The sequence below is a fragment of the Gadus chalcogrammus genome, chromosome 8 (genome assembly GCF_026213295.1).
Source record: "Gadus chalcogrammus isolate NIFS_2021 chromosome 8, NIFS_Gcha_1.0, whole genome shotgun sequence".
NCBI lineage: Eukaryota > Metazoa > Chordata > Actinopteri > Gadiformes > Gadidae > Gadus > Gadus chalcogrammus.
This window is the reverse complement of record NC_079419.1, coordinates 23,717,664-23,861,842: the sequence shown is the minus strand read 5'-3', so window position 1 is coordinate 23,861,842 and position 144,179 is coordinate 23,717,664. Positions and strand designations below refer to the sequence as shown.

General features: G+C 43.5%; 2 protein-coding genes across 3 annotated transcripts; one reads left to right on the top strand and one right to left on the bottom strand.

The window, feature by feature from the left end:
- Positions 1-692: 692 nt before the first annotated feature.
- LOC130386992 (uncharacterized) lies at positions 693-5,018 on the bottom strand. 2 transcript variants are annotated; one of them, XM_056595912.1, is made up of 3 exons: positions 4,993-5,018; positions 4,714-4,900; positions 693-4,566 (listed from the first exon to the last, which is right to left on the bottom strand). In XM_056595912.1, exon 3 carries the CDS (start codon positions 2,328-2,330, stop codon positions 1,143-1,145), a length of 1,188 nt encoding a protein of 395 aa, XP_056451887.1. In that variant the 5' UTR covers positions 2,331-4,566; positions 4,714-4,900; positions 4,993-5,018; the 3' UTR covers positions 693-1,142. The 2 variants fall into 2 exon arrangements, with proteins under 2 accessions (XP_056451887.1, XP_056451886.1); XM_056595911.1 differs by lacking the exon at positions 4,993-5,018 and having other exon boundaries at positions 4,714-4,976.
- Positions 5,019-29,300: 24,282 nt separating this feature from the next.
- LOC130387953 (vertebrate ancient opsin-like) lies at positions 29,301-113,978 on the top strand. The gene is made up of 4 exons (XM_056597246.1): positions 29,301-29,670; positions 41,449-41,777; positions 97,486-97,719; positions 113,751-113,978. The coding sequence occupies exons 1-4, from the start codon at positions 29,301-29,303 to the stop codon at positions 113,976-113,978; spliced, it is 1,161 nt and encodes a 386-aa protein (XP_056453221.1).
- The last annotated feature ends 30,201 nt before the right edge of the window (positions 113,979-144,179 follow it).

The window sequence follows — 144,179 nt, the reverse complement described above, 5'->3', positions numbered from 1 at the left end:
CCCCCCCCATACACAGCAAATTTGAAATCGCAAATTTAACACTTTCAGAGTTAAAATTAACACTAACCCAGTGTTTCTATGGGAACCACTGTAGAAGTGTTAAATTAACACTTTTGAAAGAGTTGAAATTATAAACACTATGACAGTGTTATTTTAAAAACTCTTATAGTGTTAATTACTACAATTATAAACACTTTGATAGTGTTACTTTAAAAACTCTTATAGTGTTAATTACTAAGATTATAAACACTTTGATAGTGTTACTTTAAAAACTCTTATAGTGTTAATCAAAGATTATAAACACTTCGATAGTGTTACTTTAAAAACTCTTATAGTGTTAATTAGAAAAATTATAAACAATATGTTAGTGTTACTTAAAAATCTTAGTGTTATTTATCAACACTATAATGAACAATATTAACACACGTCAGTGTTATTTAATGACTATCATAGTGTAAATTATTTACTCTGCACCAGTGTTAAACTAACTCTTATGGTGTAAATTATTAACATTGTAATAGATGACAATAACACCGGCTAGTGTTGTTTAATAACTACTGTAGTGTACATTAACACTGTTGAGTTTTATTTAATAGCTATTAAATAACACTTAACAGTGTTACATACAACAGTTACATACACACATACATATACATATATATATATATTATAAATAAAATATACTACACGAATTTACACAATTATACTTGGATTGTACAATAAAAGTCTAGCCCTCCCACCATGCATTTACAGTAAACACTCCAAATACAGTTACTGTCATGAAAAGATTTTATTTGCCCATGCTTTCAGACAAACAAGGCACAAAAAGACAGCAGTGACCTTGTACAAAAATATATTAAAGACATGAGGCAGCTCTGCTGCTTACCTTAGACAATGCAGCCATCTGGTACAACATAGAAAAATTAGTCTGTACCATAAGACATTTGGACATCAAAGGGCTTAAAGTATCGTAGCTCCTGAGGTCTAACAATTGAAACATTATGCACTTGATCAACAACACGAAAAGCATGAAAATGTTCTGACACCAAAAAATAAACTTCATTTCTCAGAAATATGCCAACAATTTTGCTGAACACTGGCATTTCATGAACAAAATCTGTACAAACGACAAGACCTGTGTGCTATTCAGCACCATTATGGTTTACATAAGTTGTGACATTTATCTCACTTAATAAATCAATCTGAAAGTGTTCTGAAATCAAATCACCATTTTCAACATCAGTCAGTATTTTTGTTTTGACAGGCCCAGACTCAATACCTTTGGCAGACAGCGACTCCCAGTGATAGGCTACAGCTATTTGGTGTTTTTTGGCAAGAGACTTTTTTTTTTTTTTCTTTTTTTTTTTAATGCTAGACTTGAAGAATTTATGTTTGGCTTTGTATCTCATACTCCAAACATGCAATAAAGGACCAATTTTGCGTATACACCCAGCGTAATGTATCATGAAGTGATGTTTTGGGATTAAATTATTTTGAGGATACAAATCTTTAAATAACCGATGATGGTCTTCAATGAGATGTTGTAAAAATACTGTCATTCCCTCAGTAATGCATGGGGAAAATACAATGTTAATGATATGCAACAATATTATCAACAGATGCCAGTGTCTGTCACCTTCTGGGACAACATCACCAAAAATTAATGGGAGGTTCCGAATGAGGCATAATGTTTGACTAGCATTAAGCCCGATACTGTTGCCAATGCAAAACATGTTAATGCGTGTTGGACGATTCTTTTTATCCATAAAGCCATAGTTGAATGCATATACACGTTGAAGTATATTTTCAATGGAAATAAAATTACGATTCAAATATTCAAACAGCAACTTAACTTCATACTGTGCGACGCCTTCTAAGATATCATGCATAATGTCAAACACAAAGTTATCTGATACACTGAAGTATGCCAAGGTATTGAGTATGCTATTACGTTTAATCCCAAAGCATGAATTTTCTCTTGGATTTTCCATTAGATAACTGTAATGCTCCTCATTTGTTAATTTGGTGCGTAAAGTCACACGTGGATAGTTTTCACTAAACACTGTTTGAGCTGATGCTTTGTCAATAAGACACATCCTGCAGTAGTAGTTTGCAGAAAAAGATTCAACAAAACCAAGAATTGAGTTCAGACCTAAATTGTCACCCGTTATTTGTGAAATGGTACCATAGAGAGGCTGTTCCATAAATGACACTTTCATTCCCTTTTGTTCCAAGACTTTTACATCTTCTACAAATGGACTTAGCATTTTGTCAAGGCCATATTTTTTTGCATCTTGGGAATGAAACAAAGAAATTAGATGAATATTCATCAAACATGAATTCTGACGTGGTGGTAAATTGCGGACTGTAAAATATAAACATCCAAGTTTATGGATGCCTTGTTTTGACCCGAGGGGATTAGATGTTTCGAAGTCATCATAATAAACTTGAATTTGCAAAGCATTTTTTGATCTTGAAAATAATGGGTGTTGCTTAAAGTATTTGCCATCACAGAAATCTTGGTATAAATCACTTTGAGCAGCCGATTTATTAATTTCTTGACAGACTTGTTCATTTCTAAAAAATAAAATCTAATATTTTTAAAAGGGGAACATAAATGAAAGTGTCATTTACTGGTACCTGCTCATATTTTCCAGATACTTTGTTTCTCTTTGAATCATATCTTACTCCTAAATGAATTTCCACCGGTTCAACAACACCCCATTTCTCAGCAAAATACTTTATCCATTTAGAGTTAGTGTTTAAATCTGTAAATGGATTGTAACTTTTACTGAAGACATCCTCCACTGCACTTCTACTGGGATTTGTATCAGGCACAGCACTCAACACTTGTTCTTTAAGATTTTCATGAACCTCATTGACATACTCCTCCATGCTTTCAACAACAGATGATACAACATTGTTAGCAACACCACTTCCCACTAACTTTGCTATGATTGAAGCACACATTTCTTTTGCCTGGTCTTTTGGCATACGAGATGTAGAGGGTTGATTTATCAGATCCACGTCCATATCAGAGGCATCTTGTGAGATAGGGTCGCTTAAGTCTGACTGATGTGGTGTTTGCACATTGATATCATTGCTTGGGCCCATGTTAAAAGTGCTATGACAACTATTTAAATGCTTTCGAAAACCTGCAAAACTTTTAAACTGCAGTGAACATCCTTCTTGAGCACACAAAAGAACAACGTTTTTGCCAGGATATAATCCATGAAAAAACTTAAGGTGCTGAATTAATGCACTAGGTGCATCATGCACCAATCTACAAATGTGACACTTATACATTTTAAGAAATTTGCTCTGAACTCCTATTCATGAATGTGGGCCAACGTCTTTGTCTTTAAGCTTTTTGTTAACTGCGCACACATACATGAAACCTTCTCCAGGATATAATACATTGGTAAACAAATATGACACCTGGAATTTGTTGAACATGGCTCTTAGCTCCTGTTCATGAACTTGGCTCTTAATTCTTTCACCTTTGGGCTTTCTTTGGTGGTTTCCACATCAATACCATAGACTGTTGTCTGGATAAATGTGTACAGGTTATTGAGAGCATCAGCATAGCTTACACTGAAGACAAAATGCACCTTAAAAAGCTTGTCGAGGGCTGCCAATGATGTGGTTCCCTGGCAGGGGATGAGCTTCTTATCCATCACAATGTAGAACGAGCTGATGGCCTGCTTGCTGGTCCCAGAAGCCAGAAGGTATGGCTGCTGATGGCTCTCCTGGCAGCTCTGTAGGTGTTCTTCAAAGCTCCTGCAGGACTGCGGTGGGGGTGAGAATGTCATGTCATCACATGTTTGTGCTTTTAGTCTGACATACACACCTACTGTGGCCCAATACATACCTTGTGAAACACAACTTATGCCGCTTTTCCACTGCATGGTACCAGCTCGACTCGACTCAGCTCGCATTTTTTGCGTTTCCACCGCGAAAACATGGTATCTGGTACCTGAAGTGGCTGCTTTTTCTAGTACCGCCTCGCTCTAGGTTCCAAGCGGCTGAGCCGATGCTAAAAGGTGACGTCGGCAGACGGCCGGCCACTGATTGGCCAGAGAGTGTGACGAAGTCACGAGAGCGGCATGGCAACCATGCTGGTAACAGCCATAGCAGCGCTGCAGCCAACATATTCCACTTCTTCAACTTCTTCAACATGCCAGCTAATAATAGTAATGTTATCGATGTCCTCCATTGTTGTTATGTGGGTTCTGTCCATGTGTGGGTTGCGTAGGTGTTGTTTGCGTTGCGTACAAAAATACGTCACGGCCCTTTCGCGCAGCCGACCCCGCCCACGTCCAGGAGGTACTATTTGCGGTGGAAAACGACCCGTGCTGCTACCGTGTCGAGTCGTGTCGAGTCGTGTCGTGTCGTGTCGAGTCGAGTCGAGTCGAGTCGAGTCGAGTCGAGCTACATGTGCGGTGGAAAAGCGGCATAAGTGTCCCATGGCCTGGGATGCGCTGATCTTCAGTGATTTATTTTTCACAGGCTGAGGTGGTAGGATATGCAAGAGCAGTAGGAAAGATGCCACATCACTGTCCCATCCTGTAAGAAACAAAAAATAAAAGTCCATGCTCACCTATATTTGAATCACAAAATTGTTTTCACTTTTCCAACTGAGTTACGATAAGTTACATCATAAGTATGTATATGACCCAATACATACAAAATAATTCAATTAAAACTGAATACCTGGATGGTCCTCAGATGATTCCTCACTGTACTGATTCTTAGCAGACTTCAGCAAACTCTGGAGCACTGGGGTGGAAGTAAGGCACTCTGCTTCTCTGATCACCTTTCCTTTATAGGAGGTATGCCACTTCTCCAGCAGTCTGGCAGATATTTCTGGTCCAAAGAGGAGGCTGAAGTCTTGAAGTATCTGCAGCAACAAAGAAAAGAAAAAAGTATTAACAAATGACACACACATAACATTCAGCTATGATGGTAACAGAAAATGATGCCAATACTGACCAGCCCTTTAGTATCCATCAGCCTTGGAAACACAGAGTACAGTGTGTGAGTCATTGGGGTTGCGGATGAGGCGCTGCCTATACTCAAAGGTCTCCTTCATCTTCTGCATGATGACTTCTTTGTCACTGGTATGGTTCATCAAGGATATGATTTCTTTACAACGTTCATCATCTAGCTGACCACCAATCGCAGGTAGCTCCCTTTCCTGTGTCGGACCACCTCCTCCCACGGTTTGCATTTTCGGTTCCTTAGACCCAAGTACGGTCTTTCGCTGAATTGTCTTAAGGCGCCATGCCAGAAATCCAGAGCCACTTTGCCAGTCATAAAAGTGTTCCTTAGCAAAGACAGAGACATGATCAAAGTTAATCTTCATGGTCAGCAAATAGCAGTATCCCTTTAACAATGAAAACATAGAATGAATAAAAGTTAAGAATACCGAACAAGTCCGATTTAAGAAATAGAAGAATCAAGTTAGGGCAATTCTGAATTAGACATCCCTCCTCCTCCCTGGTTCACACATGAATTATCTAATAAACTTAATGTTTCATATTTGGTTTGAATATGAAGTAAAATATGTGTGTTTAAAATCCAATCCATTCAACATATTTTAAACGGGTATTAATAATAGGTGATTGTTACTTTAGGGAAAATACACAACTTACATATCCTTTCTTGGAGAGTGGATCTCTCAATGAAGGGAACAAGGTGACAACTCCAAGTGCATATTTCTCTTTAGTAATTCGCTGAGGGATTCTCCTGCAAAGAACAATTAAAATGGTTTGCTCACTTACACAAGTGCCTGACTTCATAGGTATGACAATGATCAAATTTACTGCAGCTATACAGGTCTACTGCGGCCTTGAGTCACTGTCGGACTCTTAATTTTTTAATAATCATGCAATATAGGCTTTTTATGAAAAAGTCAATCAAATGGTTGTAACCACCTAACTGCTGGGACAGGCTGTCCTATTCCACATAATATTGCCAATCCTTAGAATCATATCTATATCCTTCTATCAACAACTTACCCTTCAGTCTCAACCATGTGCGCTGCTAGAATGTTAACCATCTGTCTTCTTATTCTATCACACAAAGTACCAGTCTCTTCATATTCCTCGAGCACTGCTGTCCCTCCAGGTTTTGTCAGCAAGATCTGGTTTATCAGCTACATAGATAACAATTAATTAGAACACAAAGTAAGCAAAAAGATAAATGGATATGATGATAAACTCACCTCTCTGGCTGAAGAACTCTGTAATGACTCTTCATCACTTCTAATTCGCTTAGATGGTCTTGAGACCTCACCGTCACTGCTACTAGATTAGACACTCCTACATGGTGAAGGTGTAGATGGAGGTGACGAGAGGGAATCTCAAACAAAAACAACAATTAAGGTTATTTGCAGTTGCATTCAGCACTGGGCATCCAAGAAACTCCCTCTATCTTCTTCAAGTCTGAATAATTAGGAATCAAAAGGAATAAAAAGTCTTCTATGCTATGCCACAATTTGTGCTATACATTATTTACTGACATTAATTTGTTTTATTTCACTTAATCGCTTATCAATTAAACTCATTACTTAAAGCTTCAGTTGGTAACAATTATATATTTGCTGGAACTGTCATTATATTCTGATGGTTGGACATTAAATGGGTAATTCAAACAGTGTCTGTTTGAGTCTGTGTGTGTGTGTGTACGGAGGCGCTTGGCAGAGGTTCATAAAGGTGTATTGTTTTGACATTTCTGACCAAGTCGCTGAGTTTACTTTCCCTTTCATCAACTTACCAACTGTAGCTTTAAACCTTTTCTAACAAGGGTCTTAATATTTCATATGCTAGTATTAAAATGGTTGCATCTTCAGTGACCACATTTCAGCAAAATAAAACCAAGCTATCTTTTATAAAACTTACCGTCGTCATGACAATTCTTGATGACAAAGCAAATCCCCCCCATAGCGGATAATTCTGCGAAGACGCTTTCATCCACCTCAGTGCCTGTATCATCTTCCACAGTGATTTTGTCCATGGGTATGGAGAACTTGTCTTTCACTGCATTATGAGGTTAAAGGAGAATTCAAGTCATTTTTGACCCCTAAACCGTTGTCCTGATGGTCACCAAGTGTTGAGGGAAGCAAAAAACGCGACTAAAATTGCTGCAGGCAAACCAGAGTTACACCATGGCTAAGATTAATTAATTACTTAATTATTTAATCTGTATGTATCAAATATTGATTAATGAATTTAATTTGCATCCGTAGTCCGTTAGTCTTGGTTAAGTACCACCTTGAGAAAAAAACAAGCTTATGTATTCAGTCATTATTCAATGTTATACTAAAATCCATGTGAAAAAAAAATGCTTCTCACTGTTCTCAGGTCAAATATTAATGTGCGATTAATTAATTACAAGCCTCCAACTCGATTTTTTTTTTTTTTAAATCAAGTCCCAGCCCTAATTATAATGATTTTAACTCAGTTTAGATTAGTCATCTCAGTTGGAAATTTACCTTCAGATATGAAATCTGCGAAGTCAGCTTCTTGCTGCAACTTAATGTATTTCCTGCGGTTTTCATACTGCACTTTAAGGAGCATGTTTCCATCTGTAACAGACAGCAGGTGAAAAGGGAGACAACATGAAATTAGTTAACACATCCTTGCAATGTTGTTTTGATTATTAATGTTCTCTTTTGATAGCCTGAAAGACGAACCCTTGACGTTGCAGGGCATTTAGCCCGGTGGCCCAAGTTCCGATGGAGCCCTTGGGCTCGCTACCACGAGGCTAACCGGTTAGCGCGAGGGGGCTCCGCTGGCGGCACGAGCTCTGTAACCGCGAGGCCCGAGGCGGCTCTACCGGGGCCCTTGGGCGCGAACCCGGCGGAGCTCCCTCGCGCTAATTGTTTAGCCTCGCGGTACCAGAGCTCGCGCCACCCGCGGAGCTGCCTCTGGGTAGCGGAGCTCGCGCAGCCATCAGAGCCGCCTCGCGCCAAGTGTTCAGCTACGCGGTAGCGGAGTTCGCGCCGAATTGCTCGGCTAAGCTAGGCAAACCACAAGGCTAAGCCAACCGCTTAGCCTTGCGGCAAGCTTACCGCGGCTCCACTGGGGCCGAGTCCCGGTGGAGCAACTACGTTTCTCATTGCAAAGCACATTTAAAAAGTACCATTCGCCAAAATATGTAAAATATATACTTCAGTTCACATGACAAAGACAGTACATCTCAAAATGTACACGCATGTGCTGTCTAAAACTGAAAACTAACCTACGGTATTAACTTACATGCTATAAGTTACAGACTTTATGCTAGCAATCAGACACTTTGACGAAAAACAACAAAAAAAAAAAAAAAAACGAAAAACTGTTTAAAATTTGATAAAACACTTTAAGAATATTCGTAGTCCGGTAAATAAACTTTATATCTTACATTGTTCTAAATAAATGTTATAATATTGAGCTAAAACATGGAATTTGAGAGTTTAACTTACCGCAATGAGGGAAAAATGGTGACTGCAAAAATCCAGAGCTGCATGTCTTTAACCGTCAATGGGGGCGTGGTCAAAGGCTAAGGCTGCATCCGAATACCTAGTACATACTATTTCTGTCTAGTGTCTACTACTTGACCATACTACACTTGACTGTGTAGTACGGTCTACAGACATGCGTAGAACGCCTCCGAACGCTGCCGAAACTCCACCGGATGTTTGGAGATGACGTATCTCCCCCCAGATGGCGGCAAAATTTACCTGTTTTCCGTCTTGTTATCGTTGCTATTAAATAAAAAAATGTCTCTTTCTACGCGAATGTCTCTTGAAATGGATATCTCTGCTAGAAGGCGTCGTCGTCGGTCATCTCGTAGAGCGACTTACCGGCAGGTTTTGTTGTATATATGTGGAAATTTGGTAAGTCATTTTTTTGGAATAAAAATAATACATTTACAGTTATTTGTTACTCCGTGAAAAAGACGATTGAAGTTAATTTTTCCTTTTTTATTGAACACACACACACACGAATAAAAAGCCGCTGTTGGTGGTGTCGGGTCAGCCATCTCTTCTTCGTTTGTTACCAGACTCCGGTTGCATTGTGGGATAGCGTAGTGTGGTCCGTGGTTCACTTTGGCGGTAGTATGCATTCGGAAATGACTTCCGTACTACAGAATGCATACTACAGTATTCGGACGCGCTAGATTTTTCGCATACTACAAAATGCATACTATATAGTATGCAAGTACGAGTATTCGGATGCAGCCACACTCTTGAGTGTGAAATTGTGTAACTCCCAAAATCTACACCAACACTGACTCTGCAAGTGTTAGTTATTATTTGGTAAGTGTTAAAATAACTCTGTGTTGATTTCATGTTACACTGGAATTTTAACACCGGCGAATTTGCTGTGTATTTTTGAAACATTTGAAACATATTTTTTAAACATATATCTGAAACATTACAACATCTTTTTGCGTTTTTAAACAACACAATTTAACAACTTTATCTAAGCATGTTTTAGCTTAACCTTTTTTAAATACATTTGAACATCTTAATCTGTGTAAACTGCCAGTTTACACAGATTCATTCAGGGTCCCCGACTCTGAATTTTCTGAATCGAATCAGATCTGCCTTTTCAGTCCAGAGATTCGACTATTCGGCGGGGTTTGTTTACCAGCGTTGCTGGGGTGACCTAAATTATTATAAGCAACTGAAAACGACGCCGGTTTGAAACTAAAACTGATGGAGGTGGTCCCCGACCACACCCCCAGGACAGACAATTGGAGACGGGCGTCCCAACCCGAGGGGAAGGCTGCACCGCAACGGGGCCGCTACTGGCCGGGGCCAAGGCGGCGGCGCCGGCCCCCTGAACACTCGGGAATGTGCATTGGGTGTTGGGGTCGTCGGGACGTCTGACCCCTAAGGTGGGGGCTGTGTGGCGACTCCTACCCCCCGGGGAGTCTGGGTAATGGGGTATTCATAATGTTGTTTGGGGTTCTTTATTGTTTGTGTGTTAATTGTGATGTGTAGTGTGATCGGGACCATTAGTGAGAGTGTTGTGTGTGTTGGTCATGTGTGCCGTGTTTTCTGTTGGGTGTTTGAATAAAGGCAGCTCTCGGGGTCGTGCGGTGTATTGAGGCACGAGAGTTGCGCCGCCATTCCAACCTGGGCTCCCGTCTCGTCCTTCCCGCGCTGCTCGCCACAATATGTTAGGTTGGAGAGACACACAGCCACACGTTATAAAGTTTACCGTTGTTTACTAACAGTTGAGGAATAATGTCATGCACTCGCAGGTGCGTCATTGAGTCATTGTATTCTCAACACAACAAAATACACCAAGTCCTTGAAAATGGATCTCCGTCGCATCAAAAGATGAAAACAAATAGATAGGCTACCTCATAGATTATAGGCCTAGTTAGAACAACAATCTGGCATGAAAACTTGGCCACGTTAACAAATAGATACATATTATTAACCAGAACAATACCAGAATACCACAAAAACCATAATAATAATAAAGTTCATTTTGGCCTTCTTGCCTCTTCTCCGCAGCCACTTTCGCTAACTCCTCGCAGATTTATCACACATCACTCAACCGACTCGCGTCACTCCAAGTCCAACCTCTCTTGCTGCACATCTGAACAAAACACACATGCACACAGTATTAGCCCCTCACACACACACACACACACACACACACACACACACACACACACACACACACACACACACTTCAGATCCAGCTGGCGGAGCGCACGTCAGAGCTTCCGGAGCGCGCTCCCCCTTGCTCCCCCTCAAATTAAGCACTGGTTATCTTACTTCTACAGTTGAAGTACGACTGATGATTTGAATCATCAGGGTTTTTTTCGGGTTTATTTTTTTCTCACGTCGCGCCCCCCCTGAAGAACTCTGGCGCCCCCCAGGGGGGGCGCGCCCCACAGTTTGAAAACCACTGGTTTAGTATAGTGTAATAGCCAAATAACCTTTTGTTTGGCTTTGTGTTTTATTTGATGCATACACCACCTGAGTGCATTGCAGTCAGGTGGTTTGCATTCCAACCTACGGTTTCTGACCGTAATTAAAAATAAATAAATCTAAAAATCTAAAATTTGATCTCTGAAAGGTGTACTTTCAACACTCAATTCTTCCAGAGCAGGACCCTCACCTTGACATACAACATACTACACAGCTCATGAAAAGCAAGATTTTTGATCTCAGGTTTTTGTGTGTTAATTTTATCCCTCCTTGTCTGTGTCTGTTCTGTCTGCTGGTGGGTTTCCAGCTCTAGCTTGAGTCCCTGTGTACTCTACATTGCTTCACCTATGTAGGGTAGGCCTACACTATAAATATTTAGTGTAAATATTTGTAACAAAATGATACTTTATTGAAACAACATTGATCTCACACATTTTTGTGTGACATTATAATATGAGCTATTTTTTTTCGTTCCTTGAATTTCACTCTGCCGAAATTTGCATTTCTTCTTGTCTCTCACCTTCAATACGGAATACAAGTGCATTCTTGCGGATTTTATTTTTTTTTCCTGCTTGGACAAGCCCTCAGGATAAATGCATTTGCATTTATAATCTACAATTTCAGAATATATTTTGGGATCCATCTTCAACACGTGCTTTGATTTATCATCTAAACTCTCGTAGATGTTTACCTAAACTCTCATGATAATTGGTGAAAGGTCACCTGAAGTTCAAAGCCGAAGACTTCATAATGAAGAAAATTCTCTCTCGATGGCGAGGCTGTGCTCACTGAGTCTGTACATAGTAAAGGATTTCCTTAGTTTTGGATCAGTCACAGTTAAATGTGCTTTCTAGGGTAGGCTACCAAGAGGTTGTCAAAATTGAGCAAATAATATAATGCATACATTTATTACTTCTAACTATTACGTATTGAAGTGCTCTCGTAGTTCATTGTCGTGAATGTTGTAGCGTACATGGGTAGTCGGAGGTTCCATTGCGATGCGTTTGTCTTAAAACTTACAACCTAAAATATGCTATCGCTTTCTGTGATAAATTCCTCAACTTGTGATGTTGTGATATAATATAAACACTAATTTGGTCTAATATTCCGTCTGAGGCCGTTCGAGGCGCTCTTCCGTCTGAAGAGCGCCTCGAACTAAATGAAAGTATGGGGCGTTGACAATAAGCGAATGCGCGTTCACACGTAGGGGGGTTGTAATATGCAGGGGGGTCGAAATTCGGTAAACAACCCCCGAGAAGCCCAATCCCTATGAGAGCTCCCCGCGCTACTGCCATCCGGAGGCGCACAGAGCTTTTGGCCGTGATATTATATATACAAATATTATATTACATACGATTTTATTATATATCGAGCTCCGGGAGTCGCAAACGGCAACATTCACTTTCTCCTCCATGCTGCAGTTCACCCCGGACTGAACTGCACTGAGTTTGACGGTTTAACGCTGATGGCTGTTACTGTGTGTTCACACCAAACGTGACGGGGCGACAGGATCCCATACAAAGTGAACGTATAGACGCGTTTCAAGCGAATTTTTCGCGAGAGAAAATGGGCGACAAGTTTTGATTTGTCGCGCCACACTTTTGCCGTGCACAGGCGAGCGCGTTCACGAGAAAAATTCGCTCGAGTTCAAATATTTGAACTTTGACGCAAATTTTGCATGATGACAGCCAATCAGCGTTCAACAGCGTGGTCACTGAGTCACATGTGTAACGTAACAGCCAATCAGCGTTCAACCGTCAAACTCAGTGCAGTGCAGTCCGGGGTGAATCATAAAAATGAATGTTGCTTTAATTCTGTCTCTTATCTTTCTTCCTTATTTGATTCAGATGCTGGTGAAGAGGTTTGAGTCCTAAAGGTGTTCCCAAAGTCCTAAAGATGTCCCCAGAACACTGAACAGTTTTTTTTCCTGCGCCTGCCTTTACTAACATGCACGTTCACCATCCTTCCTCCCCCTTCTCGTTCCGTGAACCTCTGGAGTCGTGAGTTAAGACTTTTTCGTGTCGTGAAGCCTCTTCACTGCAGGCCACAAGCTCAGCCATCTTGTGGGTACATTTCTAAGGAGGGACATACCGCTGAGGTTTGAGTCCTAAAGGTGTTCCCAAAGTCCTAAAGATGTCCCCAGAACACTGAACAGTTTTTTTTCCTGCGCCTGCCTTTACTAACATGCAAGTTCACCATCCGTCCTCCCCCTTCTCGTTCCGTGAACCTCTGGAGTCGTGAGTTAAGAGTTGTTGTTTTTTTTTAACTGTTCCTGTGGTGTTGAGCAACTACAATTCCTGTTAATCCTATAATTTTACATTATCATTTATTTAAAGTGAATAAATTGTAATGAAAACTAAATTAATATTAAACAGCTAAAGTAAATCGTGAGTGGAAGTGCCTCTGTGTGTCAATTCATTGAATGTTCAAAGTATTATGAATCTTTATTTAGAAAAAAATACACATTGGTTGGCCTATTCATGAGTATACATCAGTAATTACACATGTTTAGGGGAATAGCATGGGGCATTATTAATATACCATGTAAGGTGGTATGTGCTAGAAATTGGTAAACCACTAGTCTGCCCGTGAGGTGGGGGCACCGCCGCGCCAGGTAGGTGCATAGGTACTCTATCTCCACAAAGGTGTGAATTGACTTAAGTTCCTCAGTGCGTTTGGCAGATGAGGAGAAGTGGTCTTGTTAACGACATTTTCAATATCAATATTTAGCCGATCTCCTGCATGTTTTGCACTGTTGTGAACGATTTGGGCCACACAGTTTGCCTTCAAAATGCAATTGTTGTTCTCTTTCAGTTTCTGGAAGACAGAGTTGTATCTCCCGTAATTTACACTAGCATTGTCAGCGGAATACGCAGATATCATGTCTAGTCCCAGTCCGTTTTCCTCCAGCTTGGTGACTATCTGGTTGTGGATCGCGGCAGATGTTTCATCACTGTCATCATAGAAATCAAGGACCTTCGTCTGTACTCCCAAGTCTGGCGTCCAGTAACGCACTGATAGTGGGAAGAGCTTGGTGGTCCCATGATTGGAGGCGTCTGAAGCCACTGAGAAGAATGGCGTGTGGGCTGCGGAGACACACACAGATGGGGTGAACTTAAAAGAGATTCTCTAAAAATAGATTATTATAAAAAAAAATACAAGATACTGCTTTACTGTTTTGATCATTATTGATTTTATACAAATATTATCTATAGAAATATTTATACCTTTTCAAAAATTATAGTTGTTTTGTTTGTTATTTTGGGAGATAACGAATAGTGAAATGTTGCTCACAATCATGTAAGGATACACAGAGCCTGGTTTCACGAAGGCACGGATGAGCAGCATTATGTTAGCTAACGAATGCAATTTCAGTGAACCGAAGGAAAAGTTGATTTTTAACATACCAGCAGAAGAAGATGATTAGCTAACATTAGCTAGCTAACGTTACACAAATAGCTAACACACAACAATGTTGCATCCATGAACATAACTTTAACTTTACCTTTTGTTGTTGCCTCTCGTTGCTCATTCAGTGGTCTTCTGAGGACTTTTAAGCAATCTTCGACAGAGGCAGGGGCAAGTACATCCGTGACAATGGCTTCTGCCTTCGTCCGACCACGGGCCATCCTCTTGGCAATGTCCGAGTCTGGATAAATCGTTGTGGCTAGCTTTGCGCCACAATCTCCTGCTCGATATGATGCAGCGTGTTGGACAGTGTGATACACACTCGTCACCTCTGCAGCAGTCACTTTGTCAGCTAGAAAGTCGTTTTTAGGTCGGAGGGAAGCATCCATAGATTTGGATGTCTCTTTCTGTTGGACACGTTTCTTGTGAGTCTCCGTGAGTCTGTGTCGTTTGACATCGTATTCCCCTCCATGTCCGATTGAGAAGGACGTTTTGCAAAGGTCACAAAAAGCCCTCTCGGTATCCCCCTCAACACCTTTCAGCCACAAATATTCATTCCCCCAGTCTTTCTTGTACCCACACCTTCTCACCTTTTTAATTGGAATTGGCAGTGCCTCAGACTCAGTCTCTTCCGCCATTTTTCAAATTGGAAAGCGCGCATCTAAAAGTTCGTTAATGTGTGTGTCTGGTATGCGCGTGCGCTGTCATGACAACAACGATAAAGTTGACAACAACCTAGTCATCAGTTCAAGTGAGAGGTGGGTGTGGCAACCATATACATCTTATATGATAGACAGAGCATCGAATGCTACCGCCTACTGGTGCTGACGAGACGCGGGGCCGCCATCTTGGAGTGGTCATACGCTCCACTCAGTGTAATCCGTTTGGCTGGAGCAATGAACTGTCAGTGCATTTAATTAATCATACCTCATTGAATACCACTGATTTTCATGCGTTTTTTTGTCATACGTGTAGCTATGATAAAGGCCACATGGTTTGGCATGTTTTATTATCCAATACCAATTATACCAATAGTACGGTAATGTTAAATCTTACTTGTGAAAGGTAATCCCCCGATTCCTATTGTGGATGGTCCGCCGATTTGAGCAGGAATACGCTGAACAACAGCCCGGCATCCTGTTTCTGCTGCTGTTACTGCTCCCGGTTGACCACTCCAAGATGGCGGCCGTATTTCTCGCGTCCCAGCAGCCAATGCTCCGTCTATGCTATAAGATGTCTATGGTGGCAACAGTAGCGTGCTGAACTGTCAAGTAATGTTCGTTTGGCTGCCTGGGGCTTCAGGATATAGAGAGCGACCAACTTCTTTTGAGCAAGCATTGATTTTGCGTGACACGGTCTCAATTTGCGGGACGCATGCATGGGCTTCAAAACGCTGTGCGCTCACGCGCTACGCGTGACGGGTGGTCCAGAGTAGACGTACATTTTGGCCGTTTCTCAATTCCTAGCACGCGTACTACGGACTCGATGACTTGCAAGTACGGACTTGGCAAGTCCGTACTTCAAGCACAGACTTGCGAGCACGCGAGTACGTACCTGCAATTGGAACAGCAGCAGACTCGATGACGTCACCACCTCTGCTCGTCCTTTAACTGTGCTACGGCCTCATTTAGGCATATACTACTGAACAATATAAACAAATGATATAAAACAAAATCCCAGCCTCTTTCATTTTCAAATAGTATGTAAATATTCTGAATGAATAAAAATTGAAAAGATATGCGTGTCCTGTCATGTGTATAAGCTATACACACACGACTTTATATATATATATTTATATATTATTTTTTATTATTATTATTATTATTATTATATTATATAAATATATATATAAGTTAAGAGTAACTTAAAGCTATACAGTACGACGTGAGAGAGCTAGCATGATTTGAAATTAGCTTCTCTTCGGAGTTCCGTTTAACTCCTCCCCCACCCTTCAGGACTCCCTGCCCCCAACCCTCAACACAGAGCCGTGCACGAGCGCTGCTGCTGCTTAGCAACCAGGTAGCTACGCTGCCGCTGCCTCATTGAGCGAGAGCTGTGCTAACGGTCGGCTGCGTTTCTCAACAAACTACGATGTCTCATTCACCGGTAAGAACACACCTAATATTATAATATTATGATGCTAAATGTTTAAAACAAACATGATGAGGCCTACTGTTACTGTTAGTAGTAGTACTCACAGCCGTCAGGCTAGCTCATAAGCACAGATTGACTGGTAACAGTAAAGAAAAAGTTCACAGTTTACTTGCACACATATTTTGTGTAGTATATTACACTTTATTTATCATTCATTGTTTTGCTTGTCAGAGTTCACAAGATGAGAGTTTTTTGGGCTCTGACCCAGACTACAGTCCCGAGCCAAGCACGTCGTCGGGTCAGAGGGGACGGGCCCGAGGTCTTTTTGGTTGCTGCCTTTTCAGTTTCTGTCTTTCTTTTTCTTGCCTTTTTAAAAGGATGAACCGGGGCAAGTAACGGTGGCAGTGGTAACTTCTGTTGTTTCTCTTCCACTGTGTAAACATTGTAGGCTCACTAGGTCTAGTCCACTGTCATGAACTACTATGGCAACAACGCTTTCTTTGCCCTCCGTGAACGCGCTCACGCCGGCTCAGGCTCGTACACAGAGGGGAGAGAACGCGCAGGCTTGTGATTGGTTCTTTAGATCCGGGCACAGTGTCTCCGATTGGTAAGCATTTTAACAGGTTTATAGCAGATACAGAATTAGGTTTTTTTTCGCTTCTTTTTCATTGCCCATAAGTTATTTATTGCTGTCAGGATGTAAAAAACAATTTAAACAACATATTAAAAAGTGCATATTACTGGATCCCGTACGATATGCCTTTAAGCTACAGTTGTGCGGCTTCTCCATATTGTCCGCCATCGTACTGCTGCGAGTGCGAAATGCATCCTGGGATTTATAGCGGTTGCGAATACTACACGGGAGCCACCTCCGATGCATGCTCGGTGAAACGGCGAGATCGAGCACGCATCAAGAACACTTCCGGGTTTTACGACAGTACTCGCTTGATGCGTGCTTCAAATTGGAACAGTGCTCGGGCAACGACTGATGACGTTTCACGAGTCCACGAGCACACGAGCACGCACAAGTATGCAAATTGAGAAACGGGCTGTTTCCCAATGTCAAGAGCTGTGTTCGAAATCGTTTCCTATACACTCGTTCCCTATTCCCTATATAGTGTACATATAGTGCACTATATAGGGAATAGGGAACGAGAATTCGGACACTACGCTGAATATTTCTAAACGTCATTTGCGTCAGTAAATGCGCCGGGTATTTGTGTGACGCAGACAGATGCGCCCACATCATGTAAACAAACCGGGCACTCACGAGGAAAGCTGGAGGTTGTATTGATGTTGAATGTTACATTTCCTTGTTCAAGTTTTTTTGAACTAATTCTGAATGTTACATTTTCAATGTTAAATCCCAAATAAATTGACATTTCTATACGAAAGCCGGAGCATCCATTATTAAATGTATTCGTTTTCGCGGTTATTCAGCTTCTTTTTCTCCTCCGGAAAAACACGACCGCATTGCTTTGTGGTATACGGGAGTAAAATGTAGGGTACATCGTATGTACCCTATTTTAAGTCCACTATATAGTGCCCTATATAGTGGACCACTGAGAATTCGAACACCCTACAAAATGGCGTGCACCCTATTTAGTGCACTACATCCATGAGAGGGAACGATTTCGAACACAGCTAAGGAAGCATGCTCAACGGCTGCCCTTTTAAGGACGCTACGTCATAGAACGCCGACAAGCACTGTTCCAATGTTGAGGACACTCGAAAGCCGCGCCATTTTTGCGTCCTTTGTTTTTGAGAATTCCGAGATTTTTCAAGGATGCATCGCTGCATCCTAGACGAGCCAAAACTACCCACAATCCTCTGCGTTCACTGGGCGGGTTCTTGAAAATGGCAGAGCAGTACACGTTCAAATGAAGTGAAGTTATGTTAGCTTTCATAAATATTTTGTTCCTTATTGCTTTTTATAGATTCATCATGTTAATGCAAATAATCAAGCCTAAAGACCTGTGCCACTTTTCAAACGTTTTTGCAACTTAATGATACGGTGCTATATTTTGCATGGACGTAGCTGGTGTTAAACACCACTGTCACCAATGTCAATTTACTCGCTCACAAGATTACATTATTTATGTATACCTGTTTGCGTTGAATCGTTTTTTTTAGGGTCAGCCCAGCAAACTGAGGCTTTTGTGCGCCTGAGGGTGGCGCACAAACATTTGTTTACCGGTGGAAGGGATAGTGACACTATCCAATGTTGTAAAATTAATGCACAACCGATCATTTGCAATGTTTGTAATTTTGAATGAACGTATATAATTGTATTTTATATGATATACTTATGTGTTCAAAGCACTGGTAGATTGTAGGCATATATGAATTAGGGCCCGACCGATATGGTTTTTTCAGGGCCGATACCGATACCGATATTTATGAAAATGGGAGGCCGATAACCGATATGTGCAACCGATAAATAGAAGAAAAAAATTCTCAAATAAATAAAAAATGGCACACACTGACTCGAACTTCCATTAAGTGTTTTTAATAGTAAACATTTTAAGTACAGGGAGCTGCCAACAGCATTTGTAAAATAAAGCCGAACTTAACTTAGAATAACTTAACATAGAATAAAACTGGGAAAAACTTTTGGCTCGTGTCTTTCCTGTTGGCACATCCATCTGCATTGGAGGAAAATAATGTGACACAAGTTAAATTGGGTAGCATAAGCAGTTGCAATCTAATACAGACATATTTAGAAAATAAATATTTGATACAAACTAAATCTATTTTCAGAAATTGTAAAAAACAAACAAATAATAATTGTACATATAAATTGTAAATAATTTATAGTATGTCTCTATATAAAAATAGTCAAAATCATATAGATAAGCCTGTATATTTCTGTAAATATACGACACTAGTAGTTTACTTAAAGTAAAAAAAAAAAATGCAAACTACAGCACGTATAACCACCTCCTGATTCAAGAGTTTATTTTACGTCTAGTGGCTGTGCTGGGCTGCTTGTCTGCCTCTGGGTGGCGAGGTGAAACGAAAGCATTTAGGTATAATGTTTTCACGTCACAAATAAAGGCGAATTACAAAGAAGTATTTGGATCATTGTACCTAGCGCACATCAAATGCCAGCACTTTGAGATCACACCAGGCGTGATTAAATGGTCAAAGGGCCTGGGAACGCACAATAAAGAAACTAATAGACTGAACGTACAATGTGCCTTTAGGGCCTGAGTCGCGTAGCGTAGTGTTCATGAAGTTGTTTACCTAACACCAAGTTAGTTAGCGCAAGCCAAAATTAGCTACCAGAGATGCTGTCGTATCTCTGAAGCTACTTGCTGCTTGCTACTGCTAGCCTGTCTGTCTACCCGTAACAAGATGTTACACCAGTTTGAAACGCAGCGACTGGCCAAAACTTAATTCTATTTAACTTAATTTGAGGGACATTGCGACCAATCACCATTGGTTCTACCGTGCTGGGTAACTTGTTAGGGAACAAGGCTCTCACCAGAGCCGTAGATGGGAATGTATATAAGGCTCTGGCTGCAGATACTCGACCCTCTATGCTGGCTCTTACTCAGGCAGGCTATAAAGTAGCTAACAGGCTATCAAGTAGCTAGCAGGCTCTAAATGGTTCGTCTCGGGAACAAACAAACACGTTTTATTTGGTCTTCATTGACCATGGCTTTCAGTCCACCTTTCGTGTAGATCTACAGACACGTTCACGTTTCCATGTGGGGTTTTAACAATAACTGTAGTAGGACTATACACCATGTTGAGACTGCTCTATGGACAACCTTTTCAGTGAGGAGTATTCGCTGTCATTCTGGTTGTCCTTGCGTGAGCTAAGGTTTGTGTCGTTATTACACAGATCAAATGGATCGGTTTCACAAATTAATAAACACCTTGTGGTGCCGTGCTTCTGCAACGTTGGTGTGTTTGTGACATATTGCAGGGGATATTGCTTCGTATATGCTTACCTCGAAGGAAATGTGTTTTTTCTGCTTTAAGTGGTATTCGCAGCACCGTCCTTAGCCCCACTTGGCTGTCTAGAAACCGCTCACGAGTCACAGGGAGCGTGAAGGCACCCCGCCCCGCTTGCAGCCTTGCATGTTGATTGGTTGTATTCCGTGTGCCAAACAAATCAGATGCTGTGACGGGACGGGGCAACTTGGCAAGGCTCATGAATTCCAAGTGGCAAGAGCGGAAGGCGCGTTCAGAACGAAACGGCTGCAAAATTGGTTGTGAAAATTATATGAACTTATCGTTGGGAATTTATGGAAAGTATGGCCGATACCGATATCCACAAAATGTTAAATATCGGCCCGATATATCGGTGTGGCCGATAATCGGTCGGGCCCTAATATGAATGAATGAATCAGATCAGTTAAATAATATATCCAAATAAATACATGTTTATCATCTTTCTTTGTCTTTTCCCCCCTGCATAATAGTAATCAACCGTACTGTAAATGTGATGCATGAATTAAGTTCTCAGACAATTTCACTTAGTTTTATAAAAATTGTATGGATTTTCCTTTTAATAAAGACGATTCGATCAACCGCAACAAAGCTTTTGTGACTTCCCCAAAGAGGCTCCATGCGAAGGAGACATGACCGCATTCATATCAGACAAAAGTCAAATAAATATCGATCAGCTTGATTGCTGCCATGTTTTATTCATAAGCGCACATGTGTCTACAAACGGACACGCAGTATTAAAAAGCGGTAGCGGAAGCGCTTCCACACTACCAAGTCGTTCCAAAGTCGGAACGTTACAAACGCTAGGAAGCACTCGAGCTAGCACTCTATTCTCATCTCCATAGGACGCGACTAGCAAGGACGCGTCCTAGCAAGGCTGCAGCCTTCACTTTGGGAAACAGCCACGGCCTTTGTCTGAATTTCCGTATGTAGGCCTACGTCGCCGTGACACCCCCGCCGGTGGGCGGAACTTTCATGCAGTCGCCGTGGCGTCGCTGCTGGTCTCTCGTTTGCAGTCCCAATCGATCCCATTCCAAATTTCACACGTTCTCACGGCGACAAAGACTGCTCCTTCGCCTCTTCCAGTTTATCCTTAGGTTTGGCACTATCCACTCGCCATATGTAATGTAGGTTGATAGAGCTCCAATGTAGGTTGAAGAACGGAGATAAAGAGTTGGCTGTAAAGTAACGCGTTCGTGTTGGTTATTATTGCACACCCAACATAACAGTCCTGCCAGTGTCAGCTCTCTGCCATCCTTAGATATGTGAATGAGAAAGGGAGTGTGTGCGAACGATTCTTAGGATTTGAGGATGTCAGTGCAGAAAGAGATGCCGCGGCTTTCACTGAAGTTGTAATGGGAACATTAAGAAAGTAGGCCTACATTCCGGAGGAGAAATTAATATAATCCTCACTGTTGTATGCATATCGTTTACTCTGTCTTGGTTGTTCAGGGATTGTTGTCCCGTTAAATGTTAATTTAATGTTTTGGTTTTCTAACGAAATAAACGAGTCACGCATTCGTTCAAGGAGAAATAGTTTCTTTCCATTCAGTGCAATTTCCACAATATTATATTTATATGATTGGAAGATACGTGTCGTTGACCCTGTACGCTACCATGCATTACATTTAAGCAGCACGCACCATGAATGAACTCAACTTTATGAAGTTGAACTTTGTCTGCACGTTTGATTAAAAGTTTAGAAGCATTGCACATTTGCACTCTGCTGATACACTGTTAAGTGTTATTTTAGTTATTATCCTCTCGCCTCCAAACGACGCGTCACGCAGCGTTTTTTAAATAGTGTAGGCATACGCTTAAAGACATGCTTGTGCGGGTGCACTGCGCGCGTTCATGAATGCGCGTTCAAGTTTGCCTCCCTGGTGAGCTCGGCCAGGAACCGCTACTGGCGGAGACACCAGTCGGGTGTCCGTACCTCAGACAGCGCAGGATCCCGTGAACCTGAGCCGCCACACGGTGGAGCCCAGCCCACCCAAACTCTGATTTCTTCCATTGATGGCTTTCCAAACACATCAACACAGAACAGGAAAAAGTCCTCCTGTTCCTCACTTTAAAACACAGCTTTACATCGTTGTTTTATTTTGATCCCACCACCGCTATAGAGTGAACTATTTATCTCCTCAGTATCGCAGGTACTTATTGTCTACTTATAAGGCTTATCTTCTTAAAGTTATCGGCCACATTACATCTTAAAGACTCTCTGCGCGAGCGGCAGCCTGCTACCTCCACGCTCCCGCGCGCTGACTGAGCGGGAAAAGCATAGGCTGGCGATGATCGCGTCCAACGCGAGCCCTTTGTTGTCTGTTTTCTTGGGCCAGCTTTTGGGTGTGGACGGATGGACACAGGTGAAAATGTTGCGTCAGCAGAGGATGATGGCTCCTCACATGGTGTTACAGGGGAGGATGCCACCGTTGCCACATCAGTTGATGGAGTAGGCCTAGTGGAGGTAGATGGAACCTCTGGTGTCACTGCTGGCATTGGGCGGTCTGTGACTAGGGATGGTGCAAAGTCACTGTCACTGAAAATGTCCCTATTAAAAGGCCAAATTCCAGTGCATCCAAACCCTGCCTGAATATTTGCCGGTGAAGCAGCACGGGGAAGGGCACTCTTCACAATGCCTGGGAGGTCATAAATGGTCATTGTGACTCCTGGATGTGCTTTCATCCAGCTGTCACAGCAGCTGTAAACAAGCCTCTTCAGTGGCCCATATACGCTGCGATCCAAGGGCTGCAGCTTATGGGAACAGTGTGGGGGGAATGAGAGGAGGACGATGCCATGGCTCCTGCAAAAATCAATCCCCTCTACAGAAAGGTGGGAGGCATGGTTGTCCAGAATTAGAAGCACTTTTGACAACAGTGAGGACTTTGAATGGGTCTGGAAGTGCTTGAGGAAGACCAAAAAGTCCTCCTGTTGCATCCACCCAGACCCATTTGCTGTCCCGATACAACCAGGAGGGCCATTGCTGATAAAGTGAGGGTGGAATTTTTTCCGGGGGAAGATCAACATCGGTGGGATGGAATTCCCCAAGGCATTCACTGCACATGCCAGTGTAACTAATGTCCCCCGTTCTGCAGAGGTGACTGCACCAACCTGCTTGATACCCTTTCTGGCCACAATTTTTTCAGGGTTTTGCACAGTGGTGATTCCTGTATGGAAAAATATTATTTTATTTAGTGCTTTTATTCAGTAATGCTTTTATTTTGTTTGGCTGTGAGCCTATAGATAATTTCCACCACACCTGTTTCATCCATGTTCCATATATCCTGTGCAGCAAATCTGTGCTTCTCCAGGACAGAAGAAACGTTGTCAAAAAACTTTTCAACATTGTTTTTATTAAAACTTGTAGCCCGTGAGAGGCTTGTGGCCTGAGGGCTTCTAATGGAGAGAGTGGGGTTCACCGATGCATGCTCGGTGAAACGGCGATATCGAGCACGCATCCAGAACACTTCCGGGTTTTACGACAGTACTCGCTTGATGCGTGCTTCGAATTGGAACAGTGCTCGGGCAACAACTGATGACGTTTCACGAGTCCACGAGCACACGAGCACGCAAAAGTACGCGAATTGAGAAACGGCTTTTGGGAACGACTGGGTAGTGTGGAAGCGCTTCCGCTTCCGCTTTTTAATACTGCGTGTCCGCTTGTAAACACATGTGCGCTTATGAATAAAACATGGCAGCAATCAAGCTGATCGATATTTATTTGACTTTTGTCTGTTATGAATGCGGTCATGTCTCCTTCGCATGGAGCCTCTTTGGGGAAGTCACAAAAGCTTTGTTGTGGTTGATCGAATTGTCTTTATTAAAAGGAAAATCCATTCAATTTTTATAAAACTAAGTGAAATTGTCTGAGAACTTAATTCATGCATCACATTTACAGTACGGCTGATTACTATTATGTAGGGGGAAAAAGACAAAGAAAGAGATGATAAACGTGTATTTATTTTGATATATGATCTGATTCATTCATTCATATATGCCTACAATCTACCAGTGCTTTGAACACATAAGTATATCATATAAAATACAATTATATACGTTCATTAAAAATTACAAACATTGCAAATGATCGGTTGTGCAATAATTTTACAACATTGGATTCACTATCCCTTCCACCGGCAAACAAATGTTTGTGCGCCACCCTAAGGCGCACAAAAGCCTCCGTTTGCTGGGCTGACCCTAAAAAAAACGTAAAACATAAATAGGTATACATAAATAATGTAATCTTGTGAGCGAGTAAATTGACATTGGTGACAGTGGTGTTTAACACCAGCTACGTCCATGCAAAATATAGCAACGTATCATTAAGTTGCAAAAACGTTGGAAAAGTGGCACAGGCCTTTAGGCTTGATTATTTGCATTAACATGATGAATCTATAAAAAGAAATACGGCACAAAATATTTCTGAAAACTAATATAACTTCACTTCGTTTGAACGTGTAGGCCTACTTCTCTGCCATTTTCAAGAACCCGCCCAGTGAACGCAGAGGATTGTGGGTAGTTTTGGCTCGTCTAGGATGCAGCGATGCATCCTTGAAAAATCTCGGAATTCTCAAAAACGAAGGACCCGAAAAGGGGGCGTATTTCGAGTGTCCTCAACATTGGAACAGTGCTTGTCGGCGTTCGATGACGTAGCGTCCTTAAAAGGGCGGCCGTTGAGCATGCTTCCTTGACATTGGGGCCGTTTCTCAATTCCTAGCACGCGTGCTACGGACTCGATGACTTGCAAGTACGGACTTGGCAAGTCCGTACTTCAAGCACAGACTTGCGAGCACGCGAGAACGTACCTGCAATTGGAACAGCAGCGGACTCGATGACGTCACCACCTCTGCTCGTCCGTTAACTGTGCTACGGCCTCATTTAGGCATATACTCAGAGCCGGATTAACCCAAAGGCAAACTAGGCACGTGCCTAGGGCCTGATCGGCGGGGGGGGGCCCAGACAGAAGTAAAAAAAAAAAATAAAAAAAAAAAAAAATGAAATAGCCAATACAAATGTCCTGCCTACTATTTATTTCAGTGATAATATATCAATATATATTAATTAAGTAAAAATAGTGACGTTGTTTATCTTAACGTTACGTCACATTAAAGGCACCCAGTGCAACTTTCGAGGCTTAAAAATAAACATTCAATTTCTAGTCTTTTTTACACGTAGTAAGTTTCAATAACTCCATACCATTACATACCGACATTCAAGCAGCAAAGATGAGACGTCGTTGTGTGGTGAGAACTGATAGAAAATCGATAACAACAACAATGCCGCCATTTTCTTTATTTTTTGTAACCTACAATAAATAAAGCAGGCTTCCAGTCAATGGAAAAATGGCTTCTCCCCACCGGCGATTGTTGTTGTTTACGATTTTCTATCAGTTCTCACCACACAGCGACGTCTCATCTTTGCTCCTTGAATGTCGATATGTAATGGTATGGAGTTATTGAAACTTACTACGTGTAAAAAAGACTAGAAATTGAATGTTTATTTTTCATTGAATGTTTACATAAAGTTGCACTGGGTGCCTTTAACGCCAATCAGTTAAGTCCGAGAGGAGGTCAGCGGGTCAAGACTAAGCGGAACAATAAAGCTAGCAGGCAGGTCGTTTCTTGTGTAGGCTAACATTCAAGATGCTTTTGGGTGCGGCAAAACATAAAAAGAAAAAAATGAAGAGGAACAAAAGAAGAAACAGCGGGGGGCTTTACAGAAGTTTCTGTCGGGCAGCCGTCCGACAGCTGTGAAGACAGCGGAAGACGCTGTGGCGCCGTCAACATCAGCGCCGTCATTTTCTACGATGAAAAGAGTGAAAACATACCGGAGAGCAACAGTAACAGAAAAAAAACAGAATGCCTTTGCCCTGTTGGCAATTGAGAATAGATTTACAACCTCCCTGGATTTTGAAGACATTATAGAGGACTTTGCCTCATCAAAACTCAGGAGAAAGCATCTGTAAATGTAAGTTTTCCATTTAAAAATCTAAATCTTAATAAGTAAAGTGAATGCATATAAATGAAATGCATAATATAGGGCTATACTTTCTACTATAATGAAATGAAATATGAGGAACAAACCAAGTACCGGTATATTCAAATCTCAAACAGCTGTCTTTCAGCTTATATATACATTTTATTATTTCTCCACAAGATCGTGATGATGCTGTCAAGATGTGTTTCTACTGCAATGGAGGCCTGTGGTGCTGGAAGGCTGAAGATTATCCCTGAGTGGAGCATGCTAAATGAGAGTGTTGGAAAATTGAAGATAGGTGATGCTTGTCCATGAAAATAAACATCTTTACCACTACAGCACACTTTCTCTGACTGCATATTTTATTAGTCTTTGTATATTTGACTACTTATTTAACTTTTCAATTTAATCAACACATTTAATTAAGATTTTCTGCAAAATGCAATAGCTTACTACATTTATCTTTTTTGCTCTGTTTACATAGCAATGCTGACACCGTGACACCTATTGGTGATTTACTGGGACTACTGCCTTAACAATGACACTGGCAATGGATAAGATAAGGATAATTTAATAGCATTTAATAGAGCCGTGTAATAACGTATAAATAATAAAAATCAAAAAATAGTCTGATAGACTGTTTAATATACAACACATGACTTATTTTGGCGTACAAATAACCAACTTGTAACCAAAGACTACGCTATGTAAAATGTGAATTAACTTTTATTAGTAACTTTGGTAAGTGTTAGGGTTAGGTTAGGTTATCGATGGAGGGGGGCCCAAAAAATACAGTCTGCCTAGTGTAGTCCATTTATTTAATCCGGCTCTGCATATACTACTGAACAATACAAATTGATACAAATGATATAAAACAAAAACCCAGCCTCTTTCATTTTCAAATAGTATGTAAATATTCTGAATGAATAAAAATTGGAAAGATATGCGTGTCCTGTCATGTGTATAAGCTATACACACACGACTTTATATATCTATATATATTTATATATTATCTTATATTATTATTATTATATTATATATTATATAAATATATATATAAGTTAAGAGTAACTTAAGCTACAGTTGTGCGTCTTCTCCATATTGTCCGCCATCGTACTGCTGCGAGTGCGAAATGCATCCTGGGATTTATAGCGGTAGCAAGCACACACGAGCCACCTCCGATGCATGCTCGGTGAAACGGCGAGATCGAGCACGCATCAAGAACAGTTCCGGGTTTTACGACAGTACTCGCTTGATGCGTGCTTCGAATTGGAACAGTGCTCGGGCAACGACTGATGACGTTTCACGAGTCCACGAGCACAAGAGCACGCACAAGTACGCGAATTGAGAAACGGCCTGGGAAACAGCCCGTGTGTGCTTGCAATCGCTATAAATCCCAGGATGCATTTCGCACTCGAAGCAGTACGAGGGCGGACAATATGGAGAAGACGCACAACTAGCTTAAGTTACTCTTAACTTATATATATATTTATATAATATATAATATAATAATAATAATAATAATAATAATAATAATAATAATATATAAATATATATATGTAAAGTCGTGTGTGTATAGCTTATACACATGACAGGACACTCATATCTTTTCAATTGTTATTCATTCAGAATATTTACATACTATTTGAAAATGAAAGAGGCTGGGATTTTGTTTTATATCATTTGTTTATATTGTTCAGTAGTATATGCCTAAATGAGGCCGTAGCACAGTTAACGGACGAGCAGAGGTGGTGACGTCATCGAGTCCGCTGCTGTTCCAATTGCAGGTTAGTACTCGCGTTCTCGCAAGTATGTGCTTGAAGTACGGACTTGCCAAGTACGTGCTTGCAAGTCATCGAGTCCGTAGTACGCGTGCTAGGAATTGAGAAACGGCCTAAATGTGCACAAGCACAGTGAGTTTCGTCATCATAGCTGGTTTCTGATTGGAGGAATTCACAGTGTTACAACCGTCCCCTGTTACAACTGTCCCTGGTCTCCCCTACATTCCGGAGGAGAAATTAATATAATCCTCACTGTTGTATGCATATCGTTTACTCTGTCTTGGTTGTTCAGGGATCGCTGTCCCGTTAAATGTTAGTTTAATGTTTTGGTTTTCTAACGAAATAAACGAGTCAAGCATTCGTGTGCTCAAGGAGAAATTGTTTCTTTCCATTCAATGCAATTTCCACAATATTATATTTATATGATTGGAAGATACGTGTCGTTGACCCTGTACGCTACCATGCATTACATTTAAGCAGCACGCACGCACCATGAATGAACTCAACTTTATGAAGTTGAACTTTGTCTGCACGTTTGATTAAAAGTTTAGAAGCATTGCACATTTGCACTCTGCTGATACGTTAAGTGTCGAGTTTATTTTAGTTATTATCCTCTCGCCTCCAAACGACGCGTCACGCAGCGTTTTTTAAATTGTGTAGGCATACGCTTAAAGACATGCTTGTGCGGGTGCACTGCGCGCGTTCATGAATGCGCGTTCAAGTTTGCCTCCCTGGTGAGCTCGGCCAGGAACCGCTACTGGAGGAGACACCAGTCGGGTGTCCGTACCTCAGACAGCGCAGTATCCCGTGAACCTGAGCCGCCACACGGTGGAGCCCAGCCCACCCAAACTCTGATTTCTTCCATTGATGGCTTTCCAAACACATCAACACAGAACAGGAAAAAGTCCTCCTGTTCCTCACTTTAAAACACAGCTTTACATCGTTGTTTTATTTTGATCCCACCACCGCTATAGAGTGAGCTATTTATCTCCTCAGTCTCGCAGGTACTTATTGTCTACTTATAAGGCTTATCTTCTTAAAGTTATCGCCCGCATTAAATCTTAAAGACTCTCTGCGCGAGCGGCAGCCTGCTACCTCCACGCTCCCGCGCGCTGACTGAGCGGGAAAAGCACAGGCTGGCGATGATCGCGTCCAACGCGAGCCTGAGCGGCTGCGCGGGGAGCGACGGTGCGGGCGGCGCGCTGTGCGCTCAGTTGGAGAACACGAGGGCGTACCGGACCAGCCTCACTCCGACCGGGCACCGGGTGGTGGCGGTGTGCCTGGGCGTCACTGGCACGCTTGGGCTGCTCACCAACCTCCTGGTGCTCGTGCTGTTCTGCCGCTACAAGCTGCTGCGCTCTCCCATCAACATGCTGCTGGTTAACATCGCACTCAGCGACCTGCTGGTGTGCCTGCTCGGGACGCCCTTCAGCTTCGCCGCAAGCACGCAGGGCCGCTGGCTGATCGGCGGGGCAGGCTGCGTGTGGTACGGCTTCGCCAACTCCCTGTTCGGTAGGTCGCAAAAGTTTGGTTTGGAGTGGGAGGGTGTGTTTATACTGGGATGCACTGGGTTCTTGTGAGGTGGTTTGTATACTGGGATGCACTGGGTTGTTGTGAGGTGTTTGGTCTACTGTGATGCACTGGGTTGTTGTGGGGTGGTTTGTATAATGGGATGCGCTGGGTTGTTGTGGGGTGGTTTGCGATGGATGAGAGATGGTCGTTGCGGTGGGTGCAGACTGGGTCTTGGTTTCCCAGGTTGTGCCTGTGGATGGATATTATTGTTCGTTTTCAGGGTAGAACAGCACATTGGAAGTTGTGTTGATTGTTTGTCATTAATAAATTCCTCATTGTTCCTCATGTTGCATATGCCTAAACATTTTCAACAGATTTTAACTTATGGATGCTTATTTTGAGGGGTCCCACAGAATCACTGCTTTATAGCTCCTCACTGGTAGCATTATCACCGCATGATCACATCGACCGATACGAGCACGATGAATTTCGTTTGTATCCACAAACACCAGAAGCAGTATTTATAAGCATACGGGGTTGCTGAGAAGAGCAAGCTCTTTTGTAGCATACTTTTTTAACTGCAAGACGGTAAGACATGTTTTTATTATGGAGCGGCCGGCTCTGTTGATCTATTCATCTTTTATGCATTGGGGATGTGCATTGATATGTCCATGTTTTGGTGCAGTTGTTTAACGCATTTAAGTTTAAGTTCACCTCACTGTAGCTATCAAAAGTGCGTTTTTTTCCCCCCTGCGTGAAAAGTTGTATCTGCAAGTTGCGCGCGCGGGCCGCTGGTGGGTGCAAATGCCAGGGCCGTTTATTGATCCCAGTCCGTCACTGCCTAAAGGCTCCTCCTCCTTCATCAAGGGCGTAGCGCCCCTCGCTCGGACCCTCTCTGTTGATGCAAAGCTTCGATGATACCCCTCAATGTTCGAGGCTTTACGCTGATATGCAGCAGGCTCATCTACTTAGGATTAAATACTCAGAGTTATAATAAGAGTATTTAGTCCTGATAACGTCCGGAGTCGTCTCTCCACTGCTGTGGGGTTCATGTCATAACCGCCGCAATGATATTTTTTTACCTCAACCAAAAAAAATATTTTCATGTTTCTTAAGTCATTAATCACTCACCTTGCTTTGGCTTTGTATGCTCTATCGATCAATCTACCGATGTATCGATGTATCTATCTACTTACCTACCGCTCTAGCTCTGTCTTTCTCTTTCTCTCTGTCTCTGCAATTTCAGTTTTTTTTTCACTTTCTGTATCACACGTCCTCCGGCGTGCAGGGGACTTGGTCTCAAGCCCTTTCAGAAGATCTATGCTCAACTCTTTTGGCATCCAGATAGAGTTAGTGGAGTCTGTGTTTACACAATGGGATGATTAACCCTTTCATTGGTTTTGAATGAGTGATTAAAGAGAGAGAGAGAGAGAGAGTGATTAAAGAGAGAGAGAGAGAGAGAGAGAGAGAGAGAGAGAGAGAGAGAGAGAGAATTACGATGAAGAATTTTTAGTGGTAGCATTAACAAAGAGCTCTGTATTTGTCTGTCTCTTAACTACTCTTGATGACCGAGGCGCAGCTGGATCATCGCTCGGAAATTGAGTTGTACTTTGAGTGGAGCTCTGTTTTTAAATGACTGCAAGGTCGAGAAAGTACTGGTTCGACTTCTCATCGAATACAATTTGCTGCCATGAGACACAACCACAGATACATAGGCGCCGGAACCTATGTGGCCGCGGGGCCAATAATGGCCACTCCACTTATCGTGAAGAAAATAAATATATATATCTTTTTTTTTGCCTGTATTGATGAAGTATTTCGTTTCTTAGTAATGTTTTGGCCAAATATTGTTACTATACAAAAGAACAGTGCTCCGTCTCCCCGCGGCCTTATATTGATTGAGTCTAAAACGTTCTCAATGATTCAGCCAATCAGAGTACTGCAGCAGGTATCAATCGGGTTGCCATGGCCCATGAGTAAAGAAATGAGCACTGCCATACAAGTTAACTAACGATCGCTGTAGGCTTCAATATCATGCAAGCACTTTATGTTTTCTTTTTCACAATTGCATGCTTTAATTAAGTATTGTTTTACCTACCATTACGAGTCTCGTTTGGTTTAGTAGGGAATTCGCACAATGGCGCTGCTGCTGCTGCTTGCTTATGGCTGGTTCAGACTACACGATTTCACCCGATTTTGCCCCGATTCGTTCGTCGCAGACAAATTTGCGAGTGGTACACGATTTAGAAACGTCGGCGATGAGACAAGGTCTTGTAATGTGACATGCTTGCGATCTACCCTTTTTTCGTCTCCATTGTTGACATGGAGGGAATCCCACAAACTGCTGGAGCACACGTGTTTACTAACTAGTAAAGAACAAACTAGTAAAGTAAAGACTAGTAGAGATGCGCGGTTGGCGGTCATATCCGGACACCGTGGATAATCCACGGGTTGGGTGGATGGCTTGAAAAAAATAATACTTGGATGAATTGCGGGCGGTTCGCAGTTGAAATAAATAAGTAAATAAATAAATATGTAGGTTAACATATTGACGAGACGAACGGCAAACTGACAAATTATATTTTTCTGAAATCTCCGCCCAGCGCTCTTCCGCTGGTTTTCCATAAGCATTCCACTGTGCGATCATCCCTGCTGCATATGCCCTCACACATTGTTGAAATGATATGCTGGATGCTTTATTCTTTCGATGTGGCTTTTAGTTAATGATCGGGCTATAATAAGACCATGTTGGCTATGTTCGCTGACAACAGGGGACATTTCATAGTGGTTGGACATTTTAGCGAGCCAACAGGCTTTTTGTCTGGACGCGGAACTCGGGATGACATTGCAGCTCATCCGTTGATCTCTACTAACTAGACATCACTGCACTACGCAGAGGACCGCCATCATAATGCCTAGTATAGGAACTCGGGATCCATTGTTATTAACACTTTGTTGTTGCCTTCACGCTGCGTGAAGCACTGCAATCAAATCTGCGCAATATTAATGAATGCTCAAAGAAGGATTTATAAATGCTTTTTGGAATGTATACACATATGAGTTAGGTCCCGTCTACATGGGTGAAAACTATGTTTTCGCCCATGTAGACTGCAACTATCTATTGGGGTAATAGTACAGGGACAAGTAGAAACGCTGTAGAACATATTGAAGGCGCTGATACGCTGTATACAAACATTCAGTCGAGGAGCAGATAGCAGACGTTAAACCTTTTAGATTGAGCAGAAATACTTTTCAATGTTCAGTTAGTAATAACATTTACCAAGGGGCTAAATAAAAAACAAATAATAAATATAGCGAGCAGCAATGTGGGGGTCAAGCAGAATGGGACTCAATAAACTATTTTTGCTGGCAGACGTAATCCGTTAGGTGGCTACATGATGTTATTAGGAAATGTTTATCACAATGAAAATACATTGAAGTTGCTTTGAAAGGGCCAGAATAGACTTGCTGCTAACAACCCCCCCCCAGGCATTGATGAGGCCCAATTATTTGGCCATCATCAGGATACGGTCATAAGACTGTGAGCCAAGTTTGGTTTGGATGCATAAGGCCTTGCAGAGAAATGAGCTCACTTCGTGTTTGACGTCCCCCTGAGGTCAAAGGTCAACAAATTGTTTGGATGTCCCCAGAATCATGTCATGAGTCTATGTACTAAGTTTGGCTATGATATGTTAAAGAGATGCTGAGAACAGGCATACTTCCTGTTTGGCGTCTTTGCCGTCAAGTTTGATTGGCTGTCACGGCCAAAAGGTTTTGAATCTGAAAAAGCTGTGTAGCACATTTGTTTAGCTTGGTCTGAATATCATATATGGCAAGTTTCATGATGATTGGACATAATTTGTGTCCTGTGGATATGTACTATTGATTTTGACAACTTTCAACATGGCGGCCAAATTCTGATGTTGGAAATATTTTAATAGCTACATGGGGTGGTCTGATAGTATCACCAGACATTGGAAATTTGATTGAAATATACTCATGTGAAGAGAGAAGAGTTAACACACATCTTTGTTAATTACAGCGCCCCCTAGAGGTTGACGGTCGCTAAATTTGGTTATGATATGTCAAAGGGCTGCTGAGATATTGGCACTTCCTGTTTGGCGGCTTCGCGGATTAATTTGATTGGCTATAGTTGCACTCGGCTTGGATCAAGGAATTCAATGATACCTTGTTTGTGAATATCGGATGAATGGGTCGAAAGTTATAAACATGAATGCATGTCCAACTTTGACCTGTTGGTGGCGCTAGAGCTGATGAGCTAGCGACCTCAAATTTGCTTCATGGGCTGATGGGACTGTCCTGAACCAGTGTACTAAATTTCACAACTTATCACCAAGGCGTTCTATGGGCTGCCATAGACTCCCATGGAGGTAAAATAATAATAATAGGAATTCATACGAAACAATAGGTTGTCTCGCAGCTTCGCTGCTTGATCCCCAGTGATTCAATGCTCTAATGTCGCCCAGCTGGTGGGGAGGCGATGACGTCATCATTTGTGTTTCAGGCGTCCACAGTACTAATCCTAACATGAAGACATGAACCACGAAAACACATTGGTCAGTTTCAGAGGTTGCGCTAGACTTTTTCATTGTCCGTCATTTTGACGGACAGGGTCGTAAAAAATCTGTCAATGTCCATTATTATCTGTCATTTTATTTTAACTTTTAAATGGTAATATAGGCCTAGGCCTAAGCTATAATGCTTATATTCAATAGCCTCACTTGTTTTTATTGACTTATTTTCATTAAAAAAAATAATTCACAGAACAAGCGTGTTTCAATAATAATTAATAATTTATTTATGCATTTCTTTCTGACGGTGAGAACTCGATTTTTCCGCTTTTAAAACATTGCGGCTGTTGTGCCTTAACATAGAACGATGTATGGGCTGTAATGGGCTATTTTTAGCTGAACGAAGACAATTATAGTGAAAATGAACAGTCCACTTATAATTCTTGGTAATCTTCTGTAGGCAGCTCAAACTTTCCTTCTTGCCCGCATGGATTTGAAAAGTATGCTTGCTTGCTTGAAATCAAACGTATCGATGGATACTGCTGCCGAGGCGATTGTCATTAGATGCTGCGTCTTTGCCTCCGACAGACGACTTCTCGTGGCGGTTTTTATGTTATTTTGAAGGCTGAATCCGTGCTCAGCTGCAACACTTGACACTGGGATAACCAGCGCCACTTCAGCAAGCGCTCTAAAATCGGGAAACATTTCCCCTGGCGAAGTGATGAGCAGCCGACAGGAGCCCCTGAACGAGGGATTTCCCGACCCTGCCAGCACTCTCTTCATCGGGAGAAAATCCCTCTGCATGCGGTCATTCTCAACCAGTGGTGCAGCTGCACCCCGCGGTGACCCGTAGTGGGCACAGACGCGCTCCAATGCCTCTAGTCCGTGGGTCTTCAACGCGCTGTCAGCTGTAGGATAGCGCGAGGCGTTGAGCACGGTGTCGAGATCTGCGATGATTCCCAGATGCTCTTCGGGGAATCTTTTTTTTACTGACTTGGTGATCTCTGCCAGGTATTGGGAGCGCAGATTGGAGAAGGCCTGAGCATTTGGCTGCGTGAGGGTGATGCCACAGAATCTGCCGTCCTGTGACGCCTCTTTGAACTTTCTCTCCGCCACACCTGGCTCACTTATCAGGTCATCCAGGCTGGCAAGTGTCATGTTGACCACTGGCTGGATGGAGGATATGTTGACGTCCTCTTTTTGGAAAGTGAGGTTCATCCTGTTGACCACAGATAGCACGTCAGTGAGGAGGTGTGTCAGGGCAGGGAATGTGAACTTCTGGAGCTGCCTCCTCAGACCCTTCGCTACCGGACAGTCTCTCACGGCTTCCTCCTCCTCGAGCTCCAGCACCAGAGCAACCCAATTTGCCCGTACGCCCTTAACTGCCCTCTCCAGGGACAGCCAGCGCGTAGCAGATGGCTGCTTCAGACTCAGCAAGTCGTGATCCTCCATTTCTTTTTGGAGTTCATTCAGTCTATGTGTTCGGATGGGGGAATTCTTGTAGAACGTGGAGATGTTGTTGACGGTGGTGACATAAGCATCTATTTCACGCACCGCCTTTGATGCGTCTCGGGCTGCCAGTGCCGTCCTGTGCGCACCACAATGAATGTTTATGATGTAGGGACAGTCATTCTGGCGCAGCTGTTGTGCGACTCCGTTTTTTCGTCCCACCATCACATTTGCCCCATCACTTCCCAACCCAACAACCCGAGACATCGCTACACCACGACCTGAAAGCACATCTTTTATTTTCGCTGTGATGCATTCGGCAGTGCCAGAGGGTATGGCATAGTTGCCAATGAACACTGTTTCTGGCTCCCCATTCTGTTGAAGTGTTAGGTATGTTATCAGCCTTTTCTCAACAGTTATGTTAGTGGTTTCATCAACTATCACACCCACGTATCTGCTGTTTGCGATGCGGTCATCAATGGCAGAGGTTACGGTCGCTGCATGACTGTGTCATGGTGAGTGTACGTGTGTGCACTCAAGTTTGGACACCCAGCAGACTGTAAGAGGTGAATCAGTTTGGGATACTGATGGCTAGGTGTACTTGTATTGGCCATGTGTAACACAACCTTAAGTTGTGTTTTTAGTGCCTTGTTACAGGCAACCTGGGATTTGTCGACGTGCTTCTCCATCTGCACACTCTGATTGACCACCGCGCAGGATTCGATGTGGCTGTGGCTGCTTTTGTGGTCATTGAGGGCCGATTTCTGCATCGTCGTGCAGCCCTTAACAAATCCATTGTTGGCTTTTGCTCTCCTGCAGATGTCACAAAACATTTTGCTTCCTTCTGCCCTCAGCCAAGTAAACTCCCTCTCCCACTGAACCCTGTACTCCCGCCTGACCTCCTTCCCGCTTGTTGCTTTTGCTGCCGGTGCCGCTGACAGAACAGCCGTTACTGCAGGCCCCCCTTCTTCATCATCCTCCAGCACATCGCTCCCTCTCTTCTCTCCTCTCTCAAGACCAGCGGAGCTGGGCTTTTTAAAAAATCCTTTTACACTTAGCTGCCGTGACATCTTGCTACACCAAATCGTAACACAGATTTTTTTTCAGGAAGGGCTGTGATCGTAATGCTGATCGTAACTTGTGATGCTGACCGTATGCTCTATCCGGATAGACAACGAATTCACGAGCGATGAAAGAGATGACAGCTAATAAATAGATAATTAATATGCACGAGCACGCCAACAACAGGTCGGGCGTGAAGGCTACCGGTAGCGATTCATTAGTCTATCTTTCAAAGTAACGGACGGCCATCGGATTCTGCCGTAGGATAATTAGATGTGTGTGATAATTTTAAGTTTAACCACCCCCTGCACTATGTAAGCCTAAATGTTGGTTTGCCTGTACTTTCATTAAAATGATCGCAGATATTCGAGCAGCCGTGATCCTAAGCGTCCTTAACAATAACAGCACTGATCACGCACAGGTGACAGCGAAGTGACACATACGGCTCAATGCATCTCTGCAAAATTACATGTTTTCTGCAGAAGATTGAGAAGGGGAAACAGCCTACTGAAACATAGCTACATAGGTAGATAGCCTAGCCTACTGCAGCCTAGGCTACATCTCAGACTGTGCTAATGGTTTTAAATCGGAGCATGGATTTGAGCGCGATGGAGCTGAACACTTGCTCAGCTGGCTACAATGTATCGACCCACTGAACACCAGAACTGCCGTAACTTCGGCTCAGTTTGAAAGTTGGTGTCGGCAATGAAGCTTATGTAGAGTAAGAAAACTGTCACAACTTGCCTGTTACTTCAATTGTGATTTTTATTCTTATGTTTATTATTGGTAATGGTCATTGTAAAATCCGTCAAAATGACGGACTGCCTTCAGATTTTTCCGTCATAGTTAAAAAGTATCCGTCAATGACGGACATTTGTCGGTTAACGCGACCTCTGGTCAGTTTTAACTTCTCCACCCTGGGACCTGGCACCCTCGTGCGCAGAAAAACGTCCGAGAATTTATCGATTCATGCGTTTTTCAATTGAATGTAAAAAATACACCAATAAACGAAAATTTCTAGTTTTGATTAAATAATTTGCAATTTTCTGCCAAAAAAACGTTAGCACTTTAGAAGAACCTTGCATCAGGGACCTCCGGCCGGGCCTTGTCCCTCAAGCCAATATTAGCTGGTCACTCTTCTAGAGCCAGAAGGTAGTCTGGTTAAAGGACCTGATCACTCTTCTAACAGAAGGTAGACTGGTTAAAGGACCTGTTCACTCTTCTAACAGAAGGTAGACTGGTTAAAGGACCTGTTCACTCTTCTAACAGAAGGTAGTCTGGTTAAAGGACCTGTTCACTCTTCTAGCAGAAGGTAGTCTGGTTACATGTCCCAGTTGCCTAAATGTCATTTGCTTGTTTTCCTTTCTGACCGATCGAAGCCAAGACCGCATATCAACAGACATCTTCTGGACTTTTTTGTCCCAAATTTGATTTGTGAGAATTAATGTGATCCCCTAGTGTTACAGCTGTGCAGTCTTCCATTATGAACATGGGATCCCTGCATCCTCTCAATAGCATTTTCACTTGTATTGAAGGCTTTAGATGTAAACACACACACACACACATATATACACACATATATATATATATATATATATATATATATATATATATATATATTGTAGCTCCCTGCATACTTTATGCAGGGAGTATGCAATAATACAAATTACTCTAAAGAGGTCTAGGCTCCGTGCGCAGCCCCGCCTTTTCCAGTGGACCAAGAAAGCCTGCGCCGTGACGACCGGGAGTTCGTCACGGCGCGGGCAAACTTGAGATAAGAAGGTGAAATCGCCGGGCGTGCCAAGCTGCAACCGAACCGGCTTGGAAGCGTAAAAAGGCCTAGGCCTAATCAATTGCGTTTTAATGTCTTTAGCATTCAAATTATTGCAGTCAATTCTTTTCGTAGGCTACTCTGCTGTTGGCCTTGATGGGGAGATATTTTAATGCTTTTTAACCCCATTTTCCTGCTACATTCCTGCGTCTCCCTCAGTACGGAGCCCATTTCAGCACCATGTCAGTAGACAGTTACAATCCTACGAACGTCGTGAGTGCAGTGAACGCGCGTTCATGCTAAGAGGAGTTCCGGGAAACGCTCCAAAGAAATTCATGATGGTTCGCAAGATCCATCATGAGAATGATCGTACGAGCGAAGATCCATCGTTATCGGGAAACGAGGCCCTGGTCATACCAAACGGGATATTTTTTAAATGAATTCAGAATAACTGAGTGTGTAGCGCCACGTTTTCTCACCCTTTCAGGTGGCTTGGTAACCCAACGGAGGAGCGTCGAAAAATAGGTAGGATTAGCACGTTTATTTCGGTACACTACACTACAATAAAAGTGAACAGGGCCGCACTGTACCTCAACGAACAGTAGCGCACCGCCCGTTGGAAGCAAAGCATTCGACTGAGCGGTGTCGTTGGTTCTCGTAGCCATTGGTTTAGTGTAGCCAGAGCTCCAGCCTATTCGTGAATAGTAGTTGGCGCGATTCAGATCCCTTAGCTAGTCACACCCTATCAGAGGCCTGTCTCCCATTGAACCCCCTGTTATTCACCTGCAGCCAGCACTGCCGTGAATGGGAGTCAATGGAGGCTGAGGGAGGAATTTTCAATAGGCGATAGGGGGTGCTAATGTCCCTTTACCCAGGGAAACAAACATTACATGTACAAAGGTATAAAAGTAGTCATATTTAAGGGCATTCATTCATTACAGTAGTCTGGGCATCCTACATTCTTTTCTTTTAACAATGTTAAGGAGGATCTTCTTCCCTCTCCTCACTGGAGTAGCCTCCACTGGTAGCAACAGACACAAAGTGTGAGGCCCTGGTCTAGAGGTACACAGAGGCCTGCTCCCTGGAGACAACTGGTGGTACCGCACACAGAGAGACATGCTGACTTCCACACAGTGGAGCAGCGCTCATGGTGGTTTACCATCACCAGGGCACACGCTAGGGTGAGCGTACACAAACAGACGGACAGACACTGCCTCTCTCTAATCTCTAATCTCCTTCTATCTCTTGTCGTTTTTACACTGCCAAATATGCCCGTCTCATACCTGCTTTTTTCCCATCATGGTATCGCGTTTCCACTGACCAAGGTAATTACCAATTTGATTTCGCACCCCAATTTACCCTCTCGTTCCTTACACATATTGGGGGTTTCATTTTCATGTAAATGAGATTAGACGGTTCCAGGGGCGGGACTTGGGAAGAGGTGTTGCTGGGTTGTCTCTACAACAGCGACATTAACATGAGTATTTATATTCTAACTAAAGAGACTGTGAAAATCCGTGAGCTAGTGACCATCATAGGAGAGAAGACGATAAAGTCGCATTTAACCAGGACTTTGAAAGATGGTGCGATCTATGAGAAAGCAGCAAAGGGTCTTTCCTTACGAGGCTTTCGTCGGGATAAAAAAGTGAGCTAATTAACGAATATGTTGCCATTTTTGTACTTATAGTTATAATGTAGCCTACACTGATATTTAGTCTACTCATTCTTGCATTCGAGTGGCTTGATTAAAATAATAATAAAACATTCTGAGTATGCAAATTATTCTAAAGAGGTCTATTCTCTGTGCGTGGTCCCTCCTGCTCCAATGAGCCAAGAAAGCCAGCTCCTTGACGAAGGGGGAATATACCCCTGCGGTTTTACACAGGGAAGAAAGTGAAACTGCAGGGTGTGCCAAGCCGTGACCGTACCAGCTTGGCAGTGTAAAAATGGCATCTGATTCTCCCACGCTGTTGGCGGACATCGAGGGTGTGTCGGTAGGTGCCTCTTGTCTTGAGACAAAAACAAGTTGGCTGTTTACAACCAGATGACAACCCCTTGTTTTTAATATGAAGCCAGGTTTGATTTGGATATGCAGCAGTTGGACGTAGTAGGCTGTGGGATAGGGTTAGGGCAGGCGAGTGTTGTGGTTAACATACCCCTCCTACTTATTTGATGTTGTTCGTCGTGGCACTTAATGTACACACTTATTCTCTGTCGCACTTAGTTATAGTACCTGGGTAGCATCTAAACCTAGCTATCCTTGTTGTGTACGGGGAATGGGTTAACAGGGGTGGTTAGTCCTTTGCACTTGGTTCTATGAACATCCTTACTGTACCGACAGCGATATATTGTTTCACCTTCTTATGACAAATTGTTGTCAAGTGTTAATGTAAATACCTGCTCCTTAATGGCTAGGATGACAGAATGAGAGACATGGAAACATAGGCAAATAGATGAAGGGGGAAATGGAAAGAGTGATCATGAAATGACAAAGAGAGCGGGAGAGACCCTTGAAGAGAGAGAGAGAATAAGGGTGGATTTTAGGGAGTGGTGAGCAAGAAGTGAACAAAAGGGAAAAATAAATAATAAATGTGGTTGAGGAGAGGAAAAACAGACAAACCTCTTTGAAACTCCTTAGAAGCTTTCGCCTTTTCATTTCATATTGCATTTCAGAGGTGCCTGTCATCCACGTTGAGTGGATTTGTAACTCATAACACCGTTCTGTGAGGCTCTTTACAAACCACCTACCAGATCACTTATTTTGATTTCCTTTTTCCCCTCTGCAGTTATTGAGAAAATAAGAGAGAGAGAGAGAGATTAACACAATGTAATTTCAATGACAACCACATAAGAAATGTGCTCCTCAGGCGTCGCGTCTTTGACCTTACCTCCCTCTGCTCCCTCTTCTCCGGCATCGTGTCTGTGACCTCACCTCTCCACCCTCTGCTTCTTCTCTCTCCTCAGGCATTGTGTCTCTGATCTCTCTGGCCGTGCTCTCCTACGAGCGCTACAGCACCATGATGGGCCCCACTGAGGCCGACGCATCCAACTACCGCAAGGTGTCCCTGGGCATCGTCCTGTCCTGGGCCTACTCCCTGCTCTGGACCCTCCCCCCGCTCTTCGGTTGGAGCCGGTACGGCCCCGAGGGGCCCGGGACCACCTGCTCGGTGGACTGGACGGCCAAGACCACCAACAACATCTCCTACATCGTGTGCCTGTTTGTGGCCTGCCTGGTGCTTCCCTTCATGGTCATCGTGTACTGCTACGGCCAGCTGTTCCGCGCCATCAAGCAGGTACGTGAGGAGAGTGATCACGTGACATGGATTGAGGAGATTTTAAGGGACGCTGAAAAAAGCAGAACAACAAACGGCCTCAAGGGGTATTTTTGCGGGGGTTCCTCTGTATGCTTCAGTGCCATTGTGTTCCTCTATTCATAGCTTTTATCTTTGGGGTGGAGGTACCTGGCAAGCAGTTATTGGAGTTCTATATACATTTCACTGTGCATCAAGTTGAAAACTGGCAACCGTAAAAGTGTCAAAGGTTAAAAACAGCGCTGAATGTTGCCATACTGTGATGTGGGGCTCGGCGTGAATTGGAGGAGGTAGGAGTTTACTTTTACAACGAGCACCAAAATAATGATATTGACGGGAACATCAGATTGTTGTGTCAGGCCCCTTTTTCAGATGACTGGGTGAAAGCCTAGAAATGTAATGTATTGCAGCAGGGATGGATGTATCGTACAACATTATTTTCATACATTTTACAAATTCCTTTCATCTCTGAAGAATAACAGGAATGTGCCTTTCTGCTATGTTTTGCACATTTAATAAATGCCTAAAATATAAATCAAGCTAATTTTAAAATCACTTAATACTCAGGACAACATTCACAATTTTTACAGTTTATTTGTTATTATTTGCCAGTTAAGCTTATTTTCTTTGAGTATAAACACGTTGTGTGTGTATGTAGGCGTATGTCGCTGAAGGTGGAAGCAGCTGAACCAGAGGGTGAAATGTAAGCTATTTTACGTGAACGATTTACAGCATTTCATTTTAAGTAGTGAGTGCACTTTGCAATAGACTTTAAGAAACGACATGCAAAATCAGAAAGTTTCTGCATGCCTCCTAGTTTTTCCCTGGCGTCGACCATGGCAAACACTGTCTGAACTTTACCTTCCCCTGAATTGTAAGGGGCCGTCCTGGGACTGAATCAAAATCAAACCCTATAACCAAACATAAGCCTACCTAAAACCAAACCATATAACTTAAACTAAACTCTAAAACCAAACCCTATAAATTAAACTAAACTATAAAACCAAACCATTTAACCATCCTCTACCTCACCCTTAAACCAAACCCTAAAACCAATCAAACTCTTGAACCAAATCCTAAACCTCAAACCACGTTGATTGTTGTACTGAAATGCTACCGTGGTGAAGTCTGAAATCAGAGGATTACACCGGTTTAACCCCCGGCAGTCCAAACAGCGGCCGGTGTCCAACATACAGTGTTGGGAAGGATATTTTAAAATGTATCCAGTTGCAGAAAACAGAATACATGCCCAAAAATGTAATTTGTAACGTGTTACGTTACATTACTCAATCTGAGTATTGTATTCTGAATACTTGGATTACTTCCAAGTAAGTGTAGGAATGCGGCATCAAATCCTTCTTACTAAACAGACCTATTCTGGTGTGTTCTTCTGTTCCAACTGGCTGAATGTGTTAGGCCAAAGTCTCCCTGAAAGTGCACTATATTATGTTATTTTCTGTAGAGGAACAAAGACTATAAGGGTATGTTTATGCAATAGATATGACCAACAGAAAAATTATAATTTTCTTTATTTACTCAACAAATAAAAGTTAAACAGAAAAACATGTAATAATCAGTTTCTGTACAGAATTTGCTACTACGTCTATCTATATATATATTAGTGCTGTCAAGCGATTAAAATATTTAATCACGATTAATCACATTAATGTCATAGTTAACTCACTCAGTTAACTCAAAAAAAATAATTAATAAATAAATTGCGTTAATCGCGCGATAAAAATATTAGCGCCGTTAAAATTGGTTTGCGTTAACGCCGTTAATAACGCGTTTAACTGACAGCACAGAGAGAGAGAGAGAGAGAGAGAGAGAGAGAGAGAGAGAGAGAGAGAGAGAGAGAGAGAGAGAGAGAGAGAGAGAGAGAGAGAGAGAGAGAGAGAGAGAGAGAGAGAGAGAGAGGACCCTATAAGGGCGTATTAACACCAAGATAGTCCTTTAATTCGCTCTCTTTGGTCAAGACTAAAGCACAATGTTTATTCTATGGTTTGGTGCGGTTCCTTTTTACATTGCAATTTTCTTTGTCAACAACGCAAATGTGTGCAAAGACCGTTAAATCATTGGATAAAAATTTCGGGGGCGGGGTACAGCAGTGAAGAAAAAGGGGGGGAAAAGCGCCAGTGAAAGCAAATAATCATGGATATCCAGCGGGCTGCACTCGTGCTGATATTGATTTGTTTCATACAGGTGCGGACCGGTAGAACTACTTCTCCCTCATCCTGGTGCTGATTGTGTTATATGCATCAGCGTTTTTATGTTTGTTTACCAGCATAAGTTTTATGGGTGTCTCTCCAAATATCCAATATACATTCCGTGACCTGTCGCTCCTGCTGCTCCATGTCGAGCCACGACTCATTTTCACCAGACGTACCGACAATGTGATGCTAATCTCGGATAATCAAACAATAATTAGATCGGTACTTATGTAACTACGGTTCTATGAATCCTGGATGACGGTGCTTCAAGCACTGAACGTTCCATCTCGCGCATGCTCAGGTCGAGTGTTAATACCAACAAAGTCACCTGGGACCCCTGATGAGCTCCCGACAGCCTATATCTTCCGGTGACATCAGAGGATCGGTTCCTGCAGAATCTTCTCGCGAGTACACAAGGATTCTGAGTGACGGAGCACTCTGGCAGTCATCCAGGATTCATAGAACCGTAGTTACATACGTAACTATCATTCTATTTCATTCTTACTGACCGGTGCTTCAAGCACTGGATGACTCATACCAACAAGGTCACGAGGAACTCCAACACATACCTCATTGAGAGGAAACAGCAGAGTCGGGCAACAGGACCACGGCCAACGGATGGGGAGTGGCAATGGCCTACCGGTAAAACCTGGAAAAGGTACATGGTGATGTCCATGATTCTGCATCACAGATGTCTTCCATGGGCATGCCCCGCAGGGCAGCCCATGATGTTGAGACAGCCCTGGTAGAGTGGCACCTGACCCCTTATGGCAGGGTGTGACCACCTCCTTTATATGCATAGGTGATATCCAATCGCTGCTTGGAGAGAGCACAGCCCCTCCTAGGACCACCAGAGCAGAGGAAGAGCTGGTCCGACCTTCTAATGCCTGCGGTCGCAGCTACATACGCTCTCAGAGCACGCACAGGACACAGCAGTTTTTACCTCCGAGGAGATACATTGTGCCAGGCGGACAGGTTGGTTGAGGTTTGACGATGACAGTACCTTCGGGAGAAAAGCTGGATTCGGCCACAGGGTAAACCCTGTCTGAGTTCCACCTCAGACATGAGTCACTCACGGACAGAGCCTGAAGCTCCCCGAAGCGCTTCGCTGACGTGATGGCGAGGAGAAAGGAAGTTTTAGTAGAGACCCACTTCAGCTCCGCCTGAGCCAGGGGTTCAAAAGGAGGCAAGGACAAAGGGTCCTCAGCCCTGTCTGAGAACCATGCCGTAAACAGCTGCCACCTATTGTCATACTGCGCCCGGGTAGAAGGCGCCCTGGCGTTCAGTATGTTGTTGCAGACATTGTCTGAACACTCTGTCAGCATGGGATTGGGCCCTGCAGCGGCCAGAACCATAGCTGCTGGCAACAAGGGTTGGGATGCCAGATCTGGCCCTGCAACTGAGACAGGAGATCCTGCTTGTCAGGAAGGCGCTGTGGTAAACTGCTGAAGAGCCTGTGCAGCAGTGGAAACCATGTTCTCCCTGGCCAGAAAGGGGCTACCAACAGCAGTCTGTGACCCTGCTATGGAACCCTCTGTAGTGTCGGAAAAATCTGAGACTGTGACTGGGATTGCGAACAGATATGGCAGGATCTTCATGCCCCGCGACTGCCGGGGTGAGAAGGCTGCCGCCACAAACCTGGTGAACACCCGTGTGGAAAGGGAGAGGCCGAATGGGAGCACCCTCAACTGAAAACAACGCCCTTGGAAAGCAAACCGCAGAAACTGTCTGTGGTGTGCACCCTCAGCACCTGGTCCCCCAGCCTCTCTAAAGGCTCTGGGGGAACGACGGGCAGAATATGAGACCTGAGGTTGCCCCGAGGGCTGTCGCTCAGGGGCCCGAAAGGCCTGTGCCTGCTGCTGAGCAGGCTTTGGATGTGGGCGCTGAGACCTGAGGTAGCCATAAGGGTGAGCCTGTGGGTGAGAGCTGTGCTGTGGGGCAGCTGAAGAACCTCTAGGCCTGCTAGGTGGAGGCACACTCCTTTGAAGCACGGATAGCTGCTGGCGAGTCTTTCTGGCTTGGACTGTGCGCTCAAGCGCCTCTATAGCTGCAGATCCAAACAGCTTTTCGAGGTTCCACTGGAACACTGCGGAGGGTTCTCCTGCACGCCTCAGTGAGAGGAAACTGTGCCAACCAAACCTGGTGGCGAGCCTGGACGAGAGTGGACATCTACCGCCCCAACTCTCTGGACATCAGCGCGAATGCCTGCAGAGAAGCGTCGCTGAAATCAGGGGCCGGAGCATCCACTGCAACCTCCTTCAGGGATGCTGACAGAGCGAGCTTCAGGTGGGACATAGAATTGCTTATGCGTCCCATGCGTGCCGCTGCGTCATAGGCTTTGGAGAGCAGGTCTTCCGTAACCCGACACTGGGGACGAGGACACTTCACATCCGGTCTTAGAGCCTCATCAGTCTGCTCAACTGCTGGCATGCAGTCCAAGCCAAACTTGTGTGCATCCTGCATGGCTGCCATGGTCCGACCGTAGGATATTGCATGATTATTAGAATAACTCCAGCATGCATGCAACTCCCTCAGATACTCCTCCGATGGAGGCACGGCTGGTGGGGGCTGGGCCACGCCTGAAGAAAGCGCTGGCCGGAGCCGGCTGCGCTTGTGGCACATCTAGCTGCAGACGGGCCATGGCCATACGAATGATGGCTCCCATTGAGTTGTCCTCAGAAGCACCAGTAGAGTTGCGTGTCGAAGGAAGGGAGCACGCATGTGAGTCTACATCCGGTGGGACCTCATCCGGGTCATACTCAGCAAACTCGGCTGCTGACGTTGCCATAGAACATCTTCCTCCGGCTCCAAGGCGGCTGCAGGAGGAGCAAGAGCACCTGGCTCCTCTGCACCAGTCCCAGCCTGACAGGCCAGGAAGAGGAACTTCCTGTTTTGGTCCACCTTGGAGGCAAGCCCGGACTCCCCAACTCTCCGCAGCCCGACATTTAGGGCGACCATCCTGAGCTGGATTACGTCGCTGGGCTGGGGGCAACCGTTTGGGTAACGAAACAAGGCCCAACCGTTGTCCCACCTCAGCCAGTCTAGCAACTCCCACTGCCTGAGGCATAAAGATGCAGTTCATGCATCCAAAAGACCCTCCTTAAGTTGCCTGAGGCCAAGGCATGAGGGACACAAATCATGGCCATCCTCACGCTGCAGGGAAGTCATACAGGCTGAGCATGAGTGGTCGCCAACCAAGTTGACAACAAAATCACACAAAAAAACACAACCTTTTCCAACGAATGTCTGAAAATAACACCAGATAAGTTAGCCTCAGCGGGAACACTGCTACCAACTACAAGTCACACCTCTGCTGGGAGCAGGAGCGAGAGCACTGCCTTCACCAGTTGAGGGTAAGCGGTCAGAACGAAATGAGATAATAAGTGCAGTATAAATACCGGGAGAGGGAGCGAAAGCACAGCCTTCGCTGACAAATGTTGCAGGAATAACAGCCTAGACAGTTAGCCTCAGCGGGAACAATTCTACCAACTACAAAGTAACTATAACTATAAATGCTGAGAGTGGGAGCGAAAACACTGCCTTCACCAGTTAAGGGTAGTTGCTAGTACGCAAAGTGGGCACAACCGAGTTGGCACCAAAGTAAAACGTACCTAAGGCGGGAGAGGGAGCACAGACACTGCCGTCACCAATAACAACGAAAAAAGGGTACACCGAAATTAAATGATAAGCTTAGTACAAACGCCGGGAAAGGGAGCGGGTACACTGCCTTCACCGAAACACGAAAATATAACCCACAAAGTAAACTTATCCAGCCGAGGATGATGCGTTCCACGGCAATTCAAAGCTCTCAGCGGGTCCGTTAAGGCCTTTGGAGAGCGAGCAGCTCACAGCTCCGACAAGATGTCGCAAGGCCACCAGCAACGAACAATCAAAATAATAATAGCCACTTAGCTTTAGCTAGCGCGGTGATACATAGATACCTGCGAAGCAAGAAGATGAAAAGGAACAGATCCTCTGATGTCACCGGAAGATATAGGCTGTCCGGAGCTCATCAGGGGATACAGGTGACTTTGTTGGTATTAACACTCAACCTGCGCATGCGCGAGATGGATCATTCAGTGCTTGAAGCACCACCTCTGGCGGTCAGTAAGGATGAAATAGAACCCATAATGCACGCAGCTGAGCGGGTGCCTGTTACGTCCATGGAGGCGTATGCTTTTCAGAACTGGATCTGACAGAGGTGCGTTCGCTTTGACATCTCAAGCGAACCGCACCAGGGTTCATTTGGAAGCGAACCGAGACTACCTCAGGGAGGTCTCGGCCGGCTGATTTGATGCGCATCAAAGTGGGGTGGTTGCATTGACACCAACAAACCAATGTACCGAACCAATGGACACAACTTGTTTAGTGCGTACTAAATGTGAAAGCACCCCTGATTAAACGTGAAACAATCGTGAAACAGAGAAGCATCGTCATGTAATCCATTGATAAATGGAATTATAATTTGTATTCTGAATGCGTAACACTGGTACATGTATTTCGTTACCCCCCAACACTGCCCACATAGAGGTCTCCAGGGGGAAAGGGATTAATGGTTGGACCATTCACAAGTAAACTTTCACAATATGCCCAATAAACAATATCTCGTTTTCAAAATAATGTCGCAGGTAAGTAAAGGGCTGAAAGAAGTAAGCATACCATCAGAAACAGAAAAACTGATCTTTTCTTGTCTTTCTTGTCTTTAACAATAGCCTTCCCTTAAAAGATTAACTTCAGTGTTAATTATATTACAGCTATATAAACCTATAAATCCTCAGCCATATTTCCATAACAATGACCATTGGAGCAATTATTGTGCACAGCCCTTTACCATGTCCCTCTTCCCTCGCTCAAGTGGGATTATCTCCCCCAACCTCACTTAATTACACTGTCCTCTTACCCGCTTGTTTGGAAACAATGTTGATTGCTTTTATTTATTTTTGCGGCATTTAAAGTTGCTTGAGGATCGGTTGTTGTGTGGTCCGTTGGAGCCCTGCTGTGATTCGATGAGGGATGTTGGCCGGAAGGGGTGGCAAGGAGAGGGGTGCTTAGGAGGGGGTAATGTTGGGGAGGATATGGCCTTTTTCTTGTACTTTATTGCGCGTGAAGTGGGCTGTGGGGTAACTGATGTGCAGCTTTTCACACTCACTTCCAAGATAACCGGCGGCCGGACGGAAATAGTTCTGAGAGGAGACTTAAGGAAAGGTTAAACTGTCTCTTCAGGGGAACACACACACACACACACACACACACACACACACACACACACACACACACACACACACACACACACACACACACACACACACTCGGAGACAAAAGCTCATGTTGACCAACACAGAGACGCACAGACACAAATAAATACAGACACATACAACACACATACTCCCACACACACACACAAACACGCACACATACACAGAGACTCACACAAATACAGACACACACACAACACACATTTACACACACACATGCACACATATTCACACCCAAACACATACAGACACACACACAGACACACAGACACGCACAAAAACGCTGACCCATGAACACACATACATACACACACGCACCCAAACAATGTCAAATAAATCAAATGTAAACACACACACGCACCCACAAGTACTTGCACACGCACACACATAAAATGACAAACAAAATAAACACAGTTTGCAAGAACAAATCCCAAAGCGATTCTTCCAGGAATACAGATCACTGTATTAGCCTGAAAGCCCCCGGCCAGCTCAGATAAACAACGATCTCTTTGAGCCCACATGCCTCTGTCTATTTGTGTTCTTTCATTCAGTTTATTAGAAATAAACACCTCTGTTCCAGAAAAATCACACTAACTAAAATCTCTTTTTTTTATATATATATATATATATATATATATAATTTTTTTACAAAGGACATTCCTCACCACTTCTCTGTATTGTGCATTCCCTGTTTCCACTGTGCTTTTCTCATGTGTCAGTGCTCTTTTCAATTTCCCCCAGTCCCCATTCCACAACTGCTCCTGATCCGAGATTTTCTGGTCCTTTTTATCTGGATGTAACTCCATCTTTACGTTTTTGTCTCCTATCACTCCCCCCTCCCCCCGATCTCGCTTTTGAGGGAGACACTTTGGGTGGCCGTTAGATGAAAACGTTGAAGACTCTTAAAAATCCCTTCTCTCTCCATTGAAATCCTATGCTTGTTTAGTCTGTAGGATGTTTTCTTTAGTACCAGCTGTCTCTCTCTCCATTTGTCTCTCATCCCTCTGGTAATCCTTGTCTTTCTCTCCCTCCGTTTTGCTCATTGTTAAATGTTCCTCTGATTCAAACCTCTAGCTCTGTTACTCTCATTCTTGATCTCTTCGACATATTCTCTATCATCACTTTCCATTTCTGAGTGTCTGTTCCTCTCATCACTTCCTCTATCGTTACCCTCTATCTTAACCTTCATCCCTCCGTCCCCTTTCCTTATCCTCTCTCTCTTGTTCTTTCTTGTTCTCTCTATCTCTCTCCTTCCCTAACCTTCTTCTCTCTCTCTCTCTCTCTCTCTCTCTCTCTCTCTCTCTCTCTCTCTCTCTCTCTCTCTCCTTCCCTAACCCTCTTGTCCTCTCTTGTCTCTCTCTCTCTCTGTACACAAGAGCTCTTCTGCTCACTCATGGACATTTGCCTGCTAACTTATCTTTGCTACTGATGCCAGCAGCCAGACCTGCCCCCCCCCCCCCACACACCCGCCCACTCGATGCAGGTGTAAAGCACCTGCTCTGTATTTAATGGTGTAGGGAGGGTGTGTGTGTGAGATTGTGTTGGGAGGGGGGGGGGGATAATTGACTCCTGGTGACACATTCATAGAACACACCGTTTCAATAAAGGCAGTGCATAGCTGCCAGCTGAATTCCCTGAGCTAATAAGATGGCTTTTCGAAACCAACGGGCCTCGTGGGATTGAGCCAATCAATTCCTCATTTATCTCCTGCGGTGTGCAAGGCCTGTACCGATTGATGGGAGGCATCCACTTTGCTCACAGCGCGTCGGTGGATGTCAGATCACTTAGAGACAGACGGGGGGACAACCTGACCGAAAGAAAACACGACGAGGCGACCAAAATGTTTCAGTAAAGTAGGCGTAACACAGAAGGACTCTAGGCCAATTAAAGGTTTAAGACACATAGACACACAGGCACTTCAACACACACACACACACACACACACACACACACACACACACACACACACACACACACACACACACACACACACACACACACACACACACACACACACACACACACACACACACAGACTAAGCAGACAGATAAACAGACAGACAGACAACCATACACAAGCGGCAGGAAGAATTCCGACAGGAAGTTCCACGCATGATGACTCCTCATGTGACAGCTGCAATGCTGTCGCCGTCTCTCCGTGTTCGCTGTGACTTTTTGTTTTTAGTTTAATGGAATACCAGGGGCTGTCTGGGCCCTGGTGCTTCACTAAAGCTAGCTGCACGCATTAACATGTCCTTAACATGACACTTTCTTTCCATATTTTTTGCCTATTTCGTAATCTTATTCACCTATTCAACAACCTACTCAATTGTGATTTTGCTTCCAAATATAATGCACCTAAAAGTTGACTTTTGACAGTAACTTGCGGAGAGGAGCTTAGCTTTTGACCGATAATCACCCCAAATATATATCCCGTCCTATCATATCTGATCTGCAAGCGTACCGATTGAATGCGAGCCAATCCACTCCAGAGGGACCAGGCTCTGCTTAAAAGGACAAGGTCTGAGTCATCACTAGTTTCTCTCGTTTCATGCTACTCGTGTTTCTCTCTCTGGCCACCTTCCGATGTCAAAACTTGACAGAGTCTTTCTTGTCAAACTACTGTCTACATTATTTTGGTCTGTGTTATTGTTTTACGTTCCCTACACTCCAACCTGCACCGATGTCTACTTTCCAAGATGTTGCTGACCACAGGTATCCCTTAAAGGGTACATATTCTGAAAACAACACTTTTTCTGCGATTTAGGGTGTTCTTTTGGTTCTCTGGTCCACCAAAACGCATACAAACTTTTAAATAAGTCTGTACATGAAGTCTGTACATCCCCATCCCCCTCCCATCAGAGCATAAATAAGATTTTGTGGACCAGCGGACGAGCGCTTGGTGGAGATGTTCGTGCATTTCAGAAGCAGGGAAATTCCATAAAAAAATAGTTGCCTAATTTTGCAGTCAGTTTGCCGTGCGACTGCCTTGCAGGGAGTCTGGCGGCAGGCCGGCAGCTCAGCTCCGGGAGTACAATCTCTTTCTCCTCCATGTCGCAGTTCAATCTGAACTCCAGAGAGTCAAAGCCTTTCCCCCAATTCTTCTCAACCATGGCCGAGATAACCCCCACTACGAGTCTTTACTTGTTGTGGAAGTACCAGAGACTTCAGACGCAGTCTTTGTGATTCATACTATCATCCGGAGGCGCACATTTTGGCCGTGATATTAGATATTATATAATATATAATAGTAAATAATTATTAGTATTATATAATAATATTATATATTATATAGATATAGAGCTCCGAGAGCCGCAAATGGCAACAATCACTCCTCCATGCTGTGGTTCACTCTGACAGCTCATTTGTATGCAATGGGCAGCAGCTAACTTACATTAAAGCTACAGACACCAGAAACAGCGCATTCTGAAGGGACTGAAGCAGAGTGGAATAGGCAAGATTTTCTTTCCAGCTTCAAAAACATGTTTCCTGGAACTCATACTATGTTTACTTGTTGGAAAAACATCATTATATGTCACCTTTAACAAAGATTTATTTCATAAAAAACTCGTCCAGCAAAGGTGTCACTGTTAATCTGTCCTTCCGCAAGAATTCTTTACAAAGGTCCAATCTCCCGAGTGGACTAAATGATGATCAAAGCGAGGACAAACCAGACACCCTGACCCGATGTCTGATACCCGCTGTAGGGACCGTCTGCCAGACATGGATGATATGGAAAATACCAATTAGTGAGCTGCAGTGAGCAGGCTGTGGAGGAATGCTCTGTGTCTGGGAGACCAGTGGTGGGCTCTGTTCCCATTCTGTCACTGAGGGGCTGTCCATGAGCTCCTCACCTACTTCTGATGGTTTCTTTCTGTGTGTGTTTGATTTGCTAAATCGCCAACCTCCCTTCCTCCCTCCCTCCCTCCCTCACTCCCTGTTTGGATGAAGACCTCTTTTGCTTTGTTTTACCTGTTTGGAAGTTGAAGATGGTACGTGTGTGTGTGTGTGTGTGTGTGTGTGTGTGTGTGTGTGTGTGTGTGTGTGTGTGTGTGTGTGTGTGTGTGTGTGTGTGTGTGTGTGTGTGCGCCTCTCTCTGTGTGTGTTGTGTGTCTCTGTCTCTGTCTGTCACTTAGGTTGGATTGGTTGGTCGATATGCAAATTCTCATTTGTCGGACAATCACTGGTGTTACTCATGAGAAAAAAGCACATCTTATTCATTATGTTCAGGGGCTGGAGGGTAATTTGTAGACCGATGTATTCGATGTTTGAATAATAGTCTATATTGTGTTAGAAATAACATTCATTATGGATATGTATATAAACATTGCAAAAGCACAAAAATAAAAAAATATTAATAATAATAAACGTATTATTAAAACAGAATTCAATAAAGTCAATAAAATCGTTTAGATACAATATAATAGGAGATTTTAATGTGTTCATACAGTGAACAAGTAAGGCTATATTACAGTTTTTCTCTTTTCTATGCACAAAAAATTTAACTATGCACACAATTCTGAAAACTTGATGCTCATGTAAGAACTACAAGACTCCATTTTTTTCACTCATAGAGAAATTCTAAATCAAATTTTTGCAAAACTCTATTCACAAATCTAATCATTTAGCACACCTTATTCACCTGGAAAACACTGGACTTCAAAACGCCACATCCAATTACTAATTGGTCTTACTCACTTCTCAGCTGTTCAAACTCAACTGGCAAAGCACTTCAATCGTGCTTTGCCAGTTTTTTTTTGGCCTACGAAAAGCTTTCTTCCAGACCGTTTGGCTGAAAATGTTACTGTATTACAGTAACAAAAAAACATTAGCTTTGTTACCTTTTTGTACTTGTTACCAGTTTTTCCCGTTGCTTGAACACGTTTTGAAAAAATTGGCTCATTGTTTCAAAACTCGACACACAAGCAAATAAGACACAACACTGAGAAATATACCATTCACATCTATGTCAAATTTAAACTCTGCTATCCAAACCTAACAATCCAAAATGTCACTCTGATGACAACATTTTACACACTTTATATCATATGAATACACTTTCAGATCAGCAGCAACACACTAGTCTACTTTATATAAAATAACTGCAGTCTTTTATATTCACTGTTTTTAGTCTAAGCATGTGTCGATAGTGTTCAAGCAATTGGCAAAAACTGTACTGTACTGGGAGTTTTGCCAAAACAGGTAACATTGGTGTATTCTCAGAACTCCAACAATGTTGCAGTATCAAGGTGCATATAGGTGTACAATACAATATCATCCCACTGCAGACACAAATGGGCGTTCTCGTGTGGTGGGAGTTCTCGTTTACGCAGACTGGAACGCTCCCTTCTTCTTCTTCTTCGCCTTTCTTGCTGAACTGTATTAAAATGTCAAAGTATACTACTCCGACTCCTTGATCCAAATCTGTAACTACGGAGACCCCCGTGCTCTCGAACTCCGACTCTCATAGTCTCATAGTCTCATACTCGTAGTGAGGGTTATCTCAGCCATGGTTGAGAAGGAATTTGGGGAAAGGAACTTTGGCTTTGAAGTACATTAACAGCGACATGGAGGAGAAAGGGATTGTTGCCTGCGATTGTCTCCCACTGGAGCCCCGCTGCCCCGCTGCCCACTGGCCACTGCCCGCTGCCCACTGGCCACTGCCCGCTGCCTGCTACCCGCTGCCTGCTGCCGAGGCAGTGGTGCCTCGGCAGCGGGCAGCGGGTAGCGGGGCTCTGGCGGGAGACAATCGCGGTCAACAATCGGAAGCAGCCATCCCTTTCTCCTCCATTGCGCGGTTCAGTCTTCTTCAGATTGATGTGGAAGTGGAAGGTTATCGCTGCCATGGTTGAGAAGGAATTGAGGAAAAGGAACTTTGACTCCCTGAAGTACATGAATGGCGATATGCAGGAGAAAGGGATTATTGCCCGCCATTGCCTCCCCCTGGAGCCTCTCTGCCAAGGCATCCCTGCCGCAAGGCACCCCCGCCGCAAGGCACCACCGCCGCGGGTTGGTGGTGTCTCGGCAGCTGGCAGACAATCGCGGTCAACATCTGTCGGAATGTCGGATACGCAATGCAATTTGCCGACCGGTCGATCTTATATGTTGACTACAAACCATGTAAATAGTGTTGAGAATACCGGAGAAGTGATTCTGGAAATTATTTTGTAAGAGATATATAGATAGATAATAGATAGTTTAAAAATATTGGATGCGCAGGTAAGCTACAGAGAGGGTCTCCGACAGGCTCTCCGGCTACGGAGATCAAAGTATGCCTTGCGACTATGCTTCGCAGTATGCTTTGCGAAACCCAGTATGCCTTTTGAAACACATCGTGATTGGTTGATGAAAGTCAACCAGGAACGTCTAATGGGCGTTCTTGTGTGATGACGGAAACGCCCAAGCCTGCAGCTGGACCCTTCTCGTGCAATATGACTCTGGGATGCTGGGATTGTGAGTTTAGCCCATTGGAGCTCATTGGGTAGACAAATATGCAAGGTGGACGGATGAATGGATGGACAATTGACTGACAGATGAGTTTGGTATTATGTATTGTTTGCCCAGTGTGTTGCAATGGTGGAATCGCTCAGCGCTGTGCAGTAACCCTTGACCTCTGTAAGTGCCAGTTTACAGGATGGATGGAGAGAGTGAAAGACAGCAGTCCATGCAGTCCGAGGGCCGATTGGAGGGGTGAGGGGGGCAGAGTTCACCTTTGGCTGAGCGGCCAACGACTTTAGCCTGTGAAGTTGACCTTAAGGGGGACATTTGATTAGCTCTTTTATGCGCAACGTTCTCTATGGGCCCATGTGGCCGCATTTAACACCAGCCTTGAGTGGTCCCTCCTCTCAGTGACTTTAGTGAAAATAGTTTAATAAGTGAGTCATAGTGAACGGAGGTGAATGATAAGTCCCCCGTACACTAAGGATGACTTGCAGTTGAATAAGAAAAAAGTATAGACAGAAAATAAAGAAGTCGACTTGAATTGGGGTGACTTGTAAAATTTTATTGAGTTACTGTTCATTTCTATAAAATCGGATGCTTCTCCAAACGAGGATATTGAGAAGCTCAGTAATGCGATTGCATCTGAAGAGAGGGAGAGAGAGAGAGAGAGAGAGAGAGAGAGAGAGAGAGAGAGAGAGAGAGAGTGAGAGAGAGAGCACGCAACCAAGGCAAAGATGACATCTCCACTCTGTGTGAAGCAATGATTTACATAAACATGGTCATAATAACAGTTGAACATACTTGCACATACACACTCCTATATACACTGATAAATGCACACACAAACACACACACACACACACACACACACACACACACACACACACACACACACACACACACACACACACACACACACACACACACACACACACACACACACACACACACAAGGACACTGTGCAATAATTGTAAAGCACTGTACATCTAATCTATTTATTATTATACTTTGCACTACTGCCTTTTACTCTTACTTACTATTTTTATGTTGTGTGTATACTTGGATGGTGCTACAATTTTGTTGCACACTGTACAATGGCAATACAAGGATATTAAATTATTATATTATATTCAAGGAATGCACACTCTCACATGCCCACACAAATGAAAAAATATGCTTACACACACACACACACACACACACACACACACACACACACACACACACACACACACACACACACACACACACACACACACACATAAACACAGAAATACACAAACACAGTGAACCCAAAATTCCCTCCTCATTGACTCCGTGGGTTCCCAGTTTACGTCTATTTTCTCCACACTATCTGGCTCCCTCGACCCCGTTACCTCAGGCTCTGTCTGTTCCATTTTTCCTTTATTTCTGCCAGTATTAAACTTCTTGTGATTGCCTGAAAAGCTGTAATTGGAGTCAGCTGACTTGAAGATGGAGGGCTGGAGGCCAGCAATCTGTCCCCTGGGGTCACAAAGCTTTCCTGGCTTCGAAAGTATGAGTGTTACAAAATATGTCCCCATGTAGGTGGAGTGGTTGAGTGTGTGTGTGTGTGTGTTTGTGTGTGTGAGTGTGTGTGTGTGTCTGTGTTAGTGTGTGTGTTAGTGTGTGTTTGTGTGTCGCCGGGTCCCAGAGCACCCGATATAAGACGAGAGTTGGAACTTCATGGATGCCCATGTGTGTCTCTAACAACTGCAGTGGCTAGTTGTGTCCAAGCTTCAGCTCAGCCCAGTGGCCGTACATGAGAGGGCTGTGTTTTTGTGATTGGCCATCTCTTAGTTAGGAAAATAGGGCCCTTTGGTCCATTTGCCAACATGGTCTCACAGGAATCCGTGAAATGACTACGGTCGGACTCTTAACTCGAAATCCGTGGCCACATCACGGAAACACGCCGATATCCGTGTGTGAGCCACGGAATAACAGTGTCATTTACTTGCATTGGAGCAAATTCCGTGGCCACATCACGGACAATTGAAGTGATTCCGTCAGACCACCACGGATTTTGAGTTAAGCCCCCGCTGTGGTCAAATGTGGCACACACACAGATTGAAACGGGAGCACACACACAGATTGAAACGGGAATCTGTGTGTGTGCCACGGATTATCATTGTCATTTACTTGCATTGGAGCAACTTCCGTGGACACAACAAGGACAATTTAAGTGTTTCAGTGAGACCAACCCGGGTTTTGAGTTAAGCCCCCGTTGTCGACTCGCTCGTTGAAACGGGGATCCGTGTGTGAGCCACGGAACATCAGCGTCATTAACTTGCATTGGAGCGAATTCCGTGGCCACATCACGGAAATCTGTGTGTTTCCGTGATGTGTCCACGGATTTCGAGTTATTCGTCAGTAGTCATTTCACGGATTCCTGTGAGACCAGGTTGTCCATTTGACGTTTAGAAGCTATCAAAGATTGTCATCATTTTTTCTCTCTCCCACTCTCCCACTCTCTCTCTTTCTCTCTCTCTCTCTCTTTCTTTACTCTCTCCCACTCTCTCTCTCTCTCTTTCTCTCTCTCTCTTTCTTTACTCTCTCCCACTCTCTCTCTCTCTCTCTCTCTCTCTCTCTCTCTCTCTCTCTCTCTCTCTCTCTCTCTCTCTCTCTCACGTCGCTTTACCAGAGCATGAATATTTCTGATATTTGTCCTCAATACCATTTGTCCTGATAAATTGAATAGTACGCTTCTGGTTCTCTGCGGTCTGTTATGTGTCAATCTACCGTCCCCTTGCTCATATTTTATAATGACATGCTTCATTTGCTAAATTCCCAAATCTCTCAGACTCATTTTCAGTTATGAAGTTTGACGATTCAAGCGGCCCAGAGAGCTCCGTCTCCATTCACCGTAGGAGGGACTTAGTGTAATTGAATGATAGACTGTTTAATATCATCCGATGTTAAGCGGACTTCCTCTAACAGACATGTTTATCTCATTATATCTCTGTCTTTCATTTCATTCCATTTTAAGCTAACAGAATCAATTGGAAAATATATGTAATCATCTGGTTGTGAGTTGGATCAGGGAATGGGGGAAATTTCCGGATAGACCTGGTAAGCCCAAACGAGTAGTGCGGGTGAACTGGGAACGTCTGGAGGAGGCCCCTGTCCTAGGTATCTTCAACTCACACCTCCGGCGGAGCTTTTCTGGCATTCCTGTGGAGGTTGGGGGCATTGAGCCGGAGTGGGCGGTGTTCAAAGCCTCCATTGCTGAAGCTGCGGTGGCTAGCTGTGGCCTCAGGGTCTTAGGCTCCTCAAGGGGCGGTAACCCTCGGACACCGTGGTGGACACCGGTGGTCAGGGAAGCCGTCCGACTGAAGAAGGAGGCCTTCCGGGATATGATATCCTGGAGGACTCCTGACTCGGTTGCAGGGTACCGACAGGCTCGAAGGGCTGCAGCGGCTGCCGTGTCGGAGGCTAAGCAGCGGGTGTGGGAGAAGTTCGGAGAGGCCATGGAGAAGGACTTTCGGTCGGCACCAAAGTGTTTCTGGAAGACTATCCGGCACCTCAGGAGGGGGAAACGGGGAACCATCCAAGCTGTGTACAGTAAGGATGGGACTCTGTTGACCTCAACTGAGGAGGTCGTCGGACGTTGGAAGGAACACTTTGAGGAACTCCTGAATCCGAATAACACGCCCTCTATGTTGGAGGCAGAGCTCGAGGTTGATGGTGTTTCGTCGTCAATTTCCCTGGTGGAGGACACTGAGGTAGTCAAACATCTCCGCAGTGGCAAAGCCCCAGGGATTGATGAGATCCAGCCAGAAATGCTAAAGGCTCTGGGTGTTGAGGGGCTGTCATGGTTGACACGCCTATTCAACATCGCGTGGGAGTCGGGTACAGTGCCAAAGGAGTGGCAAACCGGGGTGGTGGTTCCTGTTCAAAAAGGGGGACCAGAGAGTGTGTGCCAATTACCGGGGTATCACACTTCTCAGCCTCCCTGGTAAAGTCTACTCCAAGGTGCTGGAAAGGAGGGTTCGGCCGATCGTCGAACCTCAGATTGAAGAGGAACAATGCGGTTTTCGCCCCGGACGTGGAACTACGGACCAGCTCTTCACTCTCGCAAGGATCCTGGAGGGGGCCTGGGAGTATGCCCATCCGGTCTACATGTGTTTTGTGGATCTGGAGAAGGCGTATGACCGGGTCCCCCGGGAGAAACTGTGGGAGGTGCTGCGGGAGTATGGGGTAAGGGGGTCTATCCAATCTTTGTACTCCCAAAGCGAGAGCTGTGTTCGTGTTCTCGGCAGCCAGTCAGTTTCGTTCTCAGTGGGTGCTGGTCTCCGCCAGGGCTGCGCCTTGTCACCAATCCTGTTTGTGATATACATGGACAGGATATCGAGGCGTAGTCGTGGTGGGGAGGGGTTGCAGTTCGGTGGTCTGAGGATCTCGTCACTGCTTTTTGCAGATGATGTGGTCCTCATTGGATCATCGGCCTGTGACCTTCAGCACTCACTGGATCGGCTGGCGGCCGAGTGTGAAGCGGCTGGGATGAGGATCAGCACCGCTAAATCTGAGGCCATGACTCTTAGCAGGAAACCGGTGGATTGCTTACTCCGGGTAGGAAATGAGTCCTTAGCCCAAGTGAAGGAGTTCAAGTACCTCGGGGTCTTGTTCGCGAGTGAGGGTACTATGGAGCGTGAGATTGGCCGGAGAATCGGAGCAGCGGGGGCGGTATTGCGTTCGCTTTACCGCACCGTTGTAACGAAAAGAGATCTGAGCCGCAAGGCAAAGCTCTCGATCTACCGGTCGATCTTCGTTCCTATCCTCACCTATGGTCATGAGGGCTGGGTGATGACCGAAAGGACGAGATCGCGGGTACTAGCGGCCGAGATGAGTTTTCTCAGAAGGGTGGCTGGCGTCTCCCTTAGGGATAGGGTGAGAAGCTCAGCCATCCGTGAGGAACTCGGATTAGAGCCGCTGCTCCTTTACTTAGAAAAGAGTCAGCTGAGGTGGTTCGGGCATCTGGTAAGGATGCCCACTGGGCGCCTTCCTTGGGAGGTGTTTCAGGCACCTCCAGTGGGGAGGAGACCTCGGTGAAGACCCAGGACTAGGTGGAGAGATTATATCTCAACACTGGCCTGGGAACGCCTCGGGATCCCCCCGTCAGAGCTGGTCAATGTGGCCCGGGAAAGGGAAGTCTGGGGCCCCCTGCTTGAGCTGCTCCCCCCGCGACCCGACCCCGGATAAGCGGATGAGGATGAGGATGAGGATGAGGATGTAATCATCTTTCTTTTGTTGTAAATTAGCATTACAGAAGCCCTGATAATCAACATAAAAAAACACACACATTTATGTAGAAAAAATAAATGCAGATTAATGTAAATCCTATGGTCTGGATCCTTCTGTATCTTGTAGTGTCATCAGAGAGGCTCATAGACCGACCTGGCGGCATATCGTATCTATATTATGTGTGGTATTTGTGGTTGTGTTTCTCCTTTCACCGAACAGAGGCTACTATGTTCTGCAGTATGTATATAAAGGTTAAATATATAAATAAGGTTAAATATATGAAGGTTGATCTTCATAGATCCTTCGTTGATGTTGTCTGTAGAAGCCGATATCCCATTTTGTTTCCCAGTACATGTGTCGCCCCCTAAAGATTTGGAGGCCTGGCCATGAGAGCCAGCTGCACCTGATTGGAGCAAAGAGAGAAGGCCAAGTAAACGGCCAGGAGAGGTAAACGGCTGGTAAAAGGCGCCTGAAATGTAACATGTGAAACAAACCACGCCAAGGAGTTATCCACAAACAGAACAAGGATAATATGCCCAGCCCATGGACAGAGCAGTTCAGCAGATGGAGCTACATGCAGATAACCTGTCATCTTCCAAAACTTGCACTGTGCGCGTTCCATTGTTCCTGTCCAAATAAAAAGCAGCAAGAGTGACAAGATCATGAAGACTTACGCCTTTCTCGAGTGATTAATGACAACCTTGAACATCAAAGGCAGAAGGACGAACATTATGTCACGTACTTTGAACCAAGAGAAGCATGTAGCATTTCACCTCGTCCCAGGTCTTCAAGTCTCTGGATTGGATAGCTCTGATTTCATTGCTTTACCTGAACTTTACACATGGAAGGAAATGCGAGTTACCAAAGATAACTTTGAATAATTTCCAAATAGCCATACCTTAAAAACACCCCTGCCAGAGATGTTGTAGTGGAGATTCTGATTGGAACAAATGCGCAAAAAGTCATGGAACCAAGGGAGGTAATTATCAGCCATTGAGAACACTGCTGGGATGGTTGTCAATGGACCCCTTGGACGCCATGATGGAACTGACATAACAAGCCATCAAACCGTCCAATGCCATAGAATCTCAATTGCCATGTTAGAGTAGGCTGACCAAACGTCCTCTTTTCCCCGGACATGTCCACTTTTTACGTCCCGTCCGGGGCGTCCGGTTTTTTTTTATTAATTGATGATAATGTCCGGTTTTCGGACATTATCTCGTCGCATATTTATTTTTGCCTCGTCGCATATTTGTGTTTCTGGGTCTTTCACATAACCTACTAGTTATTACCATTGTATATGTCTATGGTTATTACGGCCTTCCAAGTTCTGGAAATGGTATCTCCCTTACGTTCCACCTTCTTGCGCGAGCTGACTGTAGAGAGAGTCTGTCATTGGGCGACCGATCTCAGGGTTGCCAGAGCCACGATAATTATCCTCCAAATACGACCATTTTGAGCCTTTGGTACGTTACTTTGCCATTTCCAATCTGGCAACATTGAGCACCTTGCCGCTTCCACTCTGTTTACAACAGCACATTACATCTGCAGCCATGCCTAAACGTAAATGTAAGTTCACGGACGAACTAAAGAAAAAATACCCATGTTTTCGCCTCGGCCGTGATGCTTCGCTAAAGCATTCTTAAATCTGTCCTTTCTGCAGCTTAGCTGTCGTAGCCTCCCACTAAAAACACTCTTTTGTTTACTCACTAGATTGTGCAAGGGATGCGTGAAATTGTCCATAGTACTCAACAATTTCTGTACCATCCTTCTCTCCATCACCACCAGGGGCGGAGTGGGGCACTAATAGCCACCGGGAGAATCCTCCCCGGTCCGGCCCCACCCCCCTGCAACACCGTTTATTTATATATTTTTTCAGTAATAAAAAAAAAAATTGGTAAAAATGAATGATATAATTATAATTAAGAAATTAAAAATGGGTAAAATAGGTCACAGTTCTGCTCTGTGCGGAAGAGAATTGGCGCACCGAGAATTGGCGCACTTCCTTACAAGACCAGTAACCATAGCAACGCCGGTAAACAAAAGCACTCCGGATGGCCGTAGTGCTCCCCGCACTAAAGCCATCCGGAGGCGCAGAGCTTTTGGCCGTGATATTATCTATACAATTATATTATACTATTATATAATATAGAACGTTATAAGACGCTGTCACCCAGTGTGAGAGGAGAGTTGACGGAGTGACCTAGTTTCAAAGTTTATACCATTTATGCTCGGTAATACCGGTGTAACGTGTTGACACGACTAGACGACTACTACTAGTCTACATGTTCCAAATCTGTTAACGTATTCTCCATCCATTAAAAGAGAAAGATCAGTTAAGTCATTAATTCGTCTGAAATATACCAGCCAGCACATACACATTTGACTAGCAGCTTGTGCTAGCTCCCGCCTAGCAATAACGTCAATGGTGGAGCTCTGACTAATTCACCTGCACAACTCTTTAATGCCTGATTTCAGCACTTAGATGCATCCCCCTCCAGGATCCGCTTCTTCTTTATTCTGGCCTTTTCAGCCCCTCCTTTCTCTTTTCTCTTCTTGCCTTCCATGAGTGCCAGAACAAGCAAAAGCAAGCAACCACGAACTTGCTCGCCTACTCTGTCTGACGCGTCTTTAGGGCTATCCCCCTACATTTCCGAAAATGGACTTGACCTGCAAGCTGTTTATTGGATAAACGCATTTCCCAATCCCAGGAGTCTTTGCTCCATTACGTCAATTCCAGAACAAACATATTCAAGTAAACTGTAGTTCGTATTATTTATTCATGGCCATGAAAGTTCTGTAACGCCTGAATAATGAAGAATTAAATGAAGTAAAAAAAAATAATATAAAAAAAAAACCATGAATGACACATAGAGAGTAAGCAAGTGGTATAAATATTGGTTGGATGTTCTTGAGACATATATTGTTTATTTCGGGGATTTTCACAGCGTCTTGGCGGGGAATAAATTATGCTCAGGGCCGGCTTGCAGACGCCTCGCGGCCGCTCACAACTGTGGGCCAGTCCAACTGACTTCGCAGGCCGCTACACAATTGTGGCCGGGCCACCTGAACTCGCTGGCTGGACGGCCGGCCGACCGGGAAATCTCCCGATCGTCCCGACGGCCACTCCGCCTCTGATCACCACCTCCAGGGACTCAACAGCAGTCCCCTGCACAGAGCCAGCCCTCCTAATCAGCTTGTTAAGCTTTTTAGAGTCACAAGCCCTGATGCCACTGCCTCAACTGATGGCTGCAAAGAAAATGGCACTTGCCACAACAGACTGATAAAACATACTGTACATAACATTTTGCTACACACAGTCCCCTGCGGCACTCCTGTGCCACTGATTGCCTGTCAGACCTCCCCAGCCTCACAAACTGGGGTCTGTCATTCAGGTGGGTCCAGATAGCTGGTCACCTGTGGTGCCTCTCAAGTACCTTTGTGATGTGCGATGTTAGGGCAACTGGTCTGTAGTCATTGAGGACAGAGGGAGAGGGTTTCTTGGGGACTGGAACAAGGCATGATGTTTTCCACATCACTGGCACCCTCCCCTGGCTGAGGCTGAGGTTGAAAAGATACTGTAAAATGCATGATTAAAATCCCAAGAGATTGCAACGAATGCATTTGGATGTTGTGTGAGTATTTTAGCAGTGACTGAGTTGATGACGTCACATGCTGTTCCGCCATCGGCTGACGGCGGTATGAAACAACAATGTCAACAGCACAGGTAAATTCCCTCGGGAGATAGTATGGACGCAGACTAACTATGAAGGTATTATTGTCGCAAAAGTCTTTAGCACTTGTAACTGCAGATTTTGTATACGTACACTGAAGTCACAAATGTCCTCATCCTCAAATTTGAAGTCATAAATATTTATTTTGCATGTGTACTCTAAAGTCACAAATGTTTAACAGTACATTTGATGTCGTAAACATTTTTACGACATTGTACCATTGTAAAGACTAAATAAGGTCAATGAGTTCACAAGTCAGTGTTACTGGTACACAAATCCTATCCTGTGCATCACAACTTCAAAGAGTTATGCACTTGACACTTTTGCTACAATCATTGCAGCGCAGTTGGTGCAAAACACATTCACACACCCGTGTTTCATAATCTGAGAACATGCCCAAAATGTGTGCATTCGTGAACCCAAATGTGAACTAATGCATCATAAGATGCACATCTGTAAAATATTTCCTCACAAATTAAATTATATAGATCGTTATGTTCAATGAGCATTTTAATAAGCGAGCAGAAGTCCATCGGTTATACAACTGCTTGAATCTGCTGCTACGAGTCTCAGCTGTTTTTCTTGCAGAGACTTTTGCAACACGTCTATGTGTTACAAGTGTAGCAAAAGGGATTCGTATCCGTATTAAGCAGATCGTCCGTGGGCGGGACAAAATTGCAGCATTAACCAATGAAAGTCGCCGGCGGGGGGTGCATTTTTCAAACTACACTGTGACCATCCAAGCAAACTCTTACTTTCTGGAGAGGGCTTTTTCAAGAGGGCATCCTACACGACATAGTTGGGTATCTTACACTATGGCAAATTAAATACTGAGTTCAACTGAATTCCCCCCAAATTATTGCATTAACATGCCGCAATTGTCCTTCAATATATTTTAATGGTCTGCTTGGATGGTCCAAATGTAGTTTGAAAAATGCACCCCCCGCCCGCGACTTTCATTGGTTACTGCTGCAATTTTGTCCCGCCCACGGACGCTCTGCCTCATACGGATACAAATCACTTTTGCTACACATGTACCACCTAGATGTGTTGCAAAACTACCTGCAAAAAAGCCCACAGCTGAGACTTGCAGGAGCAGATTCGAGCAGTTGTAATGATGGACTTGTGCTCGCTCATTAAAATGCTGATCAACTTAGCGTTCTATATCTTTTTATTTGTGAGGACATTTTTCACAGGTGCAACTTCTGATGCAATAGTTCACATTTTGGTGAACCAAAATCTGCAGTTACAGGTGCTAAAGACTTTTGCTACAATAATACCTTCATAACTAACGGCTAACAGTTCGATGTTAGGGGTGCAGATGCACTCCTTTACCGTAATGTGAGAAGGATGACACCATCGGTTATTCACTAGCAGAGCAAGCCCCCCTCCTCTCTTCTTACCGCTCAGCCTGTGATCCCGGTCAGCTCGCACAGTCATAAATCCATTCATAGTTGTGTTTGCATCGAGAATATATAAATATTATATATATATAATATTCTCCTGCATCCATGTCTCGGTGAACACATTAGACTGCATTCTCGATATTCACTAAGTGATCTTATGAGTGCTCCGAGTTCGTCCACCTTGTTCACCAACAACCTCACATTCCCCATGACAATCGAGGGGATGCAGGGCCTTCTCCTCCTTGCTTTCCTCATTACACCGGCTCTACATCTTCTGTTTCTTCTCCTTAGCTTTTCTGGGATTTGGTATCTCCTTCCCGTAACATTAAAAGGTGGTGGTTTGGAGAGCGCTAACAGCTCGTCGCACGTGTAAACAATACCGCCAGCGTTTGCATACTGTCCTGACACGAGAAACATTATAAAACGGTATAAACAAAAAAACGAATAAAAACTCAACTAATCCACTTAGTGTCCATCTCGATTAACTCGTACGCTAAATCAAGTGACTTGACACGATACAAAACACTTAAAAACTTTAAAACACTTAAAACGCAACTGGTGCTGCTGCAACAGGCTGCCACTAGTGTGGCGCCATAGCAACCAAGGAATAGCCTCTCAGTTGCAGAGCAACTGCATGCTTGCCAAAAATCAATCAACTTTGAGCTGCTAAAATGGCCTGATTTGACAAACGGCTGAGTCTGAGTGCTTCCAAGATTCAACAGGAGCCAGTGGCTGTGATGGCTGATATTCCATCGATGTTCCAACAAGGCTGTCAGCAAAATACATAGACTTGTAGATTCCTCTTGTGGCCCAATGTTGATGTCAACAAAAGTCCAGTTGAACATCGAAATGTAAATGTAAACATTGCATGCATGTTCACCTAGTTAGAGCAGCATCTTCTCCCAGCATTTTTGCAAAACTGCATTCAAAATAACAGCAATGACAACAAAGATCGCTTTCACTCAGGTAGACACCATCAACAACAGCTTCTATGTGGATGATTGTCACAGGATGCTCTACGACGGGTCAAGGACCTGTCACTTGGGAGGATTTCACTTCACAAAGCCAAAGACAAAGCCAAATTAATGTTGGATCTGGACAAGGATGAACTGCCCATGGAAAGGGCACTGGGACTACATTGGAGTGTTTAGGGTCATTCATTCATGTTTAAGATCACAGTGAAGGCAAGACCACTCACTCCAAGAGGAATATGAGGAATATGTGGTAAACTCAGTGTATAATCCACTTTAGTCCCACTCACTCTCCCTGTGCAGACTATGATCTCATTGCCGTGCAAACAGAAGTTTATAAATAATACAGTATAATATGCAGAAGGGGAGAGATTACACAGCTTCCATACTTGAGTAAAAATACAGATACCCCTTGCTAAATTTTACTCAAGTGCAAGTAAAAGTACTACAGTCAGATGTCTACTTAAGTAAAAGTACTGAAGTACTTGTTTTTAAAAGAACTTGAGTATCAAGAGTACAAGAGTACATTTTATAAATATTGCATTACTACTGCCACAGTGCTTACATTTATGTATAGAAACGTCCTACATGGAGTTATGAAAAATGTTAATACCTTGGAGAATGTAAAAGGAATTGAAAGTAAAATCAAGTCATTTTCATCTTCATTCTTTTTACCATGTTTCTTTATTTAACATTTCTCACTTGCCCACAAGGCAATCGCACAATAGTTTACAGTATAACAGTATTCTCAAGAACAATTGCTCAGCTTACATAAATATGTAATATCAGAAAAGATTGTATGTATGTGTGAGTTTCTGTTTTTTCATCAATCAAATCAACAATCGTCTCTCATCTAAATCTGACCATGGAGTTGACTTTGGCGGAAGGCGAAGGTGATTGCTGATAGGCTGAAGGCTGTCCTAATCAGTGGACCCTGCATAATCCAATCACGTTTGAGAGGGAAACAACAAATTGAGGGTTTCCGAGATTTTTCTTTTCTCCTTTTATTTTTTAGAAGAATCAACGGGTACTCACGGTCATGGATAGAAATGTAGCGGAGTAACGAGTACAATATTTGCCTCTCAAATTGACTTGAGTAAAGTCATGAGTACTCCCCAAAAATGAAACTCGAGTATAGTACAGATCCCTCAAAATTGTACTTAAGTACTGTACTCAAGTAAATGTACTCCGTTACTGTCCGGCTCTGATAATATGAGATAATAGTAACTAAACTGTGACAGTATCAATGCACTACGAGTTGCACAGCTCCTGATACTCTACACCAGGGGTCGGCAACTGGTGGCCCGCGGGCCATAACTGGCCCGCCAGACATAATATCTGGCCCGCCAGATTATTCTGGCGGGCCAGAAGTTATGTTTTTTTTTTTTTTTTTTTTTATATCGATTAATCTGTTAGCTTAACTGTAAAGGGCCGGATACAGTGAACTTTTTTTTCTTTCACAATCGTTTCTTAATTTAATTGTATCAAATCCTGCTACTACTCCCGGAAGGTTAGAGACAAACTTGTCATGGTCACGTGTAAGCTTCGAGGGGCTGAGCGGGAGTTATTGGAAACTATGCAATATTAAATGAGACAAACCCCCCGTCTATAGGCCTATATACAACAATCTTGGCAACCCAACATTACGTATTTTTGTGTGATGTTGCACGTAGAGAAAGGCAGGAGCTGTTGACTAAAATCCACAAAAGATTTAAAACGCCAAGCTTTGAGACTTTGCTGTTGAACGCAAGTAGAGTCTCTGATGAGGTTACTTCGCCTTCAGCTCTTTTTTTGATTTTGATTTATATCTGTGTGTTCATAATTGTATTTAGGCTAGGAACGGAGGTTTGTGTTTGTGCGCAGTCAGTCAGCACCCGCCATGGTGTGTGTATATGTGCGTGTGCGTGTTTGTGCACGCACACGCACACATATTTAAGAGTGGTTGGCTGCTTTTTTATGTGCGCACTACTGCCCTCTCTCCAGCATAAGACCTTTCTACACTGCCAAGCCGGTTCGGTTGAGGCTTGGCACGCCTGGATATTTCACCGTCTTATCTCAAGTTTCCTGTGTAAAACCGAGGGGGTTATATCCCCCGTTCGTCACGGCGCGGGCTTTCTTGGTTCACTGCAGAAGGCGGGGCTGCGCACGGAGTCTAGACCTCTTTAGAATAATTGGCATGTTCCTGAATGTTTTTATTTTTTTATGAATGAAGACACCCGCATGCAAGAATGAGTTCACGTCAGTGTAGGCTACAAACTTGATTAACTATTTACAAGTGCAAAAACCCCAACATATTCTTAATTTTGTTGACCACTTTTGGGTTAGGGACGGGTTAGGGTTTTTTATCCAGACAAAATCCTCGTAAGGGCAGTTCCTTTGCGTCCCTCTCTTACCATCTTTCAACGTCTTTGTTTAATATGACTGCATCACCTTCTCTCACATGATCAGCAGCTCGCGGATGTCACTTTCTCTCCAGTTAGAACTGCTCATGATGATATCGCTGCGTTGTCTCTGTGGAGACAGTGTAGCAACACCTCTACCCAACGTGATCAGGCATGACATTTTCGTGATTAGGGCATACACTTGTTTATATGTAAGTCTTTTAAGAGTCATCTAGTGCTTGGTAGGCATATGACTAAGCCAGCTGACGGGCCTGCGTCACAGTTCCAGATGCACTTTCATTAATCAATTCCTTGAACTAGCCTTTGATAATGTTCTGGCCTGGAAAAGAAATTGACCCGAGGCCAAACTTAGTTGCCGACCCCTGCTCTACACTGTAGTGCCTCTCCCCTGCTGTGCTTGGCCCTTGTCAGTGCGGACAGACGTCTACATGGATATTTGTGATTCTTCGGGGCAGGGATAATAATAAGATGGCTGACATAATATATATATATATATATATATATATATATATATATATATATATATATATATATATAGTGTGTGTGGGTGTGCGTGTGTGTGTATGTGTGTGTGTGGGGGGGGGTTGTTGGGTGGGTGGGTGGGTGTGGGTGAAAATCTTTGTTAAAGTACTTTGGATGACATTTGTATTTGATTCATAATGTAGGCCCCTGGGAACACACCAGTGAATGTATCAATCAATCATGCTACACTATGTTATGACATTGCATGTGATTACTGCCTACACACAGCTCATTACAAAGTTGTTTTAAACTGAACATGACAGCATAAGGAAAAATAGTGCTCAATTCAATAACTTTATTTGGAATGTTGAGCTTCAAATGCCAGCTTCTAGAAAATTTCCAGAAGAACATTTAAAAGCAAAAAAGTATTTGGAAAGTCAATTTATGAATATGAACGGTAAAAAAAATAGATAAAGAAAGCAACAAACTTTTGTCGATAAATAAATACATTTATGGGTTTGACTGTCTTGTTCTTTCATTTTAGAATTGTATTTTTGTTGAAAGTAAGTTGGGTTTATTATTTCTCGCAATTTGAATATTAGAAGTTTAATAAAAGATTTCCATTGGCTGGTAGTAGGATTTACTAACAAATTTCAGGAGTTGTGTATGCCCTTACGTCACACCACAGAACGGTACTATGTCAGACAATATTTCCGCAGACCAGGGTTACACCGTATCTTGTTATTCTATTCTGGGGTTGTGCTCGGCTCACAAACGCATCAGCAGATGTCACAGGTGATGGACACAAAGTCACAAGTCTCTACTGAATTAAGCATTTACTGATCTCAGAGAAGTTCTCAATTTGGTTGATTTTGTATACAGTTGGATTTAGTTTGTAATATTTTTTTTACCTCGATGAAAAAAATGAACGAGGTTCGGACCTTTGTGACCTCATATCTGGCTACGGGGGTGCACAGCATATCGCACTATTATTTGATGATCAAAGAGAAAGTGCGGTGTTACCAAAATGTAAGATCTAATTTTGTCATATGTATAGTATAGCCTTGTCACATAAAGCGTATGAAAGCGTATGAAAACAACGAACAGGAATATATTTATCCAAAGCGACTTACAATAAGTACATTTGTTATAAGAAAGTGAAACAATATATCACTGCCGTTACAGTAAATATGTTCTTAGAACCAATCGCCAAGCACTAACAATCACTAGGTTATCACATTCCCCATATACAGCAATTATAGCTATCTGATGCAGATGCTACACAATTAAGAACTATGAATAAATACAACATACAATAGGTGCGTACATTCATTGCCTACATTAAAGGGTAATTCCGGTGTAAAATGGATTTGGGATATCATTGTATGATTACAGTTGAAACGTTCATTTTGGAGCACAAAAAACGCATATAGACGCTTTCTTCTGTTGGCTGTTTTTTTGTAGATTGGCGAACACAGAGCTTGCGTGTTGCTGACGGATGTCACAATCTCTGTGTTCAATCTACCTATCGAGTCTTGAAAACAAAATGGCGTCGACGGGTGATCTACTGATGGTATTGTGTGTATAAAATGTACTTTTTAATAAACAATCTGTACACTTACAAAGTTCTCAATGCCTCGTTTTATATGTTAAGACCCTTATTATACTACCAAAGAAGTGTCGGGCTACTTTTAGCCTTTTAAGTGGTTTAAATAGCGATTAAGTTTTTACCATAACCACTGCCCCCATTGTTCCAAGTTTATAGCGTTTTGATAGAATCGGCTAAAAACAGCCAACTGAAGAAAGCGTCTATATGCGGTTTTTGTGCTCCAAAACGAACGTTTCAACTCGTTATCATACAAAACATATCCCAAATCCAATGTTTTTATAGAGTGGCGAAGTCACGCACCTTCCGGTAGAGCCCATGGGACCTATGAGATTGAAAAATATGAATGAGTTTCAATGGAGAGAAAGTTATTATCTTCTGGTCCCATTCTTTATATGCCCCGGATACACATAATTTGTTTGTGGATTTAAATGATAATTTTTCATGTTAATAGTTTGACCGTTTGTTGTGCAATTGTTCAGTTAAAGGCTGTAGAGTAAACACAATGAGAAAGACTACACGTCTCGTATGTGACGTCACGCTCCCTGCGACTGGGGTGGACAAGACCGACAATCTCCCCATCGGCATAACTGAAACTCTCCACATGACCCGACCTATAATGGTTTTCACCTCTTTCGATGCTTTTATCCTCCCCTTGGAAAAAAGCGATGAAGTGGAGCAGAGAGATCGCCATGTCAGTACTGGAGTTCCAAGTGCGGGTGGTGACGTATATCATTCGTGTTGACTGCAGCAACGAACTGTAGTTCACAAAGCAGCTTCACACAAAACCTTACATTATCAAACTTCTTTGTGAATTTATTTAGTTTTCTTTGCATGAAAAATTATCTTTTAAATACACAAATAACATTTGTGTAATCCAGAGCATATAAAGACAGGGACCAGAAAATAATTAATCTCTCTCCATTGAAACCCATTCATATTTTTCGATCTCATAGGTCCAATGGGCTCTACCGGAAGGGGCGTGACTCCGCCACTCTATTGAGTTGTCAATTTTTTGACAAAAGAAAAAAAAAGACATAATAATAATATAAATTAAATAAAATAAAATAAATAATTATATATATATATATATATATATATATATATATATATATATACACATATATATACACACATGCATACCGACCAGTGGGTAGAGTACTGAAAATCTATACTCAAGTAAAAGTACAATTACTTCCTTCAAAATCTACTTGAGTAAAAGTAAATATTCTAAGTAAGAGTAAAAAAGTACTTTGTTACAAAGTTACTCAAATTACAAGTTACTTCACATTTTTGTATTGCAGTGCTTGGATCAGTGAGAAAGACATAGCGTGTGAGTGAGTGAAAGAGAGAGAACGATGTACTCTTAAAACATTTCTTCATTGTGTGTATTGTTCATTAAACATACAACAATACATAAAACCAAATTAATTTCATGCCATTTCAAACAAATTGACACACTAAAAATGTAAATTGATTTCAGCTCTGTGCATTTGACAAAAGGCAAGAGCTTTGTAGGAACACTACCCAGGATGGCTTGGTTAGCTGATGGGCTAATCAGATTTGTCTTTGCGCTATTGCGATTCAGCCTACGCATAGCATGCACGCACACTCACAGCCAGACACAACAACGACAAACAAGTTCTAGAGTGGTCTGCAGAATACAGAGCCTATGTAACATTGTAGCTTAAGAGTTTATGTAGACCGTACTCCCCCCCGGCGTTTCTAGTCGTGCGTTCACACCAAACGCGAAGGGGCGACACAATTCCATACAAAGTCAACGTAGAGACGTTAATCGGGCGAATTTTTCACTAGATCGTGTTGCGCTGTAAATCAAGATTTGATTTACAGCGCAACACTTTTGTCCAGCACGGGCGAGCGCGTTCACGTGGATTTGCAGCGCGACACTTGCACTTGAGTTGAGATATTTCAACTTTGCCGCGACATTCGCATGATGACAGCCAAACGGCGTTCAACAGCGTGGCCACTGAGTGACGTTCGTAACGTAACAGCCAATCAGCGTTCAACCGGCCAACCGTTCCCTGCAGTGCAGCCGGGGTGAACCGCAGCATGGAGGAGAAAGTGATTTTTGCCGTTTGCGACTCCCGTAGCTCTATATAGAATAATAGTATATGATATAATATAATTGTATATATATAACGGTCAACAGCTCTGTGTGCCTCCGGATGGCCGTAGCACGGGGAGCTCTCGTAGGGATTGGGCTTCGCTGGGTTTGTTTACTGGCGTTGCTATGGTTACTGGTCTTGTGTGTTCCAACGGTTTATTAGGTATCTGATAAATCGCTGTCTAATCAATACTTCATTCACAGCCTCTTCCGTGGTCACTACAAGATTATGAATAGACTGCGTCGGGTTCTCCGACGTCTCTCCCTCTTCCACAACAGGTAAAGCAGTCCATCCAGGAAAATGCTGCGTTTTTTTGTGATTTATGCGGCCAAAAATCCTTGATTATGCGGCACGTTTTCTTAAAAAATGCGATGAAATATGCAGCATATTTATGCAATTTTATGCGATGAAATTGCGGGAACTTGCGAAAAAATGCGGGAACTTGCGAAAATTGCGGTTTGAAAAAGAGGGGAAAAAAGTGATACCCCCAACACCCTGTTCTCACCTGGCTACTACCTTAATGTAAAGAGTCATTTCTTTTTACTTTCTATGATAAACAAGCATACTACATCACAGAAAGAGCTGGGAATATTTACAATTTGACCTGACGAGCTGGCTGTCGCCTTGCATGGTTGACTCTGCCGTCGGTGTGTCAATGTGTGTATTAAACGATGTAAGTCGCTTTGGATAAAAGCGTCTGCTAAATGCCCTAATTGTAAATTGGAATATTTAGGTTCTAATCTTGTTTTATTTGAGACCTTAAAACATGGCTCAAACTTACAAAACATTGAGTACAACTTCTGTAGCTTTACAAAAAGAATCTGCTACAACTTCTGTAAAAATGTACAAAAAAAAAAAACTGTTTTACAGAGGATGTTTTTTAAAAGAGTAACAAAAAAGTGCAATCTTACAACTGTAAAGTTGCATCAACTCCTTGATTGAAACTACAACAGTCCACTGTGAAAATGAAAACTAACTGCGTAGCCTCTAACACTAGCCAATCATTCCTCATACTCATCCTCCATCCCCTCTCCCTCAACGTCCATCTCTTTAACCCTCCTTGCATGTTTGGCTGCCGCAAAGTGGTTTTCCAGCGTCGACCTCCGCCTGTGATCCAACACGCAGTTGCGTGTAATTGAGTGCAAAATAATTTGCATAATCGCGTTTTTCTGGAGGGACTGGTAAAGACATGCAATGGTGGTTATTTCGGCCATGGTTGAGAATTAATTGGCATGAAGCACAGTTGGCGGGCAAAAGATGTGGCGCGACAAATTCGCCTAATAAAACTTTTTTTGTCCCGTGACAAAACTTGGGCGACAAGGCGAACGGGCCACAAATGTGTCTTTTGGTATGAACGCAGCACCGACTCGTCTGCTCAGCTATGGAATCGCAACAATGTTGCAACTTAGGGAGGGCACGTCGCTTACGTGTACGCTTGTATTACAGTCAACAAAGATAATGTGTTCATCAAAAAACAATTTTTTAATCTTTGTGCAATTTGTATAAACACAAATTTATCCAACCAATTAAAGAAGCTAAATCGATAATTACACACATAAACATGCGCACCCATACATCTACACAAAGTAATGATAATTATATCTGCAAAATTTAATAAATACAATTAAAGTAAAACATATTAAAAAAATTACAAAAGAGTAATTACATAAATACATACATGAATGCATATATACACATAAATAAACGCTTAGATAAATAATAAGTTAACAAAAATAAAATAAAAAAAAGTAGGTACATTCCAATTATCCTCTGCGTGTACTACTTGACCTCTAAAGCAGAGGTTGTACTTATCCCTCCTCCACTTCATCAAGCATTTGAGGAGATCCTTGTCCCTATGTAATTTATGAATGGGCCCCATATTACTTGCAACTTCTCTTGTTTGTCCCTGAGTGTATGGGTAATCTTTTCTAAAGGCAGACATAACAACATTTCTTTGAACCACTGTCTAAAACTTGGTCTCCCATTGCTTTTCCATGTTATTGCAATCAATCTTTTGGCCTGTAGCATGCACGTGTTTACAAAATTCTGTTTTCCAGTACTTATATTGTGTTTCTTTGGATAGATGGCTAGAATAAAAAGTTTAGGTTAGAGATTCCTAGTTGTGGCTGAGCCAGCCAGCCAGCCCCCGGACCCATCTGTCAGTATAGTTAGAGCGCACGACAACGAGAGCACAAGGCAGTGAGGGCGCACTGTAGTATTGAGGGCGCACGGTAGGTAACGGGGGGTACGGTGGTGCTGTGATATAAATGCTGAACCACAGCCACGGCGGCTCCATGACAGGTGCCCCCCTCTGAGGCGCAACAGACGCCAGAGGGAGTTTATTTTTGGTCGCTCTCTTTCTCCGCTACCCTCACCCCCCAGCCGTCTACCTTACCTGAGGACGTAAATCTAACAGACTCTCTAGTGAAATGTTTGTTGAAGAGAGGCAGCGATGGAGCCCCACTGACGCTGGGATTGGGTTCCACCTGACCTGATTTTCGTGGCGTGGTTGATTTGCAGTCTCTGACCACCTCGGTCACAGCAGACTTACCATGTCAACCGGCTGAGAGCCACCCTGTCCTCTCCCTCAGGAACCAGTCTGTTGTTATACTGTTAGCCCTTTTTTTGTGCTCCCATCCGACACAAACGTTCATCTTCATATCCTGTGTTCTAAATTTCCTTTGCTCCTCATTCTTTATTCTTTATCACTTCCTCCTTTTCCTCCTCCTCAGCATCCTCGACCTCCCCTTTCTTCTCATCTTCCTTCTTCCTCATCATCTCTCTCCTCCTCCTCCTCATCTACCTTCTCCTAACAAATATCCATCAATTTAGTTTTGCCCCCCGTCTCCTCACTCTCAGTCTTCCTCCTCCTGCAGTGTTCAGCAAACACATTACCGTTTTAATAATGCACCCCGTCCTGGTCTGAGGGCCTCTGCCCTCACTCTGTTTCACCAGGTTGCCTCATCCTCCCCATGACGTCAGGCTGGGGCCTGAGCCAGCTAGGTGGGCCGGGGGATGGGACCTCAAATAGCAAGTGGGGTGACCTTGTGTCCAACTAGACTGGGAGGGGTTGGTGAATTGGGAGGGGGAGATGTGGGTTCTTGAAGGAGGGGGTGGGGGAGACAGACCAATCAGACTAGGTTTCCTTTGCTGGAGTCTCAGAGCCCATTGTTTGTTCACGCACACACATCCTTCACACACACACACACACACACACACATAAATCAAAAAGGTTAATTTTGTCTAACTTGATAGAACTTGTTTGTTCATGTAAACAGATAAGCATCACAGCAACAGCTGACGCTTCTGAAGAAGACTGCAGGTAGTTGAAACATGTCATGGTACAAACTAATGAATACTAGTCTGTTTACGTTGAACAAGGAAGATTTCAAAAGAACTAAACTATGCCAAGTCAGAAAACTGGAAATCCTTACATCAACAGGAAAAAAAGGACACAAGGACACTCCAACTAGAGAGAAATGGGTATGTAACCAATCACGAGAGAAATGGGTATGTAACCAATCACAACGCACCTTAACAGTGTTTCAAGTTTGCCATAACCCCAAAAAGAATACCACATGAAGATTTCATGTAGCAACGGAATTAGCATGTCAAAAAACACAAGAACAGGGACAAAAAAGCCGAAATACGAAATGAGGTAGCGGGTATTTTAAAAACGGCAAAGCTACCAGCCGCTAGCATGACAAAGGAGGAATGGAAGGCTATGCAGTCAATAGCAAAAGATAAATCCATCAATATTTTACCAGCAGATAAAGGAAGAACCACAGTGGTTATGGACATGGAACAATGTAAAAAACAAATGGAAAACATTCTGGAGGATGCTAACACATATGAAGCCATAAAAAAGGATCCAACAGAAGTACTAAAACCCTTACCACATGAAGAGAAAATATATATATACAACAAACTAGTACCCACAGCAAATATTACCCCCCGGATCTATGGTAACCCAAAAAACACAAGACAGGCACACCATTGCGCCCTATAGTGCACAGTATATTAGTCTAACTAATAAAACCTCTCCAGGGCCAGACAACATTGCAAAAACTCAAAACAACTGGCAAAAGACAGTTTAAAAGTGGAAACAGATGAAATCTTCATATCACAAGATGTAGTATCTTTGTTCAAAAAGCCCTATACAGGCAACACTAAACATAGTAAAAAAACAGACTGAGAGCAGACCGGACACTACAGAAATGCACAAATCTAACAGTGAAAGACTTTTCACTAGTCTTCTAGAATTTGTGGCTACATCCACATATTTTCAGTTCAAAGGGAAACTGTATAGACAGAAAGAGAGGTTTGCAATGGGTGATCCACCTTCAGCCATCACGAGTGGTTTCTTAATGGAAGACCTGGAGTCCAAGACCATAGCTACAAAACCAGACCATTTTGGCCTCAATTTCTGGAAGAGGTACGTGGAAGAAATATTAGAGAAAGGGAAAATAGGACACACACAGGCACTCATGGATCATTTGAACTCCATAGATACGCGAAACATAAAATACATGCACAAGGAAGGAACCAACCGATCCGTTGCTTTCCTGGACATGAAAATTCAACACAGGGACGATGGCAGTATAAAAATATAAATATCTAGGGACCCAACACATAGAGACCAATATTTGTTATGGTCATCAGAGCACCCGACAGCTCACAAAATGACAGTAGTGCGAACAATATATGACCGCACCAGCATGATCACAGGTGAGAAGGACAGACAGGAAGAGGAAAACCCCATCAGGAAAGCACTCACACACTGGCAATATCCAGGATGTGCCATCAACAAAGGGAAGCAAGCAGTCGGGAAAAAAGAAAACAAGAAGAAAAGCCAAGAAAGAAACGTACATCGTGGCATGGTGACACTGCCTTACATCAGGGACGTCACAGAAAAGGTCCAACGGGCGATGAAAAAACACCTCATCAGCACGCCAGTTAAACCCCACATCAAGCTGCGGCAGGTGTTTGTACACCCCAAGGACAGAATACAACCGGAGAAGAAATGTGACGTAATACATGAAATCCAATGCTTGTCATGCAACAAAACATACATAGGAGAAACTGGTAGGGCGTTCGGCACACGTAAAAAAAATAATGTGAAAAAGGAAACATCTGGAGCGCTCACACGTGCCCTAAAGCAGAAAGCGGAGCAGGGGAATCTAAAATCAGCCATCTCGGATCACTGCAAGAGGGACCACATCATGGACTGGGAAGGGGCAAAGGTCATAGGGACAGAGAACAAAAATTTCCAACGTTGGATCAGAGAGGCGGTGGAGATCAGGAAACGGGCCCAGTGGGCAGTAAACCGGGACGATGGGGCATACATGCTGTCCCACACCTGGGATGCAGTTTTCCATAAAACAGATGGACAGCAGAGGACCGGCCGTCCTGCCTCTTCTGGCGGGACGGTCGGTCCTCTATAACATCAGCTGACACAACGCACGTCCCAGCAACAGCTGATGCTTCTGAAGAAGACAGCAGGAAATTGCCGAAACATTTCAAGGTACAAACTAATGAATACTATTCTAGACATGAAAATACAAGTTAATCATCACACACACACACACGGGCACATGTGCAAACACATAGTTATATTTACATTTACATTTTAGTTACAATGTTTGTAGAAGTGCAAAGCACTTCCAATTGCTACGTTAACCTCCATGCGTAAAAATAGCTTTGTTAGATTAATAGGGCTGCTGGGTGTTAAGTGCAATGCTAACAGAGCAAGCTAAAAATGAGAGATTTAAAACAAATGATAGCAACCAGTGGATGTGTCCTGAGGGAGCCCTTCCCAGGGCTATTTGGCTGTTCTCAGATCAGGGGCTGTACTCACAAAGGATCTTAGGGCTAAAAGTAGGTCCTAACTGGCGAATTTAGGAGTAACTCCTAAAAATAATGGGCGTGTCACTCTTAAATTTAGGACTCCTAACTTTTTTCACTAAGAGCAATTCACAAAGTATTTTAGGACTAAAAGTAGCACCTAAGTCTAGGAGAGCTTAAAAGTCCTCAAGAGGACTCCTAACTCACTAAGACCTATTCACAAAGAATCTTAAAATGCCTGCGAGACGAAATGTTAGGGTATTCAACTTATTGTGGATTTAATGCGCAATGCAATAACATCCCCGACTAACAGGAATAATCCGATTAGTCCCGAAATAAAATGTTTGGCCACACTACGTTACGTGTTTCGTCGTCAATTTCCCTGGTGGAGGTCACTGAGGTAGTCAAACATCTCCGCAGTGGCAAAGCCCCAGGGATTGATGAGATCCAGCCAGAAATGCTAAAGGCTCTGGGTGTTGAGGGGCTGTCATGGTTGACACGCCTATTCAACATCGCGTGGGAGTCGGGTACAGTACCAAAGGAGTGGCAAACCGGGGTGGTGGTTCCCCTGTTCAAAAAGGGGGACCAGAGAGTGTGTGCCAATTACCGGGGTATCACACTTCTCAGCCTCCCTGGTAAAGTCTACTCCAGGGTGCTGGAAAGGAGGGTTCGGCCGATCGTCGAACCTCAGATAGAAGAGGAACAATGCGGTTTTCGCCCCGGACGTGGAACTACGGACCAGCTCTTCACTCTCGCAAGGATCCTGGAGGGGGCCTGGGAGTATGCCCATCCGGTCTACATGTGTTTTGTGGATCTGGAGAAGGCGTATGACCGGGTCCCCCGGGAGAAACTGTGGGAGGTGCTGCGGGAGTATGGGGTAAGGGGGTCTATCCTCAGGGCCATCCAATCTTTGTACTCCCAAAGCGAGAGCTGTGTTCGTGTTCTCGGCAGCCAGTCAGTTTCGTTCTCAGTGGGTGCTGGTCTCCGCCAGGGCTGCGCCTTGTCACCAATCCTGTTTGTGATATACATGGACAGGATATCGAGGCGTAGTCGTGGTGGGGAGGGGTTGCAGTTCGGTGGTCTGAGGATCTCGTCACTGCTTTTTGCAGATGATGTGGTCCTCATTGGATCATCGGCCTGTGACCTTCAGCACTCACTGGATCGGCTGGCGGCCGAGTGTGAAGCGGCTGGGATGAGGATCAGCACCGCTAAATCTGAGGCCATGACTCTTAGCAGGAAACCGGTGGATTGCTTACTCCGGGTAGGAAATGAGTCCTTAGCCCAAGTGAAGGAGTTCAAGTACCTCGGGGTCTTGTTCGCGAGTGAGGGTACTATGGAGCGTGAGATTGGCCGGAGAATCGGAGCAGCGGGGGCGGTATTGCGTTCGCTTTACCGCACCGTTGTAACGAAAAGAGAGCTGAGCCGCAAGGCAAAGCTCTCGATCTACCGGTCGATCTTCGTTCCTATCCTCACCTATGGTCATGAGGGCTGGGTGATGACCGAAAGGACGAGATTGCGGGTACAAGCGGCCGAGATGAGTTTTCTCAGAAGGGTGGCTGGCGTCTCCCTTAGGGATAGGGTGAGAAGCTCAGCCATCCGTGAGGAACTCGGATTAGAGCCGCTGCTCCTTTACTTAGAAAGGAGTCAGCTGAGGTGGTTCGGGCATCTGGTAAGGATGCCCACTGGGCGCCTTCCTTGGGAGGTGTTTCAGGCACGTCCAGTGGGGAGGAGACCTCGGGGAAGACCCAGGACTAGGTGGAGAGATTATATCTCAACACTGGCCTGGGAACGCCTCGGGATCCCCCCGTCAGAGCTGGTCAATGTGGCCCGGGAAAGGGAAGTCTGGGGCCCCCTGCTTGAGCTGCTCCCCCCGCGACCCGACCCCGGATAAGCGGATGAGGATGAGGATGAGGATGAGGCACACTACGTTATTTAGCAACAGGGGAAATGCAACTTTGCAATGCCGACGATTTAAAATTATCGCAACCATCAGTCAGCCGTGCCATAAACTTTCCTTTGGACATTCAACAATTACACAGGATCAAAGCCAACTTCATGGCAATTGCAGGTATGCCCGGTGTGGTCGGTGCTATTGACGGGACGCACATAAAAATAATTGCGCCATCAAAAGACGAGGACGTGTTCGTCAGTAGGAAGAAAGTGCATTCCATCAACACGCAGGTTGTTTTTGATGCAAATTTTAACATGGCCTACTGGATGTTGTTGCAAAGTGGCCTGGATCTACAGCTACCCATGATTCGCACATTTTAATGGTGAGCGGTCTGAGGCAGCTTTTTGAGATGTACCAGTTGGGTGTCACTTGCTGGGTGACAGTCACTATCCATGCAAGACGTGCGGCTCTAGACACCACCTCAATCCACAATCGGGAGCACAGTTAAAGTGTAACATGCAAGTGATTACGCAGATTACGCTTAGTCCTATGCGTAAAACACATCGTATTGGCTCTTTGACGCCTTTTATTTGTTGAATCCATATTTATCATTGTTTACTGATTTCTTCCATGTATCCTTGAGCACACAAACATACACGAAATGTTGTGGAGAGAGGAATTGGGCAGATGAAACGTCGGTTTCATGTCCTCCACGGCGAAATACGCCTCACCCCAGAGAGGGCAAGCACAGTAATCACTGTATTTGCCATTCTACACAACCTCTGCAAGCGGAGGAACATTCCACAGCCAGACGATGATGATGATGATGATGATGATGATGATGATGGCGATCATTATTACAAGGAATTTGGCCGTGTGGAACCGAGTGGACAGGCATTTAGGGATCACTTTGAAAACACATTTTAGGTAAACACCTTGGCACAAATCAGTCAACACTTGGGTAGTTCATAACATTTATTTTCTTTTAAATTTTACGTATTTTTATTGTTTGCTTTCTCTCTCTCTTAAACGTGCAGGCTACAACGTCATTATCGTGGTCTGCACAAAATTGTCATCATGCGTGTATTCTGCTAACTGCACTATAACTAATTAATAGGAATTCATTTCTAGCCTAGGCTATTTCCTTGTTTTTCGGTGATTCAGTGGGCTCGTCTGAACAACCAATCACCGAACTGACCGCTTCTAAACTCGTGCGCGAGAATTGACGTAATCCATAGCAACGGCGCGTCACTCTTAGTTCACTCTTTGTGATTTATCCTTAGTAAGAGTAGGTCTCAGCCGCTTTGTGAATAACTTTTAAGAAAAAACTCCTACGTAAAATGTTTTAGCGCAAGTTAGGAGCACTCCTAGCGGTAAGATAAAATGCTTTGTGAATACGGCCCCAGATGTTCAGGCAGACACTAAAGCAGCTTGGTATAACAGTGCCACCGTACCAGGACAGGTCATTGTTAGTATGGCATGAAGAATGTCTGGGAGTATGTTTACCACGTTAAGTTGTTATTTATGTGTGTGTACTTCCTAGTAAAGTAGTCAACCAATTGTTAGAAACACCTCCTCTATTACCCATCAATTCAAGTTACAATGTAATTATCCAATGTTTATGTTGGTAACAGCCCAAGTTTATTTATGTACTATCTAGAAATTAAAATAGTACTTTCCAATAAATAACTTTTTCTTATATAGTAATTGTTCAAAGCAACAGCCATTTATAATGACTTTATTTGATTAACTTTAGAAACTATGGAATTGTTTTTATTGAAGTTTAAATATTACAGCAATAGTTACCTGGTAACAACCTCTGCAGGAACAGTTTTCATCTAGTGTCAAGGTGCATCATCTTAAATACTGAGTACGAAGCCTTGTTTATTTCCATGGTTTTACCATGGTATTACCTTTGCACATATCCGTACAAAGGATATGTTTTGCCATGTCCTCTGCCTGCAACTCTGGTGCAGGCTCGTAGAGAGTGTGACGGTTATCCTGGGAGCGGTACACACATTGTGTTGAAAGTGTTTGACTGCAAAAAATAGAAACGAGAAAGAATTAAAAAGAAAAAGCACTCGAGGAGCATCGAGTAAAGACACTGCAGGTGAAATGCTAGGAGTTTGAGAAGGGAGGTTGGAGTTTAGCATTAGTTACCATGCAAAGTGTCATTACATCACATTTAAAATAAAAGCTTTATTTTATCACTAGCTGGCCAGCTTGCCCATCGCGCTTTAACAAATAAATTGGGAGAAGGCAATGAAATAAAAATGTTAACTAGCTAACCATCAGTATCAGTATGATCTATCAGTACAAATGTTGCATGGTGGTAGCATGTGTGTAGCCACAGAAGGTTTTTATTTTTGCAGCCATAGAACTGAGTCAGCCCAGTGATGCTGATGAGAATGGCTAGGAGGTAGCAGAGAAAACAGAGCTACAGGTCGCAAACTGCACAATGTTATGAGTGCAACATATGGAGAAATATAGGGAAAGATACGCTATAATCTATTGGCTCTTTCGTTTTTTGCTTTTAGTTTAGATTTTTCAATGTGAGTAAATGAATGTTTTGTTGGTTTGGCGGCACGAAGTAGCTGTGTCCAGTACAGGGTTTCATTGTTCAATGGCTTGTAATAGTAAAAGCACCCCCAGTTGGGTTGGGGCTGACTGCATAATGTTAACTCCTGGGCTGAAAGTGAGCCCCACTCCGTCCCTGCACACACACATACCGATAGAGAACCAAAGATATCGGATAGATGGATAATTAGATATGGATGATTGCAGATAGAAAGACAGAGAAACAGATGGATGGATATAGAGAGAGATAGAGAGATAAAGACGGTAAATAGCAGATAGGCCAGAGGCATTGCAACACTTACTGTATAACAACTGCCAATGCCGTGACAGCAGGAAATCAGTGACTGATTTTCTGACTCTCTCTCTCTCTGTCTTGGCTGCTGGTTTTGCGTGGGCGAGAAGCAGAAGGTGTAGGAAAATGTGATCAGATTGGCATGGACGCAGCGACTTATTTCCGGGGCGCCTTGCGTTTCAGATATCGATGTTATTCTTAAATCATTCAACACCCTGGATTTCAAAGCACCGCTATTGGCGCTGTGTGTGTGTGTGTGTGTGTGTGTGTGTGTGTGTGTGTGTGTGTGTGTGTGTGTGTGTGTGTGTGTGTGTGTGTGTGTGTGTGTGTGTGTGTGTGCTACGTACAAAGTTGATCACACTGACATCTGTGATTGTGCGTTGCTTCTTCCGGTTGTCTGATGTCAGTGTGGAGCCTGGAACCAAAATGAGCCACATTTACGCTTCAAATTTCCGATGCGTTCGAGAACATCACCCCCCCATCCCCCAGTTTATAAATATTATTATATATTTTTGCAACGAGAAGAAGGCTTTATTCATGTTTTTTACTTTTCCGTGTTGGTTTTGTAGTTTTCTTGGGGTGCTCTGCCTGCTTGTCAAAATGCTTGTTAGAGCAGCGTTACAAGGACTGCGGCAACTGCAAATCTTTCAACGGCTCCGATGTCATTATTAACAATTTGTCTCGGAGAACACAGTCATTGAAGGAAAAACCTGCCAAAGAGGGTCTGTTCTGCTTCCACTGGTCATGGCGCGTCCCAATGCCAAACACGGGAACAGGGCTACTGGTCACCGTGGCGACAGACCTACCAGGCCGTCCAGGAGGCCAGAGGAAGCAGTGCTGGTATTGATGACATTCTGTGTTTGGACGAAAAGATTTCGTCTCGCCACTGCTGATCTAATCAGAGCATCCATTATTGGAACGGTAAGCTGATGGAAGGCTGGCACAAACATGTTTCAAGTGTTTCAATTCCCTCTTTCTCTCCTTCTCACTCTCTGTCTTTCAAACTCCATCTCCCTTTGCCCTCTCTCTCTCTCTCTCTCTCTCTCTCTCTCTCTCTCTCTCTCTCTCTCTCTCCCCATGTCTCTCTCCCCTGTCCTCTTCTCTGCTACTGTGTGTAACGCACTTCTTGCTTACACTGCCACCTCCCCTCCCCACCAACACCACCTCCTCCAGTGTTTGTGTTTGCGTATGGATGGATCTGTGTTTCAGTTATTGTTTGTGTAGGTGTGTGCGTGTGCGTGTGTGTGTGTAGGTGTGTTTTTGTGGGTCTGTGGATGGATGAATTGATGATTGTGTGGATGGGTGGATCAACCTTCATCAACATGGTCTCCCAGGAATCCGTGAAATGACTACGGACGCTTAACTCGAAATCCATGGCCACATCACGGAAACACGCCGATATCCGTGTGTGAGCCACGGAATAACAGTCATTTACTTGCATTGGAGCAAATCCTTGGCCACATCACGGACAATTTAAGTAATTCCGTGAGACCACCGTGAGTTAAGCGCCCGTGGTCGACTCGCTCGTTGAAACGGGGATCCGTGTGTGAGCCACGGAATAACTGTCATTTACTTGCGTTGGAGCAAATTCCATGGCCACATCACGGACAATTGAAGTGATTCCGTCAGACCACCACGTATTTTGAGTCAAGCCCCCGCTGTGGTCAACTGTGGCACACAGACAGATTTAAACGGGAATCTGTGTGTGCCACGGAATATCAGTGTCATTTACTTGCATTGGAGCAACTTCCGTGGACACATCAAGGACAATTTAAGTGTTTCAGTGAGACCACCACGGGTTTTGAGTTAAGCCCGCGTGGTCGACTCGCTCGTTGAAACGGGGATCCGTGTGTGAGCCACGGAACATCAGTGTCATTAACTTGCATTGGAGCGAATTTCGTGGCCACATCACGGAAATCGGCGTGTTTCCGTGATGTGTCCACGGATTTCGAGTCATTCGTCCGTAGTCATTTCACGGATTCCTGTGAGACCAGGTTGCGCAGAGACAGCCATGGGAAGCAGGAGGGGCTGTCGGATGCCTTCTCTCTCACCCCCGCCGAGGGGATGTTTGTGTTCCTTCTCCTGATCCCAGGTGGGGGGGTCGCGCAGGAGGATGGGGAGGCGGAGCAGCAGTGAGGACCTCTTATGGCCATGGAACCGTAGAGTAGAGTGTGGAGCCAAGTTGAATGATTATGGGAATTAAAGTTGATTTTGTGTGTGTTTGTATGAGTGTGTGTGTGTGTGTGTGTGTGTGTGTGCATTGTTGAATAGATTCAGAGGGAGGTTGAAAGAAAAAGAGGGTTTGAGAAGAGCAGAGGAGAAAGTTAGGATGCTACTTTATTTATACATAGTGACTAGCATTTTCCTTACAGCTAAGTATATCAGATAGAAGATGGTAGATTTAACCATGCACATGCACACAGGTCAGAGAGCTGTGCTTACAAATCTTATCTTACTTTGGGAGGAGAAGTCGGGGGCTGAGTTGAGCAGGAAGAGAACGGTGGAACCAAGACTTCTCCTTAACGGAACTTGGTAAGGCACCAAACCAAAACACACTGGATCAGTCAAAAGGTATAATTATTGTTGTTTTTTTCTGTTTGGGTCCTTTCCATAATGTTTCAATATGATCTGAGCCTTTGGCAGAAACAGAGGGATTACACTGCCGTACTATGATAATAACCATACTAATTCTCTCAGTAGTGGACACTGAGAGTGAACCTCCGTCAAGGAAGGACGGAATTGTAAGTTGCAATTGTAAGGAATCATACAATTTTTGAACATTGAAGAATTTGAATAGATCTGATAGCAAAGGGTCGGCGTTAGAAAATGTGGCCACCCTCTCGACTGAGGGGTCTCACCAACCCTTGGTTGATAGGACTTCATGTGAAGGATGGTTTTTCAGACACTTTGAAAACCATTTGCTTCTGTTGATCCTTTGATGTTTTTTAATCATATCTACTTCTTTATTAGAAACACGACTCATACGGGTGTCCTGCTGAACTCTCTGACAGCTTAGAGAGTTCAACCTATCAGAGCCAAGTGATTACTGATCCCAGATGGTCAACCAATTACAGCCGGCCCTACTGTCCCCCTCCCGGCAGCAGGGCTGCCAGTCCATCAAACTAATTTAACGTTGTCTACTCATATTTAATTTCCAAAACTGCTTAATTTCCAAACTGCTGTGTGTGATATAAAATGTATAAAACACTGAGGAAACAAATACACAGATAGCTCTCACTTTCCTTCCAACAACATTATTTGAGCGACACAGCTCCGGTGGGAGAATAGAAGAGATTAACCTTGAAAGGTGAATGCTCTTTACGACCATCTCACGGGCCGCCTGTGTGCGTCGTACGGAGCACCGTACGCCGTGGTCAGGGCCCACTGCCCTCCTTCCTGTGGGCGGCATGATGTAATTAAGGTAAATAGAGAACATCATCACACAATAACCGCCTTCAGACTGACAGATCCACACACTGGATTTGACCACAGCTATCAGCGGGGTGTCAGACGTCTTCAGGGAACGACTGCTAGGCATCATGAAAGGAACAAAGCACAGGGGGACATGTTCATCATCAGGCCCAATGCTTTTCATTTCAGTCTGAGATGGGCTAAACCATAGTCTCTTCTTCTGTGGTAATAAGGCGTTCTGTAGACCTGTTCATTGTCCTGTGTCTTCGTTTATTTACCATCTCCATCCCTTTCCTTTTATTTTATTATCGCTAGTCATGAAAAAACTCTGCTGGGTGTTTGTCCAAAGGTTCTGGGTTTAATCCCCAATGGCTTTCTATTTAATGGGCAGCCATGAGCAAGTATCTGAATTCAATGCAAAAAAATAGCATTGGACGACCCAGGGCTGTGTCAGGGGTCAACCTACGACCCAGGGCTGGGTCAGGGGTCAACCTACGACCCAGGGCTGGGGTCACCTACGACCAAGGGCTGGGTCAGGGGTCAACCTACGACCCAGGGCTGGGGTCAGGGATCAATCTTCGACCCCAGAGCTGGGGTCAACTTGCGACCCCAGGGCTGGGGTCAGGGATTAACCTACGACCCCAGGGCTGGGATCTGGGGTCAACCTACGACCCACGCTGGGGTCAGGGATCAACCTATGACCCCAGGGCTTGGGTCAGCGGTCAACTTACGACCCCAGGGCTGGAATCAGGGGTCAACCTACGACCCCAAACCTGGGGTCATGGATTCATTTCAATTCAACTTTATTTGTGTAGCCCTTAATCACCATTACAGTCTCAAAGGGCTTAACACGCCAAATATTTATATCACCCCCCTGACACAAGGGCAAGAAAATACTCCCTTAATCAGCAAGGAAGGAATCTTGAAAAGAAACACAGAGTGGGGGATCCCTCCTTCCAGGGATGGTCAGGAGTGCAGTGGGTGCCATAATTGACATACATACATACAGGCCAGGGGCGCAGATGGGATTTTGGAACTGGGGGGGACCAAGCTGTCAGCAAATGATTTCAACTCAATGACTTATTTTTATGTAATTTGGGCTTTAACTAGCGCTCAAGTCGTTACTTTCGTAATAGCCTATGGGCTAATGGTTTGCACTAAAAAGTCAGAAAATCTCAAAATGAATCCCCTCGAACCATTGGCCAGGAATTCTGGCCAATGGTTCCAGGGGATTCATTTTGAGATTTTCTGTCTCTCTCAGAAGTTAGAGACGGAGAGAAAAACTGCAGCTGCTGTGCCCCCCTGGTTTCACGACAACCAAAGCCTGCCGTTCACATACACATACACGCACACACATAGCTAGCTACAGAGGAGTATTTAATGTATTAATAAGCTACCACTAGCTGGCTAGATAGCTAAAGAGAATGACAAGGTATTAATATGCTAGCGCTAGCTAGCTAGCTAAAGAGAATGACATGTGCCGTGTTCCAATACCCGTACTTCCATGAGTATACTTAAAGGAAGTATACTATCCGTACTAATTTTTCCGATGTGAGTGCTGTTCCAAATCGAGTACTCCGTGGTGCACTAACTGGAAATTACGATCACGACTGCCGCCGTGGCTCCTCCCCCGCAATAAACATCCCGCTTTGAACGGTGAACTCTTTACGCCTAGCAGCTATGAAAAGCTATAAAAACTATAAAAACTACAAAATGAATCTAATTAATGCAGGCTATGTGGAAAATGCGCCGACTTTGGCTCAGCCTGGCTCCGCCTCTTCCTCTACGTAGCTAAGATGGCTGCCGTTGAGTACGGAAAGTGTCCTTTGATCCACACTTCACGATAGGCCGTTTTGAGTACGACATCCGGGTCCTTGAAATTTACTTATTTTCGCCAGATCTGAATTGTTACGTACTACGTACTTAAAATTTGTCAAGTAAGTACGGACAGTACGGGTATTGGAACACAGCAAAGGTATTAATATGCTAGCGCTAGGTAGTTAGCTAAAGAGAATGACAAGGTATTAATATATGGGCCAGAGCCAGGTAGACTCAAAATTTCTTTAGGAATTTTATAGTTAAAATAAGATTATACATAAAAATGAAAAAACATTAAAGCCTTTCACCTACGGCCAAAACATACTTTTATTTTACATTAAAATATAAGTACTTTTTCCCCTCCAATAGTGAATTGGAGGGGAAAAAGTACATGTAATGGAAATGTATACTGCTACTAATTTAGTCACTGCATTAACAAAAGCAAGAACAAACACCCAACGGTCTTTACATCACATCCGTATCGTTTTTGCACCCCTATGTTTAAAACGCAAGGCTGTAGAGGTGCGTTTTAATTTTTGCTTTGAATAGCTCGACAGTCAGCTTCCCTGATTAGGTGGCAGACTATTCTATAGGAAGGGGGCTCGATGGCGAACGCCCTCTGTCCAGCTGATTTATTTTTCACCTTGGGTAGCAAAAGAAGGCCAGCTTTCGAAGGCCAGAGGGACCAAGAAGGACTATAAGGAATGATGAGGTCCTTCAGGTAGGATGGAGCTAGTCCATGCAAGGCTTTATAGGTTAGCAGTGGCACCTTAAAATCTGATTTGGAAGTTATTTGTAGCCAGTACAAAGAGGCGAGAATAGGAGTGATGTGATCAAACTTTCTCATTCTAGTCAGCAGTCTAGCTGCAGCATTCTGTACAAGCTGTAGACTTCTGGTGGTAGTTAGGTAGACCAGAGAACCAGGAATTACAATAATCCAGTCTTAATGATATGAATGTGTGAATCAATGTTCCTCAGATGGAATAATGCAATTCTGGTTATACTTCTAACATGTCGGTCAAAGCACAGCAGAGGGTCAAACAGGACACCAACATTTCTGCCAAATGCACTTTTTGGGATGGCCAAGCCATCCAACCACAATGAGACTGTTCCAATTTACTCAGGTCTCGTTTTTAGCCAATAATTATCATCTCTGTCTTCCCGGTGAAGCTGCAGGAAGTTCTGTGACATCCAACTCTTCACTGCAGCCAGACAGGACTCCAACTTCTGGATCTGGGCTGATTCCCCTGATCCTACAGGAATAAAGAGTTGGGTGTCATCCGAATAGCAGTGGAAGCTAATTCCAAAGCTGCGGATAATGTTGGCAAAGGGAAGCATGTAGATTGCAAAAAGCCATGGACAAAGGACCGACCCTTGTGGTACACCAAGGCATAGTTTGCAGTGCTTCGATTCTGAACTCTCATAGAGCACAAATTGTCTTCTATCTGTGAGGTAGGAATCAAGCGTGCAAAAAGCCATACCACCGAAGCCAACATAGTGCTCAAGACGGTTAAGAAGAATCATGTAGTCGATTGTGTCGAACGCAGTACTAAGGTCAGGCAACACAAGTATCAAGCTCGCATTTGTATCCAAAGCAAGAAGGATATAATCTACCACTCAAATTCAGTGGACTGAAAAGGTTTGAAGAGATTGTTCATGATCAGATAGTGATGATTTGCTACAATCCTTCACTGTATCTTTGACAGGAAAGGAAGGTTCGATATAGGCCGAGTTCAATATATTTGCAGAGTTTCTGATTAATTCAGGCTCTAGGCCTGGCTTTTTGAGTAGCTGTTTTATCACTGCAGCCTTGAAACTAGAGGGAAACTTGGAAGGGAGAGGATCCAACATACACAAGTTTGGCTTCAATGCCTCTATTAACTTTTCAAGTTCAACCAGAGTTTTTGTCTTGGAACTCCAGGAGAGTTGCCTCTGAGTTCCCAATCCTACAGTGCAAGACCCCATCCTGCCCTGCAAGATGTGGAGGACAAGAAGCACGGCAAGCATAAATTTCCTCTCTAATCGATTGAGTCTTGTTTTCAAAGAAATCCATGAATTGACCTCATAAGAGGGTGGAGCCTATACTCTGAATCTGTTTTTGAGTCAGACTCTTCACCGGGACAAAAATAAACTTGGGTTTGTTTCTATTCCTGTTGATGATACTGGAAAAGTAGGCGTTCCTGGCAGTAGTGAGCGCACCCTTATAGGTGAGCAGACTGTTATGCCACGGAAGACAAAAGACCTCAAGGTTAGTCAAGTGCCATTTGCGTTAAAGGATTCTGCATCCTCGCTTCAGGGTGCGAGTTTCTACATTAAACCAGGTAGCTGTTTTTTTCAATGATCGCTTACGCTGAGCAACAGAATCGATGGCAGAAGACATGGCATTGTTGAAGTCATCAGTAAGGCACTCAACAGAACCCCTATATTTACAGAGGGGAGCAAGTGAAAGGGGTAACTTATCTGCCCTAGCTGTAGTGGTAGCAGGGGTGATTTGACGGCAGCTGAAAGTAGCCTGTTGATCGTCACAGGGGCAGGATACCCCCTTTTTATTGGACTTCGCGGAGGCAACCGTCCTCCACTGCGCGTCGGACGGTTCTAAGGCCTCCTTGTCGTTCATTAATTCCTGAAAATGGACACCTCGTCGGGCATTATCCCTTACTTATATACAGTCTACCCTAAGTCAGTTACAGTAAATCTGTATTATATACAGTCCATGTTAAGTTAGTTTACCCTGTATTATATACAGTCTATGTTATGTTATGCTATGTTGTCAGTAACACAGTTTTATACTTGCTTTTTTACTGTTATAGCAAACAGAAATGTTAACCCACTGAGTTAATACCCCTCCGTTAAATCCATTCAAAGGCATTATCAGGTAATGGCCCACAGTAACACACACACACACACACACACACACACACACACACACACACACACACACACACACACGCACAATGAATAAATGTCACACACAGGCACGTGTGTGTGTAGGGAGTTATCTTAATAAGGTGATTCCTACATGACCCTACCAGCAGCATGGTGGTCCTGAAAGCCAAGACCAGGCGGACCGGAAGGGTCCTCCACTGTTTGGTCTCCGGCAGTGTGGGACATCAATTTGACAGATTATGTGTACGAACCCTGATCAAATCAACACTTTAAACCACTCTTGGATGATCGGGAAACAAGCTCGATAACATTTCAACACAGGGTGAGATGTGTTCAGGAGAGAAAAAGTAAGAGTTACAAAACTCTGATTATAAGAGATGAATATGGATCTCTACCCGCAAAGCATTTTTCACTTCTTGATTATCATCTGCATTGTCACGTGACTTCAAATGTATTCATTCAAATGTCTTCATTCAAATGTCCGCATTCAACATTTTTGAATTCAGCATGTCTGAGTACGCTCAACAGAAACATTAATCAGTTTATACATGTAAACACTTTGATTTGTGAATGCTGAGCAGAATATATGAAATCCATCACAAAGGCAGCCTCCCCGACAGCGTTTACCGACTGGAGAGGGTTCTGGAGACGTCCCAACGCCAGGCCTGTCACTAAGAAACACTCTCAAAGAAGCTCCTAATACCCACACTTAGTCACACTTGTTGACTAGTTGTCATTGTGTCCATGGTGCTACACGCACACACCAACTTGCCATCAGGTGTCACGCCTGAGTGCTTACCTGGTTGTATGTTTTGTCAAATGAGAGAGTGTGGTGACAGCAGTGGAGCCTGGAGGCGAGCAGTGAGCAGTCTGCTGGGAGGACAGCTCTACAGCCACGGGCAGTAGAGCAGGGCCAACCCTGGAGGGGTAACGCACACACGCACACACACTTACAATTACATACATACATACATACATACATGCATACTTTACACACACCACATTGTATAATGTATATTATACAGTTTGTGGAATGAAGGGGTAGTTTGGATGTTGGGTAATGTATGCAAGAGAGATAAGGATGGGGAAATAGAGACGAGAACATAAACATTGTGAGGGACAGGGGGAGAGAGAGAGGCAGAGAGAGTGGCAGAAAGAGACAGAGAGAGGAGTAAGAGTGAGAGATGTATCTTCATGTTGAACCATCACATGGGAGATGTTTGCCCTCATGGACCTGTGAAATTTCCCCTCTTAATGTTTTAGTCACGTCGTTTATCCATCAAATCTGCATTTGCATGTTTTTCATGCGTTTCTGCACGTTTCAGTTTCAACATGGTTTTGTATGTGTGTGTGTTTGTGTGTGTGTCTGTCCATGTCTGAGAAGTCCCGTTGTGTGTTTGCATTTATGTGTGTATGCATTTATGTGTGCATGCAGTTATACAGTTATACAGCTATATTGATGCGTGTGCAGGATCACTGCATATCTCTGCCCCCAAAGGTCTCGAGTATGTTGGCTTGCTATGTGCATTGGTGTTGTATGTGTGTTTCTGTAAGATATTGTTTTTGTTAGTATGCATGTAAAGTATGTGTGTATGTATCAGTGGAGGCTTCTCCAGTGAGGAGAGGGAGGAAGATTCTCCAGCAGTGAATCGCATCATGGAATGCACGCCATTGCACGGTTCTCAGCTGAGTCAGTCAGACTCTGTGGAGTTGGTGCTACCGGAAACTAGTTAGTTCGTTCAGTCAAGTTTCTGGTGATTCGAATAGTGAACGAGACGAACGAACGAACGAGAGAAACGAACCGGTTCGGTTCGTTCGTCCTAAAGACTTGTTCATTCGAACCGGTTCGCGAACGAATGAGCCAACACTACCGCTCAGTCGAATGCCTCGTTTGCACCGAGTAGTGCGCTACTGTTCGTTGCGGTACAGTGCAGCTCCGTTCGCTTATATGGATGTTTCCGTAGCCCGCGGCCGAGCTGCGGAGCCCGCGGCCGGGCAGGGCTGCCGCGGTGGAGCCCGCGAGGAGGGTTGACTTGATCTATAAATGAAGTCCCTCATTTTACTTGGCTTAAGACCATGACCAACATTCTGAAACATCCATTAACATCCGCATTAGCCTCAAACAATGTTAGGCTTACTGTGTATGTAAATAGTTGTGAAATAATGTTCTTGTTGTTTGTTTAATTGTTTGTTACTCTGACCGTTCTGTTTGATATTGTGGAAAGGATGTTAGTGAATGATTATGAGCATGATGCCTTTTAAATGGCATCACTTTTGGCATGGTGTCTTTATTTCTCCTAAAACAATTGTAGCTGAAAGTAAACATAGCCAAATTACAACCAATAGCTTCTGTCATTGAGGGCAAAAATAGGCCCAATGATAGGCCCAGATTTTTTTATCTAGTTTTACAAATCAAGAGTAGGCCTGATTTGACTAATTGGCTTTGCATCCTTTCCTTCTGCCCTTGTAGTCCAAGACATGCTGCCCAACAGCTTTCAAAGTACAATGCTGCCACTGGTGGATTTGTATCAATTCACATAATTATCCCATCCTGCTATCTTGTAGTTCACCAAAACACCCTGAAACAACTTGAGTGTCACATACTTATGCCACAATGGGCCACTGTCAATGCAAGCAGGCCAATGGCAACCAAGCGCTTAGTCCTTCCTCCCTCACTTTAAAAACCACCAGCCGCCACTGCTATGTATGTATGTATGTATGTATGTATGTATGTATGTATGTATGTATGTATGTATGTATGTATGTATGTATGTATGTATGTATGTATGTATGTATGTGTGTGTGTGTGTGTGTGTGTGTGTGTGTGTGTGTGTGTGTGTGTGTGTGTGTGTGTGTGTGTGTGTGTGTGTGTGTGTGTGTGTGTGTGTGTGTGTGTGTGTTGTGGCACCCCGGCTGGCTGAGAGGCTGGTTCACGCAGGAAGTAGGCACGGTTGAAGCGGGTATAAAGCCGTTCTCGGCGTTTATTGAACATTCGCGAGTATAACAATCGAGGGTCTGGGCTAGGGTCTCCGTGAGCCACGTAGCCGTTGCGGGGTTGTGCGTCTCCTACTCCTTCTCCGGGGGGTCGCTCTCCTGCCGTCAGTCCTCCGCTCTGCCTTATACTCTCTGCCCTTTCCACGTGCCGGCTGGTTCCCATCCAGCTGATTGCGATCATTGCGATGGAGAACGTTCCCCGTGCTGGGCACGTGGGTGGCGCCGGCACACGCCCTCTACAACCCGGCCCCTGGAGGGGGGCGGGTTGCCACAGTGTGTGTGTGTGTTTGTGTGTGTGTGTGTGTGTGTGTGTGTGTGGGTGTGTGTGTGTGTGTGTGTGCGTGTGTGTGTGTGTGTGCGCGCGCATGTATGTATCCATGTATATCAGGGGTACTCAAGTAGAAATGATGAGGGGCCACACATTTTATTTTCAGTGACTCAAGGGGCCGGTCGGTATACGTGTGACTGAGGCCGATATATGCTCTGTTTTAGACGTAACGCGTAAGCACGTAAGATACATAACCCCCCCTTGCGCGGTAAAATATCCCCCCTTACGTGCTTAAGTGCGTCGGCCAAAATTCCTGACTATGCGACTAAAACACTACGGCCCTACGCAGCTAGCAAAGACTGTGATTGGCCAGCTAACCACATCCTTTCAGGAGTCTCACATTTCCGGTTTTACAGCATAATAGCGCCATTTTTAAAAGGCCGTGACAGAAGCAAATGAAGAATTTTGAAGAAGGAGAAGAAGAAAACACAAGAACGAATTATGATAATTATAAATATAAACAAGCCAGCGATTTCCACTTCCACGTCCACAGATTCGTTCGTTGCTCCCCCTACTGTTCTGGCGGAGAATCCCCTTGCAACACGCGCAATCCTTAAGGAACCTTAAAGGAACCGTAAATCAAAACTTGTCTAAAACAAGTCCCTTGTGTAAATTACGTGCTTACGTCTCTGCGTCTAAAACGACCCTAAATCGGCCTTGACTGCTGCTGAGATGGACTGTCTGCCTCGAGTTTGGGAGGGCTGGAGCGGTCTGGAGTGCTATCTGTTTATCGTTGCAACCCCCAGCCTCGTATTGAGATTGCGGCGCGCGGTTTCAAAATAAGAGCGCCCAGCACGATTTTTTTTTTTTTTTTTTTTTAATAATTAAAACAACTTTTCAAAACAGCTCGAGGGCCATTAATAGACACCCCGCGGGCCACAAAAGGCCCGCGGGCCGCTACTTGAGTATGGCGGATGTATATGTATGTCCTATGAAACGTCCTACAACACAAGGCTTCTCTCTTACTTTCTGTTCAACTTTTCACCTCTTCTTCTGTCTGGTGCCTGTTCTCTGATTCTGCTACAGTGTTTGTGCTGTGATGATTTTCTCTTTATTGAATTCTTCTTTTCTCTCTCTCACTCTCTCCTTTTCGCTCTCTTTCAAAACCATCTCCTTCTTCACTCCCTCTGTCGCTCCTGGCAACCATTGCAACCAATTCTTGTTTCCTTCCTTTTACCACATTTTATTTCTAACATATCCCGTGTGGTCTTTTCCGACCAGTCAGATCTTCATAACAAAGGGTCACTGTACCAAAAGGATATATATACAGCGCACTTACAAAACACTGTTTAATAGTTCAGCAGAAGGTCTGTTATCTCCTAGTATCTTCTCAAAATCTCCAACAGCAAATGTCTCAATCGGAGCGTGTTTCTGATTAAAAGTTGAACCCACGGCATCTCACGGTTTAACAAAGCTGTTCCCGACCGGCAGAGCATGAGGGGCAGTGAAATCCTCTGCTTTTACAAGGTTTGGATTTTGTTGTTGGAAATGTATTTTGTTGCTGGAAAATGTATTTGTATTTTGTATTTTCATTCCCCTCTCCCACCACCCCACCCCGCTATCCCCTACCCCCGCAGCGATGTCAACTCCCCCCCCCCTTTACAATCCACCAATTTTCCACCCCCCCCCCCCATCACCATCCACCTTCTCCACCAAACAAACCCACCCATCGCCCTTCACAACAATCCTATCCATCCAATACCCAAACACCACCATCCCACATTGATGGGCTCACCACCCACCCACCCCCCCCTCCTTCTCCCTCCCCCCATGCAGGTGAGTGGCATTCATACGGCGATGAGCCGCAGGCGGGAACAGCGTGTGCTGCTGATGGTGGTGATCATGGTGGTGTGCTACCTGCTGTGTTGGCTTCCCTACGGCGTCACCGCCCTGCTGGCCACCTTCGGACCCCTGGGCCTGGTCACGCCCGAGGCCAGCATCGTGCCCTCGCTGCTGGCCAAGACCAGCACCTTCATCAACCCCATCATCTACATCTTCATGAACAAGCAGGTAAGGGAGGTCTCCCCGTAGGTCTGAAGGTTGCTCTTCCATTCTCTGCTCCTCCACCGGAAGGCGGAGCAGAGAGAGGTGCTGCTTCTCACATAACTTCCTCCTCCCGTGGGGATGTGTGGCAAGGGGATTGCAGTCATACTTGTTTCCGTGGGGATATGATTTGATGACATGGTTGAATCTTTTGTGTGTTAAATGGCAGGCTAGGCACTCAAGGGTCTCGGGGTCTCCTGCTCAGCCCAGAGGCAGTCAGTCCGCACCCCTCTCCTAAAAGGACCCACACGGCAGGCAGTTACAGGAGGAGTTCTGTACGACCAGCTTAGTTATGATGGAATCACTGAGAAGGATCACATGGAAGTCCTTTCATGCATTTTAAACAACCCCAAATTTCACTGAATTAGTTTCTTTAGCAAATGTCGGCGGCCTTCTCTCAGAGTCGCTCCAAAACGACCTATCGCTCGTACTCCACAGAGCTAGAATCGTCCCTGTGTTTGACAGTACATCCTCTGTAAAATATCCACATGTGTGTTGGCATTGTTCCCATGAATAAGTCATTAGCTCTCCATGCATCCAAAGCATCCAAAAGATCTGTGATTTGTTTCCTCAAATCATTTACCTTGTTTTTATATTTCCGAGGGCACCACCCCCAAACATTTGAATCACTGGACTATCCCATCTAGATAGTTAACTTGATTTAGTAGCAATGAAATGCGTACGCTGGATTGTTTGTTTTGTTGTAAAAACAAGAGGTAAACAAACCATGCCACAACACAAGCTATATTCATTTGCTCTGCATGAGAGAGGAGACAGAAGACAGGGCCTTTGTCCCTCTATCTCCTTCTCTATTTAGATCTCTTCAGATCAGGGTGCATTAATTTAATAATGCCAAAGAAGAAGATGGAGCCGTAATTGTTTGGCAGGTCCCGTGATCTATACGTATTTGAGGGACCTTGTTCGAAATTTCAGTGGATACCGTTGCTGCTATTGCAGTCCTGGGAACAACAGTTGGTAAAACATAGGAAGGAAAACCGTGGTTGTGTATTTGCTCCCAACCAGAAAGGTTCTGGGTTTGATTCTAAATGTCTGAAGCCTACCCTGTAGACAATGACCACATTAAGCAAGATTCCTAAGTTTCCTAACCTATATCTGCTCCCCGAATACATTTGAATCCAATTTCACTTTGGACAAAAGAGTCTCCTCAATGACTATGAAGAAATGTCAACATAATAAATGGCTGAATAATATGCTCCCATTACCAGCCCAGTAGCTCCAGTAAGGGCAGAGACTAGGGGTAGAACGCCTTCAAATAAAACATCCACACCGTGGGGTTCGCAGGTCACGATTTGGGGTTTATGGTTTGTACGGTTCGTTTGGTAGCGTCTGTCCCGGCCGGGCTCAAGACTGACATTCTCGACTAACTTTTTCATTTCATGGCACCCTAAGCAATTGGGTCCCAGCCATGTAGTATTGTCAAATATTGTAGACTCTGCCGTGAGCGAGTCAGATTCTGACCAAGAGTGGATCCGAAAGCCGCTTACTTGCAGTTTTGCTTTGAATTGTTATCCAATAAAACATGTTTTAACCAATTAGACCGTTTAAAAATGTAATATCTTCGTCACTACAGCCCTATTTAAGATGAAAGATGATTGCGCAGCGACACTTTTTGTTGTGTCGGGAGAACCCTACACTATGCCCGGCCTATACTATACTATATATATAAATTAGTGCTGTCAAGCGATTAAAATATTTAATCTTGATTAATCGCATTAATTGCATAGTTAACTCGCGATTAATCACAGTTTTTTTCTATTGTAAATATCCCCTGATTTCGTGCTGCTAGCCTTTTAGTGAGATCAGAGAGTGTTGAGAAGGACAGTAACGCCTCGTGCCAACTGCCTCCGTCCGTTGACTGATCCCCATTGACTTTGAATGGGGACGGACGCACAATGCATTATGGATCCGTGCGCTGAAGGATCCGTCAAAAAGATGAAACATGGTCAACTTTTTCGGCAGCGACGGATCCGTCATCCAATCAGATCACGTATGCAAATTTAAGCACTTTGACACTACTCGGGCTCTGACGACCCTGGAAACCTCCCCCATCCGTCAGCCACGCCTTCTGAGTCCTTTGACTGACAGTCGGCACGAGGCGTAACGGTTGTTGCCCACTGCATCCGTCCGTTGACGGATCTCATTGACTTTGCATGGGGCGATCCCGAACTGCATTGTGGGTCCGTCTGTTCCGTCAGCTCCGTCTCCTGCGTTCAGAAGTTGATAAAATGTTTACTTTTCAGTCTGCAACGGATCCGTCAGCCATTCAGATCTTGGCTCCGTCGGCAAATACCACTCCCCCATCCGTCAGACACGGCATTCAATGAAAAGGAGGTTACATTTCCAAGACCCAAAGTGAATATGGTTGAGTTCATTGTTAAAATAATCAATACTGTTTCCTATTTGAAAGTAAAGAAACAAATTATTAAAAGTAAAGATAGGATATACATATAGTGTGTTTGACTACAAAAGAGGTATATTACCATATTTCCATTTCAGGAAAAAATTGACCTTTTTAAAAAAAAGTTATCCTATATTCAGGGCAATCTTCCCCATCCCACATGGTTCTGCTCAACAAATCAAAGAAAACGCTGCATAGGGAAAATGTTCACAATGTAAAAGCTCCAACAAATTCTATAGCGTACAGAGTTAAAACTGCGAGAATTTTTTTTCCATACAGTTTGTGTATTGTATCTACAAGATTGCCATAGATTGTATTTTCATAAGATCTTATGCAGTATCATTTGTGCTTTCATGTTGAGTATGTTTGATGTTCGCTACCTTGGGATCTGACAATGGAAAGTAACTTACAGGAAGATATTTCACACTATATCAGGGGGTGGGGTTTTGTTTTAAGAAGGATCACCTTACTGATTTACTACTTGAGGACACCAACAGACAGACCAAAGAATCACTCAGGCATAACTCAATGATTGCAGTAATATGAAATAACTCACTGCATCACTGATGACCCAGTGAACAGACATAACATTTCCTCCTCCCGGCAGGATTTCAAGATGAAAGGTTGTTTCCAGGGCTCGAACGTGTGCAGGCAGGGGGACATAAAGCTGAGGCAGCTGAGGAGTGTCTCCTGCCATGCTGACGGTATGGCTCGGGATGTGTGTGGCGGAGGTGGCTCCTTTGGGAGATGGTGAGTGCCATTGTTGAGAAGGTAGTTGGCTGGGATCCAGTTGATGGTTGACTTGTAAGGAGAGGACCAGTATGACGCCATTTTATTGTCCCGGTAAGTCCTAGGGACACTCCCCCAGTCTGAGGTGGCGAAATCTGGCACCCTGGCTGGTTTTGACTTGTGAAATGGTTGCTTCATCTGCTTCTGTTGGCTGAGGCTCTAACCCCAGAGGAACAAGCCTGTCGAGGTGCCGGTAGAGGTCCCGTCCCAGCATGAGAGAGGATGGGAAGACGCCTGGGGCACATGGATTTTGACGGATGGCCTGTGTGAAGGAGCATCCTTGGACGAGGTAACGAAACGGTGTTAAACACTGCAGTGGGCATGGGATTGAGAATACACAGGTTGAACATGATGGATGCTTATAAGGCGTGTAGCGAAATCGGCAGGGACTTTGAGGGCCGTTATCTGTGGTGATATTCTTGGTGAGAGAAGAGAGACCCAGTAGAGGACTGGGTCCCGCTCAGAGGCTGCCTTTAGCTCCTGCAGAGACAGTGGCCAGGATGGTGGTGTGTTACATCTGAACAGTGTCCTGTTACACTGTTCCATCAACCTTTCCAAGCAGGGAGGTCAAAAATGGCACCTAACAGGTATTGTTAAACTTTGTTTCTGACAAGGTCCATATCTAAGAGCCAGATTTCCCTTGCTATATGGATATCCACAAGCCGAATGCAGCCTATTATCCAAATACACCTCTCCTCTCCCCTCTCTCCCCTCCCCCATCCTGAATTGGAAAGCCGAGTGTAGCATGTGAACCGCCATGCGGTCTGGCAGTCAGGACGACTATTAAATAATCGGCACAGCCCTAGCGTCAACTAGCTCAATGACGCCAGCTTCGATCAGCTGCTGCTCAGCTGAGACCCAAACAATGAGATACAGCAGGCGCAGTGGCTTGATGACAGAGTAACGGAAGAGTTGTGGTGAGGCTGGTGGGCGACGGCAGAGAGGAAGCCAAGACCTCAAACGGTGATGGCTACAATTGCTGCCGTGGCGTGACGACAGTCAGGAATGCCGACCCCATCCCTCATACTAATTCCAGTTAGAGTGTCACGCACCCTCACGTTATGGGTGTGTTCAATCAACTGGATCATCTAGAACAGCCGTTCTCAATCTGTGCGTACCACTGGTGGTACGCGAGCGCCCTCTAGTGGTACGCGGCGTATGAACGATTTTTTGAAGCAATTTTTTGAAGATGAAGCAACCGTTAAAAAAATGTTTTGCATGTACCCATCATATGCAATGATCTTAAACCTGCATTGACTAACTGCTGTGACGATGAGTAGGGGAAGCAAAAATTGTACAAAATCGTCCTGTGACGAGACGTTGAAGTCTGCCTTCAGAGGCCAGACATTTCTGGACTTTTGGGTGCAGCGACGCAGCGAATATCCTGCACTTTCAGACAAGGCTGTGCGCTTTCTCATTCCATTTGCGACCAGGCTTCTCTTGGTCGCAAATGGTCGCAAATAAGAGCGATGACTACTGTCATGTCATCGCTCTTATTTTATCCCCAAAAACGCAGCTGATCGGACGCATCACACGATTCGGAGGCATGCTTCACATTTAAGGATTTTAGAAACTGATTCTTATTCTTTTTTTTCAAAAATGCATTCGGAAGAGAAGGGAGACTAGCGTTGCTCACGGGTTGGAATGAAAGGGAGAAAAGGGGACAGAGTTGCCTGCGGAAGCGATGTCGGAGATGCAGAGACTGCTTCACGCTACCAGTGTCTGTTTCGTACGGTGTGGAATGAGAGCTCGTGGAGGCACTATTGCGCAAGTACGCCTGCGTGCTTGCGCAATAGCATGCTGCCCGAGAATGAAGTATCGCTGTCAAATCTGTCCCTGGGAAAAGTAACGTTGCTTGCGCCGAATTGAAAAAGGAAACCGCTATAATGAAATAGCGGTAATATTTCCACATTAATTGATAAAATAAAAGGGGATGGGAAGGGGGGATGGCTGTTTCAGAAGGGGGATGATTTTGATCATTTTAATTCCAAAGGGGGATGTCATCCCCCCTCAACTTGTGTGCTGGAAGCAGGGTTGGATACTGAACCAATAAATTTTTTTGCATTCCTTTCCGATGGAGATGACCCGGAAGTACTTGGAGAAAAGGTGGTTCGTATTCTAAAAATGGTTAGGAAAGGTGCCTTGATGCATTCTTTAACCTTCCTTTAGCATAGGTTACTCTTGACCAACCTTTACGCAAGGAAAGGAAATCGTTTGAATATCTAATGTGATTAAGCGATTGATTGTGTAGGGAAATATATTATGCATTATTCGAATGAAAAAAACAAAAATGTTTACATGACTACGAACATAAAGGTTTTCACCTTTGCGAAAGCATATAAGTAAAGAAAACATGGTTTTGCAGGTGTACCGAAAATACATAAAGTGCAAGCCAAGCTTAAATATTCATGAGCTTTGACCCTCCGCTTCCTGCCATTATCCAGTACCCTTGGCACATCGCTCCGCTCTGAATGCAAACATCAGAACTCTCTCCAACAGCTCTCCCATGACTCTTCTCGGCCGCGTCCAGCCTTCCTCTACATAATAGCCTTTAAGGATCTGCTTATTCTCCGCTTCCATCTCCTTGTCACACTCCATCCGTTTGTCTGTCAGTCTCCCACCTCTGTACTGACCCAAGGTGCCATGCCTTCTCCAGAGGCTCAAAAAACTTTCCATCTCTGCATAGGAGAAGCACTCACTGTCCATCTCTCTCTCTGTAACTCATCATCGCTGCATCTCTGTCTGCACCTCCTCTACCTGACTCCATCCATTCCCTTGCCCTGCCCTGCCCCCAATCCGTCCCTCCATCTATCAATGTCTGGACTTTGTTGCTAGGCTGGAGTTGGGTAGTAGTTTGACTGCTTCGGCCTATCTGACAGCTCCCCACTGCAGGGCGGTATGGAAAGACTTGTTAATCAACAGCTTACTAATCTATCTATCTATCTATCTATCTATCTATCTATCTATCTATCTATCTATCTATCTATCTATCTATCTATCTATCTATCTATATGACAACGTGAACCCTGTTCAAAACTGAATTCTTCTGAGATGTGTTCAATCTTTCTCCGTCTATGGAAGGCCAGGGCGGGCGAGAGGTGACGTGGACTCGTCATGCAGGTATTTGCATCTCTTGAGAAAATGTAGTAGACTATAAGTATACATGAAAATGCAGGGAGTATACTAAGTACACTATGTTTAATCAAGGGACGCCACTTCAGAGGGAGACGTGTGCGCTGCTGCATACATCTCCACCTCCTCACACTCCACCTCCTCACACCTCCGACCCCTCAGGTGCATGCCCACATCAATAATGCAGCATGTGTCCGTCTGTCTATCAACAAGATTGGATACATTGGAGCTGGTGGCAAACTCGGGGAGCCGAGTACAGAGTCTGAGGCTTGGCATTAAGGAAAGAACCTGCACATTATCATGATACAAACATCCAGGCGGACCTGTGTATCCGGTTTATGGCATGGTGTGAAGTAAATAGAGCAGGCCATTCACTATTTATCGGGTTCTGACAGCTGGGTTACCTTCTCCTTCCTGTCTGAGGGCACCTGTCCGCTCGTATGGTACTCTGTTTGATTCACTTGGAAATAGTTAGTATTGTTAACTATCCTGGGATATAACTTGTGCTATTCATGGACTTAGCAGCTCTTGCAATGTGTTTCAAATCTGAGATGACTTAAGTATGTAGATTGCTTAGTAGACTAGCCTCTCATTGAATAACATTTTACAAGGATTATTAATACAAAATGTGTGCATTTTAGATAAAGGCAGTGAAAGGAAGGAAATATACACACACAAACAGACAAGAAAATAATGAGGTGACAATCCAGGTGTATAGCACATGGAGGAGAGGAGTGTGGTGGAGTGGTGTGAAGGAGGCGGGAGGCAGGAGATAGGGATCAGAGAGAGAGAGAAAGAGAGGGAGAGAGAGAGAGAGAGAGAAAAAAAGAGAGAGAGAGAGAAAGAGAGAGAGAGAGAGAGAGAGAGAGAGAGAGAGAGATGGGGGAGGGAGATATGAGAGAGAGGGATCAGGAGGAGAGAGAGAGAGATGGGGGAGGGAGAGAGAGGGATCAGGAGGAGAGAGAAAGAGAGGGAGAGAGTTGGGAGAGGGAGAGAAAGAGAGACAGAGAGTTGGGAGAGGGAGAGGGAGAGAGAGAGACAAAGGGAGAGAGACAAAGAGAGAGAGAGAGGGATCAGGAGGAGAGAGAAAGAGAGACAGAGAGTTGGGAGAGGGAGAGAGAGAGAGACTTTGACTTTTTAAATACTTTTATTTCATCAATCCGACATGTGATACATCAAAAAAGAACGTACCTCATCTTTCCTTTCTGTTAAATCAAAAGAACAAAAGCTAAAAAATAAAAACTATTTCAGCTAAAACCGGAAAGAGATTCCATCAGTGGAGTCCACTGAACATATAGCACCACCAATGTACCACCGCTGATTGAAAAACAAAAGCTCATCAGTCATTTTAAGGCAGGGGTTCTCAAAGTTTTGACAGCTGAGGGCCAATTTAGGAACCCAGAATTTGACTAAGGGCCGCCAAAGGAAAAATAATTGGCGGGAAACGCCGTCATCATCCCAGTGGTGAAAAAAAACATTGCACCGTGGACCTCTTGACCTCTGGGAGTGAGGTCAAGTGAGGTCTAAATCAAGAAACTGAGGTTCATCCTTTCAAAGTAATGTACAGTCGGATTAAAACTAACAAATATAACAGGATTTAATTAGCTAGAGATAGTCGACTTTTCTCTTTATATTTATTTATTTTGTTCAAATTAATATTAATATATATTTTAACTTACATCTGTATGTCTTTGCGGGCCGCCAGGAATGTTTCTGCGGGCCGCCATTGGCCCGCGGGCCGCACTTTGAGAACCAATGTTTTAAGGTATGCAAAATCAGCTGCCACCCTGGTCCTGACCATCGATTTAAACACCCCCACCAAGTCTTTCCCATTGCCCTCCTCCATCTCAGTCTTGTGGGTTTTATAGATGGCCAGCTTTGCCTGCCCAAATAGGAAATTTGCCAATGTGCATTCCCCTTTTCTCCCCTTAGTGTACCTCATTGAGGAAACAAACAGATTGTGGTTAAAAAGCATTCAGTGAAAAAATGAAAAACCGTGTCCGAGGCCGGGCAGAAAGGGCAGGTTGGCATGACGTCATAGTTGAACCTAGAGACAAAGCGATTAGTTGGGATGGCCAAGTGAAGGACGCGCCACTGCAAATCCCCCACAGCAACCGCCATGTGGGAGAAAAGTCTGGTGGAAACTGTCCGTGTTCCCGCCACTTGGTGTCTGGACTACTGACCAGCTGATTGAAAAACAAGGATATGCTGCATATGTTATTAAGTGACTTTCGTTCAACTGAGGCTAAACTTAAATCAGTAAGAGCATTAAAAGTCAACAGGTGTCCCCCTCCTCTCGATGCACACCTGGGAGATATCCGAAGATCAGAGAAAGCCACCTGTTCTGGTGTTCCAGCTACAACGCTGTTTGCTGCAGCACAGACTGGTCGGGAGGGAGAGTCTGAGCCTACCCAACAGGTCAGCCACCAGGCGCAGAGACCTCAGTCCAGTCTGGGCACTAACCTCCAGTGCCAACTTCCACCTCCCATTCTCATGGTCCAGCAGGTCTCCCAGCTTGGCAAGATCAGGCTATCCCCGACTCTCTCCTGAGTGGGCATGAGAAGATTAAAAAAAAGGAGCTCTTCTGTACCATAGTTTTGATCCGGAGTTCTAGACACAGTTAGTATATTCCATGCTTCCAAAACAGATTTATAGAAAAAAGGTAGATGAAACCCTTGTATCCATTGAAAATTCGCCATCAGAAAGAAATGTCTGTCCAGTGAAAAAGCCCTGATGCCATACATCACTGACCTTGCAAAGGAAACCCAAAGCACACTGTCCGGTGCATAGAGGAGACATTGAGCTGTCTGTAGTCTCATGGAGGCAACCTTGCTTGACAGGTGAATCAGTCCCTGCCCTCCTTCAGCCACTGGCAGACACAAAACCCCCGGGGCCAGCCAATGATAGCCATCCCAGATACATTTACAAAAGCCTTTTGGAGACTACAGAGGATTGAGACAGGGGGGTCAAGTACAAACGCTTTGTGCCACAACATTGATGCCGCCAGGTTATTGACCACCAGCACCCGCCCTCTATATGAGAGCTGCGGTAAAGTCCACCTCCAGCGTTGCAACCGACCTGTTATCTTCTCCTCCATCCCCTCCCAGTTCTTACTCATATATCCAACCGTTCCCAGATATACCCCCAAAAATTTAAACCCCTCCAAATTCCAGGCACAACGTTGTGGCAGAACCGGTGGTGTTGAGTCCTGCCAATCTCAGATTAATAGGGAAGAACATTTCTCCCAGTTAACCTTAGCGGATGCGGCTCTTTGGTAGGTTTGTAAAACCTGGGAAAGCACCTGCACATCCTCCTGCGACTGCAAAATCACTGTTACGTCGTCCGCATAGGCTGTAAGTGACACGATAGGGGCCTGTGGAATCCCTGGTGCAGCGATGGTGCTCAGGCGTGCCCTCAGCATTACAAGGAGAGGTTCAATAGAAATTGCATAAAGAAGCTCAAAGAGGCCACACCCCTGCCGTATTCCTCTAAACACAGAGAAAGGTCTGGTGAGTGAGCCGTTTATCTTAAGGATGCTAGAAATGTCTTTATATAGCAACTTGATGAGGCCTATGAAAACTGGACCAAACCCAAAAGCCTCCAAAGTTCTAAACAGAAAACCATGATCGACCCGATCAAAAGCCTTCTCCTGGTCTAAGTAGAGAAGGCCCAGGTTCAGTTGATGATAGACTGCTGTGGTTATGATGTCACGAACCAGAAACAGGTTATCAAAAATCGATCGATTTGGGATACAGTATGTTTGATCTCTATGGACCACTGAGCCTACTACAGCCTTTAACCTGTTGGTGTGTGCTCTGGAGAAAATCTTTGCGTCCACGCATAGGAGGGAGACAGGGCGCCAATTTTTTAAGTATCCCAAATCCCCTTTTTTGGGGAGCAAAGACAGGACTGCCCTGCGACAACTCAAAGGGAGATTTCCCTGTTCAACAGACTCCTGGAGGACGGTATGCAGGTCAGGCCCTAAAAGAGACCAGAAAGCCTTGTAGAATTCACCCGACAGACCATCTAAACCAGGCGACCGGCCAGAGTTCTGCTGTTGCACCGCCTGAGTGAGCTCACTGTAGGAGAGGGGGTGCTCTAGACTCAGGGCCTCCTCCTCTTCTAATCGTGGTAGATCTTGCAGGAGCTCATCCCCCGCAGATACATCACAATCTTCAGCTCTAAACAGATCTTCGTAAAAAAAACATTGAAAGTGACCTGATGTCTGCTGGGTCAGTTGTTTCTCTTCCACCAGGGAGCTTGAGACACTGCATATGTTCAGTTTTTGATGTCCGCTTCTCCAGTCCAAAGAAAAAATTTGTGGGGCCATCCATGTCTGCATAAAGTAAATAGCGGGCTCTCACTATTGCCCCCTCCCCCCTATCCTCCAGAAGGCTCCTGAGTTGCAACTTATTCTGGTTCAGATAGGTCTCAAAACCTGCCATATCCCTACCACTGGCCTTCACAGTTATAAATAAAATCTCTTGTTCTAGAGCTTCAAGTTTTTCCTTTACCTCTCTGGTGGAATTTGCGGTATATTGCTGACAAAACAATCTAATCTGGACTTTCCCAGGGTCCCACCACTGTGTTAGGGACTTACATCGTGCTTTCTCCACCCTCCAGGTCTCCCAAAAAAAGGTGAAAGAACTCACAAACCCCTGATCCTGAAGTAACCTACTGTTAAAACGCCAGTACGGGCTCTTCGGCCTATAAAGTTTGGTGACAATTGACACAGTGACATAGTGATGGTCAGACAGGCCCATCGGGGTGATACTGGTCTTCTTTTCTGACATAAATACGGTCTCATTGGCTGATTGGGGATGAGGCTCTTCATGGTTCCTATCCAAAGTGTGGTCCAGTGTGGAGTTAATATCCCCACTTAGAATAAGAACATTATCTGGGGGGCAGCTTTTTAGTGCGTCAGACAGTGCTTTAAAAAAACCAGATCTCTCCTGGCCTAGGCAAGGAGCATAGATATTGAAGAAAGACAAAACCATTCCATCTAAGGAGGCATCAACCCTATGTAGGCGTCCTGCTATTATGCGTACATGAGACAAACCTTGCCAAGGTAGACCAGGAGAGAGAAGAGTAGCTACTCCAGCACTAACACTAGAACCATGACTCAAAAACACTGGTCCCTTCCATTCCATTTCCCACTGAGGCTGGTTATCTTGGTCGGAGTGACACTCTTGTAAAAAGATAACAGAGGACTGTTTAAGATGAATGTATTCCAGTAGTGCCGCTCTTTTCTTAGCATTTCTTCAGCTATTGATGTTTAGGGTCCCAAGAATAATGGCCATGAAGATGGTAAGAAAAACCAACCGTAAAAACAAGTTATGAACACTAATTGGGAGGTACTGTGGATTTGGCCTGACTACTTAATTCAGCCCTTACTGTACTCTGCAGTTTCTTGATGCGGAAACGCTTCTGTATGGTAAGCTCTTTCATGGTGGCATTCCTTAAAGCCGCAGTAGAGGAGAAGAGAAACAAATTATAGTCAGGAAAGAAAGATGTAAGGCTTATCTTACGCTGACCCTTTGTGTCGTCCAGAAATTTTTTGCTTACCCTTCCGAACAAACTTCCCTGGAAACTCCACACTTTCCCCCTGTACCGGCTGCTGCACATTCTCCATGGTCACTTCCTGGTACTCGTTAAAATCAATTTCTGATTCATTCCCAGAAAGCGCCCCACTCCTCTCTAAAGAGCGCGTTCTGCGCCCAGTTTTCGCCCCCGCCTGGCTCACACGGCTCTTCGCTTTACGCTTGCCGCTGCTCCGTTCTGGTTGACTGGCCGGTTTCAGCTGCTGCAAACCCGCCGTTCGGTGCGTGTCCTCCTCAGCGGCATCCTCCAGCGACGCGGCGATCTCTGCGTCGTCCTCAGTGGCTTCCTCCAGCGACGCGGCGATCTCTGCGTCCTCCAGCGACGCTGCGATCTCTGCGCCCTCCTCCGTGGCGTCCTCCAGCGATGCGGCGATCCCTGGGTCCTCATCAGCTTCGCTGGTCGGTGGGCGCTGAGGTGTCAGAAAAAAACTTTCTCCCGCCAGTTGAACGTCCCCTGTGCTCCAGCACCAGAAGGACCAGGGATCTGGGAGTCCACAACCGGTCCCGGTGCCAAAGGTGCGGGATCAGGTGTCGGTAAATCCGCAATACGTCCCGTTGGTAATGGTGCGGGACCAGGGACGCGGGAAGTCAGTCCGAGTGGGGGGTGCTGAGAGAGAGTCTATATAATGACGTCATAATAAATGCTGCGCAACATCCAATGTTTACAGAGACGAGATGAAGGGTGACGTCACATTCAGCGCTCCGCTCTGATAAACACTCTTCTGGTGTGTAAAAAGACTAACTCTGCCAACTAGCCACTGTTATTCACAAACGTCAGCAAGTAAACAATGTGGAAATGTCAACTCGGCTGATACTGTGCTGAATTTCACACACTAACAACATGCCGACAAGCTGTTGCAGTCCGGGATTATACACAGCGTTATAACAAGGATTCAGGAGGTTATTTCTAACGGTTTACAAAGGAAAGTGACAGTAAAAGAAAGTCTTCATTTTCATCCAGAGTTACGAGTTGTCTGATATGAGGAAAGTGACGATTTCTCCGTCAAGTGAACCGTCCGTCTTTGCTCTTTTTTTGCCAACCAGTTTACGTGCGGGATTCCAGAATCAAAACGATAACATTCAACGTGTCTATTAATATGGCCAGCAACATTTTACACCTGTTGTTTTGCACTACAACAGATGTTGAACACAAACATGCTTATGTAAAATCAGCATAGTACCATATTCAGCTATGAACAGATCACATACGGAATGCAGGGAATTGGATGTCCGGCTGGTGTTTTCATCGCAAAGTTTTGCCTTCTTGGGGCCAAAAGAATCGGAAAATACTTATTTTCTGTGACACATTGCACTTGTAACAAGCTTGACTTTTCGAATTTTCCCGTCGCGCACATAGCATTGTTCTGCGTTGTGCGTCATAGACTACGTCAGCCTACACAGACAATGTCCTAAATAAAATGAAATGCTAATATGATAAATATAACAAAAACGGTGGATGTCAATAATTTCATGAAAAATCATGTTGTATGATAAAATTCTACTCAAAAAAAAATTACAGCCAGGGACCGCCAGGGGGGTGCTGCAGCACCCTAAGCACCCCCACTTCCCGCGTCCCTGTGCGGGACCGGGTGTCTCCGCAACAGGTACCGTTGGTGTTGGTGCGGGACCGGGCATGCGTTCACCCTGCGCCGGATCCCCAGACTCGCCGTCGCTGCATCTGTACCTGCAGTGTTCTTGGCCCCAGAAGGCCGTCCCCCCTGCTCTGTACCCGGGCATGATCCCCTGAAATGTCTGTGTTCTCCACAAGCGAAACATTTCATGGAGTTTGAGGAAATGTATATAACATAGTCCTTTCCTCCCTGCGTCAGCTTAACAGCCACGTCCAGCTCCCGATGCTGTTCACTCAAAATCATGAACGTTTGCAATCTGAAGCTCTCCACATGAAATAAAGTCTGCTTTTTAAAGCCGACTAGAACCGGCCTTATCGGTGCCGTTTGTTTCCCGTATCTGGAGAGGATCCTCTCCAAAATCTCATCTTCAAAATAAGGGGGTACATTAGAGAGAACAACCCTATTGGCAGGGGACGATAGAGGTAAAACAAATAAGTCCTTAATAACAAGCCCTTCCTCGATCAATTTATCCACCAAAGCGGTTTCCGATAAAAAAAACACAATGGCTTTATTCATACGGGAGGCAGATCTGATTTTCTTTCCACCACCAATTACCTCGCACATTGCCAATAAAAACATCCTCCACTGCAGAGGCGCTGCATCCCATTAGGCATACCAGGCAATTGCTTGGGGCCCCGGGCCACTACTAGGGGGCCCCCTAGAGCCAAAAAAAAATAAAAAATCGCTCCCCCCTGTCCCCCCCCCCCGTCAACAATCGCTCCATACCCCCCCCCGTCAACAATCGCTCCTTACCCCCCCCCCCCCCCGTCAACAATCCTCTGCCTAGGGCCCCCACACTCCCTAGAATCGCCCCTGCTCCACTGTAACCGAGGCGTCCAGCACGCACCTTCAGCCATGCCTGGGAGCGAGTACGAGATGGGGCTTTGCGGAACCACCTGTCGTGACCATTCTACCAAATGTTTGTTTGCAGTAAAACTGCAGCTGCCAAGCCGGTCAAACGCAACCTTTTTAGACAAAGTTACACTTGCCTTTAGAAAGCTACTTGTTAGAAAATAAATAAATAAAAAAGACGCCAACATTGGCACAAAAAACAGAAAACGATTACGCACTACTCTCAACACGACCAGCTCCGTCAGAGAGAGAGAGAGAGAGAGAGAGAGAGAGAGAGAGAGAGAGAGAGAGAGGGAGAGAGAGAGAGAGAGAGAGAGAGAGAGAGAGAGAGAGAGAGAGTTAGGGATCAGGAGAGAGAGTTAGGGATGATAGAGTTTGGGATCAGGAGACACTACACTTTGCTTCTAGTAGTAAATTTGGTGTAGGGAAATAAATGTAAGAACATCTCAGAGAGGGCCATCTCCTCCAAGCTGGGACCCTTATGTGAGAGGAGGGGGGCTCCAATCTGCTGCCGTAATTATGAATCATTATCCACACACAGAATTAGAGGGAGAGACTCGGAACAAGATAGAGAGAGGTAGAGGACAGGAGGAGAGAGTGTGGGAGATAATGGAGTGATACAGATAAAGAAAGAGAGGGGGAGAGATGTGAAGAATCTAGAGAGCGTGAGAGCTAGACTGAGGAAGGAAGGATGAGAATGCTGGAGGGGGTGAGAAAGGGAGAGAGCAGAGGACAGATTGCAGGGTTAATTAAGGGATACAGAAATAGGCTACATTATGTGGCAATTGAATAATGCTATTGAAGGGTCTATTTGGAAGACCCAAATCAATTTGTGTTGTTTTAGTCTGCATCCAACTGTGTGTGAGTGTGTATGTATGTGTGTGTGTGTGTGTTTGCATGTGCGTGTAGATCTTATTCATGTTGCAGTACAGAATATTCTTCACCTCTCCTGTCCCTTCCAGTATTTCCCCCCCCGGAACTTTAAAAAATGCTCAACAGACTGGGTAAGTAAACAATTGACAAACACTTTATTACAAATCATTATTCATATTGATATTGTATCACCATGTATATGTATCACTGCTCATCGCATTTTGTGAGCACCAATTCATATTATATTTCTTTACAGGGACTGTGATCGCAGATACCCCGACTCTGCAACAAAGCAACAGATCAATAAACAGATATGAACGATCTTATCTTGTTTCCTTATTGTGAAAATATTAATAATGTGTTGTGAGTACATTCATAACGATAAATAAATAGTATACAACTAATCACAATTAACCATGTGGCCTTGGTAACAAACCTCCATCACAGTTGTTCATCTCTATGTGTGTGTCTTCTTGTAACATGGGTCAATAAGTGTGGTCCTGTGTGCAGCGTTTGTTCGTTTTTTGATTGTGTGTGTGTGTCCGTGTGTGTCTTCTTGTGGAATTGTATGTGTTCTTATATGCTTGGGTTTGTGTGTGCATGTGTTCTTGAGTATACATGTGTGCATATGTGTGTGTGTGTGTGTGTGTGTGTATGTGTGTGTGCACATACTGTGTTTGTTTGTGTGTGTGCGTGCCCCAGTTCTACAGGTGTTTCCAGGCACTGCTGCGCTGCCAGACCCCCAAGCGAGGGTCCAGCATCAAGAGCACCTCCAAGGTGGTCACCAAGGCCGTGAGGGCCGGCGCCGTCGTCGCGGGCAACGGCGCAGGCAACAACACTTGGGTCACCGAAGGCATCGGTGCGGGCGACCACAACATGGCCGTCATGGTGGCCTCCCTAGACCAGCCGCCCGAAGGTGCGGATGGCTGATGACCCCATCCCCCTCAAGCACACACCGACTCACAGACATAGACACACACAGACACACACACACACACACACACACACCCCACCCCCATCGCACCCAAACCCCTCCAAGATCAAACACACACACACCCATCCAGACGTCTAACCCCAGGACCCCCCACACAGCCGAGGGCGCCGTGGAGAGACCCTGTGGCGGGTGGCGGGCCCAGAGGAGGGTGGCCAGGCAGACTCATTGTACTTGATGCTGCTCTGTTGCATCAGCCTGCATCCGTTAACAGGGGGGGGGGGGGGGGGGGGTTGTCTGTCCTTCCGGACTACGGTTTAGCAGCAGGGGAAGGGTGTTAACATTAACAGGTATGTTTTTCTTTGCACTTAGGTGGGAACCACACACAAACAAGGCACTGAGGAAGGGCATAAGGATTGCTTGGGAATTCTCCCCAGATGTTTTCCCTGCATTGTTTTTTATTTGGCCCGTCTTCCATTATATTGCTCCGACAATGAGATGAATATGAACCTACTCGGCACAAGGAGAATGTAATGATCGTATCTATCTATCCCCCCTGCCTCATGTTTCCCTTTCATACTAAAGGCAGCCGCTGTCGGTTGGCCGTTAATAATCTGTAGCATTGGTAGCATGCACAGCTTGAGTAGATACATGGTATGTAAATATGCGCAAGAATAAGAAAAAAGGATTTGAAAAAACAGGATTTATGTTATTTTAATATAACAGCTTTTGGCAAGAACATTTAGAATATAAGAATTAATAGAAATACATTTATAGAATAATGAACTTATTGTTAAAAAAATTATACCAAAATAGTGCCTGACTTTTATCGACTGCCTGACAATAAAGGACACACTTAATTTTAGAACCGTGTTGAATACAGGCCATCTGAGCCCTGCGGCCCGCTGGACGTTCCGCACACATTTTTAACATACAAGCACAGCACGACATGTATCTCCTCCTGTCCTTACCAATACGTCAGGCTCAAGGGAGGTCATGTTGCCAACATAATGTGAAGCTCATAAATGCCAGTGTCCACGACCTCCTTCCAACCCAGAATGTCAGAGGAGGTAACATCGGACATTATGCACTCGTCAAAGCAGAGTCAGCGCGATACGTCGGCTCGCTCTGGGTCGGCTGGAAACTGAAGAACATGGCCGTCTTGTTCAATTGTTTGAACATAGGAACACAATGAAAACAATGCAAAATATGTGTTATAGGCCTATTCGAAAGGAAAATCGTTTTGTCGTATTTTGTTAACATTTTGAAGAAGGATATATAATGTCCAAAATAAATTCTTCTCCATGGTATATTGATGTGAGACTAGGGTTACTTATGATCCCGCTTACCAGGAACGTCACGATGCTAACATTATAGCATCGTACAGCTACTTTGGCGGTGTATTGAAATAATACACCCTTCTCTCAATAGCAGATTGTGTGGTTTGAACTTATTGGATAACATATTTATGCTTGGAAATACTGCGATATGACACAGACCAACAGACCACCTCTCCGTTCATTCTCCATTTCCAAAGGGTGTCACCAACGGCCGCAGACAAAAGAACTCTCGACGCCATTGGATAGGCCTACAACCAATCAGAGCAAATAAACGGGCAACACAATACTGAGCAACGAAACAACATCTTTCTTTTTCATTATTTTTGTAAGTGCAGTTGTCTATTCTTTTAGTTTGTTTAATACTATCTGATAGTGAATCAACAGACTGTTCTACAGCAGCCATCTCTGTTGTTGTTGAAAAGCCTTTGCGGTGCTCTGCGCGCCGTGGTAGTACGATACCCGAGTTTTCGGGTATTTCTTGCATCCCGAGTATGTAGTATTGTTTGTTATGTGTTTGATGTTACGCTCCTTTTTCTATGAGTTTGGAGGTTTGCAGATTGCCATGCGTTTTGGTCGTGCTACATGAATAAAGAAGCAGTTCTTCAAATAAATGTTTCTATCATCATAAATGTCAACGTTGTTTTTGAAACTCATAGTGTATCGGTCTCGTCTTATATGCAGAGGAAACCAAAGCGGAGGAAGTTTAAATGTTGTAAATATTGTTTTTTAATAAAAACTCTTTTTTCAAAAGCACTATAAACCTTATTTTGTTGCTCAAAATTTCACTGAAAGCTGGTTGCAATACACTTCATCGTTGTGACAATAGTAGTGAAAAACAAAGTAGAACAATGAAAAGACTGAATAACGTTATCGATGCTTCTATCTTTGTTTTTAGTTATGATTACGGGATGCCTTTTCATTTGAATGCACACCGGTACGATTGAAACACATTAGGAACCTAGTTAATGGTCCAATCTGGCAAGCTTGTTTCTGTTATAAAGAACATTTTGGAGAATATAACCTCTTCTTTGTTCTCTCTCAACAAAGATTTGTGTTAGAAATCACAATTTCTCCCGACTATTACACAGTCAACAAATTAAAAAGCTATGATACAAATATGCTAAAGTTTTAGTCTATAAACAGAATGTCAGGACCGCAGAACAAGACTCCCTTCGACAAAGTATGCTATAATGTTTAAAATTGTTCAGAGTGTGTATATTCCTTTTGACATATTAAGCCTATTAAAAAGAAAGGCAAGCTCCACTTTGACAAAACAAGAGGGCCCAGTGGCACTGAGTCCTCATGTCTGTTCTGGGATCCTTTTCAACACCTTACAGTGGACCAGCGTCCACTGTGTCTCCACTGTAAGATTCAGTTTGTGAAACACAGGGTTCCCTGTGTTTGACTTCGTCCTTGGGCAGCGGCACTATCGTGACCCGCCTGTGTAATTGGCGCGGCGGTGAGGAGGCGTCCAGGTCGTCCTCGTCAGAACCATTAGTCAACATAAGGTCTCATTAACCCCGTTGAAGGCTGCCAGATATCCTCTCTCCGCCAACTGAGGGGGTCGTTGCCCGGAGGGACACAATCCTGGTGACAGCGCCCCCACACACTATTTTTTCATAACCACAACTTTGGGGAAAATCAAATGTTAGTTTGATATATATCAATAAGTCCTCCTCCCCACCTTGTTATTTCCATCTTCCTCACTATCCTCCTCTCCTTCAAGCACTTAATCATTCTATCCTTTCTTCTGCTCTTTCGCCTATCTCATCTCTCATCTCTCTCTCTCTCTCTCTCTCTCTCTCTCTCTCTATATATATATATATATATATATATATATATATATATATATATATTTCTCCTCTTTCTGCTCCTCTCACCTGCACCCTCTCTTTCTCATTCTCTCTTTCCCCCTATTATAGTCTGTATTTCTTCCTGTCCTCCATCTCTCCTCTCCCAATCTGTCCATCTCACTCTCTCCTCTCTTCCTCTCTCCCCTCCTCTTTGCCTCTCAGGTGTGTAGAATGTGAATGGCTCCTTGACTTGGACCATCGGGAGGAGAACTCATTGAAAAAGGAGTTACCTTTGCCTCACGATGATTGTTACCTTTGACCCAACGAGGGACCCCAGGAGAGAGGGAGGAATACTCTACCAAAGATACATTTTTCATTGAACTCATATGGAGGATCAGTTTAAAGTTTTGCAAAAAAGATTGAAGTGGATATGAACACAGCGTAGTATTTATAATGGTAAATAATACAACAATTAAGGGTTGAAGGTTGTTTGTGAAAAATTTTGGGTATGATTGGTTTACTAATTTACAATATCTAGAGGTTGTAGATTTCTCAGGATATGACTAAAAGTTGCAGTGAACCCAGTGAATGAAATAAAAGTAACACAACATTTAAACGTGGCAATATCTCTTGTATGACAAATCTATAACATTTTATTATCTTAATGAAATAGGACCATAACTTTATTTGTGAATGTTCCCATCCTCTCCAAATGCAGGTAACTGTCTTTTCCGTGACGCCAAACTGCATTTTAGTATACCTTTCAACTTCACAATCAAGGGGCACTGGCAGCGTGGTGTGTGGACGTGTCGAGATCTGTGTGCATTGGGCAGCGGTTGACTGCGGCGTCTGAGAGAGGGTTACTCTTCTCGGAGGCTGACAGTCTAATGCCAGTGTTTCTGAATATGTGGAGGTGGGGCACTCACTCTGACAAGCCACACTTTTTGATGCTCATTAACGAAAGAGGGTTATGCTTCCTTGACATTTGTAGCATAACACCAGAATTGCCTACCCAAGCTTTAAATCTCCATAAACAAATTAAATGAATCACTTTGTTCTGTCCACATTTTTCTCGTCTTTGTTTTCAAATGCCATCCTAAATAAGTTCCCAGACTAACACAATTAAGTACATCTTAAACCCAATCCATCCACCTGGGCAGCTTTTATCAGAACCCATGGGGCCTTACGAATTGAGGCATGAAAATGATGGTCAAAGACAAGGCATAAATTGGGGATGACGTTTTTCTTCACATATATATATGTATGCAAATATTTGCATGACTTGACTACTACAACTGCGTCTTTCTCTTTCTCTTAATAATGAAAATAACCGTTTCAAGGTTGAGAATTTATTGTAAAGGACAAGCACAGCATTATTAAATCTGTTCTTACCTCTTACAAGTATCTGGCTAGTTTCCATGAATGAGGCTAAGATAAGCTAAAAAACTCTATGTATACATCAAGTTAGGTTCTGGGTTCAGACCTTAATGCCTAAAGTCAACCTGTTGGCACCCTTTAGCAATATGACTACTTCTACTACTCCTTGATGACAAGTGTCTGAAGATAAGGTGCTTTGGATAAATGTGCCTTATACATCGTTTCCTACCAAATGTGAGAAAAGGTCACTAAGACCACTGAGACCTCTACTGTTACGCTGATACTTGGCAGCCACATGATTACCGTTTGATTGCCTACGTCTTCTTTCAAATGAAGTATTTAAAACAGAAATTATGGCATGTTGACTGAAATAAATTAAGTCGCTTTTGAACTAAAGATAATTATACAAGTAGAAACTAAAACATGGACTGTCCTTGAATGTGTATCATATTCATTCAACAGGTTACTATTTTTGTTTTGAATACAATTATATTTTGAAGAAGAAGCTTACCATCAAACAGATACTGGATTACATTAACAACATAATAACAATTGAATGGACATCACATATATGGTGAGTGAACAGGACCAAAATAACGGAAATACCAATAATGAAATATAAAGGGAGGCGTTTAGTTAAAGATCTGAATTTGGCAAGCAAAAGTGACATGATTTCCAGGGTTGGATGAGCAGCCATATAATGGAGGCACGTTATCAGCTGACCAAAATCAGAATTAAGTGAGTTTCATTTTGTACCGGCCATAGATGGTAAATTGCATAAATACAGCTTCTGAAATGTCTACTGAAACAAAACAGTCACACTTTAAAGAAAAACTGATTCATAAACTGCATCAAATGCTTGTGAGCACATTGTAAATGTGTATTTCGATACACACAAACACCAGCATCACGTCAACTAGTTGAATCTCGGGGCACAGATAATTACAGCGAAGCTCTTCAGCGTAAAACAGGATTAAATAAGTAATTATCGTAAAAGCCAAAAAGCCTATCTTACCAAGAGAGGTTAGCAATGAGGCAAAGACTCCTCGGTTTTCACACGCCATAGGTGACTTGTAGGTGTACGAGCGCCACTTGTATATAAAATACTAGGTGTTAGGGGGTATCTATTACTTTTATTAATAGATTACTTTACCAAGGAGCCCTAAAGTAGTAGATCATAAAAATGTATATATTTGTGTGGTAGATCCCATACTTCTTTGTAAATATTGATGTTTCTGATTCGTTTTGATTGATGTTTTGTGATTATTATTTCAATGCCCTTATTATTTTATTCTTCTTATAGTTCTGCAGTGCCTGGAACTGTACCTCCCTGTGGGATCCACTTCTGGTTTCTATCCGGAAGTAACCAAAATAACGGAAATACCAATAATGAAATATAAAGGGAGGCGTTTAGTTAAAGATCTGAATTTGGCAAGCAAAAGTGACATGATTTCCAGGGTTGGATGAGCAGCCATATAATGGAGGCACGTTATCAGCTGACCAAAATCAGAATTAAGTGAGTTTCATTTTGTACCGGCCATAGATGGTAAATTGCATAAATACAGCTTCTGAAATGTCTACTGAAACAAAACAGTCACACTTTAAAGAAAAACTGATTCATAAACTGCATCAAATGCTTGTGAGCACATTGTAAATGTGTATTTCGATACACACAAACACCAGCATCACGTCAACTAGTTGAATCTCGGGGCACAGATAATTACAGCGAAGCTCTTCAGCGTAAAACAGGATTAAATAAGTAATTATCGTAAAAGCCAAAAAGCCTATCTTACCAAGAGAGGTTAGCAATGAGGCAAAGACTCCTCGGTTTTCACACGCCATAGGTGACTTGTAGGTGTACGAGCGCCACTTGTATATAAAATACTAGGTGTTAGGGGGTATCTATTACTTTTATTAATAGATTACTTTACCAAGGAGCCCTAAAGTAGTAGATCATAAAAATGTATATATTTGTGTGGTAGATCCCATACTTCTTTGTAAATATTGATGTTTCTGATTCGTTTTGATTGATGTTTTGTGATTATTATTTCAATGCCCTTATTATTTTATTCTTCTTATAGTTCAGCAGTGCCTGGAACTGTACCTCCCTGTGGGATCCACTTCTGGTTTCTATCCATCTTAGAATAGATACCAGAAATACTAGAATCGATAAATGGAGCTTAACATCTGGATGTGACTCTCTCTCTCTCTCTCTCTCTCGCACACAGGTGTTGACAGGTGTTGGCAGGCGCAGGTTGGGCAGCGGGTTTTCCAACTGCCAGATGGAATAGCGGCAGATTTCCAGCAGTGATTATGAGTGTAATCATTGGTTGGGAGCCGGCCAGTGTCTGCAGGGTGCAGCAAGCGATCTGCTGATAAACACACATTGCCGTGCAGAGCCCTGATGGCTGGTTGGGCCGGTGGTGGGGCGAAAGATAGGTGTGCAGCACTTCCATATTAGATAGCAGTGTGTATGAGAGATGCATGGCTTTTTCCTGGGGAAGAGGCTAGCACCTTGTAGTGTAGTGTCAGGGGTTTGGACCTCAGCCTGGAAGGGCCTGGGTAGACATCCAACCCCATACTAAACAATGAGCGTTTAACAATAAGAGTTAGTCTTTCATAAATGCATGTGCACATGCACAGTAAAGTTGTTCACGTCATGTTATACAGATGATACATCATTGGAAATGGACTCATTTCCCTCTGTGCCAAAACTCGCTGTATCAGAGGCTACAAAGAAAAACGAGATGTTTTTTAACCTTTTTAACCACGGATAATGACAATTTTGTTGTCGTTGTGATCTGTATCTGATCACTTCAAACCACCATAAACAGATATCCAAGTGTCAGGACCTCATCCAATGTTTATAATAGATAGGGTTTAACAGGGAAAGGTGTTGAAATGCCTATCAAATTTTTTTTTTGCCATATGGTGCAATTGCAATGTTTTTTTTTTATTAGATTAGACTTGACCTTTCAATTGAAGGGCCAAATGTCAAACTTTAGCAATGGTTTTCAAGATATTGTTTATACCTGTTTGTGTGTCAAACAATTCATGTTTGTATTGTCATTTTTTCATTGATTTGTATTAGGTGCATTATTTTTCTTCATTGGCCTCAGATCTTGACTTGGGTAGTCCTTTGATCTTTTGAGTGTATTTCAGTTAATTGATGCTATGCTCTAGCTTTTGACCTAGCAGCATCTGCATTGTTTATTTCACTTCCTCAATCCCACTGCTGTTTTGTTACCATGAAACCGTATTATAACCCTTGTAGTTGTGGATGTATACTCATTCACTTAGGGGAAGTTATTTTGGGCAAAAACTTAAGCCAGAGGCCAACTGATGAAGAGGTTAATGACATGTATCCGAGGTAACTAGAAATGTCTAAATAGCACATAGCTCATAGATGTTATCCTCTGTGTGAGAAGAGGCAGAATGAGGATTGATGATGATTATTGTGCAAGTGTGAAAAAGACAATACTGTACCGTACCATACTATGTAAGGACCGTCTCCCTACACAGTATACCTGCGAGCAGAAAAACAAAAGTGCAAGCACTTTATGCATCATCCTACGAGGCGGAAACCTCTGGAGCATGACTAATTACAGTGTTTAACTGATGAAAATGGAACCAACCGACTGCTGATAAAGCCTCTGTGTTTATACAACATAAGCACTTTAGTTTTATAAACACAATGAAACATTTGGGTAAAGAGACAAAATGTATTGTATTACTAGGCCATGCAACCAGGCAGATGGAAATTGTTTTGATCCACAATGTCCAAAGCCCTGAGTAGGACGCTGTCATAACACCTCCTGAATCCCATCTTCACTGTCCCTTTGAATCACAGCCTCTGAGGAGGAGGATATACTGATGTTCAGGTCTACTTGAATTTAAAGTTGTACAATGAGCCTTTTGGGATGTATCATGGCGTGATTGTTTTGCAGACCAGAAGTGACCCTGTAATTGTTTGGATCAGCAGCTGTGCCTGAATGAATTCTCCACCTAGCATAGCATACCGTTTACCTCCACAGCTGTAGCAGTTAAACCACCTTAACCCTTCCTAGGCCCTAATCCTTCATGAATATAACTTTGGTAAAAAAACGAAAATAAATGAGTTACAACCTGATAAGGTGGCGTGGTGGATCCCCAAAATTGGAGGACACTGGACATTTATAAACAGTATTTATATTGGTGCTTTTTGGCTAGTACAGTGCCTCAAAAGGGCTTCTAATATGCATTTCATCAGCTAGGAACCCAGAAACACAGGCTGGAGGTGGAGAGAGGAGCAGTGAGGAGCACCGTCTGGCCGGCTCATCAGGAGCAGATTATGGCTTACAGTTATTGGCTCACACCCACATTGTCCCGGAGGAACCTGGATGTTTATGTTTGTGTGTGCGTGCGTGCGTGGTTGTCAAGTCACGCAGAGCTAAAGCTACAGGCATACATTGGGGAGTTGCTGAAACGCTTCAGAGCTGAAGTTTGGTTTCCGTCGGCACGGCCCTCAATGTATTGTTAGGACAGGTGTTGTTGTTGTTTGTAAGTTGTCGCTGTTGTTGTGATTGAATTCAATTAGGAGATGTTTATTGATTGGACAGGAAGGGAAGGAAGGAAGAAGGAGGAAACACAAAATAAGATAGGATGAAGGAAAGAAAGTTTGCCAGGAAGGAAGGGAGGAAAGAAGGATGTTGGGGGAAGGGAGGACTGGGGAGGAAGAGAGGAAGGAAGGATGGGGGATGAAGGAAGGATAGGGGAGGACGGCGGGAAGGAAGGAAGGATGGGGGAGGAAGGAAGGATAGGGGAGGACGGTGGGAAGGAAGGAAGGATGGGGGAGGAAGGAAGGATAGGGGAGGACGGTGGGAAGGAAGGATTGGGGAGGAAAGAAGGATGGGGGAGGAGGGAAGGATGGGGGAGGAGGGAAGGATGGGGGAGGAAGGAAGGATGGGGGAGGACGGCGGGAAGAAAGGATTGGGGAGGAAGGAAGGACAGAAGGATAGGGGAGGATGGAAGGATGGAAGGATGGGGGAGGAAGAAAAAATAAACACCTTGTTCTGTGGTTGAGTGACGGGGCTGTGCTGCATGCGGCAGCAGAAGCAGCTTGCCAGGTCTGTCGTTAGAGGGCCCTCCATATAGTCCTGCTAAGCCTACGTCTTTGCCAGGGACTCCTGGAGCCTGGGGCCCCTGGATCACCTCCCCGCTGTGGGAAAGGGATCTGCCTCATCCCTGGGCTGGGCTCTTCCCAGGACTGCTACCATATACGGTCCTCTTACACAGTCTGCCGTGTTCTCCTCACGGTCATACGCATGTTGATGAGGTCCAGGTCTACCCAGGAGTGAGTGTGTGTGTGTGTGTGTGTGTGTGTGTGTGTGTGTGTGTGTGTGTGTGTGTGTGTGTGTGTGTGTGTGTGTGTGTGTGTGTGTGTGTGTGCTGTTTTATTCAGTGCAGTAGATTTAGCTAACAGCTCCCTGGTGAACCTTAGGGGTTTTCTGGTGTGGATCCAGAAATGTTTTCTATTTCTATTCACATCCTGGATGAAGCAGTTTCTCTCACACACACACACACACACACACACACACACACACACACACACACACACACACACACACACACGGGATGGGTAATGTAAGATGGTAGAGGAGTGATGATTAAATGCTTCAAGAAGTCACGAAACTGCATCAAACTGCATAATCAATTATTAATTGCTAATCCTTTTTTTGTATAATAATAATAATAATGATAATAATAATAAATATAACCGCAAGCGGTGGTTAACGGGGTCCGAGCAAGATTAAAAGTCAAGAACACATTAATGGAAGATATATAAATATAACATATAATTGTCATATTTAAGGAAAGATTTTCGGTAACCCTTCCTTTTACAGTCCCCTAATTACTAGGTATTTACCCGGTACATGCATGGTAAATTATAGTGTATTACTGGGTAATTACCACTGGTAATAAGAAGGTAAAAACAGAGGTAGTTACCCGGTAAATCATAGTGTATTACTGGGTAATTACCACTGGTAATAAGAAGGTAAATACAGAGGTAGTTACCCGGTAAATACATGGTAAATCATAGTGTATTACTGGGTAATTACCACTCGTAATAAGAAGGTAAATACAGAGGAATTATCCGGTAAATTATAGTGTATTACTGTGTAATTACCACTGGTAATAAGAAGGTAAATACAGAGGAATTACAGCTGATGTACCAAGTAAAACCTCCACTATTACCCATCAACTCAACTAAGTAGCGTGTAGTTGTAACTGTTTTAGATTGGTAATAACTCCGATATTGTGTACTTCCTAGGAAATTAGGCAACCAATTCTTAGAAACACCTATTATCCAAGGTTTATGCTGGTAACAGCCCAAATTTAATGATGTACTATCTAGAAATTAGCATAGTACTTTCCAATAAAATACTTTTTCTTAGTTATTATTCATAGCTACACCCATTTAGAAAGGGTTTATTCAATTTACCACTATGGAATTACTTACCTGGTAACAACCTCTGCAGGAAGTTTTCCTCTAGTGTCATGGTACATCTTCTTAAATACTGGGTACGAAGCCGTTTGTTTCCATGGTATTACCAGGTTCTTACCATATCATTTATAATAGATACATTCCATCGTCCATGCAGTCAACACAAACTTGTACCATGTACGTTCTGCGACGTTACCAAGTAAAACACGACAATTTACCCAGTAAGTAAGCTGAAACTGTACTGTAAAAGGAAGCCTCGTTTGTTTCCATGGTATTACCAGGTTCTTACCATATAATTTGTAATACATTATTCCCTTTTCCATGCAGTCAACACAAACTTGTACCATGTACGTTCTGCGACGTTACCAAGTAAAACACACCAATTTACCCAGTAATTAAGCTGAAACTGTACTGTAAAAGGAAGCCTTGTTTGTTTCCATGGTATTACCAGGTTCTTACCATATAATTTGTAATACATTATTCCCTTTTCCATGCAGTCAACACAAACTTGTACCATGTACGTTCTGCGACGTTACCAAGTAAAACACACCAATTTACCCAGTAATTAAGCTGAAACTGTACTGTAAAAGGAAGCCTCGTTTGTTTCCATGGTATTACCAGGTTCTTACCATATAATTTGTAATACATTATTCCCTTTTCCATGCAGTCAACACAAACTTGTACCATGTACGTTCTGCGACGTTACCAAGTAAAACACGACAATTTACCCAGTAATTAAGCTGAAACTGTACTGTAAAAGGAAGCCTTGTTTGTTTCCATGGTATTACCAGGCTCTTACCATATAAGTTGTAACTGGTTATTCCCTTTTCCATGCAATCAACACAAACCATATATGTTCTGCAACATCGTTCACCAGTAGTTAAGCACTTTAATTGTTATTATAAAACCCCAAACCACTGTTGATGAAAGACATATTAAAATTAAACAAAATCAAGGGCTTATCTTTCAAACAAATGCATATCTCACAAACAGGCACTGAACACTGAAGAAATAGGCCAAAAAAAAGAGCCGTCCACATCAACTCAATTTAGATGTTACTGATGGTGTTTTCATAAAACACATGACAGTGTTATGGCAAGTGACCACAAGGAAGACTGCTTCAACCTCTACAATTTGAATAAGTGGTGAATGCCATGCAGCAGTCTGCCTATGGGAGCATCTTTGTGGTCATTCGCAAACCAATGAGTCCACTCGATGAATGAGAGATGACTCTTTAGTGTCTTCTCTGTGAGGTATCCCTGCAGTCTCCAGATCTGGGATTTGAAGGCTGACCAAGACCTGACCAGGTACCTCCAAATCTCCCCTTCAAGAATCAGAAGACAAGAAAATAAACATTAGGACTGTCAATTAATGAACATTTCTAGAACATGTAGAACTCAAAGATTATTTTGTTTATCAGTTAAGAAAGGATGCTGGTCCTCTGGCCATTGTGTTTGGTCATATTGAAAAGAGAAAAAGGCATAGCCATAAATACAGTTAATAGGACGGGAGGGGACAGGCCGTTAGCTCCGGTTAGCCCTTAAGCATCGCGCTAGCGGAGCTTGTCATTCAAATAACTCGGACATGTTGTCTAAAACCTATAACACCCAATTTATTAAAATATCCGGATTTAATCGGGCTCTCTCCCATAAGTACAGTTAATAGGACGGGAAGAGACAGGCTCTGTTAGCCCCGGTTAGCGCGATGCTAAAGAGCAGCTCTACCGGAGCATGCCACCTCAACAGGTGCAAGTTAGCCTCCGGTTTGATATTCGCCGGATATTCGGTTTACCACCCAATCGGATTCATCAACATAAGTGCAATACATTACGGGCTTAGTATGTTGAGGACGGTTTAGGACCGTCAACAAATTACACTCACCGACTGTTGGCAGAGACGTTACCATGGAATTGTTTCAGGAAATGAATCACACAAATATATTGCAATATAGTTAATCATAATGCAGTTAATAGTTTAATATTCGACAAAAATCGACCAAACTATATTTGAAATTATTAATTGCATCCCGTTTAACAATAATGCAATATATTAGCAAAGTTACCTGCAGTAAGTAGCAGCCCACCATTGGCAACTACTACTACAATCAGGTGACAAAATGTATTTTTTTGTGATTTTATATGATTTATTTCCAGAAACAATTCCATGGTAACGTCTCTGCCACCAGTCGGTGAGTGTAACTTGTTGACGGTCCCTAAAACAGGTAGCAGCCAGAGAACGTAAATGACGTAGTTGCACAGACATCGATGGCGACAACATGTGTTTGTGATTTTTCGCGATACGGTGTCCTAAACCGTCCTCAACATACTAAGCCCGTAATGTATTGCACTTATGTTGATGAATCCGATTGGGTGGTAAACCGAGTATCCGGCGAATATCAAACCGGAGGCTAACTTGCACCTGTTGAGGTGGCATGCTCCGGTAGAGCTGCTCTTTAGCATCGCGCTAACCGGGGCTAACAGAGCCTGTCTCTTCCCGTCCTATTAACTGTACTTATGGGAGAGAGCCCGATTAAATCCGGATATTTTAATAAATTGGGTGCTATAGGTTTTAAACAACATGTCCGAGTTATTTGAATGACAGAAGCTCCGCTAGCTCGATGCTAAAGGGCTAACCGGAGCTAACTGCCTGTCCCCTCCCGTCCTATTAACTGTATTTATGGCTATGCCTTTTTCTCTTTTCAATATGACCAAACACAATGGCCAGAGGACCAGCATCCTTTCTTAACTGATAAACAAAATAATCCTTGACTTCTACATGTTCTAGAAATGTTCATTAATTGACAGTCCTAATGTTTATTTTCTTGTCTTCTGATTCTTGAAGGGGAGATTTGGAGGTACCTGGTCAGGTCTTGGTCAGCCTTCAAATCCCAGATGTGGAGACTGCAGGGATACCTCACAGAGAAGACACTAAAGAGTCATCTCTCATTCATCGAGTGGACTCATTGGTTTGCGAATGACCACGAAGATGCTCCCATCATGTTGACCTTGGGTGTTTTGAAAGGCGCCTCTAAATTAAATGTATTATTATTATTATTATTATTATTATTATAGGCAGATTGCTGCATGGCATTCACCACTTATTCAAATTGTAGAGGTTGAAGCAGTCTTCCTTGTGGTCACTTGCCATAACACTGTCATGTATTTTATGAAAACACCATCAGTAACATTTAAATTGAGTTGATGTGGACGGCTCTTTTGTTTGTCCGATTTCTTCAGTGTTCAGTGCCTGTTTGTGAGATATGCATTGTTTGAAAGATAAGCCTTTGATTTTGTTTAATTTTAATATGTCTTTCATCAACAGTGGTTTGGGGTTTTATAACAACAATTAAAGTGCTTAACTACTGGTGAACGATGTTGCAGAACATATATGGTTTGTGTTGATTGCATGGAAAAGGGAATAACCAGTTACAACTTGTATGGTAAGAGCCTGGTAATACCATGGAAACAAACGAGGCTTCCTTTTACAGTACAGTTTCAGCTTAATTACTGGGTAAATTGTCGTGTTTTACTTGGTAACGTCGCAGAACGTACATAGTACAAGTTTGTGTTGACTGCATGGAAAAGGGAATAATGTATTACAAATTATATGGTAAGAACCTGGTAATACCATGGAAACAAACGAGGCTTCCTTTTACAGTACAGTTTCAGCTTACTTACTGGGTAAATTGTCGTGTTTTACTTGGTAACGTCGCAGAACGTACATGGTACAAGTTTGTGTTTACTGCATGGAAAAGGGAATAATGTATTACAAATTATATGGTAAGAACCTGGTAATACCATGGAAACAAACAAGGCTTCCTTTTACAGTACAGTTTCAGCTTAATTACTGGGTAAATTGTCGTGTTTTACTTGGTAACGTCGCAGAACGTACATGGTACAAGTTTGTGTTGACTGCATGGAAAAGGGAATAATGTATTACAAATTATATGGTAAGAACCTGGTAATACCATGGAAACAAACGAGGCTTCCTTTTACAGTACAGTTTCAGCTTACTTACTGGGTAAATTGTCGTGTTTTACTTGGTAACGTCGCAGAACGTACATGGTACAAGTTTGTGTTGACTGCATGGACAATGGAATGTATCTATTATAAATGATATGGTAAGAACCTGGTAATACCATGGAAACAAACGAGGCTTCCTTTTACAGTACAGTTTCAGCTTACTTACTGGGTAAATTGTCGTGTTTTACTTGGTAACGTCGCAGAACGTACATGGTACAAGTTTGTGTTGACTGCATGGAAAAGGGAATAATGTATTACAAATTATATGGTAAGAACCTGGTAATACCATGGAAACAAACGAGGCTTCCTTTTACAGAACAGTTTCAGCTTACTTACTGGGTAAATTGTCGTGTTTTACTTGGTAACGTCGCAGAACGTACATGGTACAAGTTTGTGTTGACTGCATGGACAATGGAATGTATCTATTATAAATGATATGGTAAGAACCTGGTAATACCATGGAAACAAACGGCTTTGTACCCAGTATTTAAGAAGATGTACCATGACACTAGAGGAAAACTGCAGAGGTTGTTACCAGGTAAGTAATTCCATAGTGGTAAACTGAATAAACCCTTTCTAAATGGGTGTAGCTATGAATAATAACTAAGAAAAAGTATTTTATTGGAAAGTACTATGCTAATTTCTAGATACATCATTAAATTTGGGCTGTTACCAACATAAACCTTGGATAATAGGTGTTTCTAAGAATTGGTTGCCTAATTTCCTAGGAAGTACACAATATCGGAGTTATTACCAACCTAAAACAGTTACAACTACACGCTACTTAGTTGAGTTGATGGGTAATAGTGGAGGTTTTACTTGGTACATCAGCTGTAATTCCTCTGTATTTACCTTCTTATTACGAGTGGTAATTACCCAGTAATACACTATGATTTACCATGTATTTACCGGGTAACTACCTCTGTATTTACCTTCTTATTACCAGTGGTAATTACCCAGTAATACACTACGATTTACCATGTATTTACCGGGTAACTACCTCTGTATTTACCTTCTTATTACCAGTGGTAATTACCCAGTAATACACTATAATTTACCATGTATGTACCGGGTAAATACCTAGTAATTAGGGGACTGTAAAAGGAAGGGTTACCAGATTTTCCACTTATAAACCTGAACTGCATGCCTCATTCACATGGTCAAAATGTCTATAGATAAGCACACAACATCCAGAAAACTCAAAGCACACATTTCTCAAGTGAATTAAGGGCTTTCTTCAAAGCATATACCTGAAAAATCTGTGAAATTCTGGGGAAATTAAACATTTGTAGTCAAGAACACTAACCGGAGAAATATAAATATGACAGAGTTCATTATGAAGGAAAAATGGTTAATGAAGAAGTTCCCCTTAATGCCATACTGTGTCTTGGCAGTCCGATTCTTGGAAACTAATGAGCCGGAATGTTGATTGCCTGATGAATTTCAGGTGCTGTTCAATGTTGTGTTTCTTAAATGAGTGGCAATGACAAAATGTCATGTTCAGCATGCACTAATCAAACTCTCAACCTAAGGATCAACAGTACACACAGCATTATCCTGTTGAGCCACTGACATTCCTGAACTGCATGTAGCCTCATTCACATGATGAAAATGTCTTTTGATAAGCTCACAACATCAAGAAAAATCCAAGCACACATTTCACAACAGAATTAAGGGCTTTCTTAAAAGAGTACAGATCTGAAAAGTCGCACTGTTAATGGTATCCACCTAATGATAGCCGTATGGTAGTTAAACAATAACAAAATGGTCAAATAGGCAAAATGGGTTGAGAATGTGGACATTTGGCTTTTCTATGAAATTGTGGGAAAAGTAAACATTTTTAGAGCAGAAGACCAGGGTGAAAAAGATGCATTTGATTTTAGAGATGAATATGATTAATATGATGGTTTATGGGTAGTGGGGGGTACTGGTATCCACCTAATAATAGTCGTATGTCTTTTTATACAATTACAAAATGGTCATATAAGAAAATGGGCTAACTGCTGTTACGACCCAGGGTCGTGTGTGGTATTTTTCAGTGTTGTATGGATTTCGTCTGTGCTGTGGTTCCTCCCGGCCTGAGGGTGGTGTTGCCACCCTTAGGCTCTCTCCCTCTCCAGGTGCTGCTCCTCCCGGCCTGAGGGTGGTGCTACCACCATTGGTGTTTCTCCAGGTGCTGGCTGTCGATTGGTGCTGGGGCTGGAGGAGCTACTATAAATGGCCGCCGCTGGAGACAATCATTCTCCTTCTCTTGACCCTGCTCCCAACTGCACCAGGCTTTACCATGTGGCATTATATTGTATTGTATTGTGATACGTTTAAACTTTAGCAGTCCAGGTAATTATAGGGGTGAGTAGCTTGTTTGGTTTATCTTTGTTTTCTCCTGTTTATCACGTAGGGAGTCAGTGAGAATCCTGTAAACTTTGTTTTCTTTGGTTTGTCGGTTAGGGAAGTTAGTTTTGGGTTAGATTGTTTTTGTTTGTTTTGGCTATGCTCACCCCGAGGCTCCATCAATTGAATAAATTAACTTATGCTAGACTGCAGCCATGTGTGCCTGGTCGTCCTTGGGAGTGGGGAAAAGAGGGGAGCACCATTTGTTATGTCCGGTTCCCCTAGGCCGGTCGTAACACTGCTCCAACTTTATTGACCAATATTTCTCAAATGGAACTAAATAAAACAAATTCTGTTAGATGATTTTTGTGGGGCTTGGTCTAAAGATTTTATGTTGCGATTTTGGTGCATTTTTTATTATTTGCCTTTGGGTGCAGTACCGAAAATGTGTGTTTATGGGTATTGGGGGTTATTGCTAACCATACCTGAACATTTCAAGAGTTTTCGACTTACGGTATAGGCTGCAGTATGACTTTTACAGAATTTGAGGGGGAAAAAAACGCTCGGACCCCTAATAAAAGATATGACTTATTCAACCAAATGTAATATGAATCAGACAGAATGACAGAATTATGTTCTCCAACCTGCTTTCTTGTCTCTCTTCAAAGATTTATATTTGAAAAAGTGTTGAATAACAGGGTAGGGAGATAAACATCAAAAGCTTTGAAGAGTAAGGATGTTTCGTTAGCGGCAGGACTCCACTTCATTGAGTGGTATAATGAATAATTGTTTTAGCAGCACAGGAGTCACTGTGAGGGACTGGTGCTCATCGTCCTCCCAGAGACATAGACCTTTCCTGGGGGAGAGAAACCTCTGGGCCCACCCCTCGTGGAGCTCAGCGGAGTACATACCCCATCAGAGCCACGGCCTCGTTCTGTCAGTGCACTGCTCCCCAGTTATTGGACTCATTAGGATCTGGCCCCTCATGCAGAGAGTTGAAAGACCTGACAGGAACCACAAGGAAAACAACATGAAGAGTTCATTGATCAATTGGCACATGAGAAAGAGTCTGCGGTTTGTCGACTGCACAAGCAAAAAAAAAAGGCGAAATAACATGCATACACAAATACAAGTGAACACAAGCATCTACAAAAGCCTCCCCCCCCCACATACACGTCACATTGTCTTTAAAATTCCATTAATCAAATATGGGGGTCTCAACATGCATATGACATACATTAATTTGTTAACTAGCATTTAGCTTCTACCAGAAGCAGATAACCAGCCATGTATGAAGAACCTCAAACCATCGCCTCGTTCTCTTAAACAAGAACTCGGACTTCGACAAGTTGTCCACGGTCATGCCAAGTAGAAACACCTCGATGTCCAACATGTGTCTGTGCCTTGAAGTATGTGAGTTTATTTTCGAGTTTAATAATGGTACGAAAGATGGTACCAAAGACGGGTCTGAGTCAACGAAGAGTCTCCATTGGGTTCTTCTCTATGAGGCCAAACAACGCCCGATGCTAATCAAGTATGTTTCAAATCAATTTATTATTTTAACGCTGATGAAACAAGGACTGCCTTAACAGTTTAAGCTTAACATTGTGTTTCTAGGATAATATTGAGGTTGTAGGCTTTTAATTTTTCGGCTCAAAGAGACAAAGTGAAAATATACGAAGAAGGTATATTATATATATATTAGTGCTGTCAGTTGAACGCGTTATTAATTAGTTATTAATTAACTTTTTGCAATTTACATGCTTCCCCTGGGTGACGTTATCCGCAGCTTCGGAATTAGTTTCCATTGCTATGCGGATGACACCCAGCTCTACATTCCTGTAGATTCCGGGGACTCGGGCCAGATTCAAAGGGTTGAGTCCTGTCTAGCTGCTGTGAAGGGCTGGATGTCACAAAACTTCCTACAGCTTAATACTGGGAAGACAGAGCTGATGATTATCGGCTCGAAGCGGGACCGGGAAAAGTTTGAGGATGTCTCTCTGTGGTTGGATGGCTTCGCCATCCCACAGAGTGCATCCGTCAAGAATCTTGGTGTCCTGTTTGACCCTCACCTATGCTTTGACCAACATATAAGAAGTATAACTAGAATTACCTTTTTCCATCTGAGAAACATTGCAAGAATCAGACCAATGTTATCCGCAGTGGATGCGGAGACACTGATTCATGCATTTGTTTCGTCAAGACTGGACTATTGCAATGCATTGTTCTCGGGATTACCGAACTCTACCACAAAAAGTCTACAGCTGGTACACAATGCGGCAGCTAGATTGCTGACCAGAACGAGAAAGTTTGATCATATTACACCTATTCTCGCCTCTCTACACTGGCTACCAATAACTTTCAGATCAGACTTTAAGGTGCTATTGTTAACCTATAAAGCCTTGCATGGATTATCTCCATCGTACTTGAAGGACCTGATCATTCCTTATAGTCCTTCTCGGTCTCTCCGGTCTTCGGGAGCTGGCCTTCTTTCACTGCCGAAGGTTAAAAAGAAAATCGGCTGGACAGAGAGCGTTTGCCTATCGAGCCCCTTTTTTATGGAATAGGCTGCCATCAGCGATCAGGGAAGCTGACTCTGTGGAGCTATTCAAAGGGAAGCTCAAAACGCACCTCTACAATCTTGCATTTGGAGTGTGAAAACAACTGATGCGAGTGTGAAGACTACTCTGTTTGCTTGTGCTTTTCTTATTACATTATACATTCCCACTATGTACTTTTCCGTTCTAATTCACTATTCTGTCTGTTCTAGCGTGTTGCGGGTACTGGACTGGATACCTGGGCCAGAACCCCATCACCATTTTAATATGATGTGCATGTATTTACCTGTATGTCAATTGTGGCACCCATTGCACTCCTGACCATCCCTGGAAGAAGGGATCCCCTACACTGCGTTTCTTCTCAAGATTTCTTGAGAAGAGTTTTTTCTTGCCCGTGTGGGGGCATGGGTAAAGGGGGGTGTCATAACTATTTGGCCTGTTAAGCCCTTTGAGACTGTAATGGTGATTAAGGGCTATACAAATAAAAAATAAAAAATTGAATTGAATTGAATTAACAGCGTTAACGCAAACCAATTTTAACGGCGTTAATTTTTTTGTCGCGCGATTAACGCAATTTCTTTTTTTCTTTGACTCAAAACAAAGAAGCAGTAGCCTGACTGCTAAGTTCAAGGCAGTATGTTTGTATGTTCATCATTTAATTGCATTATAGGCTTTTTTTTTGCATCGTCCTGTTTTGATCAGCATATGCCAATGATGTTATCAATAAAAAAACATTTGCACAAGGCAAGCCGATTCACTTCTCCATGTTGATAAGAGCATTAAAATGAGAACAATTAATGGGACAAAGAAATCAAGGGATATTTAGCATAGAAAAAAGGTTAATTAATCGTTAGTTAACTGTGACATTAATGCGATTAATCACGATTAAATATTTGTATCGCTTTACAGCATTAATATATATATATATATATATATATATACATATATAACTAAAACTGGTGAATCTCTGGTGAAAGTATAAAGATCAAAAAGTGATGGTTTGTTAAATATTTGAACAAAGTTTAAAGGGGACATTTAAAAGCATTTAGATGTCTGAAGTAGTTGAGGTCTCACAATGACGCTTACTAAGGAGTCCCTTACGGGATCAGCATAGATAAAAAGATAAAAGCGTTATGAAAAAACTAACTAAAGGGAGATCAGGCGACCCATTGACAGCGATGCCAGCATAGTTTTTGGCTCTGCTCTCAAAGTCTTATTCTTTCAATAATCCTATCATATACCTCGAATACTTCGACATATTTCTCATCATGAATCCTTCCCCAAACAAAGAAGCACGGAAAAGGGAGAATGATCAATCGCCTATGAAGAAGATATTCAGAGATTCGGCCATCTCCAAGGACGATCTCGATTAAGCTAAAGCTAATGGGATAAAGCTAGCCCTCAAAGAACTACAACGTGGTCTAGAAGTGGCGGTAGCCTCCGCTGTCAGGGAATCTGTGGACTCTATCCTGGTCCAGCAATACGTGATTTAGGAACCGAAATCCAAAAGACTAATGAAACTGTGAAGGAGATCAGCAGTGAACTTGAGCATGTAGCCAAATCTACTAAAAGGACCCAAGACTGTGTGGACTCTGTTCAGGCAGCTGCACGAGAGGATAGGCGTTCGGTCGTTGAGCTAAGAACACAGCTAGAACAGCTCACCACAAAGTTGACGGATCTGGAGGACCGGGGACGAAGAAATAACGTAAGGCTGGTTGGCTTACCAGAATCAGTGGAGGGTGCGGATGCAATCGGCTACCTCAAAGATAACCTCCCCAAGTGGATTCCTTCATTGGTGGACTGAGACATTGCCATTGAGCGGGAGCATCGTGTGTATGGAGGAGAGGCTAACTCAAACAAACCACGCACCCTCATCTTCAGATTACTGTGTTGGCAAGACAGATCGGCTATCCTTAACGGGGCGCGTCAAGTTTATCCAGTTAGGTACACTTCCAACGGAGCCACTTCGGCACCAACAGCCAGCACGCTCCTGTTCTTCCCAGATTACAGTCCAGCAACGACAGCAAGGAGAAAGAGCTTCAGTTCTGCCATAAAGGAAGCTAAAGACATGAACCTGGAGCCATTCCTCATCTACCCTGCGCAGATTAAACTGCAATACAAAGGTGAAAAGAAGATGTTCGACTCCCCCGAAGCCGCCGAAGATTTCATCAACTCTCTTCTAGAAGGCAACTTAGTGGACATGAAGGAATGAACTCTCATTCCTTAACATATACAAGTTATTTAGCAATGGACAGTCTCAGGATCCTTATTAAGGTATTTTGGAATGTTTGGAATATAAGATTAACTTTGCTCTTCTGACAGTTCCTTCCAGTATGATTTAACACCAGCATGCTAAACCAGTTCGAGAGGTGATGTTTTCTTTTTTTTTATGTTATGACTGTATGGGCTTATCTGCTGTGGATTGATCACGTATCGGACGATGCTTATGTTTTTACAGATCTACGTTTTTTTGTTCGTGCGGTCTGTGTTTGTTTTTGTATAGTTTTTCCCACCCCTTCCCCGTTACAGACATATTCATACTCTTTGTTAGAACATCAGCGTTGGGGCATCTGAACAGTAATTGGCAGGACGATCGCACGCATATTGTTATGGTTAGCGGAAAGGTTAGTTTGGACCCCTGATGCAGAGACAGAGACAGTACGGACAATCCATGGTTTATTGTCAAAAAAGGGGAACTCAAAAGATATCCAGGGGGCAAGGCGAAGACAGGAGCGGGTAGACGTAGCTGGCGGAGGCACCGGAGAATGCTGCGGTCCGGTAGTAATCCTCTGGCGAGGAACTGGCTACTGGCGAAAAGATAACACGTCGTTTAGGAATCACAAAATCAGGTCAGAGTATCGAAGGTCGATGTACACTCGTCAGCCAAAGTACCGAATGAGACGTAATAATCTGGGGCCGAAGAGAAGTCCCCGCCAGGCTTAAGAAAGAGTGTGTGATTGGTTGATGAGGTCCAGGTGTGCCCCGTTGCGGTGCCCAGCTCCGCTCGCCATGGCCCGCACCTATGCCTGAAAGAACCAATGCCTGTGGAGCAAATCATAGGGAAACCATGACACATATGCTCTATCTTATACTATCACGTTTACGTTTTAAGACAGATCTTAGCCATATAATATGTCGACGCAGTCATTGAATATATTATCACTCAATGTGATTGGCCTAAACTCCGCTATCAAATGAACTCGTGTTCTTGAATATCTTCATCGTAAAAGGGTGGACATTGCCCTGATCCAAGAAAAGCACCTAAAACAATGCGATGTGGCACGGTTTCAAAATAAGCATTAGAGATTAATTGTATCATAATGCGCCCTAAATTGGACCAAGGGAGTTTGCAACCTTCTTAACCGGAAAATGTCCTGCGAGGTAAATGTCACTGTTAATGATGAGAATGGAAGACTTGCTTTTGCCCGTGTTGGCATATTTAATCATAAATTGGCGTTCACATCTGTATACTGCCCAAATGAGCCTGATTTTTTCTTACATTGGAAACACATTATTAGAACAAAATGACTGTTCTTTAGTGGCGGGGGATGATTTCAATGCAGTCCTTGATCCATCTCTTGATATATCGAATTCAGATGCAATAGCCAATCCTTCATCTACCCTATTGAACACACTTGTCTCTGACTTAAATCTTGTTTATATTTGGCGCATGCAGAATGCTACTGCTAGGGATTATACATTTTTCTCCAATAGGCATAAGACATTTTCCCGGGTAGCTTATCTTTTGGTTAGCCCAACCTTAATTGGCAAACATACGTCCATTACTATCTTACAAATTCTGCTATCTTATCACTCTGCACTGTTATGTAACGTTGATCTGCCCAACATTAGGACAAAGGCCCCCAGGTGGCGTTTAAATTCATCTTTACTAACTGGAATTCTTAGTTCACTCAAAGTTCAATTCAAAGATTTTTGGGATATTAACACAAAGGAATGCTCCACTCCACAAATTTTATGGGAGGACACAAAGTTTATACAGATTAAGTTTCACTTTATTCTGTATTTTATTCTCCTCAACTCTAGCTAAAACAAAAGCTTCCCAGATCGCAAATCTTGAATGCAAAATAAGATCGTTAGAAAACTTACAAAAACATAGATTCTCAGATGATCAGTCTAAACTGCTGAAATCTTTGAAAGATGAATACAAGACACTGGCTGTATCAAAGACAGGAATTATCCTGCATACAACTAGACAAAAATACTACTTTGAATCAAAGAGGCCTAGTCACCTGCTGGCTCTAGTGTTTAAGGAATGTGAAAGAAAACTCACATCCCAGCAATAATTAAGCCTGATGGCAAAATTACAACCAATCCGCAGTCCATTAATAATTCATTTTTAACATTTTATGAAAATCTATATAAATCAGAAATTGCTTATGACGACACTTATTGTATACATTATCTTGACAAATTGGAGCTTCCCTGCCTTGAACAAACAGACCAAGATGAACAACATAGAGCTTTGAAATGTCTCAATAAAGGCAAATCGCCTGGCTTGGATGGCTTCCCACCAGAGCTATATTTAGAACTTTGGGACATGGCGGGCACACTCATGCTTGATTAATTAAATTTTGCAATCAAGAGTGGGACCTTTCATAGAGACCAAAAACAGCACTCAAAGACTATTGGTCTTTTCAGATCAGAGCACTCAGCACATGGGTTGACCCACAGTCTACTACTGCATGGACGTTGATTGAAGGTGCTAAGATATTACCACACAAACTGCAAGAAATCCTATTGTCTAGCGTAACAAACGAAATAATTAAAAATAATTTTTGGCCCATCATTGCAAACTATATGTGGAAGAAAGCAGAACGTTGGATGGGCACCCCTTCTCAATTCTGTCAGAATGCACCACTATGACTTAATCCAAGGTTATTATGCGGTAACAAACAATTTCATCAAGCATCTTGGTCATCTCTTTCAGTGAATACATTAGGCAAGGCAAGGCAACTTTATTTACATAGCACTTTTCATACACAAGGCAGACTCAAAGTGCTTCACATATAAACATTGTTATACAATAAAATAAAATAATAGATAAGTAAAAGAAAACATATGCAAAGAAATGAGTAAAATATAAAGTTAAAAAGGCTTTTTAGTAAGTAAAATTGAAAGTGCAATGTATTTAAGAAAGTGAGAAAATTAAATTGAAAGTTATTTAAGATCAGATCAACAGTCTCTCTGGAACCCAAGTCGGGACTACAACCCGACCTAAAGGACAATATTCTAGGACTCTAACCCAGCTTCTAGGACTCCAGCCCAGCAACCTTTCTCTCTGGTATCAGATCATGTATTTTTCTGGTAAAAATAGAAAATAAAGGGAAAGTTAAAAAGGCATTTTAGTAAAATAAAGGTAAAGTATTTAAGATTTAGCAGAAAGCTAAAGCAAACATAAAAGTCTTCAATCTTGTTTTAAAGGTGCTCAGAGTTGGGGCAAGTCTTAAATCCTCAGGGAGTTTATTCCAGCTATTTGTTGCATAGTAACTAAATCCTGCTTTCCCATGTTTCGTGTTTACTCTGGGGATAATTAACAGATTGGTCTCAGAAGATCTTAGTGTTCTAGAAGGCTTATGTAGTGGAAGCATATCAGTTAAATATTTTGGGCCTAAACCATGTAGGGATTTATAGGTTAGCAACATGATTTTAAAATCAATTCTCTGACCTACAGGAAGCCAATGTAACGATTTAAGAATTGGTGTAATATGTTCAAATTTTTTGGTCTTTGTTAAAACTCTAGCAGCAGCATTCTGAACAAGCTGAAGCTTCCTTAAGGTACGGCCACACCAACCGCGTTGCTCGCGTTAGGGGCGTTGAAAATCGGCATTTTTGCATAGGGAACCATTGGTCTAGGCGCGGTACACGCGTTGAAGCGTTGAAGCGTTGCGTTGGGGGCGTTAGGCGCGGCAGTTGCACGTAATTACGCACGTAAACGCAGTAACGCGCCCAACGCACCAACGCCCGGAGTTCAGAAAATTGAACTTTCAACGCTCCAACGCGTGACGCTTAGCCGCGGTAGCCAATCAGCGTGGAGCTTGACCCGACGTCACTGGCAGAGAGTAGTGAGCTTGCACAGAAGCATACGGCCGACATCTTTCTTTTTTCTTCTGGGTGGAAATAGTAACATAGTTACGCCATTAAATGCGTTTATGGAAACATTTCTAGCGAGAAATGTGCATTTTACTTTCATAATGTTCGCTCAGTTAATGTGAAGGATGTTTGGTTTGATAGTTATGACGAAGAGGGAACGCTCCGTTCACTTGCATGGACAATGGACTCATCTAGCTGCGTTGGCGCGTTGACGCGTTGGAGCGTTGAACCACCACACACTGGTCAAGCGTCAGGTTAGGCGCGGTACTCGCGTTGTCCAACGCGAGTAACGCGGTTGGTGTGGCCGCACCATTAGAGTTTGTTTTGGGAGACCTGTAAGGAGACCATTGCAGTAATCAAGCTTACTAGTGATAAAGGCATGTACAAGTTTTTGTAAGTCTTCGGTGGACATGAGCCCTCTAAGTCTTGCTACATTTTTAAGGTGATAATATGCAGATTTTGTAACTGATTTGATGTGACTTTCGAAATGTAAATCAGAATCCATGATAACCCCTAGATTTCTGGCTTTGATTGAGGTTTTCAGGGACAGAGAGTGAAGGTGTTGGGTTACTTTAAGCCTTTCCGTTTTAGCACCAAATACAATTATCTCTGTTTTATCCTCATTTAGCTGAAGGAAATTTCGGCACATCCAGTCTTTCACTTGCTCAATGCACTGGCACAGCAGATCTATGGGCCGATAGTCATTTGGTGATAGCGATACATAGATTTGCATGTCATCAGCATAGCAATGATGGTCAATATTGTTATTATGCATGATTTGCCCTAGTGGGAGCATGTAGATGTTGAATAAAGAGGGTCCTAAGATCGAACCTTGTGGGACTCCACACCGTTGGTTGATTCTGATACAAAGTCGCCAATGGAAACAAAGTAGTTCCTATTTTGTAGGTAGGATCTGAACCAATTTAAGACTGTGCCTGAAAGCCCCACCCAGTTTTCTAACCTGTCCAAAAGTATTGTATGGTCTACAGTGTCGAATGCAGCACTGAGGTCTAGTAGCATTAGTATTGAGGTTTTGCCAGAGTCTGTGTTAAGACGGATGTCGTTTACAACTTTAATGAGGGCGGTCTCTGTGCTGTGCAGGGGTCGAAATCCTGATTGGAAGGTGTCATAACAACCAGTTGATGCCAGGAAGTGATTAAGTTGCTGGAGGACAACTTTCTCAATGATTTTACTTATGAAGGGCAGATTTGATATTGGTCTGTAGTTGTTAATAATAGAGGTATTTAGGCTCCGCTTTTTTAAAAGGGGTTTAATAACTGCAGTTTTCAGGGCTTTTGGGAAGTTGCCTGACTGGAGAGAGTTGTTAACTATCTGCAATATGTCTATTGCTAGGCAGTCAAAAACATTCTTAAAGAGGTTGGTAGGTAAAGAATCAAGGCAACAGGTGGATGGCTTTAGTTGTGTAACAGTTTCCACAAGAGTTTTAGAGTCAATAACATTAAAGCATGCCATCCCTGCCACGTTACTTTTGCCTGAACAGGGTGGTAGTCCAACATTTTTGTTTGAAGTGGAGATATTGATGGCGCGTCTGATGCCTTCAATTTTATCAGTATAAAAAGCTGCAAACTCATTGCATTTCTGCGTGGAATGGAGATCAGGTGGAATTTGTGTTGGGGGGTTGGTCAGTCTGTCAACAGTTGCAAATAGGGTTTTTGCATTATTATTATTGGATTTAATGATATTGGAGAAAAATGTTTCTCTCGCTCTTTTTAAGTCTGAATTGTAGGCACGGAGGCTCTCTTTGTAGATATCATGGTGAATATGAAGTTTTGTTTTATGCCACATGCGTTCAACCTTCCTGCATTCTTTTTTCTGTGCAGAAGCAGCTTTTCTCCAGGGTGCCTTTTGCTTTCCAGAAATCGTTTTAACCTTATAAGGTGCAATGACATCCATGACTTTCAAAATTTTCAAATTAAAGTTTTCTACAAGATCATCAGCAGAACATGGGTTGAGAGGTGGTAGTAAGGAGATGGCCTTTCCAAAAAAGTACATGCGATTCTTCATTGATATACAGTTTTTTGATAGTATTTGATTTTGTCTGTATGTCGGGAATAAAAGATATATTAAAGAAAACACAAAAGTGGTCAGACAAGGAAGGATCAGTCACAGAGAGATCAGAAACATTGAGGCCCTTTGTGATAACCAGGTCTAGAGTGTGGCCCTTACAATGAGTAGTCTCTTTCACATGTTGGGACAGTTCAAATGTGTCCAAAATGGTAAAAAGTTTTTTTGCACACTTGTCATTCAAATCATCAGTATGAAAATTGAAGTCACCAGTTATAACTAGACAGTCAAAGTCTGTGGAGATGCTAGACAATAATTCTGTGAATTCATCGAAAAAATTTGCAGAGTATGTGGGTGGCCTGTAAAAAATTAATAGGAGAACTCTGGGGGAGCATTTCAATACAGCACAAAGGTATTCGAATGATGGAGAATCACCAAATAACATCTGTTTCCCCTGAAAAACATTTTTAAATATAACAGCAACCCCTCCAGCTCTTTTTCCAGATCTACATGCATCAAAAAAGTTATAGTTGGGAGGAGCTGTCTCTATCAGAACGGTTGCATTGTTATTTTGTTCCAGCCATGTTTCAGTTAAAAACATAAAATCCAGTTTAGAGGTGGTAATAAAATCATTAACTAAAAGTGATTTGTTATTAAGAGACCTAACATTAAGTAGACCCATCCTGATGGTGTTGTTGATAGGCTTTAAGGTTGTTTTTGGATTGAAGGAAATATGTATGAGATTTGTGAGGTTAGCAGTGTGTCTAAGTTTCCCTTTGTTTACTCTCTTAGTGGTTACAGCAGGAATGCAAAAGTTGCCATGTTTTGACATAGGCAACCTTGGGTTCAGCAGATTATGCGAAACGTCCTTTATACTTTGTCTACGGCTGAACCCTTTTTTGTCTCAGTAATACTCAGGACTACTATCAGGGCAGGGGGCTGGGGCTCCCTCCGCTTTGGTGTTATCAGCCTGTGGGAATGACCTGGCGATGCTATCATTGACACAGATGCAAGTTTGATGCCTACATATTCCTGTTTCTTAAATTCAGCTGGAAAATCGCAAAGGGAGGAGACAGTGGAGCTGGAGTTGTTGTGGCTATGGGAGAGATGAGGAGGGGGGTGGCCGTTCCTCGCCAAGCCAGCATCAGCGATGGGGGAAGGCACGGTGTCCATGGTGTCGGGCAGGCTGTTGTCTCTCTTCAAGGTCTTTGGTCTGTAATGCACTTATTACAGGTGATATATATATATATATGGCACAGGATCACAAATGATGGTAAAACAATTTAAAACACAGAATAATAGGAACAAAATTCAAAGAAATTAGTAAAAATCAATCATTAATAAAGTAATCAATATGTACATTAGTAAAATTGCAAATTCAAAGAAATTAGTAAAAGTAAAAGTAATCATTAATAAAGTAATAAAATGAAAGTCGAAGAAATTAGTAAAAGCAATCATTAATAAAGAAATTCAATGAATTTCAAAGAAATTAGTCAAAATAAACAATAAAGCAATAAATATGTACACTAGTAAAACTTGTAAATAGAGAGCTTAAGATTAACTATGTGTCAATCATTAATAAGGCCATAAAAATGTACAATAGTAAAAATTATGTTTGGTATGTTAGGTCACTAATTTTCCATTTGGTATCTCTTCGTTGGAGTAATGGGCCTATTCTGATTTGGAGTAGGAGTAGAAAGCGTCTGCCATAGCGCATGGGGATAGCGCTACGGCCATCAAGGGTAATTCTGAGGATACAGAGTGGGGTCTGATGCTGGCGCTGTTTGTTCGCCGCTTCTCCAAGCAATTTTTGGGCCAATTTTATTTTAAAAAGTGATTTTTTTTTTGTGGACATATAATCTCCACTTGGTTCCCTGCAAGCTACATCAGCGACGTAAAGCAAGCTTATGGACTGTCTTTAGTTGTTCCAGTGTTATTGTTATTGTTATGTGAAGAGCCGTGTAGCTCACTTGCTATTTTGGCGTCCCTAGCAACGGCTAAAAACAACGGCTAAAAACAAGTAGCCGATGTGACATTTTCCTGGTCACTGCTGGTGTTTTTTTTTTTTTTTTTTTTTGGTGTTCCTGGTGAGGAATATGCCCTGGTCAACCTGCTAAGCTTTGTTTTATGTGGATATATGTAATATAATTGCTTGCACTT

Bases quoted from the DNA above. Each gene is read 5' to 3' on its own strand.
- LOC130386992 (XM_056595912.1), bottom strand. From the start codon at position 2,330: ATGAATATTCATCTAATTTCTTTGTTTCATTCCCAAGATGCAAAAAAA.
- LOC130387953 (XM_056597246.1), top strand. From the start codon at position 29,301: ATGATCGCGTCCAACGCGAGCCTGAGCGGCTGCGCGGGGAGCGACGGT. The intron at 29,671-41,448 runs GTAGGTCGCAAA...CTCTCTCCTCAG, and splicing joins CTTCGCCAACTCCCTGTTCG to GCATTGTGTCTCTGATCTCT. The intron at 41,778-97,485 runs GTACGTGAGGAG...CCCCCCATGCAG, and splicing joins TGTTCCGCGCCATCAAGCAG to GTGAGTGGCATTCATACGGC.